Genomic DNA, 144,179 nt, shown 5'->3' with positions numbered 1-144,179 from the left:
ACAACCATTAATCAGCAAGAAAAAGGAAAGATAAATTAAAAAAAAATTAAGCAATTACATATAATACGATACACCACGCATCAATCAAATTATTACATATATGCCTTACATCTATTCTTAAAAGTATACCCTCTGTTAGGAAAGGGCTCGAATATTTTTGCAGGTAAGGTGTTCCACTCAACAATTGTTCTATTTTGAAAAGAAAAATTTATTTTATTTGTTCTCTGTGCCCGGCATTTTACCTTAAATTTGTGATCATTTCTGCCTATAAAATTTGGGTTCCCCGCCTCTTTCCTAAGATCTGCCCAAGCTTTCTCCCCCTTCAGAATTCGGAACATTCCACAAAGTCTGCTTACTTTCCTTCTAGTTTCTAGAGGTTCCCAGCCCAGCGTTTCTAGCATGTCAGACACACTCTCCATCCTCCTATGCTTCCCCAGTACATATCGGGCAGCCTTTCTTTGCTCCTTTTCCAGTTTTTTAATATGACCTTCTTCATGAGGGTCCCATAAAGACATATTACTTCGATATTAAGATGACTAACAGATTTGAGAAATGTTCCTAAGCTGCCATCATAATAGCCAACTGAAGTAAGGGCATTGATTTCAATGATCACCATACGAGTATTTTTTAAGTGAATATCTGATAATTATCTATATTATTAACTACGGCCAGAGTGAATGTATGCAGCTTTGTTTCTTGTTTCCATTTAATTTTATGCAACGAAGGAAAAATTTACACTTAATTATTAGTCCATTATTTATAAATTTGTAAAAGGTTGGTAATCAAAGGTCCAGTGGATTCAAAACGGTCGTATTCGAATTAACGAGAGGTCCATTTGTAGTGAGCCTGGTCAATTTCCAATTGGGTGCCGAGGATGCCCCGGCAGACCTCGTGAATAATGGAATAAACAGAAATCCCTCGTGGATCTGCTCATAACCCAAGAACAATACGGCTGAGGTAACGAGTGAACGGAGAAATCGGCGGGCCTCTCTGAGATCTAATCACGTCTCGATTCGGTTTGCTCTGAAACGCTCGCGTCCAGTATATACACTAGAATTTGGGTGTAAATGAAATAACTTTCTTGAGATACGTACATGAAAACAGCTAACAGAGAACGATCGACGAAATTCGAATGGAAATCGATTGTCCACATGGCTATTAAAACGTAAATAGCGAACTATCTCAAAAACTTAGAAACTGACGAGGGCACATCTACTGTTATTGGTCAGCAGCCCTGGGCTCTATTGTTTCCACGATTCCGAAAGTAAATTCACACTATTAATACGTTTTAAGTTTGCAGAAATTATTATATCCAAAGTTTAATTTTACTTAAGTCTCATTAGCTGCTTGTCTCGCAGGTTGAAATAGAAAGTATAATAATACATGTGAAGATCACTGTAAAACTTCCTGAAATTGTTTGAATGATATTCGTAGTCCTCCGGTATTCGCTCTCAAAAACGAGCATCTATAATGCCAGTTGCCTGATATGGAATTAACCTCTTGAAAAACACACTCTAGGTGAGACAAGGGATGATGGGTAAGTGTTGACGGGCTAAAGATGAGAGTTGGAGGATAAGCATTGGGTGTTGGAGTGACGAATTGACTAGAAGTGGGAGTGGGGGGCTCATAGGAAGGGACAGAAAGGAAAAATGTTGTTGACAAGAGGCGTAAGGGAACATTTTGTTGATTAAACCGATTATATATATATATATATATATATATATAAATATATATATATATATATATATATATATATATATAGCGAAATATTTCCTAAGTCCTTCACAGTTTACAGAAATGACAGACAGAATAGAGCCGGAGGAGGAGTGTTCATCGCGGTTAAAAACTCTAGCGCCAGTATAGCTGAGTAATTTCCTGATAACTGTATAGAAAGTGTCTGGTGATCAGTAAAAATACCCAGTGCGAAAAGAATATATGTCTGTGCGTATTATAGATCACCACATGCTGGCGTTAACTCAATACTAGATCTAGAAAGGCAGATAAAAAGCTTTACATCCCACAACAATGAGCACAGACTAATTATCGGTGGCGATTTTAATGTTCCCACAGTAGATTGAGATTCGTACAGTTTTATAAATGGAGGTAAAAACAAGAATTTATGTGAATCCCTCTTATTGACTTTCACCTCAAATTCCCTACATCAATTAGTCACTTCAACAAGGGGAAAGAACATTCTTGATCTATTAGCTACTAATATAGCATACCCGAAAAGGTCTTAAATGTAGGAGTTATTGATGGAATCAGTGATCACAGGGCTGTAAACGCTAAATTTTCCCTAAGCATAGAAAAAGTTAACAAACCTAAGAGAAAAATTTATTTATTCAATGAAGCTGACCATGATGGCCTAAAACGTGAGTTAAACTGTTCCTTTCTTAGATTTGACGAATTAAGCAAAACTAGGAGTGTCGAGGATTCCTGGAATAATTTTCTTGTGATAACACGTTCAGCAATACAGAGATTCATACCTAGTAAATATATATGAGAGAGAATAAGGAACCCCGTTGGTACAACTCTGAAGTTCGGAAATCACTAAGACGGCAAAGGGCGTGCCATGCCAGAATGAAACACGCGGTTAAAGATTCCTCCCCTGATAAAATCAACGAAACCGTACAGAATTACAAAGCATCTAGGTCCACTGCCAAGAAGGCATTCCGGAAGGCGCTAGCAGAATTCAAAAGGAAAAAATTAGGTGAACATTTAAACGATAACCCAAAGATGTTTTGGTCCTACGTCAGGGATGTACAGGGAAAAAAGTCCACCGTAAACTCATTGAACAACGAAAAAGGGGATAAAGTAACAAATAGTTTAAACAAAGCCAACATATTAAACTCATTCTTCCACAGTGTTTTCAACAAATGCTCCCCGAATACACCAGAGAACCTCCCGAAAGCATTTCTACAACCAATGCATGCAATCGACTTTTCCACCCGCGGAATAGAGTTACTCCTTAAAAATATCGACCCCAACAAATCTCCGGGACCTGATGAGATACCGGCTCGCGTGTACAAAGAACTGTCGTCTGAAATTGCCCCTTTTCTTAATATAATATTTAAGAAATCATTAGCAGAAGAAAGCGTGCCAAGCGGATGGAAGATAGCTTCTGTGACACCCATATTTAAAAATGGAGACCGGGAGGACCCCAGTAATTATAGGCCAATATCGCTCACCTTCATCTCCTGTAAGATTCTTGAGCACATCATTGTTAGTTCCATAATGAGGTACCTCGATAGCCAAGGTTTATTGATTAATAACCAACACGGGTTCCGTAAAGGTAGATCCTGCGAAACTCAACTCGCACTCTTTGTTCATGATATAATGCATTCCGGTTAAAGTAATATCCCAGGTGATGCGATATGCCTATATTTTAAAAAAGCTTTTGATAAAGTCCCTCCTTGCAAATTACTCGCGAAGTTGGAAACTTATGGAATACACGGGAGTGTTATATGCTGCATTAGACAATTTAAAAAAAATCGTTTTCAAACAGTCGTCCTGGACGGTGTATCATCCGATACTGTCAAGGTTAAGTCGGGTGTACCACAGGGAAGTGTTATAGGCACCCTTTGTTTCTTATTTACATAACTGACCTCAGTACCGTGTTTAATAGCAGACTCCATCCTTTAGCTGACGATGCGGTAATTTATGGGAACATAAGAAGTCGCGAATACAGAGTCACGTTAGCTAACGACCTAAATGCAATTCAGACTTGATGCGATGCATGGTAATTGGAATAAACTTAGAAAAAATGCGTAGCAATACATTTCTGGGAAAAGAGTAATTCCATCTCATTTAGTTACAAAGTAAAACAAACAGAAATCGCTAGGGTAGATTCCTTTATATACTTGGGTGTAACAATTACTGACGATCTGTCTTGGGGAAAACACGGTCGTGCTAATAAAAAATTAGGATTTATAAAAAGAGTGCTGGGTATATGTAACGAAAAAGTAAAGGAACGATGTTTTCTTGCCCTGGTCTGGGCCCCACCTAGAGTATGCTGCCAGTATATGGGATTCTCAAGAGATAAATTTGATTTCGGAATTGGATCGAGTTCAGCAGAGGGGGGCTAGATTTGTCAAAAATTGTTATCACCAACGCAGTAGCGTAACTACTTTGCCAGAAATTTTAGGCTGGGATTTCCTCACACAGCGACGTTTACAATATAGATTAAACTTATTAAAAACATTAAAATATGGGTCCTTTTCCGATGACATCAAGATCATAATACGAACCCCAACATACTACGGGTGAAGCGATCATGAATATAAGATTAGAGAGATTGACTGCAAGACTGACAGGTTTAAATGGTCATTTTTTCCGAGAAAAATAAGACACCAGAATGCTTGTAATCGAAATCCCCCACTAGTAGGCTCGACACAATAAGTATTAACCTACAAGGTAGCGACTGCGCATGGTTATACTATTATATTATTATATCTTTTTGGGCCGGTTTCCCCCACCTTTCCCTTCCCATTTGAAAAACCCTAACCCCCTGATCCCTTACCCTTTCCTTCTGGTGCTGCACCCCTTGCCACACACCTCTTTGGTGGCTCGCAGGGTATTGATGTATATATATATACATATAAATATATATTTATATATATATTTATATATATATACATATAAATATATATATATATATATATATATATATATATATATATATATATATATATATATATATATATATATATTATACACACACGAGAGAGGGCGGATGAGTGGATTTGTTGATCTGAGTAGATCTGTTTAGTTGACGGGGCGGTTGAGAGTAACGAAGGGGCATTTGGGAAAATGCTTCGTGGTGGAATTAGGGTTTTGAGGATAGGGCTGAGGTTTCTTACGATTAATCAGGAGCTCTAGAACAGGGAAGTATGTGGTCCAAATTGGAAGGGGGTGGGTCTCTGCGGTGGAAGAAGGTTTGGGAGTGTAAGAATGCCTTCGGATTCTTTTGTTCATAAATATGTACACATAAATATATATATATATATATATATATATATATATATATATATATATATATATATATATATATATATATGCATACCTACATCCATACAAAACGATTGTACGGAAAAACTCACACGAGCGGCACAATAATGGGCTGACACAATATAACACAAATAGAAAAGAATAGACACATTTAAAAGAACACTCACACGGTAAATTGTTCGGCCGAAAGCTCGAACATTTTACCGTGTGAGTGTTCTTTTAAATGTGTCTATTCTTTTCTATTTGTTTTATATTGTGTCAGCCCATTATATATACATATATATATATATATATATATATATATATATATATATATATATATATATATATATATATATATAACCAAAGGGATAAATGCAGGCTTCGTGAAATCGGCATGGGAACTGGTTCTAAAAATCGAAATGGATTGCAGCTATCATTGCAATTACATAATAATCTTCAAAATACATTCCTCTTGCATCGATACACTTATTTCGGCGCATCTGCCTCTTTGGAGCCCGCTGGAAGCAGTTTCCGGAATACTGTTTAGAGCCTCTGCCCTCGCCGCTTGAACTGCCTCGATGGAGTCGAATCGATATCCTTTGTGCCCATTTTGAGCTATCTTTTAAGGTAATAACTTTGTTGAGAAAATCTTTGTTCCTGCGACAATTTTTGTTCATCATTCAAGACTTTCGGCTCCAGCTTCGCGCACATCTTCCTCATTGCAAAATCCTCTGTAACAATGGTGTGGACGGTTCCAACTGAAAGTCCGGTCTCCTCACCGATAAGGACGATGGTGAAACGTGTGTCATAGTACAAAACGTTTTTCACTTTTGCCAACTGAGTATCGGTCGTCGGGCGTCCGACGCGTTAGTCGTCTTCGACGAGGTCCCAGCTTATCTCAAACATTTTGAGCATATGAAGAACTGACGCGGAGTTCCCAAGTTTATCGCAAAACTTCACAGCGTAGCGTTGCTAGACGGTGCGATCCATGCTGGCGCGACGACACCACAAACAATCACACGCCACAAAAATCCACCTCTTGTCTCAGCGCATGCCCGGAGGCGACTGAACTAAAGTGCGCCTGAGTGGTGGGGGACCCCTCTACCAAGCCGATTGGTCGGACCCCCATCCACCGCATCCGTCGAGGCTACAGCGCACCAGTCCCGATACTTATTTCACGGACCATATACATACATATATACATACAATTTAATCACAACTCCACGAAAGGTAAATGTTCGACGTTTTGAGGGCAAAGAATGTTTAGAATTATTTAAGTTTCTAACGCATTCGAGTGGGCTGAAAACTGAAATAATGAGTCTCACAAAATTATTTTTAGTTCAATAGGATCAAGGTTGCTTTTTATCAAAGAGTTTTTCCTAGCAAAATTCCTTGCATGCTTCTTGAAAAGAGGGCCAACCTATCCTCACTCCTCGGAGAGGGAGAAAACTTCGCCGCAGGTTTACACGATGAGGATTTTTCCTCCTTCCTCCCCATTAAAATGACCACGGAGAAAGGATATTGCTTGGTGGCACGGCAGAAGCCCCTTTGTCTTCAGCCGCCCTTTTAATAATCGCATCTGGAGAGTGGCTGAGAGAACATGCGATAGGAGTCACTGGAGACAAGATGAATAAGCGCCGGATTAAGCCTATTACCAAGATCACGCCATCACAGTATTTCACTTAAGGACGACTCGGAAATAATCCATACCGTACATCAGATCGATCGATAACACATCATTGGAAGTACATAGGAGAAGAAAGGTCTGAAAAAAATTTCCCTACAGCACAGTTCATCCAAATCAATCACAACCAAAAAAATAATGAAATGCTAACATATCTTTTTAGCAGAACCACCAGCCAAACCCCGCAGAGGCATTTTGCATGGCATTGGATATTATTAAGGTCGGTAGGGTTCTTGTGAAAAGCCAAGGAGTATTTGCGCACCCATAGCATACGACCGCTGTGACTATTTTCAAGAAGCAAAACCTTTCTTCTGAGCCAAAGATAGCTTTAAATGAGTCGGTCAGATTTAGAGTTAGCATGCAGAGCAGTTTGTAAAAGCGAGCTTCGTGTCATCATGCGATGAAAAATGTGAAACGATTTCGTTGAAATGAAAATAATTAAAACTCAAGAAAGTGAAAAAGCCATGAAATTCCCGTGACGTAAGAAATTAAGGTTTAACCATGACGCAGGTTGGAATTAACTGGAGCGTTGCCTGGGGAATATATTTTAGGAGAATGGGCGCAGTGTTGGAGAAATGAGGCGAAGTGTGGCAAAAGAACCGTTCGGAAGAAACACCCTGACGGCGTGAATGGGTGAATGAGTCAAGGAAACGTTGGTAAGCCTTAAGAATGCATTGTTGGGCTCTCAATAATCTGGACCTTGGGGAGAAAAGTTGAGCACAGATTGGAGCCCTTTGAGAAATGGGAAGGAGAAACTAGGTGAATAGACGCAAAGGGAACCAGTGATGTAGTATTGACAAAAAGAAAAAAATCCAAAGTTACAACAATTAAGGGGATGGATATGGTGCGGTGGCTATCCTTCTGGTAGTGGTACTGGCTTCCCACCCAGCGAGCCCGGGTTCCAATCCCGGTGGTGTTGAATACATTTCTGTGGTATCTCGATCCCTACTTGCGGTGGTTTGTGGAGGGCACTTTGAGTGAGTACGCCGTCCGTCGGATGGGACGTTAAGCAGCGGATCCCTTGGCGCCTTGCGACAAGAGTAGGCTTATGCCGACGCCGGGTTTCTCTCCACCCTTCATAGTAGTTTTTAGGGGAGGCGACCGACAGCTGAGGTCATTTGCGCCATAGGGGATGGACCTACTCTTTACGAAAGGCGCCAAGGGGTCCGCTGCTTAACGTCCCATCCGACGGACGGCGTACTCACTTAAAGTGCCCTCCACAAAGCACCTCAAGTAGGGATCGAGATACCTCTGAAAAATATTCAACACCGCCGGGATTTAAACCCGCGCTCTCAGGGTGGGAAGCCAGTACGTTAGCCCCCGCACCATCTCGATCCCCTCCACCCTTCATCCTTTCCCATCCATCCCCTATGGCTCAAATGACCTCAGCTATCGGTTGCCTCCCCAAATACTTCTGCTACAGTTAAGCCGCAGTGCTATTAATGAAAAATACTGTGATCATTCTGTAAATATCTTTGAGAAACATCCTGAAAATAAAGGATTAATACTTCAATGTTTAACTTTCTCCTATTTGTGCTCAATACATGCCTAAATTGCCATTTTTTTACTAAATGGATTACGATGTGCTTTTCCTGATTTTTCCTGTTTGTGCAAATATACATGCTTATTTTTATATCTCTTGCTTCTGCAACCTTATCAATCTTGTAAATTGAACTGAAGTATGCTTTCCAAATAATGTGATTGTTTTCAGTTCAACATGTTCGTTTTCATTCACCATTCGTGCTCTGCGTAATGCTCACTTTAATTCTTTTTGTTAACTCTTTCTTTCCATCTTTGCTCTCTATCCATTCATGTTGATAAATATTGCATGTACGAGGGTCATCCGGAAAGTAGTACCCGTTCGTGAAATAAAGACACAAAAGTAAATATTAACAAACATAAAAAATTTTATTTGAAAGAGGATACTTTAAACTACTTCTCAACATAATCTCCAAGCAAATTAAGGCATTTGTCATAACGTGTGACAAGTTTCTGTATTCCTGCTGCATAGTCCTTCGCCGCCAGCTCATTGAGATACGCGAGGGACCCATCTTGCACAAATTTTTGCATAATGCAGATGGTGTTTAACAATTTCATGAACAATTGTTCGAGAAACATTGGGAAAATGCTCATAGATGTCATCAATTGTGACGCGCCGATCGTTCCTCACGAATTCGTCAACTGAGCTCACCAGTTGGTCTGTAATGACAGACGGTCTCTCCGAACGCTCATCGTCGTGTGTGTTCCCCCTCCCCATGTTGAAGTTGCGACACCACCGCCGAACAGACGACTCGTCCATTACATTGTCTCCATACACCTCCTTTAATTGGCGATGAATATCACATGGGCGAACGTTTCTTGCATTGAGGAATTTAATCACTGCCCTCACTTCACAACTGGCGGCGTTCTCAATTTTTTTAAACATTGTAAACAATCACAGAAACAACACAGGCAATGCTAGCGTCACGCAACTTGGCTCAGAGAAGGCAGACAAGCCACTGAAGCTATCTGACCTCGTCCAGCGGCTACTCGCGTCGTCAGCACTTCATGCGGCACGAACGGGTACTACTTTCCGGATGACCCTCGTACCTATCTATGCATATCCTGTGCAATTAATGATTGTACATCTGACGTTTTGATATGACCGAATGGCTTATCTGTAGCTTATGGCTAAAAGAAATGCATCCTACGTATTTGTAATATTTACGCGCCAAAGGGCCGCCCACAATAATGAATTCTCCTCCTTCTCATGAGGTGTGAAGCGAGGACAAATAGAAATGAAAGGTCACGTTGCGACGTGACTTGAACTCGGAGAAACGCACCTTTTGGTATTAGCATGTATTCCTTAAGAGTTCGAAAGCTTTTGGCTCCATGGAAACTTTCCCGGCTAATCCTACCCCATTTATGTATTGCTCCTCAACGCTCTTCTTCCCGCGTTCCACTTCACTTTCACCCTCTCTGGCTAACAGCATCAGAACAATAGCAAAACTTCTGGATTTCCTTTTAGAGGCTTTGACTTGCTTACTTGACATAGCACGTATCATGAGGTATCCTGCTGGGGGTCTCACCATGTCCAAAATTTAAGTAGGATGAGTGGATGGGAATTAATATGAACCCTGACAATGCATATGGATATAGCCCGGAAAGCTAATCGGTGGAAAGGACCGAGACATTTGACCCTAAGCGAAAACGTATCTCCCGACAGTTGAATATGGGATCAAATTAAATTCTCTCAAGGGACTGCAGGTAGTTTTCACAAGACTGGGTAATTTTCACAAGAATATGACTTTCTTCGCCATAAAAATGGAGGTGAGAGTATAATATAAGCTAATATTAAGAAAGATAAATAAGGACTAAGGGTCACTCATAAAAAACCTAATGACCCTGGTTTTCTGTAAAATTTGAAAGCGAAGAAATTTTCATATATCGAATATTGTTAAGGAAATATGGGAAACTTTAAAATATAGAATGAGGCCAAAAAATACCAAGATTTATTGTTTACCCGGTAATTATTGCTAGCATTTAACTAATTTCTCAATCTGGCAATAATGAACTTCTACGAGTCTCATACATGTATAGATGAACTAATTCTCATGAATCAGAAAATTCACGATTATGATTGTGGCTAGTCTTGAAAAAAATGGGATGCCTATGATATGATAATTACTTTAAATATAATTCACTCTAAGTGAAAGGTTAAGCAATCTAAAAAAATAAGGAGGAGAGTTTGACATTTTCTACAACGTAAAGACTATTCTCAGGGCAACACAATTTATAAGTGACAGCCTTCACATGTAGTAATGATAACCTCATGCTTTACGAAAGAATCCATCCCTTGAATAGACAACAAGGAGAATAAATTCAAATCCGTTAGGAATCAGGCAAGCGAAATAACGCAATTTAGATAAACAAATCAATAATTTCGGAAATAAATAGAATGAATAGGTTGCTGGACAGAATGGATGGACAAAGAATAAGTATTCCGCACGGAATGAGAGCATTCGGAATGCCAAGAAACAGACGGACTGTACGATAATCAATGGCCTATGCAGCAACAGTCTTATCCTTATAATAAAAGCAGAAAAAGAAAAATTTAACTGATTGATGCTCACACAGTGCACAAATATTTTAAAAATTGCTTTACTCGAACGGCAAATATTTTGGTATGTTTGTGTTTTTTGTTTCCCATTCCAAGTATTTAAGAACAACTCCCAAATAGTACGCTGAATGATGTCATTTCTCCGCTTGCAGGAGGAGGCCTGGTACAATTAACCGCAGGTATTACAAATCCCGTTTAGGATTTTCATCGAGAATGCTCATGGACCATTGAAATAAATCGGATGGCCAAAGTCAAAGCGAACCATTCACCATTTTCAGAGGAGTGGGAAGCAAGATGATCGTCGAAGGGCGATCTGAAACGGGGGGGGGGGCAGTGATGATGCCGGAAGTTATTACCGTCAAGTGATACGCATCGGCGTGACGTCAGCTATGGAATTAGATAGAAGTGAATAAGGAATTCCATCAATTACGAGGGTCATCCGGAAAGTAGTACCCGTTCGTGAAATAAAGACACAAAAGTAAATATTAACAAATATAAAAAATTTTATTTGAAAGAGGATACTTTAAACTACTTCTCAACATAATCTCCAAGCAAATTAAGGCATTTGTCATAACGTGTGACAAGTTTCTGTATTCCTGCTGCATAGTCCTTCGCCGCCAGCTCATTGAGATACGCGAGGGACCCATCTTGCACAAATTTTTGCATAATGCAGATGGTGTTTAACAATTTCATGAACAATTGTTCGAGAAACATTGGGAAAATGCTCACAGATGTCATCAATTGTGACGCGCCGATCGTTCCTCACGAATTCGTCAACTGAGCTCACCAGTTGGTCTGTAATGACAGACGGTCTCTCCGAACGCTCATCGTCGTGTGTGTTCCCCCTCCCCATGTTGAAGTTGCGACACCACCGCCGAACAGACGACTCGTCCATTACATTGTCTCCATACACCTCCTTTAATTGGCGATGAATATCACATGGGCGAACGTTTCTTGCATTGAGGAATTTAATCACTGCCCTCACTTCACAACTGGCGGCGTTCTCAATTTTTTTAAACATTGTAAACAATCACAGAAACAACACAGGCAATGCTAGCGTCACGCAACTTGGCTCAGAGAAGGCAGACAAGCCACTGAAGCTATCTGACCTCGTCCAGCGGCTACTCGCGTCGTCAGCACTTCATGCGGCACGAACGGGTACTACTTTCCGGATGACCCTCGTACATCTCTAGGAAAGGATGAAATGGCGAGGGGAGGAGGGATTTACATTGATGCTGGATCAAATGGAATGAGAATAGGTTCAGGAATGAGGGCGGAGCGGTGCGGCGTGCAGAAGCCTGTAGAGAAATGAATCCAATCACTGCGGTGGCTTCGCCCCTCAGAAGACAGCACCAATGCTTACGAGTTAAACCGATGGATTAATCTAGCAGAAAAGTTCCATTAGTTTATGAAATTGAAATAAATACTTCATACGGAAAGTAGTTTTTGGAGAATGAGAAATCAATAAATATCAATTTGAACAATGTCCTCCTTTTCACTCATTTTACCATTGAACTATTATAGTTACCGGCATGAAATATTAATTTTGACCACAATCCACCAGCCCGTGGGAAATAGATAACCGAAAATCGCTTCCAATAATCTTGATTACAGATGCATCGTTTATGCACAAACAATCTTAATTTAAATTTAACATAAAGTCCACGAAAGCGAGTGGCGATGGTACCGCTAAACTGATCGAATGGTTTGGTGAAGAGAGAGTACGATCGATAAGTTTTAAAACGTTTATAAAACCGGGAAACAGCAAGGAGACCAAAAAAAAATAATGCCCACCGAGTCAGTTATGACAAAACAGTTCTCACTCAGCAAACTGTCGAAAAAATCCCTCTGTTGAAATGCATACTTATTTATCGATTTCCGTCTGCTGAAGTCGTAAACCACGTACTAAAATACGCAAACGAAACGAACGAAAAAATAGAAAGGCAATGGAAAAATAGAAAGGCCCTTTTTCTCCGTTTGTTCAGCGTGCAACCAATATAGGAAATAAATTGTCAACTAAATGAATTATTAGTCATCGAACACAGGAAACTATTGACATAAATCATCGATAAATTATGCATAGGTGGATATTTCAAAGAGAACCAAAATATTCTTGAAACCCATTCTATGCTCAAAAAATATTTGTTCTGAGGCTTGCGTTTAAACTTTTAAAGGTTGGTCCAACGCTGAATTTCGAACGATGATTCACGCCGTTTTATTTGATTTTGAAATTTTATATATATATAAATATATATATAAATATAAATATATATATATATATAAATATATATATATAAATATATATATATAAATATATATATAAATATATATATATATATATATATATATATATATATATATATATATATATATATATGTATATATATATATATATATACGATTGTACGGAAAAACTCACACGAGCGGCACAATAATAGGCTGACACGATATAACACAAATAGAAAAGAATAGACACATTTAAAAGAACACTCACACGGTAAATTGTTCGAGCTTTCGGCCCTCTCAGAGGCCTTCTTCAAGAGAGACTGAACATATGCTATTGCAGAGGAGAGGGGAAAGAGCTATGGGCGTGGAGGGGAGGTGTGGAGGGAATGCTGGGAGGGAAATTAAATATGGCGGTTTAGGGTGGGAATTTTAAAGGAACGGAAGGATAGTATGTAGGCGGATTCACGAGTTCTCACCTCTATGTTGGTGGCTGAATCAGGTAGGGATTCTAGGATGCTTAGAGCAAAACACTGGTCGAATGAAAGGTTGTGGGAATTGGCGTGTGAAGGGATAGGGAGAGAAGAGAGTGAGGCAGAATTGCAGGAGTACCGGTGATTATTCATTCGGATGGATAAGGGGGTAATGCATTCACCTATGTAAAAGGAAGTGCAATGCTTGCAAGATAAAAGATAAATAATATTTTTTGAGAGGCAATTAGCGTGGGAACGAGGTGAGGGGGCTATGAGGGGATGTAGGGAGAGGGGAGTAGGCATAATAAGAGGACAGGTTTTACATCGGGGGCGGTTGCAAGTTGGGGAAATATTGGGAAATTTGTCACGGGGGGGCGCCAAAGGGTTGGTGGATCTCAGAAGGTTTTTGAGATTGGCGGGTCGTCTGTATGCGATAGATGGGCATTGGGGTAGTAAGGATGACGATGACGCGACCTCATCCTTACTACCCCAATGCCCATCTATCGCATACAGACGACCCGCCAATCTCAAAAACCTTCTGAGATCCACCAACCGTTTGGCGCCCCCCCGTGACAAATTCCCCAATATTTCCCCAACTTGCAACCGCCCCCGATATATATATATATATATATATATATATATATATATATATATATATATATATATATATATATATATATATATATATATATATATATATATATATATATATATATATATATACATGCTTAGATATGGCCTGGAAAAGTTAAATTCCAAATTATATTTCCAACCGAGGAATATTTCGAGGAATTACCATAAAAATATAAGGACGACTACAAAATTAAACATAGTTACAATATTTATGAGAAGTTGTGATACATCATGTTATCCCATGATATCGACGCAGTATTTAAACCTGTAGCATTATTTAAGGTCTTCAAATCAGTATTGATTCCGAAATACACCATTATGATATCACTCTATTTATTACTATTACCCATATACGTCATCAAGTATAGCAACAGCAACGGAGCGTATCACAACATAGGAAATAGAAAGAAGAAGAAAAACGATTTCGTGAATTTAGAGACTTAGAGTTCTAGGATGATGTTGTGAACAGAGAAGTTGGAAAACAAAAGCGAGAGATGGAGAGAGGCAATTGAGGCCCATGCAATTGAAGACAGTGGACTGGACTACGAGAGTCATAGTTACAGGTTAATATACAGCGGCTGGGCGAAGAGCCAACGTGGAGTAGCCATAGTAATGAAGAGAAGATTGGGTAAATGGGCACTGTACGGGAAAAAGGTCGAATGAAATAATATTTTTAGCAAAAATAATATCAAAACCAGTCAATCGAGTAGACATCCAGGCGTAAAAATGCCAATAAGCATTCATGAGTAGTAAGTAGAGTGTCGGTAAGACGATATGTTATCAAATGTACCGGTAAAGAAATTCTTGAAAGTGATTGGGGATTGAGATGTGGTGATAGACGAAGGGAGAGACGGGAGTGGGTTTGGAGAGTGCTGCTGAGGAGAAAGGAATGCCTGCGGGGAAAATCTGTAGGGGTTTGATTGGATATATACACGTTGAGTCCGATAGCAAAGAGAAGGTGGGGTACGAAAACATTCTTAACCCTTCTCCTTGGTGGAGAAAGGTCAAGAATGGAATTGTTATGAAAAAGTGTGGCTTGGTTCCACCAGTACGGATAGGTATTAAAGAAATGCATATTGGTGAATCGATCATATACGTAGTCAGAATAAGAGAGAGTTGAATCAATCTACATACGCGAAAAAGAAACGTACGTACGTTCAGAGTAAAGGGAAAACTCATTATATTTATTTAAGTAGTATTAGTAGTATTGAGGGGAGGCGACCGACAGCTAAGGTTATTTGCGCCATAGGGGATGGGCAGGAAAGGAGGAAGGGTGTAGAGAAACCCGGCGTCGGCATTAGCGTACTCTTTACGAAAGGCGCCAAGGGCTCAGCAGCTTAACGTCCCATCCGACGGACGGCGTACTCACTCTAAGTGCCCTCCACAAAGCACCTCAACTAGGGATCGAGATACCTCCGAGAAATATTCAACACCGCCGCGATTTGAACCCGGGCCCTCAGGGTGGGAAGCCAGTACGTTAGCCCCCGCACCAACTCGATCCCCATTTTTATTTAAGAAAAGACTTTGAGCATGTATGATAAAATTCAAGGATAGTAGAGAGTGATGGAAGTAGGCAAGGAAACGGAGGCATAGAAAAAAATATGTAGAAGAGATAACTTTCCTTAAATAACATTTAATGAAGCTTTAATAGGTTCGGCATTGCCCGAAAGTTTATGTTCTCCGGGATAAGAAAGTGGCCGTGCATTTTCATAGTTATGCTCCTCCTCCACCAGCTGTGGAAATCAGGGAATCAGAGGAATTTTCCAGACAATCGTTAGAACCATGGAAGCTTACGCATCCTTCGATTCCGATAATTCAGCGTTTTTAAAAAGTACTCATGATAGCAAAAAATATACTGGCCAAAAAGGTCTGCAATTATTTTTTGACGAAGCAAATGTTAGCGTGGGTTTCGAATGTAGTTATGAATTGATTTATTACGTAGATTATGAACGTAACGAGCAATGTGATGAATGAAGAGTTGGAGAAACCACAGGAAACCATTTCGTCTTATATGTGGGTGGAGGGTATTCATCATCTTTCCTTTGAGATCGTGGGGGAGGAGAATTCCGGTCCATTTTAATTGACCGCAATTCCGCTTAAGCTCTTCGAGTAGACGATTCCGATTCAAATCCCTTTTCGGGATCCTTTCTGGAAACCGATTTCGAATGCTCCCAGCTCAACCCTTTCCATCGTTAGTTTCTTCAAATGAGAATTCTTTTTCAAAGAAGACGTTACGCTAAAAACCCATCCGATCAATTCCCCTCGCCTGATGGCATCATTCGAAACGAGGTTCGTCCTTCTTTTCTACGGTTGCGCTCTTCATAGGCCAGGAGGTATGTCTTGTCCTCGAGTCGAGTCACCCACCCTTTCAGAAAGAAAATCCTATTCTCCTTTCCATGCGATTCCTCTGTCTCTCCTAAATTTATTTTGCTTGAGACGAATACTCATTGCTCTTGTTAGCGCTTTGACCCCACGGAGTTAAGAGGGTGAAAGTCAACCTTGTTGAGAGTTTAAGTAGTCACAGAACTTGCACCTACGAGGCTAAGATGAAAAGTTCTCGGCCTGACAATGATCGACTTAAAAAAATTAATGAGTTAAAAATTTATTTTATTTTTCTAAATAATCTCCCCTGACTTCAAAATACTTGGTTCAGCATTCATCCAAAATCAATATTCCTCCCCGGAAGTGAGAGTGTGGAAATCTGTGAAAATATCCATCTATCCAGCCCTCTCTGCTCCTATATCGAAACGCTTCCTAGAAACCACTTTCTTCAAGTTTGGGAACAGATGAAAGTCTGAGGGTTGTAAATAAAGAGAATAGGGAATACCCCATATTCTGTAGTTTTCCCATCGCCACCGAACCTTTGTGAGCAGGTGCGTTGTCCAGACGAAAGACGATTTTTTTTATTTTTATAAGTCAGCCATCTTCTTGCGAATCTTGGCATTCAGCTATTCAGGAATGTTGGAGTAATATACGCTGATAATCGTACTGCCTTTCATAAGGTAATCAATTAACAGGATCCCTTTCGCAACCTAAACGCACTGACCATGACCTTTCCGGCAGATGAGATCGACTTCGCTTCCTTTGGTGCAGAACCGCCGGCTTCCACACACTGCTTCGACTGGTATTTTGTTTCTGGCCTGTGGTGGTGAACCCATGTCTCATCTATGGTAACAAAGCTGCGCACTAAATCGGCCGGTTTTCTTTTGAATAAGTCCAAGCATTGCTGCGAAAATCATTTGCGCATTTGCTTTTGATCGAAATTCAGCAAATACGGACCTTTGCTCAGAGCTTTCGCATCCCTAATTTTTTGTGCAAGACGTTTCGCACCCTTTCTTCCGATATCTCCTTGCTCTTAGCTATCTCACTCACCTTCACTCGCCTATCGTCCAACACGATATTGTGCACCTTTTCGCTGGTTTCCAGTGTGATTGCAGTTTATAGCCGTCCTTCATGTTGGTCATCTTAAAGGGATATCCGACCTCGTTTTAATTCAACTGTCCACTTTTAACGGTTGACACTTAAGGAACAGAGTCACCATACACTTTTTTCAATTAAAGATTAATTTCCTTACAGGGTTAATTGAACCAAACCGAAGAATTTAATGACCTCACAATGCCCAAATTTTTCCAACTGAATGACAAACACGAAAGACGCAACAAACTACTAGTAATGCCTCATTTGGAATACGCATGTAGCGTATGGGCTCCGAGTGAAAAAGGCCTCATTCGTGAAATTGAGAAGGTTCAACGCCCGGCAGCCCGTTTTACTAAAAACTCTTACGATACAACAAAAAGAGTCACTGATATGCTTATGGTGTTGGGGTGGTAATCATTTGAAGAGAGACGATTCAATGCTAGATTGAACTTCCTAGATAAATTCAGATCCGCATGTTTCAGCACCGAGGTCTCGCAAATTATTCGTACTCCTACATACGAGTACATTGGTCGCTTGGATCATGCATATAAAATTCGGGAAATAGATGCCAGAACTAGCCGCCTCCAGGACTCCTTCACACGAGCAATACGGGATAGCAACTGCAGGGTTATAGATAGCAAAAATTCTACTTGCCACCCTAAGCGTCTGAAGAATAATTAGTTCTTCTTAAATGCATGCTCTTTCACTAACCTCGTGTGTTTTGTTGTCAAAACCCTTTTTCCTTTCCGCATGGCCTCATTGGAATGCCTTTAAATAGTGTAGTGCTCTTTGCAGTATTTTTTGTTCTGCCTTATCTTCCTTTAAGGATCCCCTTCCCTCCCTCGTCTCTCTCCGTGGGGGGACCCACCCGCTACCCACAGCGTCGGGTCATATTACCTACCTGTTTCCTTGGGGAGTAGACCGTTTTATGCTGCATGTCCGTGTGGTGGTGGACTTTGCCAAATTGCGCGTTATCGGATAAATTTCTTATTGCATCCTAGGGTGCCATTGTTTGTTATTTCATAGTATATGTATTTGCATGCGTGTAGAATGAAAGGATTTTTGCTTGAACGTATGTGCCACTATGGGTAATATTTTGCATGGATGTGTTGATTTTGCATGTGGCTGTGTTCCTTTCTATGGGTGGTGACCTAAAATTCCCCGCCACACGCCCTTGCGGCGGCTTGCGGGGTAGTAAGCAGTTGTAGATAGATGTAGATGAACTACTTGAGAGAGCAGGCTGAAACTTGTCTCACGAACTAATAGCATGTGTACCCAGGCAGAATTTGCTGATTTCAACGCCATCTCTGGGTCCGACTGAGAACTTTTTAGCGTACACTAGTGTGTCCATAGTCAAACTAATATTTAAAAATTACGCATAATAGTGATGATTCGGAGCTGATAGAAAATATCGAATTACATTCGTGAATAGTGGCGCAATCATGCAATCGTATATCGTTCAATTAATCAAATAAAACAACCAAACCGTACAACTTTTTACAAACACCAACAAAGCTTTTGTAGAACCAAATCCCGCAAAACGCAGCTCAGGTGAGACACTAAATTCTGAATAAACACTAAAGGACTCGAGGAATCATGCAGGTGATATATTTATAGACTTCTGAACTTTTAACCATTTACTACTAAATAAACTGCTGAGAGGATTGGACATCTGGATTAAATCCGAGCAAATATGTAGGAGTGAAATTCTGGAAAAAAAAGCACTGACACTATTACATCTGCATATTCCATAGTGGTTGACATGCATGGACATAGGAGGGCTGAACAAAATTCCTGGGCTTAATGCTATCATTGGGCGTCATTTGTGGGATAAGACATATCTTAAAAACATTCACGCAGTCAAATTAGAAGTAAATGGATTCATAAAAACAAACAGCGAGGAAATATTGGAACGGTAAAGTTTGAAGGAAGGCATTACACTGGCTTCATTAGATCTCATCTTGAATACGAGTTGAGCATTCTTGACCCAGAAGAACCTGCTTTTGAAATTAAACATGAAACAAAAAAAGTACTCAATACCTTGGAATGAATTACCACGAGGACACAAGTGTTCGATTGCCCAGGTGGGGACATAAAGTATCAAGATAATACGACATTGATACTTAAGTTCAGAAGATTCACTTTTTGAAGATGAAATTATACTCGAGTTAATCTTTCGCACCATGACAATCATCTTGGGTCTGAATCACATTGGCCGGGAAGATAACAATCACACGTGAAGAACAAGTGACAGCGGAACCGACCGATGGGTGAGGAACCCTTCTTTCCCTCGCAGATCGTGAATGCAGGAGAATAAACCATCACGATCGTAAATTTGAATTGATTCTAAATAAAATAATAGGGAATGCAATAGCTATTTACAAAATTAATTGATAGTCTGAAATACTTTACCACAAGCCCTCCTGGCGACTTTGCAGAGTAGAAGGAAGGCGTGGACGTAAGAATATGAAACCATGGTCTCCAAGTGGCATCTATATAGAGTGAGGGGTACTTAATATTTTTTTATGCTAGCCAGTATGTAAATACTACCAGAATAAATACATTAATTCTGAATTAAAGCATTTAGAAACTCAATGCAACAATTTCAGAGTGTAAAAATCATTCGCCTTGACTGGGATATCCGGTCGAGTGCTTTAGCCACTTAAGCTACCGAGGCGTCCTCTTAAACTCTGAAATTTTGGGGGTTTTATAGGAGCAAGATGCTGTGACGAAATACCGTACATACAATGTCACAGGCATTCGTAGTCGTGCGCAAGGCGCCACAGTCCACGAGGTTAAAGACAACTTTAAACACTTATGGTGTTTTCACTTTGACAAATTCCAAAGAAACTGCGGGAGATGCCGCAACAGTAACTTTTAACGGAGTCATCCGCTAATGTGCATTTCAATGCAACAATTTCAGAGTGTAAAAATCCCAGTCAAGGCGAATGATTTTTACACTCTGAAATTGTTGCATTGAAATGCACATTAGCGGATGACTCCGTTAAAAGTTACTGTTGCGGCATCTCCCGCAGTTTCTTTGGAATTTAGAAACTCATTATATACTATCTTACCGATTGTTTAGCAACGTAGACGCTGTTATTGCGAGGGAATAGTTGTCCTATTTGCTATCTTTCTCTGTCTCTTCACCTTTTAATTGCTGAATGTCTTACTCCAAGATAAGTCTTACGACCGATATTCCCTTTTATTTGGTCTCTGTATACTTTTCCTTAGTTTTCATGGATGAAAATTCTCTAGTGCTGAAGATACATGACTTAAATGGGAGAAGGCAAATGACAGTTTGCAGTTCACCTTCCAGGGACAAATGCAAGATAACTCCTTAAAAATTTGCCAAAATCCTATTGCCGCATGGCTCCGTTACTATTGCCGTAAAAGTTCGCAGTTCGCAAACTGGGAAGTGTGGGGATTAAAAAGCGGGTGGTGTGTAGTGGAAAACGATGAAGGACTGCCGGCATGAAAGTGAAAAGCAAAAAATGAAAAAAAAACATAACTCCCAGCTCCACGCCTCGACAGATCCGCGAGAAGCGATAGCCAGGCATATGCAAGAAGTTTAACGATCCGAAAAATAAATCATAGAGGAGTGAAAAACAATGGAAAGAACTCCCGGCATTGAAAGGCCCGAAGCACACGTGTACTCTAACAGACGGGAAATGGTATAATTCATCCCCCCCTCGTCTTCCCGATTGCGCTTGTTTTCTTCCTTTTTCTGCTCGCAGGCTGAAAACTCTCACGAAAAATTATGAAGACTCACTACGGACTTTGGGAAACACCGTGGTCATAAATTGTCTTTTTGAACAATTTAAATTTATCGCTTGTTCTACACTACATTCGAGTTTGAACCTTGGGTAATCATATTAAGAAAAAATAGTTAAAACTTTGATATGAAGCGCAGTTCTGTTGGGCTGAAAACTTCTTGTCATGACGGGTTATCCATCCGAAGTTTTTCTTGTCGAGGCTCACCAAACTATGCTTTTCACTGCCAATTTATTCAATCCATTAATCCTCCAAGCAGCGACATTTTCCAATACCTGCTTCTCGTAGTTCATCCTTAGCATTCCCCTTTAATTCTTCTCATCCGTGTTTCCTTCAACTGCTATCTTCATTAAAGTCATAAAACATAAGGGAAAGAGTGTAAAAGCCACGTCAGATTGAAGACTTGTGTAATGTGGGCTAGGAGAACAATATAAAAAAAGTTATAAAGTGAAAGGCAGAGCAGGGGAAAGGTGAATGTTGTTGAAAGACAGTTCAAGAAGGCGAGCAAAGTGGATGCAAGGCATATTTCGTGACAATGTCAATACCATTGGTGACTTTGATAAATGGGAGAAGTCTGCTTAAGCGAGGTAGACAGAGGAGAAGAATATGCATTTTTGACGGAATGAAGGGGGGCAGAAAACTTTAAGAATTTAAGAACGGTTAAGTATTTTGTCAAGTGTTATTGTATTTAGTTTGGTGAAAGGTGATGCTTAGAAGTTTATCTGTAATTTAGAGACTAGGTGCATGCAAAGTCTATTTTGGCTACTAATAATTGTGAGAGAAATTCTGTCGGGCAAATTGTTTTAGGGCTCTCATTATTTATTTTAGTGCCCTGCAAGCCACCGCTAGACTTTGTTTTTGCTCTCGAAAATTTCATAAACGTAACACAAAGAGAGAAATTAGGTAATTAAATTAAACGCACTTCCATTTTCAACAGACGTATCCGTTACTCTCAAGGGCGATTAACTCCACTGGTTGACTTTCGTGGATTACAGAGCACCGTGTCGTTGCAAATATGAGTTTGGACCTCCCGGCCGAGAGGCGACCGAACGCCGGGTAAATGGCACGTCTGCATTTAAATAATACCCTGCAAACTGCCGTGGACAGTCGTTTAGCATTAAAAACAATTCGCATTACTTTCGTAATAGACAATTTATGCCTGCAAACCCACACCCACAGAGACATATATATTCATGCAAAAGTATTCATTACTTGCACGCATGCAAATATAAAAACTGTCAAAAAACATACACATGCACCTAAAAATGTATTTAATATCCATTTAATAACGTGGAAAATTAGAGCTGAAAAGAAAAAATGGGGACAGCAATAGTTTGGCGTTTGGATCTTTAGCGATTGGACAGAATTCCCGAACTGACTCCTCCATGCCGAACGCTCTTCCTTCCCACAAATTGAAGGACTTCGCATGCCCTGGGGGCCTACTGCTCAGCGCCAAGAATGTTTAAGGGCCTTATCAATTATTCCAAATGTAATTAATAATGTATTTAAGGGAAGATTGGTTGATTGATTGATTGGATTGAGAACTTTTGACGAAAATAAATAAATACTGGAAAGATATCGGTAGTGTAGACGATGAAGAAAAGGGATTTTGGGTGAAATTCAAAGAATGCCGGAACAATGCGAGCACATAATATTGGCTTGGTGGTGTAAAAAAAATGTACTTTGGACGGAGTGAAGCAAGGGTATAGAGCTAAAGAATTGATTCATTCTAATTCAAATCATAGAGGCCCTAGAGTAATTATTTAGAATCAGATTAGGTCGGGTATCTGAAGAAAACATGGTTTGTATAAAAAATATAGGGTAGAGTTTTGAAAAAACAGATGTATTTCAGATATTCCTATAATTCCTCAAAATTCTTCATTCCTTGAGCGTCAAATCCACTGTTTCCAGCGACTTTTCCACGGCTTGAAGGCTCGCATAGGCGGATTCCTGAAGGTCCTTAAGGGTACGGTGACATGCTTCTTTGACGGCACTGAGGGACCAATGGTGGTGTCCTTTGAAGCAGTATTTCCCTTTTGGAAAGAGCGAATTGTAAACTGGTGCCAAGTCAGGACTTTAAGGCGGTTGGGGAATCGTCGCGATGGCGTTGCAGAAGGTCTTCGCAAGGTAACATTTGACTCTACTCTCTTGGTCGTCCGTCCAAAGACCTTCGGGGGGACGAGTTTAGCTCTTTAGGTCTTTTGTATCGCCAAATTTTCAGTAATAATGGAGTTCAATATCATCTTGTAAATGCCAATACGATCTGCAATCATGCGCAGGAAAAAATGTTTACCGTTACCTTTTACACCGATCTTGTAGGAGTACCGTACTCCCTGGACCCATCATTAATCCACCCCAACCTGTATATTACTCTTAAATACGAAAATAAATTTCACCCAACCATATAATTTCCGCAAAACACGTGTTTAACACGACTTTTAAAAAGATGAATTGCATTTCAAAGAACTCAGTCAATGTTAAGAATCCCAAGTTTAGCAAGGAGAATTAGAGTTTAACCTTTTTTTGAAAATAATTTAGAAAATCACAAATCCTATTCAAGGTTGAGTTTACAGAATAATGCTAGCATGATTTAAATATTAATACCTATTTGAGTTTAAACTAGCATATCATTCTTAGAGGAGAGGAATTGACATTTTTAAATACTGAATGCCTCCAATTATTAACCGCACAGTAAAATATGGAATAAAAATTCATAACTCTCTCAGTTTTTCATCCATTGAAGTTGAAAACTGCCAGTAAATATGGCCCAAAATTATCATCTAAAGGATATGTAATAAGCGACGTTCAGATGGCGTAAATATTCTTTGTGTAATTTTTTATTGGGATTTAAACATTAAAGAAATAGAGTCGAAACAACTTTATTGGAAAACATTGAAACATGTTTCTTGCTCTAAACGGGTGTGAAAGAACCGAGTGACCAACAGGGGAGGGCTATCGATCCCATGAACTTGCTCAGCTCCAGCGTTAATGTTCAGTTTTTCAAAGTTCCGCTTCCCTCGACTACGTTCCACGAGAGATATCCTTACGAGAGGACATATTTGAGGGAAAGGCACTTGTTAGCGGAGTGTTCTGGAATGGATGAATTAAGGATGTGTGCGTGGAGATAATAAGGTACGTGGAGAGCTTTTTCGATTGACATCTGTGGGCGTAGCTACATAATGCATTGTTGTGATATCAGCTGATATCATATTAATTTATCCAGGGGTTTGCCAAGCAGTTTTTCACGGCGAGAGAACGTACAATATACAACTTATCGCAATGTTGCAACTATTCAGGCAGAAGGGTGCAGCGCGTCTTGAAAATCTTTTCTCGGGTGCCCCAAAAATCATCTATTTCACTTAAAAACGAGGTTGCAAGGCCACAACCACTTGAAGAGTCAAGCTTCTGATGTATAGTGCCCGGGAAAGAGACTAGCCCTGGCAAAGGCCACAGTCGCATTTCTGGAACAGAGATTTATCGCGACGATGTTCAATGCAGGAAATCTATTCTCTATTTCTAGACTATGCTTTAATTTCCCATATTTAAGGTTTACAGGGTTAGGAGCCTTTCCCAATTCGTTATTTATAAATAAACAAGTTAAATATCAATATATTCATTGGTTAATTCCTTTACAGCAGTTCTTAATTGTAAAATTTTACCAACGCCTAAACTCTGCTGTCACTGAACGAAACATATATCAACTTAATTTTCTTTTTTGTTAAAGGAGTGATAATACTAAGCATAGCATGAAATTGGTAGCAAGCTCGATATTTAAGACAAAGGTGATTGAAAGAAAAGTTATTAGCCAAATGCAATACCATTGGATTTCTTTTTTCAGACGAGATATACACTTTTTATCGATAAAAGCAAGATTCACATGCATAAAAAATCTGATTCCTTAAATTTTAATACTAGGGAAATAATTTGTCATACACATACGAGGGTCATCCGGAAAGTAGTACCCGTTCGTGCCGCATGAAGTGCTGACGACGCGAGTAGCCGCTGGACGAGGTCAGATAGCTTCAGTGGCTTGTCTGCCTTCTCTGAGCCAAGTTGCGTGACGCTAGCATTGCCTGTGTTGTTTCTGTGATTGTTTACAATGTTTAAAAAAATTGAGAACGCCGCCAGTTGTGAAGTGAGGGCAGTGATTAAATTCCTCAATGCAAGAAACGTTCGCCCATGTGATATTCATCGCCAATTAAAGGAGGTGTATGGAGACAATGTAATGGACGAGTCGTCTGTTCGGCGGTGGTGTCGCAACTTCAACATGGGGAGGGGGAACACACACGACGATGAGCGTTCGGAGAGACCGTCTGTCATTACAGACCAACTGGTGAGCTCAGTTGACGAATTCGTGAGGAACGATCGGCGCGTCACAATTGATGACATCTGTGAGCATTTTCCCAATGTTTCTCGAACAATTGTTCATGAAATTGTTAAACACCATCTGCATTATGCAAAAATTTGTGCAAGATGGGTCCCTCGCGTATCTCAATGAGCTGGCGGCGAAGGACTATGCAGCAGGAATACAGAAACTTGTCACACGTTATGACAAATGCCTTAATTTGCTTGGAGATTATGTTGAGAAGTAGTTTAAAGTATCCTCTTTCAAATAAATTTTTTTATGTTTGTTAATATTTACTTTTGTGTCTTTATTTCACGAACGGGTACTACTTTCCGGATGACCCTCGTATTTTTCAGATACATACTGTATGGTGAAGAAAAATGTGACCAAAGAGATTAAGTCAAACTGTGCAGCTAGAAACACATTGAGGTACCTGCGAAATCGGAATTTGTATTACTAGCTTGAATAGAAATGAGGATGCACGAGGAAAGACGCTTAGAGAAGAAATATTGTCCAGATGCACATATTTAGTCACATCATAGGAGAAGCCGAAGGCCCTCTAGAAGTTTCAAATGAGAATGAATACGTGAACAAAGTTTGAAAACACTGTATGAAATATAAAGGTAGGGCTCATTCTCCAATGAATTAATATTGACTCAGCTTGCAACAGGCAAGGTTTCATGAAGCCGGATATGCGGACACTTCCCCTCGGCTGTTTAATATTTAAAAACTATGCCAAAATAAGGTAAGAAATGGCCCTAGTATTTATATCGTGCCTAATATTTACCCTATTGATTCTTCCTTTCCGGTGCATTTTTTTTCGAAGCTTTAATTTTATTTTCATAGGCGCGCTCTCAGTGTTTCTCTCAACGGTTGATTTTTTGGATGAACATAACACAAATTATGGATACATCCTTATTTGTCTTGACCCCACAGTTATAACGTTTGAAAAAGGTTTTGAACAAAATAGCATGCGTATTATTTCCATCGATTTGACAATGATGGAATTTCTTTTCCACCGAGATAATTGACCGATAAATTGTCCGAAATCATGTTTATCATTTCCTGTAGGAAATTATGGGTTTCTACGGCTAAATTTTAAAGCGCAAACCTAGTTTAGGCTGCTTTTTTGGTTTAAGAAAACTGTGAAAACGGAAAACTCGTTCCTCTAGCTGATATTTCGTGGAGATAGAAAGCAAATTGATTCATCAAAAATTTATTCATGAATTCCCAAAGCGTGGGCAACTCCCGTCTGCGAAGGGTCGTAAAAGACGCGGATCGATGCGCTACCTTATCGCTTTCCCCTAATTCCCATCTATTAACTTTTATCTTCATCTCGAAATATAAAATAATATATTAGTTCAAACTGAATATCCTTATATTTAAAATAGGGTTAAAAATACTATTTTGTATGCTGACAAAAAATAAACAATAGTTTCTTTTAAATGCCCATAGTTCTACGTCTTCAACATAAATTACAAAGATCAGTATGCCTACGAATGTGACACTGTTTATGACTAGTTGATGAACTATTTCTGTGGCCATTTATTATTTTTAATGCTAATTATAGGTGAAGGATTCAATACATCATTAAAACATCCAAGTGATGGCGCTCTTAGAATCGGCACACCTTTTGCTTTTTTAGTAAGTTTTATGTCTCACGAAACTGCTGTTTATGTTTCAGATATATCCATCGCATTTTTTCATTTTTATAGCCAATTGAAGCAATAAAATTTTGCTAATTTAGAAAATTGGAAAAAGATGGGTTTCCCGTGGAGATGGAACACTTCCATTTACAAGATCTAACAGCGAAAGAGATCAAAGCCGAGTCGGATGAAGTTCTTGGCAAATCCGCTTCTGTGATTGCAACTGTTTGCAATTGGGCAAACGAGTTCAAGAGTATTCTCACATCCACGGAGGATGAGCAGCATTCGGGACGCCCATTTTTAGTGAATTTTTGAGTGAGTCTCAACATGTGGTTTTGAGTGATCAACGAATTAAAGTTCGTGCAATAGCTGAGACCTCAGACAAATCACACATTCAAATTTGCTCAAAAATTGGCAGTGAAAAAAATGTCGGCATGATTAGTACCAAAGGTTGCTCACTCTGGACGATAAACTGAATCGCATGGGCGATTCGAAGATTGGTTTGACGCCCTTTGCGTCGCAATCCAGATGAGTTTGCCTAATTCGTCAATGCATCTCAGAACGATACATGGACACACTCCAAGAATGCTTAGACAAAAGACAAGTTGGAATAACGGGCTTCATTAGGCGAACTGACTCCGAAGAAAGCGAAGACGCTGAAATCGACTGACGAGGTGATGACCATGGCTTTTTGGCATTTAAGCGGAATCTAAAGGGTTAACCATAAACATCGGTTACTTACAAGAAGGAAATTAAACGATAAATGGAGAGTATTATCTATCGTTATTTTATCGGTAGAGCGACAAAATCAAATAAAACCGGCCTCATTTGTCAAAGAAAACCCTTCTTTTTTGGCAATATAATGCACAGGTGCACATACGCGCAGGTCAATGGCGAATATTATGGAATTATGGTTCGAACTATATCATACTTTATCAATCAAATCCGGCCAAGAGTGACTTTTTCTACTTTCAAGCTTGAAAAATTGGCTCGGTGAAAAATGTTTCACGTCGAACGAGGAGGTCATTGTCAACACAAATTCCTATTTGGAGGACCTTCCAAGATACTATGTGCTACTCTTTGGACGAATTGAAAATGTTGGAGAAATGCTAGGAACAGGGTTTCCAGCAAACGAAAATGATGCTCAAAAATAAAAATAATCTGCCCAAAATATTTTTTTTTCTATTTATTTCCAAGTACTAGGGTGGTCTGAAAATTTTCCGATCTAGAAATAAAAGACATTTTTTCTGATATTTTCGGAAAATTTCTGAGGTCGGGAACTTTTCAGACCCTGAAAAATTTCCGATCTAGAAATAAAATACATTTTTTCTGATATTTTCGGAAAATTTCTGAGGTCGGGAACTTTTCAGACCACCCTCGCATTTATTTAATGATCAACGGATATTGATTATGGCATCATTTCTTAACTTTCTGAGACAAATTTAGTCGCTCAATATTATAAAATATCTATGTATTACATTTAAATATTTTGATAAAATTTTGATATAAATGTTTACTCATTCCGTTTTGCGGTTAAAATTTACAAAATTAATATCCTAATAATAATTTTTAACGGATAATTTGCAATTATTGTCAAATGTTTGATTAGAATTTTTTCTAATCCACACTTGACATTTTTAAAATGAAATTTATTTTAAGCAGAAAGAAAATTAAATTGAATTGGCTCCGTCTGGCATTCCAATAGTCCTTGCATTAGGGCACTTGCTTATACTTTTCAATCGTCAAATTTTAACTGTGCTTGTTTATTCTTCTTCTTCACGTGTGTCTCAAGTGACAGGCTATTCCTGGGTATAATAACGTCTTGGATGCCTTGGTGATACTCCCCTTCAGTTCCACTATTCATTCATCCCCTTCCTCCGTCTCCCTTAGGCATTGACCTTTCCCCGACGCCTTCGCCTCCTGCAAACCCCCACGTTTACCTTCCCTCCGCCTTCGCGCCTCGCCTTCTGCTTAGTGTACCTAATGAGTGTCTTCAGGCTGACTTGTCTTCTCACACGCACTCGAGAGAGAGAGAGAGATGGCAAACGAATGGCGACTTCCCATAGAATCTCATATTTATGTATTCTTTTCAAATTTTTGTTTAAATTATCCAATCGCAAACCTTGCCGTAAGACTGCCGCGTCTCCAGATATTTTATTATTAAAATTGTAAAAAAAAACCCCAATCCATATATCTCCTCGATCGGAGGCCTTTGATGGATTTTCCAATAAAACATTCCCTCTTTCTGACACTCCTCTCTCTAATGACGCTTATTCTGGCCTCGGATCTGAAAATCTGTGACACTGATTTTGATTCAAATGTTGGAAAATGTCCTGTTCCATGGAATCTGGTCTTGTTATCTGATTTGGCGGAATTATTGAGCCACGTTATGGGTATATAATTTGTGATATTTTTAAAATATAAAAATAAGACATACTAAATATTTTTATTTATAAAGAATAGATCTGCTCGTCGTACCTGAAATAAAGTGGTGGATTGGAACAAAGTTTTTCTTTTTCATTTATTAAAATGAACTTCCACAAAGTTGAGGCTGAAACTATTGAGATAACTATTGAGATAATAGATCTGCTATTAAACAATTGCCCTCACCTTTAGTTTTCAACATTAATGCCTTCTCTTACGGATCCGACATTCTATGGGCATGGATTGATATAACTTCCCCCTCCTACTTTCCAGTTTTGCGAGACTTGTCTTGGCATGGAGGAGGTCTGTTGTATATGCAGTCATGGTTCATTTTTATTTTTTTACACATTTTCCAAATACGAAATAAAATTTACAGTGGGTGAAAATAACGTGTTGAAAAATAGGTTTTCATATACCATGAATATGGATTTGCACGTATTTTTATTGTTTTTAATGAATAATTTTTCCTTTTCTTAACCCCTTAACCACCCTTTCTATCCCTTGTATCGCACCAATACAGCTTGGTGCTTGCACCCCCTGCTGCACACCTTTTACGTGAATCGCGGGGTATTTATGAAGATGTAGATGAAGAACTCTGATCTTTTATCACTATTTTCATCATCTCATGCACACCATAGTTAAGATACAATAAACAGCGTACATTCACTTAATATTAATGAGTACAGGGCAATCGGATGCATATTGTCATTCACAACCCGAACCTAGAGTGAGAACGTCAACCCCCCGGTCGACTTTGACGTTAAAGACCTGTAAGAAATGTGTTCCAGTCGCGTTGAAAATTCCGATCATCACATGGTATCATTTTTTTGTTCTCGTATACAAATTGAGAATGGATGAATAGCGTAGTACACTGGGTTCAATTACTGCGTCGTTAATCTTCTGCAGAAGACTTATTGGGAACCGTGGCACACCAGCTAGTGGTACAGAGCGAGCAGATATTGATCGAAGGATCCCACATTCAAGCCCTGGTAGTTCCTCTGGGCACCCAGGGCTAACAAGGCTTTGGGCACGTCTGCTTACTATATATTCCGGGTAAACGTAGTAGAAAACAAGATCATCACGTTAATTATTGATTTTAGTTGTTACACACATATTCAGTGAGATCAACATCAAGGGTGCCAAGTGAAATTGCTAGGTGAACAAGCATACCCATGGAAGGGGAAGCTTAAGATATCCTGAGGAGGGTTGTTTTTATTTAGTTCGGTGACTGTGCCGATAGGACAAACTAAGTAGGCTTAGATTCTGAAGGTTGTTGGTTTTCAGGAGGAATCGGGATTTTACTAATAGCAATGGGTATCAGGTATACTCACGCTCTGAAAAAGGGTCAGTTATGCCATTTTGCTTCGACCACCCGCAAAATTCTTGCCAGGGGCATATCGGTGGTTACTCGTATGCTCATTGCCTATGATTCGTGATACTCTGACATACCAATGCCTAAAAGTAAATTTTGAAAGCGTTAAACGGGCGACGTGTTTATAAATTTTATCCTAGGTACCAAATCTTTTTCCTTAATTATTTAATTTATAATATTTGCCAGAAATCTTTGAACATAGCATCAAATGGACATTATTTAAAAAAATAACAAAGAACGGGCTCCATAGATAAAAAAGTTGTTATTAAATCATCAATTTGTGATAAAAGCTTTAAAACCAATTAAAAAACACTATTACGTCTAATAAATAACCACTAATAATTTTTTAATTGGAGCTATGTCCACAATCGATTTTTATTTATTTTATTTCATATTTCGCTCATAATGATTGCTTTATCGGTGTTGATTTCAAGAAATGAAGACGGGAGAGAACGTGAGAGATAAAAATTACTAGTTTCATTCCTATTTGAGTCAACCAAAGGGTTGCAAGTATTTCTGAGCGCATTGGAAAGACAAGGTGACAGTTATGGATTGAATAGGCTTTTGAAATGTGTGTGTGTGGAGAAAGATGGAAAACATGAAATGGAGAGAAAGGAAAACAAACCAGGAAGTGCAAAGAATGGTCGGGGAGGAGAGGGGATTGTTGTGAGAAATCCAAAGGAGGCAGGAAAGGTGAATGCTGGGCGTTTTGCTTGGCAATGGGATGCTGAAGACTGTGATGGAGGGGAGAACATTGGGTAAGCGAGGAAGGGACGATGGGAGGAAAGGCATGCTGTGCGGAAGGAAGGGAGGTCGAATGTATTAGGAATTGAGGAACAGTTTTAAGTAGCGTGGCCTCTCAGGTGGAGTTTTGCTAGAAATGACAATGTAATGCATATTTGTACCATTTATAAGTGTGTGTCCATCTGAAAACCTATCTTAACCGACAAAATACGAGCAATGATAATCGTGTATATGGTCATAAAATGAGAAAATATACCAATAGTTTTACCATGAAGCTTTGCTTTGAATAATTGAAAGGGATAAACCAACATTGTATGGAACTCGATCAACTGAATGCTCATTTGAAACGTACGCCTGTATTATGCACTCGTGGATATTTGTGAGCGTGGCCTTCCGCCACACGCAAGACCCGGAATGATCCAGCCGCCCGCGTTGCCGGATAGCCGCACCACCTTCCGGGAGGCGTTCGACCCTCCCTCTATTCCCCGTCACCGGAAATGCACTCGGTGGTTGCGTGTGCCGACCACCGCTCTGATGTGTCCGCTCCCGACAACCCACCGGAGTATTTTTTCGAGGGCCGTTGGACGCGAACCAATTGCCGGTTTTCGTTGTAACTGAAGGGAGCGAGCCAGTCGAGAGCAGAAGCCACTAAGTATGGCACGGAGGAAAAACGCCACCAAACCCTAAAAAAATTATTCGCTGGCGTCATCCAAAAAACTAGGAAAAGCAGCGAGGGCAGATTTTGAAATGGATCTCTCCAAAGGAATTGCTTGAGGTTGCTCTTTCACGTTCTTTTAAGTCTGCTAGTCTATGTTGGTTTCGCAAGTTCTTGCGCTAATTTCCTTTGATTTCCAGTAAATGCAAATAGCTGATGTTGCGGACATAATTCTTGATTTTATGGTTGAATATGAATTACCGTGAATACCACCAATGAAATGGTAAATATTAACAACATCGAAATTCATTTATCCTAATCACTTTTGTTATCACGTATTTATAAATAATATTTCTTAATTCTTAAAATATTACAATATTTTGGCGTCGTTGTTTTCAATTTAAAACTATAGTTGATGTAAGTTTGTTCTTCAATTATATGTTTTGTCTCTCGCATGACTACGGTCGTGTGGAATCAGTTAACATTAATGGCGCAATTAGAACATATTTACACATATTTTAAATAAAATGTCCAGAGTTTTGACGCATAGATAACAAAAAAACACTAATTCTACGATTAATACTTATTGACTTTCATGGTTTGACCTCTGCGCAGCATCCTCAGTGACCTTATAACGCCACATCCTGGCAAGAAATCACGCTACCAATATATAAATACCCAGTAAACCACCAAAATGGTCTTTGGCAGGGGCTGCAGGCATCAGTTGGGATGGGTGAGGGATGATATTGGAAAGGGAGGTAAAATCTTCAAACAAAGTGTGAAAATTCATAAACGTGCTGGAAGAAGACTTTAAAAGCAAGTGTTAATTTAACCCAATTAAATTGCTCTTTGCTAAACAAGAAAGAAGGGAATAAAAATTAATCACGACCATTATACGACACACCTCCACCATAACAAGACAGATCATGTGGAAGTGGAAAGTGAGAAAGGGGATCCTTTGAATTTATGGCCATGCAAAACATGGTAGCCACACAGCCGAAACCAATATGATCCAGCACTATTTGGGCAGGTCACCCCACAAAGTTAAGATATAGAATATCCACTCCTGTTTACATGCATATACATATTTACTCTTTCCTCGGACAATCAGGAATCAACATAGTAAAAAGACATACAGGGTTCGTCCGGAAAATAAGTGTACTGAGCTCGGGAAAAAAAATTTATTACACTTTTACATATCTTAAGCTAATATTCCTCAAAATAGGACCCTTGTGAGTCGATACACTTGTTCCAGCGGCGTTCCCATTCCTGGAACGCTCCCGCGAAGGCATCATCGGGAACCTCTCGAAGACTCGTCGTCGACCTCTTCTCTGCCCTCCACGAACATCTTGTGCCACCGAAAGATCTTGTTTCTGGACATGGCTGACTCCCCGTAAGCCTGGTTAATCATACCGACAGTTTCGGTAGGCGATTTCCCAAGCTTTACCGCAAATTTGATGGAATAACGCTGCTCCAAAAACTTCGGCATCGCGTTCCGTGACGTGGGTCGAGCGTGGAGGTTCGCGTTAACAGAGCTCCTCACTACACCACAGCTCAGAGCCGACTGCCTTTTTCAGCGTCGCTCGCCAACATACCCCCCTCCAATCGCAGCCCGTCAGAGCGGTGCTGGGCGCGCCTGGAGCGGCGCGCCCAGCCCAGGAGTCAGTACACATATTTTCCGGACGAACCCTGTATCAAAAACTAAATCGCAAGCGTGGACTATATATATATATATATATATAATACTGCGTAGGCAGCCAATGTATTCGTAGGTGGATGTGCTTGTGTTAATTAGTTGCTTGCATTTGCGCAAGTAGAAATAAGTTTTGCATGGATTAATTCGCGTGTGTGGGTGTGCATCAGCGTGTTTGTTTCTTGTTTTGGATGTAGTTGAATTGTATTTTGCGAGTGGTGACCTCAAACCCCCATGCTTGCGAAATATTGTGTTTAATGTAGATCTCTTTTTCTATATACGTTCCTAAATCACATGCCGGTCGTTCAGGCTTGAAGCATGAAAATAAGGTCACGCTTGGACCTAGACGAAATATTGCGGAAATTATTTACGCGTTGCAAATTGCAACTGAAACTAATGCACCTGACTACAACAGCAAAAAACTGTTTTGTTTTGTTAATATAATAGGACAAAGTTTACAGTCGAAAAACGTGTAGCTCAATGATAAATTGTACTTTAGACGAAATCAGTAGCGTGTGAAGTTAGTTAAGCCAACATACCGGCGAGAAGTAAAGGCTAGCGAAAGTGACCGAAGGATCGTTTATATTGATTTAAGTTGGAGAAGTGTTAGAATTGCAATTTATCAAGCCTAAATAGTGGCTGCTCCAGATATTTTAATAAAATTTTCAAACCCATAAGGAAACACTTGCCTTCTCCGAACACATTATCGTTGCCAACTTAATTATTTTCATTTTCAATGTTTTTCCTCTTAATTTTGTCCATCACGAGAGGAATTTTCGATTGCTAAAAGTGGAAGGGTATTTATGTATACGCTTCTCTGGTCATAAAAGTACACTTCCGAAACTAAACTTCGAAACATATTTTATTTCAAATTAGAAATGAATCAACACTATGCAACTGCCAAAGAATAATATTTTCCCACTCTCTTGCTTTCATTAATTTCCTGTTCCATGGCTCTTATTTACAATTATCCTCGTTCCCACACCAGTCCAAACCACATCCCGAAAGGAGTGTGCTTGAAAATGCTAAAGGAGAAAGTGAGCAGCAAATTGCTGACCGAAATTAGCCTCTTTTTCTCTAGATATGCTTCAGACCTTTTGGATTCCGATAGCAAACAGTTCTACGCCCAACTTCTGATATACTATAGTTCAGCTGGAGGCCTAAATTTTCCTATCCAGTCGGATTTCATCATCAAATGAACATGGCATTCCTAATGAAAATTCTCCTTGTAGTATACTAGTATGTTGCTTGAACTCCTCCATTTGCCTTACATATGCCAGATGAGTATCACTAATCGACGAGGAGCTGTAAAATAAACGTTTACGTCTGTCTATCCCAGAGAGTCAATTTTACAGCAATGAAAAACATATCAAGATGCCACTGATCTTTTCTATAAATCTTTACAAAAGGTCTCTTACTAAAAGTCCCACACATTCTTAAATACTTCTTTATTTGGTACAATTCAATTAGCAATTCTTATATTTTTTTACCAAAATTCTTGTTAAGTACCTGCCAAATTAGTCAAATATATTAATTGATCTGATTTAGGCCCTCCTTCATTTGAGTTAACTAAGCTAATCTAGTTTAAAGAATCAAATTACATACTAAATTATAGTAAGGTCAATGCGAGAGGAAATAAAATTTGAGAAAAGAGTAAAAGAGGAAAATAATCAATTATTTTATGCATTTACGAGATATATACTGATTAGAGAGACTTAGAAGGAATAACCACAAACGAGCACTTCATACAAATCAGGATAAAGGTATGTAGAGGAAAGACGGCGAAATCCCTAATGGATGAGATGAGACCGAAGACTGAAAACAACATGAATGGCAAATATGACAGGCATCAAAAAGCCATAGGAATCAAGGAGAGAAGAATTCGAGGTGTCGAGGAGAGAAGAAAGAGAAAGAATGTGTAAGCGGAGTCAGGAAGAAGAGAATGCAGAGAATTAAATAGTTTGCTCAGTCGAAATATCGATTGGAAGGGGAACATTCGGTGAAACGTAGAGTGTAATGACGTGGATGCGTAAAAGAGATAACGGAAAATTGAGGGTGCATCAACTGAAGGCAAAGTAAATGTGTCGAATGATGAGGTGCAAATATTTTTGTTTGTTTGAATTTAAAGTTTAAAATCAGTGGCAAAAATGGGATATTTTTTCGAAAAACTCTAGAATAGTAATAATAAAGGAAAACCTTTTTGCCAACGTTACGTGAGGCAAAATAACTTAAGAAGATACCTGCCCAAATGAATATTACCTGTATATCTCCGTTACCCAAAATCTAACGTTAATACACATATTATCAATATCATGAGAGCGAGCCTAAAGAATTTTGTAATACGGAATTATAAATTTAATGTAGAGTTCATATGGGGATGGATATTTGTTACGGTTGAATATTTGCTAAGCTTAATTTTCATTGACGATATCATATACTTTCATCTGGAATGAAGGTTAATGTCAGCAGCAAAAGTAGAATTTTATGAAAGTTGGTGCAGGATATAGTATACGTTTACCTAGAGAGACTCTGAGAATAAATTATCAACGATTAATTCTACAAAAATTAAATTTATCAAGTTATTTTGCCATTTATTTACGAATTATTTATCAATATTGGAGGGAGAGAAATGAAACCCTACTCAACAGCTCTTCATATAGGAAAGCGTTGGATGGAAATAGAGAGAGACGATTTAGGGTTGATGAGGCGTGTGCCCGCCTAGCAACTACCCAGTGCGACAGCATCGGGGTCTACTCTATAGAGACGAAATATCCGCTCGTCCCTCGAGTTGCTCTCCTCCCCCCCGTCATCACAATGGAGACGGCGCTCGCAATCAACGGAGAAGGGTGGAGAACGAGCGGGGACTTCTGGAAATCATCTTCTTGACCTCTTTTTCTCTCCGATCCTTTCTCCCATCACGCCCAGATCCTCGGAATCCTAAGTCGCCCCCCTCCGCCTCCATTTCGCCCTTAACTTGGCCTAAGAAGCGGGGATCCATCACCGGCGGAGAGGAATAACGCACCCAAATGAACATGGCAAGGCGATATATCATTGCGCAAGAAATAAACGTATTTGTTTTTGAAAGCACCATCACCACCTGGGGGAAAGGCCTAAAGAATTTGAACAACGAATAATGGAATTAAGTTTCCATATCAAACATAATATTTAAGTAAGAATAGAACATATTCTGCAAAAACAAAATCAACAAATGATTTCTACAAAATCATAACCTACTATGATGCAATTAAATTGACTGGTAAATTACTCTTGTAACAATGAAAAAATAGAAAATTATCGCTTTGCAAGATCCATCAAAATCTGAAATATTGCAAGAAAAATACGACTGGTTTTTTGGAGAAACTATACGCCAAAGGAAGCCATTGGAAATAAAACCATGATTCCCACATGAAGTACTGAGCACAAGAGACGATAAAACAACAATTATTCAAGAACTGAGAAAGGGCAAAAATATGATTAAAGCTTAATACATATAAAAGGACTGAAAACCAAATAAATCCAGGCATGACTAAGTGCACCAAAAGCTTTTCATAGAAAATATTTTGGCAGATTACAGATCAGTGAGTTTTAGGTGAACACACAATGAACATTATTGCCATTTGCACGTGCAAAGGCATTAATTTTAATTATCAACATAAAATGAAGCGATGGAAAGGGCAAGCGGAACTTTTCATGATAGAAAATAAAATCGAGGAAAAGCAAAGAGGAATAGATGCTGTAGATATTAATTAGGGAGGATATTGCAAGCTCAGATCGGAATTTTCCCTACAGTAACGGAGTTTAGGAAAAATAGGGGACTAGGGATAGATGGGATGCCCTTTCAGGATGAATAAATACATGACGATGCTTGAGGAACATAATAAGTGATGCGTGTACGAAATCAGAAATGCCATTGGATTTCAAGAGAATATGATAACTGCTATTAAAAAAACCGGAAACGGGCGAATTAAACCGGACACTTTCGAAGAATAACTAATTTGGAGTGCGAATAAAGAGCGCATCATTTAATAAGCCGTAGGATTGGAGAGTAAATGGAGCGATTAGATTGGTACAGGGGTAGAATGCGCGCATGACAAACTCAAAAATAGACCAGTTAACGGAGATTCGCTCCAGCTGTAACTGACATATGAGCAATTGGCGAGTATTTAGCAATTGGCGGGTGAGGCAACAGGGGGATAAACAGGGTTCGTCCGGAAAATAAGTGTACTGATTTTTTCCCGCCGCTCCAGGCGCGCCAAGCACCGCTCTGACGGGCTGCGATTGGAGGGGGGTATGTTGGCAAGCGACGCTGAAAAAGGCAGTCGGCTCTGAGCTGTGGTGTAGTGAGGAGCTCTGTTAACGCGAACCTCCACGCTCGACCCACGTCACGGAACGCGATGCCGAAGTTTTTGGAGCAGCGTTATTCCATCAAATTTGCGGTAAAGCTTGGGAAATCGTCTACCGAAACTGTCGGTATGATTAACCAGGCTTACGGGGAGTCAGCCATGTCCAGAAACATGATCTTTCGGTGGCACAAGATGTTCGTGGAGGGCAGAGAAGAGGTCGACGACGAACCACGGCCTGGACGCCCATCGACGACATTCACCGACGAAAATGTGCGAAAAGTTCGCGATGTACTGAACTCTGATCGTCGTCTTAGTGTTCGGATGATAGCAGAGCAGTGCACGAGATTAAAAACATCTGGCGAGCGATCAAAAACATCTGGCGGCTGCATCACGACAATGCGCCGTCTCACACCGCGCTTGTCGTGTCGGACTTCTTGGCCAAGCACGGCGTGGCAACGCTGCCGCACCCGCCCTACAGCCCGGACTTGGCACCACCGGACTTCATTCTGTTCCCGAAGATAAAGAGGAGTTTGAAAGGAACGCGATACGGGACTTTGGACGCCGTCAAAGAGGCCGTGACGACGTGTCTTCGAGAGGTTCCCGATGATGCCTTCGCGGGAGCGTTCCAGGAATGGGAACGCCGCTGGAACAAGTGTATCGACTCACAAGGGTCCTATTTTGAGTAATATTAGCTTAAGATATGTAAAAGTCTAATAAATTTTTTTTCCTGAGCTCAGTACACTTATTTTCCGGACGAACCCTGTAAGAAAGAGGTGCAATGTTTAGGTGTTAGAGCGATAGATTGGCGGGTGGGAATAGGCAAACTCCGACCTGAGACTTTAGAATGCCTCCGCTGACCAAATGGACCCGAATCAGTGCGAAGGAACTTCAAAGCGTGTGGCACCTGGCGGTAGGATCAGAAGGTTGGTGACGGACAAACATTCGACTGACGTTTTTTGTAAGAGCAAGGGCAGATGGGGGTGGAAACGACCAGGGTGGCAATTCCGAGTAAAAAACGGTGGTTCCAATGATAAAGGGGTTGGTTACCCTCCGCCGTAAAAGGAGGGACAGAAGTTAAATTGGAACCGTCGAGAAATAGAGAATTAATCAGAGGGGATCTTATAGATGGGCAATCAGTTTTCAGGTGTGACCAAAATTTGCCATTGTGACTCATTTCGGAAGTTGCTGTGTAAAAAAATATATCAAGAAAAACAACTCTTTAATTTTCTAACTTTGGCTATTTTCAAATTATCTATAGTATACTATGAATATTTTAATGATAAATATGGAAGTTTTAACTCACAATTTCGATTGTTTAATTTTGATAAATGGTACTGTTTTTAAAAAACTGGAAATCCCCATCGAGTAGTTCGTGGTTGATTGAATTTTGAGCTGCAGTCAATTTAGACAAAAATTCAGGTTTAGCTTTATTAGTCATTGCAATAAAGTTCGTGAAATAATGGTGTAAAAATGATTTATTGACAAAAACTCTATAATTGTACGTTGCGCCTTTCAAAGTACTGCCCCTGAGTTGTAATGCCACTCATCTATTCGCCTTTTTAAGCCTTCGAAGCACCCGGGAAGTCGTTCGTGTGTCTCCCCTTACATCGAATCTGACATTGACAGTTTAATGACTCCTTGTATCTGATCGCTCAGTTTTGATATGATTTTTTTCTGTGAAATTCGGTGTTGCCATAAAATGCTACTACGGCACTAGTTCAGTTTTATTGCGGCAATAGATGATTGGTCGAAGAAGCTACTGATGCAGATGTACAGCGAACATATTAATGAGAAACCACCCTTAAAAATTGTTAAAATTATTAGAGATATTTTCCGAATACTTATATTCAGCTTTCGCTCGCCACATAAGTTTCAAAAATATATGATTTCCTTGATAAATAGCAGCTTACTTCCAACAAAACCCAGTCTTATTTATTGCTAATGGTTAGAAAAATAAAAATGAATTTACCAGGCCAAATAAAGCCATGCTAAAATAATTTCAGGAATTTTTACTCATGAAAAAAATTATTACACATACTTTTATGCTAATGTTTCAAGCTGAATTACTGGAAAACAGCATTTACTTTAGAAAAGTGGATGCTAGATTTGAAGGCGCAAGTAGTGACTAATTCCAAGTTTAAAGAGACACTGACTCATGGAAGTACTCATTTAAACAGGACTACATTATTATCATTCTAAATTTATTTTTAAACTGCGAGTTGACCTAACTTGAAGAATAATGACCAAAGTTTGTTAACAGGGTTTAATAGGCAGCCAGAAAACTTGTCTGACAGTTTCTTACTGAGAAGCATCCCATTTTTTTTAACTTTATAAGTGTTATGTTATAATAGGTCGTATTTTTAAGCACCATCCGCAACCTCAAATTAATAAAAGGCGAAGATTCCTCAAAGCCGGATACTTACGAGTATCTAATACGCATCGATAGGAAAGATGAATTTAAAATACCTGGCATACCATCACATCCTTTTTTATATCGGGTAACGGCCTCGAATTCCGAAAACGCCTTGTTTCGGTGGAATTTCTGAACTCAATCCCTATGTACAAAGCGAACGGTAACTACGGCCGTACAAATATAACGGGAAGAGTCCACCCCAGCCGTACTCTTATAAATGGGCAAAGGATGGGTGAGGGAAATTGAAGAAGATTCAAGCAGTAAATCGATAAAAATTATAAAAATAAATAATTAAATGAAAATAAGACCAATAATAAATATTGTAAAAAAACTAAAAATAATTGAAATATTTAAATACCGCAAACGGTTAGAACAATGAAATGGAAGACTGCAAATAAATCACGTACTATCTAGCTTGGATATACTATACAGCATTGATCCATGCTAGTCTCAAGCACTCAAACGCACGTAATAAAATAAAATTTAGAATAATAAAAAAATTTTTAGAATAATAAAAAAAAGTGAAAATTAATCACGCATTCTCTACCTTGGATGTACTATGCCGCAGTAATCCTTGCTAGTCGCATACAATCCCACTCTATCAAGGCTTACGAGAGGTTTCCCTCTGCTTCAGGGGCCCACCAATCACACGTAGTGAAATAAAATTAAGAAATATAATAAACGAAAAATAATCACGCACTCTCTAGCTCGGATGTACCATATAGCATTGATCCTTGCTAGTCACGAGCACTCACCTTCAATCAGGGCTTAGGAGAGGTTTCCTCTGCGCCAGAAGTTTTTACTAATTCAAGTAAAGCTTACTAAAACTTTTACTAATTCAAGAATGCCACTATGAGAGTCTAAATTTTATTCTATACCTGTCGAATACATTCAAAAAAAGAATGACTTTAACTATTTCATAAAAAGAATTATAGGTTTCTACCAAAAAATGAATTGAACGACCGGCAAATTAAAAAGACACGTTTACTTACACGTCAGAAAAGTTCATTCAATTTAAAGCACAATCGAATATTTAAGTCTGAAAAATCTGTTATGATCAGAAAAAATGCTGAACTGAGCACAAGGTGTATTTATAACTAAGAAAGCTATTTTAAAGTACAGCGTAAGAAAACACTAGTAATATTAGATCAATAATATGATTAAGAATTTGATAATATTGCCTAAACATAATTCGAATAAAAGCTTTTACTAATTCAAGAATGCCACTATGAGAGTCTAAATTTTATTCTATACCTGTCGAATCCATTCAAAAAAAGAATGACTTTAATAAAATTAAGAATACAAAGTAACTTTCCACTGTCCTTTATTCACGTAAGACTAGTTTCAACGCTCAAGCGTCATCATCAGGTACAAATTAAACAAGTCGCAGTCCATTTATATACCATTCATGAGGGAGAGGAGGGGTGGGTGAGAGAGGGGGGGGAGGAGGAGGGGAAAGAAAATGGAGTTGCGATTGGCGTTGACGGAGAAGGGGGAAGAGGGGTGTTAATTGTCAGGACAGGTGCTTGGTTGGTTTGGAGTGGGGTGGGGTGGGGGGGATTGTCGGGTCTATCTGTCAGGGAAAGGGGTACTTCCAGGATTGTGGAGAGGTATTCAAACAAGAAATCGTTAACCACATGACCCGTTTTTAAGTTCTTCCTGATTTCAAGTTCTTCCCACTTGTCCATCCTCATTCCTTTTTCACTCTTGTGTAACAGTTCCGGGTTGTAATCACTCCCATGGTTTTCTTCCCATAGATATTTAGCGAAGTGTGATTGTTTGAGGTCACAAGTTCTAAAACGTCGTTTATGTTCCTCCTCCGCCCTTATATATATATATATATATATATATATATATATATATATATATATATATATATATAAACACAGATGTAGATTTTTAGAATATAGAGACACAAAGAAAGGACACTCACAATTTGTTATTTGACGTTTCGACAGCACGGCTGTCGTCTTCAGAATGGCGTTCTCGGGGAAGAGCGGAGAGGATGTGCGGGGGAGAGGTGGGGGAAGGAAAGGTAAAGGGACCAATAGGAAATGAACAAGGGGGTGGGGGGATATGTAGGCAGCCATATGATGCATTCAGTGGGCTTGGTTCAGCCCGGGCGGTTTGAATGTGGGTACCCTGAAAAACTATTAAATAGTAAAATCCTCAAACCGTCAACCCAATACACTTCCCTCCCCAAACCAAACCGCCCAAAATGCCCTAATCTTATCACCACTTTCTTCCCCGGAACACACAAAATTAAGCATCTAATCCATGACCTCTTCCCAATTATCAATAACACTCAGTCCACAACACTTTTACCTTGAGTCACAATCACCCATTAACACATGCGGACTCGAGCAATTATACCTGTATGAGCCCACTGTCCAATAGGTATATCGGCAGGTTGCATATTGTTATTTAAGTCCTTCATTGTCGTAGTTAACTGTTCACTTACAATATCTTAATTATCTTAAGTTATTTTAACTTGACACCTTCACCCAATGGACAGTACACTGGGGTCAGACACCTTTGTCTCAGCCTCTCTGAGGAACAGACGCTGCGTGGACTACTTTTCGTCTTGCTCCTAACCTTTGACCTATCTGGCATGGCTAACCCCAGCAGGAGCAATTGCCATTGGCCTTACTAGGGTCATAGCTCTAGGGGTCATTGGAACGAATAAACCCTTCCACCACGTCAAAATTGCAGTCAATTGGAGGATAACCGACAAAAATGTTGCTCGTGTTCGACATTTGTTAGACTTTGACAGTCGATTGAGTATCAAAATGGTTGCCCATGAGCTGAACTTGTCTTCTACTGTTTTTTTCCTTATTACTGAAGATCTAGCGATGAGAAAAGTGTGCGCCAAGCTCGTGCCAAAGGTATTGTCAGACGACCAATAGGCCAACCGAGCGGAAATTTCAAGTGAACCTTGGAAACATATTGAAAATGAACCTGATAATTTGGACCACGTCATCACTGATGATAAAAACTGGGTTTTTTAATACGATCCAGAAACAAAACGCTAAAGCTCAGAGTGTCACACCTACTAGTTCCCCAAGCCCAAAAAGAAATGAATGAGCAAATCTAAAGTGAAAATAATACTCAATGTCTTTTTCGACAGAAAATAATTCATTCAGGCAACTTTCCAGAAAAACAAAGACTAGGCTTAAAATTTAAAAAGATAAAAAAAAAAAAATTAAGATAGCAAAAATTAGAGCGGGTTGAACAATTGACGTATCTCGGAAGTGTTTTTGACCAAAATGCTGAAACAAGTGTGTACGTGAGGAGAAGAAGTGCTCAGGGCGTTCTCACCACCGACGCATGTGACGCCCGCTTGAAATCCTTCGCTCTTTCCCTTCACTCCAATCACCCTCCTTCTAGAAGAATCTACCACCTAAATTAATTTCGATTTTCAGCGATTCTTTCGACCAAAGGATCTCTTAAAGTTGGCGTTAAAGGGGGCGTTGGAGCGTTACCGAAGGATATTCATTCAGGATTGCGGAGGTGGATTTGTTTCCAATCCTTTGAAAGAAATCGCAGAGAATGATTTTGATTTTTTTAGTTGAATGGAAGGCTTTATGTGCAAGGATGTTGTTATCTAGGGCGAGAGTAGTAAGAAGAGGGTGAAAAGAATTTTTTAGGTTATAATTGAAGTATCGACGTTTGAAAAGAGAACTGGATAGAAGTAATTCCTCCTTAATGGATGAACAGATTTATAATGCGCGGGAGGAAAGAGCTTAGGGTAATGACGATTTTACTACCGGAGGGTGCAGCAATAGCATTGTAGGGCAGGTATATATATTTTCTACAAGAAAATCACAACACCCAAAACACTTATCCTGCCATAAGCGGTTATACTTAAACAAATCGGATTGTGAGAAGGGGCCGCCGGTATTTGTAATGTTCTTCTAGGTTATTTCTACGCAGAAAAATTAAAATAGATAATAATATTATACATTAACCACGGATATATAAATGATCAATATTAAATCAGTTTAATATAAATAAGAGTACCATTGAAATTTCCGATGTTTATCATTAAAACAATAATGGATTTTCAAAAAAAAGGAGACGTGTTTTGGGAATTAGATGAAAAGAGGAAATAAATAACATTGTGAAAATAATAGGTGAATCGCGTGAATCACGCGGTAAATCACATAAATTTTCATGGCACGTAGCAGTGCTGGGGATCGTCCAAATCTACCTTTAATGGGAAGAGTATTACCGTTTACGATGATTCATTCACGCGTGCGCGCATGAAGCATGCATACTTAGGGAGGTAACGATGGTGAATGAAGAAGAAAAAAGCGTAACTCACCGTCTATTCTTGGTTACTGGGCATATTGACGGCCCTTTCGTCGGCGGAAGGAAGAGCTCTCTCCCTGCTCGACCGTTCCCGCCCTCCCCGCCACGCCCACACTGGAGGAATACTTGGCTCCTTGGCGCTTTGATCCCATTTCCATTTCGGCTCCATCCACGCCGTCCGTCATCCCCCTTCGCCCAGCGATGCTCTCCACCCTTCCCGACCACTCCCACCCCTCATTGCTCTCCTCTCGGTGCTCAGAAAATGGAATCGCATCGCTTTTTATCTGCAATTATCAGATTTGATGCGTGAAACAAATTTTAAGAGAGCGTAAATATGAAATACGACAACTTAAGAAAAATAATTTGGAAGTTCACTATAAAAAAATCTTTTAACGCTAAGAATAGAGGCCCAGTGAATTTTCTTTTCTATTTATGTTATTGCACCTCTACACACTGCTTATGCCCATTTGAATAAACCCTCCCAAGTTTCGTCAACTCATTATCTTTTTTTAACTTAGTGAGGTCGGTGAGGGCATGCGACTTCATTCGCGATATTCAGACGCATTTTACGATCTCACTAGCCATTGAGGATTCTGGGAATAAATGTTTGTCATGAGGGAACGCTCGATGGCAACGCGAGTCACTGATAGAGTCGGGAGCTAGATGCTAAACGCAATGAAGCAATAAAGCCTGGTACATACTTAACATGAACGATCGGAGATTTCGATTCCCAGTACTGTTCTGATTAACTCTGACGGACTCGGCTCCCGTGAGTTTAGCCCGACGACTAAAATTCACGTTTCATAAATTTGAACGTAGTATCGTGCCCTCATAAAGGATTTATAGCTCGAATGGTCCACCAGTTAATACGCATCATGAAAACAAAATGACTCTTATTTTTGCAGTCATTGTTCATTCAAGCCGAATCCATTACATAAACAATCTTAATGGAAAATGGCCAAATGATTTAAGATTATGGTGATTATCATTTCTTTGCTTTCATAAACGGGAATAGCTAGATCTTTTATCGTATTTATTCCTATTTTTTTAATAATTAAGAGTAGAAGGGGCGTGGCAGATGGTATATTTCACATATATACGTACAAAAAAATAACATATGCATAACGTTGCATATATACGTACAAAAAATGCAACTTCATATTCCACATCTCTTATATTACTGATCGTATGAATATAAATATAGCATTTATTTGCTAAAAATAATAAAATTTCTTTCGTTAATAAAATAACAATTATATATATCTTCAATGGTTATTTTATTTAAGAAAATTTATATATATATATATATATATATATATATATATACATATACATATATGTGAGTGTGTTATTTTAGCTATAGTGATATATCCAGGGGTTATTTTTCTCTCTTTGCAGTCAGTGGACAGCTTATGTTTCAAATAATAAAAGTAAAAACATTAAATGAATAAAATTATATTTCTGGTCATTCAATTGGATAATGAAAGGAAAAGGTGTGTGCCAAGTCGAAAATTTTATAAATAATTTTAGTGAGTTTCAGTAATTAAAATTCGTAAAACAATAAACCTGAAAAATAAAAAACTTGGCTTTTCCGCACAGAAATCCTTTGTGGAAACTTTCTATTTGCACATAAAAGTTTCTATGTGAGAAAATAAAGTTGTTTACTTTTCAATTTCAATATGAAGATTTTCCACCAAGTCATGCCAGAAACTTTTTTTATTTTTCGTAAAAAAATGTTGCGACAGAATGTAACTAAGTAGGGCCATTATAATCCATTATATATATATATATATATATATATATATATATATATATATATATATATATATATATATCTCCATCCATTATAATTGCACGGTTTTTAGTAAAGAGCGATCATCCACCTGCTACCTAGCAGGTTAAGTAAGGGCTATTAGCTAGTTGGTTTGTTGATGTATAAGGGATCTATGATTAGGTAACGCATAATTTGTGCTGCTAAGACTTACATTGTATCATAACTCCCACCAATTTCAATGACTCGTATTGTGTACTTCCGCTGAACATTGGATTCTGTCTATTTGGGGGAGAGGGAGGCCGAAAATTGGAAAGACTTGTATAGAGAGACGGGGCTGACGCTAAAGACGTTCGTTTTTTTGACGAAAGAAAGCCGTTATTGCGGAGGAGGGTCCGACTGCCAGACTTATTGAATGATCGTAAGGCATTCGTCTTCCGCCCAGTTTTGTTCAAACATTTTTATACATTTCCCTGAATGGAGAAGCTAAATGGGACGATGTATTTTTATCTCGAACTCATTGAGAAAGTCTTGCTAATGATGAGAATATTTTTTCGCGGCAAGAAGGTTGCTAGCGTTAGAATGGTCCACCTCCATCCTTCGCTGCAAAAGAAAAGTTTCTCTTTGTAGTTCTCGAATCAGGTTATTTGGAAAACATTCAGAATACCAATGAAATGAGCATGAAATTCATTGAAACGATCAAAAATTTTAAATTGATGGAAACTACACGTATACGGATAGGAGGAAAAAGCTCTTTCATATGCTTAGTGAAGGTTCTAGGATGAGTGATATTGTCACCAAATCATTTCGCATAGGAATGTGACTATCCGCTCTCCATAATTCCCGGTACAATTGATGCGGATTTTTAATATGAGTTTTATCTTTTATGTTAAAGCATTACATTCATTTTGGCATGTTTTATACACCTTAGGCCTTGCCAAATGCAAAACAATATTTTTATTTCATTTAGCAGTTGTATCAGCTTGGATTCAGGTCAGGAGCCACCAATAAAATTAGTTTGACAATAGAAAGGCATTAACAATGAGAATTGAGATGAATTGAAAGATATGAACGACCTTAATAGAATTGAAAGAAACTTTCTATTGACAAGAATGTGACTTTTCAAGGAATGAGGATATTCAATATCGAATGGATGGAGAGAATAATAATATTAAATTTCTATACGATAGATAATACTGAAACTCACATAAATTAAAAAGAGGTGCGAGGTAACATTACACTCTATCCCCTTACTTATTCAATTTATTGATAGAGGAAGCAATTAGCAATTAAGATGAAGAAAGTCAAGGTCCATGGAATCGTATTTAATAAAATTTATACCGCCTACTTCGTGCATGTTATGGCAATTATCGCATCCTGGGAAAAGTACCCGCAGGATGTTGAAAATACAGTGAGAACACATATTAGATTTCAATTACGCATTAATTTGAAGAATAAATCAAATGTTGAAAGAAAACGAAAGTAATAAGAACAACTGCTATAACAAGAGTCAATACAATGGAGAATCACAATGACAACTTTTACTGCCTAAGAGGGCATTTATCAATAATATAATATCCCTGGCAATGCTAGAAGTCAAAATAAAAAGAATTCATTATGAATAATCACTTTACATGGAGTTAACGTAAATATCCACCAAAAATTTGGTTTCCGAATATTGGCATGCGAATGTGAGGCATCATGGGAGTGTCTGCCATACTGTGGCGGACTCATTTTTTGTGGAAATCCACGGAGAATAAATAACTTAAGTTCACTTTTCCACTTAGGTTCGCCATAAAAATAACTTATATTCACTTTTTAACTTATGTTCACATTTTCCACTGTACTTTTATCAAAAAGTACAACGCGTTTAGATGATGCTACGTCATTTATTGTTACATACAAGAAGGTGTGTACCTGAAGAAGATGACCTATCAACATCGAAACGTACCGTACATCTTTATCAATTTTTCGGGGAAAAGCAATTAATTTATTCATCGAGGTAAGTGAAATGAAACAGTAATGAGGTAATGAAAACGTGTGTGATATCGAGGGCAAGCTGTGCAGTAGAAAAAGTAAGAAACTAGTTATGAGGGACGCGAAAGAGAATGCATCGCTTTTAAAAATAAAACGTAAAGAGAAGGCAGAAAGGCATCGGGCTAAGGTACAATCAACTTTTAAAAAATACATGTTCCACGGGAAATTGGCGGAAAATAGACCAAAAAGGGCAATCTGAGAGTTGCTTTCTTCAAGAATTTGGAGAGGAAGGCGGACATTCCAATTTTATGGCAGCTTCAATCAAGCAGCGATAATGCAAAGACTATTTTAGAAGTTTTTGCAATATTCTTCTCAGCATTATGATTTTGTATTGACTGCTGTACTTCCACCATCTCCAATATCCGGATTAACCTTTAGTATGTGAGCTGAAGGTCCTACCATAGCAACACAGATGCCAGAATAAGAAAGGATGGCCAGAAGTTAACACAGACGTGGGAAAGAAGACCGTTTTCCCAAATCCATATTTATTGTCCCCGAAGACGTAAGTCTCCCCAAGTGCTTTCCTTTCTCCTTTTTCCTTTTCTTTTCTCGGTCCTCCCTTCATACATCGCCAGAAACGGATTGGATGAAATTCTGATAGCGATTTCCGAATTACTTCGCCCCATACGTGGATGAACTGTTCGAATCCGCACAGAATACCTATTTTGGAGTCGTCAAAGAGTTCGTCGGTCTAAGGGGACGCGCGGTAGAGCAGTGGGATGCAGGCGGGAGGAAATTAGGAATTAGTCCGATGAAGGTGGGGGCGGAAAATGAAGGGGATCCTAAGGAGGAGTTCCTCTTTGGCAAGAGAGGAAAAGGAGGGGGGTTGAAAGAGCGGCAGGGGGTGAAGTGGAGGAAGGCGACTACGGGAAACTCAGGACAGGAGCGGATACATCATGGAAATGACGAGAATCACAGAAATACAGGAACAACTACATCGGAGACACCATCCATACACTGATCTGATTGGCTAGCATTCCTTTTACATCGGTTGTGATTTTAATTACCCGTCATTCCTCATAGCGCTTCCTGTTCCTGACTTTTGTTTAATTTAAAAAAGTGAATTACTATATACACCTCTTGAATTTCACTCCTTGGCATTGATTTTCTGGTGATTAAGCAATTTATTTCCGGGTAATTAGGAGGCTTATAGTGATAAAAATCTGATGAAATTGCATTGAAAACCTCTGAAAGTTTATTTCAGTGGTGGGTGTTGAATAAAATTCTTAAATTACAGGATCGTCAAATGAAATTTTACATAAGATAAATTCTTATGGTTCCTTTGTAATGATAAATCGCAAGCGTAGGTCACCTTCGAATGCCACGCCCGTCCTGATTTCACTAGAAACGGTGCTGTTACCATATACATTCCTCTTGAGTCCGATTAGTGGTCACTAGTTCATTGCACGTCGAAATTTTTCCTGCTGTTGTTTCGCACATGGTGAGCGACTTTGTCGGTCCATGTCGTGACTGGCGTGAATGCACCCCCTGGCACGCATCTTCCCAGTGACGTAAAGGGTATTATGTAGACGTGGGATCTTTGACCTTAATTAAATTGACAAAAATTACCATTGCAACCTTTTTATTGGCCAAAAGGAAGTGTAAAAAAAACTATTTTCATGATATCGACTATTTCAATTGAGCGTGGAAATCTTATAAACAACCCTTAAATTAATATTTTGAACAAATAAACTTAACTGAAGTAATTATTGGTAAATATTTCAACATATTTATTTGCTGGTTTTTATAAATTTCGTGATTATTTCAACCTGTGTCCTCCCTGGCATGACGGATGAAAGACACGGAACGCGCACGACTTAAAAGCTATTCTGGATCGAGTGTCCTTTTACGGCATAATTGAAAATCTAAAGGGAGACATATGGAATTAAAGAGCACGAAGAGAATGAAAGGGGTGATATTTGGGGGTTTATTTCATTTCTATTTGGGAACTCCTTCTTTATCCAAATTCATTCAAATCTTCACCTTTAATTTTTCAACCAGGCCCAATCTGGACCCCGCTGCGCCCTTGGTTTCTCTGGATGACTAGTACACAAGAACAACAATTTGCACTGCTTCCTTCAGCACACGTACAGCGAGTAGCTCCTAAACCCTTCCAATAGTGGCGCACATATTTAAGACTTGAAATTCAACTGCAAAAAACTTATTCATCAGTAGAGAAGATTTTATTTCTGAAACATTTCCATCCTTCATCTACCGCTCACATCACCCATTTAATAATCTTTCTTTTCCAGCCTCTTTCGAGTATCACCCCTTAATCGCGTAACACCTCTGCAGGCTCCTTCCCTCCCTGCCCACCCGCCATCCCCATCCCCACACGCCACATCACTTTCGCCCTCGTTATTCCCTCCCGTGAATCAACATGCCTCGCCGTTCCCCTTCACCTCTGCCTCCATATATTATCATCACCAGAGTAATCTACCAGGTAGAGAGAGCTTGGGCGAAACCCGACAACGACTACGTCTGGTGCGAACAACCAACCTAACGTGTCCCAGCATCATTTTCCGTGTCGCTCTTCGTACAATCAACCTCCCTTCATGGAGCTTAAAAAAAACCCTGTTCTCTCCCTTCCTCTACCTCCTGCCTCCCCACACATATGTACACCCTTCAACTGGGTAAACAAATTAACAAAAGGATGTTTGGAGACTCTGACAGAAGGGAGAACGTTAAGTGAGCACGAAAGAGGGATGAGGAGTACCGTATCTTTAGACGGGATAAACTGATGGAGAAGTTAACGAGGACGGAGGAAAAAATTTTACATTTAAGATGGAATAACAGTTATATTAGCTCAGGACTTTGTCCAATTCGTCAGTATAAGTATTGTACTACAATTGAGCTAGAAGGCTAATTTCAGTGAATAAAAAGAGAAATGAAAAAAATGCTAAGGTTTTTACTTAAGTAACATCACAAAAATAGTCACTCGAAAATTGTTAAATTAGTTGTTTAAATTTTCAAAATGTAAAAAATCTAAAGCATTTCTTTGATGGAACTTGATGTCAAGGAAGAGTGAGCAAACCTAAACTAATTAAAGAGGAAAAAGAAACTTTCACGAGTTGAGCAAATTACATAATGTATGCTTTTCTAGAGAGCTTATAAGAGTCAGATTTTTTGGCCAAATTTAATTAGATTACCATCTCTGTGTAGCGCATCAAGAAACAACTCGATCAACGTATAGTGTGTGATGTCTGCAAGGTAACGTCCACAATCAATTTAAAATATAGATGACTTTGATGATAAAATAAATCAATGAGAATATTCAAAGCCACGTTTTACCTTAAATTTTCCTTCTTTGATTTTTTTTGCGACTTGGGATTTCACCTAGAAAAATTATCTCCTTTCTCTTCATATTAAACCGTTCGTCTGAAGGTTCCCTATAAGTCCAACTAACTCTCCCTTAATTTTCCATAGAGACCATCTTCTGGTAAGAGTCTGAACAGAAAAAGACCTCAGAGAAGGCCGAAAGCTTAAACTTCCTGAAATTTAAGTGCCCTTTCATGTATTTTCTATTTATATTTTTGAGTTACACACACTCATATGTATATATATATATACTATATATATATATACATATATATATATATGTATATATATATATATATATATATATATGACATATAACTTATAATTAATTGCATATTGGGCTCCATCCGCTGTTGCCTCTCAGGATCGGGCGCTTTGCCCCAGATTGGGAATGCCTTGCCCAATCCTTTGAGGAGTATGCATAAAACAGGTTCTCAGTGCTCTCTTGGCTTATGTTACTGAGCTTTCCTTCTTTGATCTGTTCTCGTTCATGGATACTTGGCCCAATGCTAACATTTCCGACTGTGAACTTGAGCTCTCGGTCAGCCACCAAATCTCTCGCCGCGATTTCAACTCGCGGCGTGGTGGCGTTCCACTGGCCACCCATCCGAACGTCCCCGCCAACCGTCGAGCACAAACTGCGACACCCTTTGAAACGAATCTCATTTGCAATGACAAAATGTGTCAGGGACCGCCCATAAGATTTTTTGTGTTTTCATCGGTCTCCAAATAGTAATTTATCTGTCCTTGACTCGTTCATTCGAATTCCCTTTACAGGCAACATAGTCTTTTGTATGGTGACTCTAATATTACCTATTCACTGATCTTCGATTACTAAAGCCAGTATTGTTACCTCAGATTGAGGCTTTTTTCTGAGCATTTTTTATGGGTTCTGTTTGGAGGAGTGGAACTTGTGCATACAGACTCTGGTTGAGAGAGATAAAAATATTAGTTCTTTCTTAGGAAAATGAAAAATCATTTTGGTAAAATATTGAAATTTTAGTAATAAATAGTGGGAAAACGATTTACAAGCGAGAATTAGATCAAAGACGTGCAGACATCAAATGAGTTTTTAGATGCATGTGTGCGTAGGCATTTTCCGGTTTCTCAGCTACAATGGGTCTTGCATGAATATGTTCGTCTGCAAAATAAACACAGTAATCAAACCGAAGGTCGGTTTGGTAGGTGATGGTATAGAGTTCACCCAGTCCTAAGCCCTACACGCCGTGTGAAATTAAAACATCAGGGTAGGGGGGCCAGTTCCTTTCCCAGTAACGGTTTCCCAAGTCTGGTCTGGTGCCCGGAAAAGGACAAGAATTGGATGAAGCTAAGGGTGCCTAAGTGGAATCCGGGACCTGGGAACGGACCCGGGCCCTTCGGTCGATAATCCTACGCTCTACCCTTGGTTTGAGTAGGTGTTAATTTACACGCTTTTGTTTGCTTTCCATATGGTGGCATTCCGTTTCACGAGTGGTATCCTAATACCCCTCACCATGCGCTCTCCGTCACCAGCTTTCATTCCACTCTTTGATATTTTCCCAGTAATTGTCTTTTCCATTTAGTAAATTTATTCATCCTACTATGATGTTTCAGTTGTTACCGTGTGGGTGTTAACTTTCGAAATTATTGATAGCATTGCGATGGCTATTTTTCCATTGTTGACTTTTAACTCCCATTAAGTGAAAGTGAAAATCATATTTTTTTCCAATGCCGTACTTGCGGTCTCACGCCGATATTTTTCTATTTTTACGAATAATTGCATTGCGAGTGACTTTTTCTGTTCGTGAGCTGCGCACGCCTGATGCGCATTAGTTCATTTGGAAAGATATATTTTTACGCCAAAAGTTGGAGAGAAAGAATTTATTTTGGCTGTTTTTTTGTAAATTCGTCAAAAGTGATGGCATGTTTATAATTTTGTTTTTTAGGGTTTAAATATATAATATAATTACATACCATGATCATCATAATTTTTCAAATAACGGAACTCTGCCTAAAAATATGATGTGCGGCTATCATAAACATTCATTACCAAATAAGATCTTCAAAATACAAATAGGGTAGGTTTTGGAAGGGTAGACTACATCATAATGCTACAAGTATTCATCCATATGCATCTCCTAACAAAATACAACATAACATTCAACACCACAATTAACCTATCTTCAAATCCTAATTCTGATGTCCTCCCTTCATTCTGACCGACATGAGTATCCGATTCGCACCCCTTTCTAGCTTGCCTCATCACTTGCTCTGCTAAACACCCTCTGGGTGCCAATTCACCAGGTCTGCCCTCCTTTCCACTAGGCTATTTCAGGCGTCCCCGCCTCACTAAATCTATGAAACACTTCTTCCCTTACAACACGCTCAAAGCTATTCATTCCCTGTATCCACAGACTCGTAATCACACGACTTTTGGTCACGAAATAATATAAATATAGCGGTATCGAATTCCCAGGCAATGCAGGTCCATTGATACATTATCGTTTTTTTACAATCCATCTGTATATTTACTGTTTTAAACTCTACAATAAAATTCAATACTATTGAGTTGATGGTGCATAATTTATGCAGTACCCTCCCTTCGCGGGCGGCCATCTCTCACCTTGAAGCCCCATTGCCACATGTCCTGGGCAACCTGAATGGCGATGGGTATATTTAATCCCAGAAATTAACCGAATGCTGCAGTTGAAAGGGGAGAAGCTCCCTGTCCCCCGCAATGGACGGCGTACGCAACTGTCCCTCGCCGGCCGGCCGACGAGGGGGAGCCGACAAAGCCCCTCTACATGCGTCCGTTCTCTGTTCCTCCTCGAAACTGCTCGAACCGCGAACACCAAAACGAAACCGCCATCATTCCTCGAAAAAGACCGCGGGTCGGGACGACCGACAGCCTTGAACAGGCAAGCCCTCCGGGGCAACTTCACCTCCGGTGGCGGTGACCATCGGGGTCACGTCGAGGCTTCCTACCTCCAAGATGGGGTTCATAATATGCTCGAAAAATCTTCATCATCTCATTTCACTCATCCTTCAAACCACGGCTTAGTTTTTGCATAACAGGCAACCAAATCGGCAATAAAGGCAGAATTTAAAGGTTATATTTTACTAAAAGAAATTCAGAAATCTCGATACAGATGATATATTAAATTTCAGACAGTGTCTTTTCGTGATCATTATTCATAACTTGTTTAAGAAAATGATAAAATAGCGATATAAAAATTTTGAAACGAATACATAACATTTCATTACTTTACGTCAAATCTTATCATTGAAATCACATTTCTCCTTATAGTTTGAGCTATTATCTTCTCGTTCGCAGTTACTGCTCTTTCTTCAGGAGGATATTGCCAAGCACACATCTAAATCTACATAATACCCCGAAGGCCGCCGCAAGGGCGTGTGGCGGGGGGTGTTAAGTCACCACCCGTAAAAAGGAACAAAACCACACGCAAAATCTACACATACATGCCCACCTATACCCACAGTGGCGTATACGTTCATGCAAAAACCCTTTCAACTTCCACGCATGCAAATACATATACTATCATCTAACAAATAATGGCACCTTAGGATGCAGTAAAAATTTATCCCATAACTTGCCAGATAAAATTTGACAAGTAAGAATCGAAGGTCCACTACCACATGGGCATACAACATACAACGGTCTCCTCCCCCTAAAGACACAGGTAAGGAATGTGACCCAACGCTGCAGGTAGCTGTATAGCATATTTCGAAAGGCTTTGTTATATGGCACTGTATTCATATCTCGAGGGAGGTCATTGTGGAACGCACAGGCATTGAGGGGTCGATCATTGCGGGTATCTTGAGCGGCCTATTGAAAGGCCGTTGCTGCCTTATTTCGTGAACCGAATTCATTCGAACGAGAGCCTGGTCAATTAATCAGTGATGCCGGTTTGGTGGTATTTCAACCAAACAACTCACATCGGTAGTCTCATCTTACCCTGACCCTTAATATCTCTGTCAATGAGGAGAAAGAAGCCAAGTGGGCACGGGAATGCGGGCGATAACCGTATCTTTTGGGCTACAACACCTCGCAAGTCGCGGCAAGGGCGTGGGGGTCATCTTACCAACCACACGTGCCCTACCATTACACCTCGACACACACATCCGTTCGATCATGAACCCAAACAAAGTTATTAACCACGTAAGAAGCCACTGACATACAAACACATTAAAAAACAGAATTCTTCAATATCAGGAAACATCTAAATAATGCGTGAACACTGTTGTAAAAATGGGTCTATTTACGACGACTTAACGATATCGACAAAACATTTACACACAGCCAATCCTAATTATACCCTTCGCGACTGGGATTATTGCTACAAATGTTATGATCTCCAATCGTACGAGGAGAATATTTCTTTTTAAATATATCCGTCCTACTATATCCCTGATGTTTTACGTACGTCGTCTGATATACGTGCCATAGTGAGTCGGGGCTTGCTAAGCGTCTTCACATCCTCGGATAAGTGACCTGCCTCACACTTATACAGTATATTTAACCCGTGCTTCCACCTACGTTGAACAAGTGGCTCTTATCCTAATTCTTCCAACAGTGCCGTGCCACTGCTCTATTCCTCATAATAACGTTTCACAAACCTAGCTGCTCTACGCTGCACTCAATCTGGTTCCAAAATTAAGCCTACCTCGTAAAAATCCTATGCACAGGTAGTTTACTCAAGTTGGGGCGTAATTAACGTGAAATAATAGTGCTCTTTTATTCCCCTTTTACATTTTCCAAATATCTCTTTCACAAATCCTAACTTTGTCTTTGCTTATTCCACGAATTTGTTTCCCTCAGAATATATCTTTAGCTATCGTGACACCCATATATTATACCAATACCAAGTTTGTCATATTGGGACCCTTGAACCCATTAAACAGGCTTATGAGGATGATGCTTTAAGCTGCACAAGAGTTTTTGAGTGGCCGGGAGCTCGTCTAAGACGAGCACCACGTCGCACGCCTACGACCGCTCGAACCGATGCTCAGGTGGCCAAAGCGAAAAACGTTTTGGACTCCGACAGGCGTCCATCGCCCTTATCAGTGAGGAGACCGACCTTTCAGTCTGAACCGTCCAAATCATTGTAACAGAGGATCTTGCGATGAGGAAAGTGTGCGCGAAGCTGGTGCCGAAAGTCTTGAGCGAGGAACAAAAACTGTCGCGATTGTTGTGCGGCAGCTGCTGACGAAATTCGGCGTGGCAACGCTAACTCACCCCCCCCCCCTACAGCCCCGACCTGGCTCCACCTGACTTTTTCTTGTTTCCGCGAATAAAGAGGAAGCTCAAAGGATATCGAATCGACTCCATCGAAGCGGTTCAAGCGGCGACGATAAAGGCTCTCAACAGTATTCTGGAAACCGACTTCCAGCCGGCTTTTGACGAGTGGCAGACGCGATGAACAAAGTTTAACGATGCAGAAGGAATGTATTTTGAAGGTTATTAAGTAATTGTAATGATAACTGCATTAAATTTTGATTTTTGGAATCGATACTTATTGTACGGACCCAGCAATCTGCAATGTCTCATTCTAACACAGATCAATGTATGTGTGGAGATGATAGTGTATCGTATGCGGATACCATGCAACGAGAGGGAGAAAGAATAGAGAGAGGGAGAAGGAGTGGCCACCTCCCAATGCTTCTTTCAACTATTCCTGCTTCTTTGGGACTCTTTAGATTAGGGTCATTTCACGTGTGATAATTAAACAGCTGAAGAACAGCAGCATTTTGTATATATTGTGAAAATAGGCATACATTAAGGAAGAAATGAGATGGATGCCTCATGTACCACCGAAAGAGATAATGTTTCAAGAGAGGGATTCTTTAAAAATTTAGTTGTACCATAATTATACTTTAATGATACGTGTAATACTACCTTGATCAAAAAGTTCCCGGAATAACCACCGTGTGGCGCTCCCATCGTTCCGATTTGAGTTCTGTTTTTTTTGTTAAATTGGTACATCTGTTGTTGATATTCCCTTTAAATCTTAGTGTCATAACTTGACATTTGCAAAAGTTACGTAGCCAAGAGTACATCTATCTCTGTGTGTGTTGGCGATTTTTTACAATTGCAGAAATGGATTTAAATTTGCAACAACGAACTTGTATTAAATTTTGCGTAAAAAACGGATTTAGTGGCGCACGGACGTTGGAAATGTTGGAAAAGTGTTTCGGCAACGATTCTCTAAAAAAAACGGTCGTTTACCAGTGGCACGAGCGGTTCAGAAGTGGTCGTGAGTCAATCGAAGATGATGAACGCAGTGGCAGACCATCGACATCGAAAGTCGGTGAAAAAATTGATAAAGTAAAAGAAATGTTGGTCAATAACCGCAAATTAACCATCAGAGAAATAGCGGAGGACTTGAACATTGCCTATGGATCCGCCCAAGACATTGTGGTTAATGATTTGGGTTTCCGTCGTGTAGCAGCAAAGTTGGTGCCAAAAGACCTCAATTTCATGCAAAAAAGAGACCGTGTTGACGTCGCAAAAGACATGATTTGCGAGGCTGAATCCGATCCCACATTCATCAAAAGGATCATTACTGGAGACGAGACGTGGGTTTATGAGTACGACACGCAATCCAGAAATCAGGCAAGTGAATGGCGTTCACCAAATGAGCCGAGACCAAAAAAACCACGTCGTTTTCAGTCAAAAAAGAAGGCAATGCTGACGGTTTTCATGGATTACAACGGTGTAGTGCATCATGAATTTTTGCCAGAAGGCCAGACAGTAAACAAAGAGTATTATTTGGGCGTTATGAGACGTTTGCGTGAAGCAATTTGCCGAAAGAGACCAGAAATGTGGGCAGAAAACTCGTGGATTTTGCACCATGATAACGCACCGTCGCACAGTGCTATCATTATTCGTAATTTTTTGACGAAAAATGCAACAAATACCATCCAACAGCCACCGAATTCACCTGATTTGGCTCCCTGTGACTTCTTTCTGTTCAATCGAGTTAAAAAACCATTACGGGGAACGCGTTTTAGCAGCCGAGAGGAAGTAATGGAAAAATCGCAGGAAGCACTGATGGACATACCGAAAACCGAATATAAAAAATGTTTCGAGGATTGGATCAAGCGCTGGCATAAGTGTGTTGCAGTCGATGGGGATTACTTTGAAGGGGACAATATAGATTTAGATGAATAAACTTGTATTTTTAATTTTCTGAATAAATTCCGGGAAATTTTTGATCAAGGTAGTATATATTTCTTGAAAAATTTAACCTGAGCAATGTTATTAAATTGGGAATTGACTTAGAAGGGCCGGAAAAAGAATGGCCTTCTTCAAAAGGCGATGTTTTCATTATATCGCAATTTATTTTGTTAATAATGTTAGGGAAACAAAATGAAATCTTAAATTTTGGTTGCTCTTACAAAATTTTATTGCACGGCGTTCTCAAAATTAGGATTTTTGAAATTTTGGTTCCATTAGCCCTCGTGTCAAAGTTAATTCCGTTGACCCCTACAACGTCAAAATTAGCGTGGGTATAAAACAGAAATTAGCTCCAACAGAGTTAAAGGCAGCGGCGAAATATTATTTTAAATCATTTTTAATATTTTTTTTAATTTTGCTACTTCTCTTATAACGATTTGCCTTTTAAAAATAGCGCTCTTCCAATTTTGTAAAAAGATAATAATTAAATCACCGAGAAGTGACGATCGGTAATTACACTGCCTGACATCAATTTCTTATAATTTACTTTACAAAGTAAATGATAAGAAATTAATGTCAGGTAGTAAATATCACTTGGCAAGAGATTGCAGATGGCTCATAACCGCGAAAACTTTTGATATCTTTTCCCCGGCATTTAAAGCTAACGCGTATGAGATAGAAAACTTCATATACATGCAAAGATGAAAAATATGAACTTCATAAGATATTGTCAAAAATAAAGAATCAGACTGAAATCTACCAAAGTGAGAGAACAGATGCACTAAATATGTATGTGCTTTTTAATCAGGAAAATATATATTTATACTTCAAGAGATAACTTTATTCCTCATCATCGTGAGCTGCATACGCGATGATGCATACTTAAGATTACTATATATAAGAGGACTTCAGCTTAATGCAGCCAAAATGTTCTATTGCTCACGTATGACAATATAACATTGACTCAGGCTCCATTTAATTGACTAAAATTTCTATTACATCATACTTAATAAATTTCCATAGAAAACCAAATGTCAAGTTCACCGCTAGCGAAGAAAGAACGCAGAATATTGGTCTAAGCTTACGAGTACTTACTCCAGTTCCATGAGACAATAAACAAGATCACTCTAGTTGAATATAATTGGGTGTATTTATAGACGGCATGGGAAGTAAACGTCAAGGCATAGCAAAAAGAAGAAACTGAAAATTCTTTTGATTACAATGAAAATGTAGATAGCACAAATGGAAAGAAGATTAATGAAGTCCTGGGCGGAATTGAATCGATGAAAACAGATAGAAAATTGGAAATGAGATAATATATTTTGTAAATGGGCTCCCGGAATATTTTTTTCCCGGAGTTTGCTGCATGTCGCGGGCACTCGTCTCAAGAGCAAGGCCTGAACGTAAGTCTAGTTGGATTGATGGACTCGTTGAGGACGATTCATGAGATTGTCGCCCCAAGGAGCACACACAGAGAAAATTCTCCCTACGAATGAAATAATGACAGCATGGAACTAGGGATAGGCACATTCACTCATAAAGAAACTCACGGTACTCGATAATGAATGTGGTGGAAATGCGAATCATTAATACGTACCCCTCTGAACAAATTTCGGCAGCCAATTTAGTTGCGGTGAATGTGAAAATATTTAAGCCCTCATCAAATGAAGATCGTGGAGACACACTGAACATATGAAAATAAAGAGGACAAAGGGAATTCCGGATGAGAAGGGCATTTTTTCATATCATTTTAATTATAACGGATAGAATCAATTAAAAGATTGCTGCCTACGGATTTCTGTTTTCCAGAAGAAAATCTTTTTTCAATCCAGAATTTATTGAGATAAACTGCAGTCTTCAAAAAATTGTCAGTATTCAGAGAATTTATATTACCACATATTCAGAGAAGCTCAAGAATTTGATTCTCCCACGATAGAGTCAACCGGCACTGAATAAATTAATAAAAAAGTTGAAAAAATGAATATGTATATCCGGGGTCAAGATAGAGATAAAAATATTAAGCGATCAAGATTTACATTATAACTACCAGGCTTGTAAATAAATGTAAACGTTTGATCAGTGAAGGACGTAACTCTACAAAAATTCAGGTCATCACTTACGAATTAGCATAGTAATACAAACACTCTTTTATAAATCAGGGTGTTAACGGGTAATTTTTTTATATTATTTGTCAGTTTTGCAATGATAACACCGTCAATTAATGAGTAATACTGGTTACTTCCAGTGAATAAACAAAACATGGCTAACTTCAACTACATTAGGCACCGAAATTCTAATTCAAATACATTTTTGAAGATAAAGATCAACACTCCAGGATCTATTTGACAACGACATTAAACAAAAGCAACCGTTCACCGCCTCTTCGTCCGCACATCAAATAAATAGAGCCCTTGAGCTGAAGCCTACACGTATGTATATTCACTTCGCGTTGGATGGATTAACATTCGCATCACGGGGTTCAGAGCTAATCGTGATGATACTCGGGAAATCATTCCCCACCTTCAATTCACACAACCCGTTCTGTTGTCAGGATCAACTTCAGTCCCGTTATATCCAACATTTAATGTTAGTTTTCGCAAACTTCGTTGGAAAAGGTTGAAAAAATTCAGTCAAGTTGATTATAATATAAACATCCCTTGAAAAACACCAATTTACGCTACACCGCTTGGTAAAAACAAGGTTTCTCGCACTCTTCCAAGTTGGTAACGTGACTTAAATGGCAACCAATTTGTTGGGAACGTGATGGCTACTTTGAGACAGGGTCGCATGGGACATATATATTTATTTAAAGCTGACAATTTCAATAAAAAATTAACCATCTTGGAATGAAATAAATTTCTTTCTGTTTTTGATTAGCCCCGATAAATATTTGAACAAATTTAAAAAATAAATAACAAATATGAGTAAATTTCAGTGAATCCTTGTAAATCATTCATTGACGGTCGTACCGTATCGTTTTTCACTCATGAATACTTCATTGAGTTAGAGCAATATCATTACTCGTATTGCGTTTGGCTGATTCCATTCTACTACCATCAACAATGGCTATTTATTCAATTACATTAAAATAATGCTCATATTTATATTATGCAAGCCATTATTACATCAAATTTACTTTACGACTAAAATATTAATTCTTGAATTATGGCCGTGTATTTACGTTAAGCAGTTGCTAGAACCACACTACACGTTATACTCCAATTAAATGTGTTTTACGTATAGTGAACTGTCTCTTTATGGGTTTTCTTTTTCACTTACACTGAAGTTAATTAAAATTGTAACAACGTTCTTATCCACAGTGGAATAATTCTAAGTGAATAAAAAATTGTATTTTGTTATGCCAATAGAAATTAAAAATTTAATTATTTTACACTCATCCTAGACCTACAGATGATTACACATACAAGCTTAAAACCAACGTTGTTTGTGATTTCAATGATAGTGACATACTGAGGTGGGAACTAGCTTCTCTCCACACAATTTTTACAAAGAACAGTACTTCAGTTCCGTCGACAGTTCTGGATGTTCTTATATTCCGGAAAATAGCCCTGTCAACAACCCGGTTGAATCATAACGATATCAAGAGTGTATCAGGGGAAATGAGTTTGATTATGCTACCTACTCAAAATCTTAATGTTCCTCATGAAGGATATCTTCCTGTCCGGGTTCTTGGAAATGAACATAAGTGCCCCGAGACATTTGGGTGGTTGTGAGTAACCTTCGAGAGTATATTCTGATGCTACGCCAAGCTCCATCGCATTGTCATACCTTCTTCGTCTGCATTTGGAGCATTTCTTTCCCACGGCCAATGTGAAATTCTTTAATGGAGGCCATAGTCTCACCAATGGACTTGCATTTTGTACTCAATGAATATATGAATGAAGCAACACCAACCTTTATTATTATATTAGTGGATAGCATGCCCGCTGTGTATTCGTTCAATATTTCTATATTATGTAATTATAGTTCCCTGAAAGTCACCGCTAGGGTGTGTGGCAGGGGTGAATGCACACCTATATAGTTTTGACCTGAAAATAACCCTACCATGGCCGGACAATGTTATTATGATAGCTTATCGTTCGTGGAAAAATGGCATCTTAAATCAATCTTTTCTACACATAATCTCTCCTACCGTCGTACGATGGGGGTAATAATACATTTTCAACATCATTGCTAAAGAGACGTCCCTCCAATGTATGCAAGAGATTAAATCTCTAATTTAACCTTCGCCCTGTGAGTGATTCCCCGCCTAGCTCCTCCAATACTTGGGATACGCAACTACAGGGTTCGTCCGGAAAATAAGTGTACTGACTCCTGGGCGCGCCGCTCCAGGCACGCCCAGCACCGCTCTGACGGGCTGCGATTGGAGGGGGGTATGTTGGCAAGCGACGCTGAAAAAGGCAGTCGGCTCTGAGCTGTGGTGTAGTGAGGAGCTCTGTTAACGCGAACCTCCACGGTTCGACCCACGTCACGGAACGCGATGCCGAAGTTTTTGGAGCAGCGTTATTCCATCAAATTTGCGGTAAAGCTTGGGAAATCGTCTACCGAAACTGTCGGTATGATTAACCAGGCTTACGGGGAGTCAGCCATGCCAGAAACATGATCTTTCGGTGGCACAAGATGTTCGTGGAGGGCAGAGAAGAGGTCGACGACGAGTCTTCGAGAGGTTCCCGATGATGCCTTCGCGGGAGCGTTCCAGGAATGGGAACGCCGCTGGAACAAGTGTATCGACTCACAAGGGTCCTATTTTGAGGAATATTAGCTTATGATATGTAAAAGTGTAATAATTTTTTTTCCTGAGCTCAGTACACTTATTTTCCGGACGAACCCTGTATGTTTATCGTGGCCTAACCAGCGACAGGTAACATTTCCCTTTAAAAATTTCATCACATTTACCAAGCATTCTTCGAATATTTCTTAATTTTTTTTAGGTTGCCCACACTCCCCGCATGTGTTTCACCCTGGAGAGGTTGTTGGAGAGGGTAGCGCCTAGGTATTTAATCGAGGCATTCCATTTCGGTGTTCCCGATGCAATAGGCGTTCGGGAGGGAATTGCTCTTTTCCCAAAAATTCATCAGGACACACTTTCTCAAGTTTAATTCTAATTGCCAGGTGTCGTACCAGCGTTATAAATAATATAGAACATCTAAGATCCAATTAGGTACGCGGAAAATATTTTTGTATGAGATAATTTGCACATTACTGCTATTTTGCATAATGTAAAAGCGTTGCTATTGGGTCACATGGAGCTACGTCCCCTCCGATGCTAACCGGACCTCCAAGGTGGCTGGCTATCTTCTAAGGGGACCGACTACTCCGCCGCCACCGCGGCCGTGCGCATTTCATATGGGACAACCGCCCTGCCTCGGCGTTAGTTAGATCTGGGAAGGCTAGGTGGCGGACGTAGCTCCATAATAATACGGCATGCGACGGGCGGTATTGTCGCTAACTTCAATAGGAAGAAAACATCAACTCTGCTCTTATTCCAGTGATACGAAAATGATGAATAATGTTTAGTGTTGGCAGATTTGGGTATTCATCAATGTTTTAATCAGGTAAACTAATTGAAACTTTTAATAAATTATATATTATTTCGTAAAATACGCGATTTTTCAAACTAATAAAATCCAAATCATCTATTTATCAATATAAGGAGACATTTTTGGCGTTTAATCATTATGAACTTGATCCCGAATCATCGAGATTGAATATTAAGTTTGTCTAATGCCGATATGATCTAAGAAATTAAGAATTTAAGGAAAATGAATGTAATGCAGGTAAAAACATTATTAAATAAAACCAAATGAAATGATTAAAGAGATACGATTAAATTTAATGCATCTCTTTGCACATTCTATTTGGTTAAGTGGATTACTTTTAATCTATGCCTTCTGGAGATACACGTGGTCTGTTCAAAAAGTATCGCGAATTTTCTGTTTTTTCAAAAAGTATGTATTTATTCATCAATATCTATTTTTTCCCCATCAAAGTAATCCCCATTAGATATTATACACTTAGGCCAACGTGTTTTTCCAATCCTAGAAGAACTTCAAAAAATCATTTTTTGTGATCTTGTCCAGCTCCTCCTTCGCTGCAGTCTTTTTTCTCGTCAGTCGTAGCGTAGCGTCGTCCTTTCATGGACCTATTCAATTTCGGCAACAAAAAAAAAGTCACTGGGGGCCAGATCTGGGGAATACGGTGGCTGCGGCATCATTAGTGTGTTGTTTTTGGCCAAATATTCGTGCATAAGTAGCGATGTGTGAGCAGGGGCTTTGTCGTGGTGCCAAAGCCAATATTTGCTCTTCCACAAACCAGGGCGTTTGTAGCGGATATCTTTCGCAAATTGTGCCTTACTTGCAGGCAATATTCCTTATTTACCGTTCTATTCTGAGGCAAGAACTCATGGTGCACCACGCCCCTGCAATCGAATAAAACTGTAAGCAAAACTTGCACATTCGACCGAACTTGGCGCGCTATTTTCGGTCTTGGCTCGTGCTGCAGCTTCCATTGGGATGATTGAGCTTTAGTTTCCACGTCATAACCATTAACCCATGACTTGCCACCAGTTATTACCCTCTAAGGCAATTTTGGGTCGTCGCAGACGGAGTCATTAGCAAATTTTAATACGTTGGTGTTTTTGGTCGAAATTGAGTAATTTTGGTGCGAATTTCGCGGTGACCCTAGTCATGCCCAAATCATTGGTAAGATTCGAATGGTAAGAGCCAATCGATATGTTTATGGCCTCCGTAACTTCTCTAACGGCGATTCGACGATTGACCAATACTATTTTCTTCACTTCATCAATCTTTTCGTCCTATCGTTGACGTGCTCAGGCGTCCGGCACGCTCTTCGTCGTTCACATCTTCTCGGCCCTCTGAGAAAATTTTGCGCCACCGATAAACGTTGATTTGGTCCAAGTTAGCCTCTCCATATGCCACAGTCAACATTCAGAATGCGTCCGCGCACTTTATTTGTTTTTACACACAATATTTGATACATATCCTTTGATCCATTTTTTGGAACAGGCAAAAATCGAAGACAAGCCAAAACACGTCCAAGCAAAAAAGCTGTCAACAATTGACTGAGCTTTCAAAATGGCCGAAATTTTCGACACAAGTGAGAGATATAAGTACCAACATAACGCCACACAAAATCAAAAATCAATTATACGTAACTCGCGAAAATTCAAAATTGGCGATAATTTTTTAACAAACCTCGAATGTCGATATATTAATGCAGGTTTTTATAAGTACTAATAGGCGTATGAGTATACTATTATTACCCATATTTATTCCTTTTGCAACCCACAGCACGAGGAATTATATTGATGGATTAGTTCTTATTTGTATTCAGTGTTACTCTCAGCCACGAGACCACGTCGGGGTGTGCCCGATGGGTTCGTGGTGCTTGCCCGCTGACCAAAACGCCGCGGTTTCGTGTCTCGTCCCATGCATGGGAAACTCGTTTCTACCTCCGGGATTCCTCCCGTGTGTAGCCAAATGTAGCTTTCCGCTGTCGCGGTCACCGCTGATGACCGAAAAATAAAAGTAAAAAGAACTTTCTCAGAAATGGTGGATACGTGATCCAGCAAAAGGGAGGATTTCACTATTTCCCGAGGAAGCTTTAATCAAGAGTGATAACTAAAATAGCCTTTCAATTATTGAATTAAAACGCAATGGTAACCTTTAAAAAAACATTTTAATAGGAGTCATAAAAAAAGTACAGCAATCAGGCCGACTGTTGGTTAGAAGAGTGATCACCTAACTCCGAGGTTAAGTACGCGTGTTAGGTGATCGAAACCCGAGGGTAGAGATCACCTTCTACTAATCCCTACAAAAAATTGACCGATAAAAAAGATAAGAGGAGGGATCAACAATTCATAATACCTACCCTACACTCCAAAAAAGAAAGTTAGCATAACTTCAACCTGAAAATTACAAGTGTTATCTATGCTTAGGAAATTTCTCTATGCTAGAATTTACTTTTCTTATGTTTTTATTACTTTCTTCAACGTTGATTGAGTATGCGACTCGCACGATTCTGAATATTTTGGCCAGTGCCAACCCCTATCCGACCACCTTGGTGTTTCCCGCCGGAATGGTTTTCCCGGTGAGGGAAAAAGGAATACTCGAATCCGTTCGTCATCTTATCTCCCTTATTTGTGTGACAATTGTTTGCTCTGATCGTATGCAATTGTGAGGCCCAATCAGACTGGAACTAAGTACATAAGTCGTTAGAAAAAAATGCACTCATCATTTAAAATATAAGAATATCTGGCATTATCGACTTTGAAGCAAAATCCCCAATTAAGCAGAATTAAATATTGTTTTCAAAAGGTCATAGCCCGGGTCAATGGGACACCTGATATAAATCCCCACAATTTACTCATGAATGTGCTGCATAGGAGCTGAGAACCTTTGCTGCAAATTTAAGGCATAATCATCAAGGCATGAGCATCAATTTGTAACCATTTTAGCACCTTTAAACTATTCATTTTTGTAATTTTTGATTGACGGTTAATTGTATTGGGGAAGTACAAATTGCTGAAGACTTGTAGGTAATTGTCTAACTATCGTTCCTATGCTACCTAACAGTATTGTCTAGAACTAAGCCCGTTAACAATTCCCTCGCATTTGTTTGTTGTAGAATGAACTTCCCTTGACCTCGAGTGCGGTCAAAGGAGTAATGGGTAGCGAGATTGGTAAAAGGAGCAGGACATGTCTAGGGAAAAGAGGGAAAGGCACTTATAATCCTTGGGAGGGGGTTGGGTTACAGAGAGGGAGAAGGGACGGTAATGTTAATATGGAGGCCCTGCGGTCTCATCTCCTTTGGAACTCCTATGCAAACCACGGTCGTACCTGTCCTCCCCACCCCCCCCCTCCTCCTCACCCGGTCACCTGATATTAAGCCGAGTCCCTGAGAGACAAATTTTCCCGCCAGTCTCTCACCCGGCGAGGGAAAGACAATGTGCTACATCGCCGAACTGAATTCACTTTCCCAAAGCACCGATTATATCCCTTAATCACAGAGCTATCAAGTAAAATTCAACCCGGAATTAGCAAGTAAATTATTTGGGAGAGTGAATATATATATATATATATATATATATATATATACACATATATATGGAGGAAGATGCAGGAATGAAGTAAAAGACCAACGCTATTAATTTGGAGAATCATGTAGTTTAAATTGTTACTAATAGCGGGTCCATGTATGGTAATGATTTGAGCCCCTTACCTTTCGAGGGAGCCATGAGGACTATTTGCCTTTTTTGTGTTCGCAATCGAGGCCTCTTGAGTTTTAAACCAAAGGCTAATTTGTTTCCTCATGTATGACTAGTTAAAAAGCCTAAATCAGTTTGATGAGACAGAAAAACAGTTTCCCGACTTGGTTTACTTACTTCACTCGTATCCATCCCCTCATTTCGCTTCCGCCATCACATATTCCGCCCCGTCTGATTTTCGGGCACCGTTAAGGGTAAGGTAAGCGAGATCTGAAGCCATTTTTCCTTCAGCGTCTTACTTTCCTCTCCAGCGAAGACCCCGTCTATCTACACGCATCCAAGAATGATTTTCTGCTTCAATTATCACCGCCCGTCACTGATTCAGATTATCATGTATTTGGAAAAATGGAGCATCTTATTTTAATGCTAATGTAAATAAGCAAAAATATTCGTTTTGAAAGAAAAGAAGGCCAGCCTAGGGAAGGAATAATTTGAAACTTGAAAATATTTTTCAATTCAGAAGAAGGAGCACTTGGAAACGTATAAAGGGAGAAATAATTTTGGAATAATCCATCCATCTTGAGTTAAAAAGAATCACCTGATAACGGCTTCCAGAAAACTCTGGTGTTAGGAAATACGTTATTGCAACATAATCATGGAGAACACCTATCATTGATAGTTTAAAAAAAAACAATACTCCTCCGGTAGCATATGTAGGTGATTGGAATTATCAGGAACGTGGTGGCAACGGGGAATAACGAAAAGCGAATGGACGGATAACAAACGAAGAACCCGTGCTACGGGAAGGAACACAATGAATTTTGTCGAAATGGCTCCGAAGACGGAGGGACAATCTCATTTGACACGCTCTGAATCACAAAACCCCCTTGAAGACAACAAAGATGGTGGTTATAATTTACGAGAGGAAAGCCACTAATTGAATACATTAAATGCGCGTTGTGAATCCAGGAAGATATGAAGACGCCAGCTGAGATGGAAGTCGAGCTGACCCTCGCCACCCAATCAATCTCTGGAAAGATAACTGCCGACGATTGGAAGATGAAATTCAGGGGCAATGCAGACGGGACGGGTTAGGAGAAGGAGGTGGCTAAGTGAAGGAGCAAGTTAACTCTTCAGGGAACTGGAGGAGGGAAGTGATGGAGCGGACGAAGGAAAACGGTATGTAGTTTGGCGTCCGAGCTTCCATCCCCCTCCCACTCTCTGTCAGGCACATATCCACGCCCCCCTTCCCCGATACCCTACCTCCGCCTCACCCTGGCGGTCCACCCCCCCGCCGCCGCCTCCCCGCTCCCCCTTGGGGAAACCTTCAGAGGGGGAGCGCCCGACTAGTACCGCGCGCACCAGTCACCGCGAGTCTGCCGATCGGTGCGGTTCGCGGAGAGACAGTAGGCTTCTTCGCCGTCGGCGGTCGAACGCGCGCAGCTGTTGCGCGCTCTCTCTCCGCGTTCGCCCCCTCGAGAATCCGACTCCCTTCTCAGCCCGCCTCTCCCTTCCGCCAACCCCCGCTCAGCGGATCGCGGTTTTCTCAGTCTCCCCGCGCGTGCGAGAGGGAAAGGTGCCGTGAGCTTGCGATCCGGGAGAGTCGAACCCCGGTCTTCGTTCCCTTCGAGGCTGTTCATCGGACGAGGTGGGGACTAGATCGCCGCAGTGTGCTCCTCCCGTTAAAAAAGTGTGGAAAAATACTTTCGTCACCGAGGAGGAAGAGGAAAGGTTCGGTTCATTATCGACAGAGGGGGTAACGGAGAGGGAAAAGGCTTGACGACTGAGTCCAAAGGTGTGGTGTTTGGGGGGGGTGGGTGAAATTCCTCCCCTTATCTTTTTCCTTACCAAAAAGGAGATAAAAAAACTAGTTGGGTCATTCACAAACGTTTTGATGGGATAGTTTTTGGTAAACATGACTTTCAGCGGTGCGACCGAAAAAGCTTAAATTACTTTACCCACTCACTATTCAGAATCAATATCTTTAAATAGGGAAATCTTTGTTTTCCAAGCAGACTTGAGAGAATCTATGGGAATCAAATTTTATGCTCTTGTTTCCCGGATTTCAGTGCCCACGATCACAGCCGTCAATGAAAACTAAGAATAGCTTAAGAGGAGGAAATAGGAGTCCGATTAAATTTTAAGAAACTTGTCAAGCTCTTAGTAGTGATTTGAAAATCAGGAAATGTGCCCAAAAAGTGCCCGTGAAAATTCCCATAAATAAAACTAATACGTGAAGAAAAAGTGATTTTTGTGTATTCAAGGGGATTTATAATTCTGGTGAGAAATAAAATTGCGTAACCGAATCGTGTAAACGCATAGAATGCTAAAACACCGAAAAAATATCGATTCGGAACACGTGAATCTTGAAATTTTTCATCTGGTCTGCCCAAGGATAGCTGTGGACTCAATGAAGGGGAAAGGTACTTTATAAGAAACTTTTTTTAATGTGAGACATGCGAACACTAATTATTATTTAATTTGCGATATTCCACTTCGCCTCAGTGAATAAAAAACATTACAAAGAAGAAGAAAATTCCCAGAGCGATTGTAAACGGAGATCCACGGATTGAATTCATTCCTGCCTGAGGAAGCGATTACGAATTTACCTCAGCGAAGTGGCAAACAGTATAGAGAGCTACTTCAAAAGACATTGAACTAAACCTCATTTCAGCATTTGGATTAATTTCTTGGTCAAAGGCATGTAAATTGTAACGAGGATTGGTTTTGTCGAATACTCACTTGGGAATGCGAGGTTTGATGTAAACTCGTGACAAAATGTAACCTCAAACTTTTTTCATGAAAGAACTATCGCTCCGTGTTTTATCGACCTGTCCACGATCTCCAATGATCACTGAAACGCGTCTTTGACTCGATTTGAGTTGACCTTCGCCCGCCGACCCCGCGCATCCGTCGGAAGCGTCCGGGGAAACCTCCGAGACCCTTTTCCCTCGGGGGCGATTCATCACCGCCCTCCTCCAGCTACCCCGCGGAGATAAGCACCAAGGAAACGCGGAGTACTAGAGCGAAGATGCCCGCTGGCGCCCTCTCCTCCCCCCATGTCATCCTCCCTGGGAGGCTGTGACCCCACCGCCCTCGTGCCCGGCGGACTCACGCTGAAGCAACTCTACGAGCTCATGATGGAGGCGGAGGAGGCTGAGCGGGCGGCGGCGTCGGCCGCGGGCGGCCCCGGGTCCGTGCCCCGCGTGTTGGGACACGGCGGTGGCGTCCACGGGATCAACGGCACCTCCGCCGGCGGGGCGCACCGCCAGGGTGAAGACGCGGGCGGGCCGGAGGGCGACGTCGTGGGCGGCGTGCCCATCTTCAACTTCAGCATCCTCGAGGCGTGGGAGGTGCTGCGGGAGCGGCAGGGCGCGGACCGCAACCTCGGCTCTGCAGCGGCCGAAGCCGCGCTCATCGCCGTCTACGCCACGCTCATGGCGGCCGGACTCGGGGCCAACATCCTGCTCTCCGTGGTGGTGGCCCGGCGCCAGCACATGCACACCCCGAGGAACCTGTACGTGGCCAACCTGGCCGTTTCTGACCTCACTCTGTGCCTCCTCTGCATGCCCTTCACTCTCGTCTCGCTGCTCAAGAGGCGCTGGTCCCTCGGCGAGGCACTCTGCAAGATGGTGCCGGCCGCCCAGGGGGCCAATGTGATGGTGTCGGTGGGAACCATCACTCTCATCGCCCTCGATCGGTACTTCACCATCGTGAGGGGCGGCGGCGGAGGCGGGGGCGTGGGGGAGTCGGGCGGCGGCATGCACCACAGGCGCCTCCGGAGGCGGCGGAGGGTGCTTCTCTCCCTGGCGCTCCTCTGGCTCGTGGCCCTGCTGGCTGCCGCGCCCGTTCTCAAGTTCCAGGTGAGAGAGGCAATCCTCAGGGCGAGATATCGTGATCGCGTCCGCTTCATTTACTATCCGTGCTGATGTATTTAGAGCTTCGACTCGTTACGATCCACGTAATCGAGATACTATGCGATGATGGCGAAAATAATCAAAACTTAGGTAAATTCCTCAACTATATTTTCTACAGAAAAATGACTGATTTTACCCTGAATGTCATCATAGTTTTCATCCACATTCAAACAATATTGCAAGGAATTCGATTATTTCGTGAAAATCAAGTAATGTACCTGATTTTGCCAAACTGGGCTGAAGTGGTTGTTACATTTACGAATGAATTTGAGGCACTAAAGAAAACATAATTGCTGGCGTGCATGCTGAGATTCTCCAAGGCAATGCATTAAAAAATTGTTATTTTTTGCATTATTGGGTGAAAAGGCGTCAGTTGATCGAAAACCGAGGGATGATAGTCAATATTGAGAAAATTACAGAATCAGGATGAGAAGCAAGGGTCATTGGAAGAGTTCAATGATAAAAATCATTCAGAAAGATTATTTAATGAGTTGCCTTGAGATAATCAAGGAATGGGGCCGGCTACCTGAAAGTTAAAAACCAGAAATCAAAGCGCATGTAAAGTGAAGCACGTGGATGAAAGTATGAAAAAAATAGGAGTAATTGAATATTTGTACGGCATTTGGAACGACTGTAAACAGGGAAAATAAATCATCATCAAATGAATGCGTTATTAAAAAATGCATCAACAGATTAATGAGATATGATGTTAGTGGAGTGTAATGGAGGCAAATGAGTTTAGGATCGAGTGTGGATTTTCGGGAAAACTGTTCTGAGAGGAAACTCCATTGGCATACAATGAAACTTCTGAAGTTTCATTCTAGAGAAATGTAATAAGACGTATGGAGTAAGTAGATCAGATGCGAAGTATTAGATAAGAATTGGAAAAAAGATATATTAAAAGAAATGCAGGACTTTCCGCGAGAGTAACTTTGGCGGAGTTATCCACTGATCCCGGTCATGACGAATGATTTTCACCCACTGAACTTTCTGAGTGGAATAGGAATGTAAATGATTGACGTCCGAAACAAGTTGAAAACGCGACTGGGGGAGTTATTGAGAGGCAATGAGACAATGCTGGCCGAGGGAGAAAGTTATGTGCAAAAGAAGGAAGGAATAAATTTACATTTTATAAAAGTCATGAAAGGCCGTAGGAACTTTAATGACTTTAAAAAGAAAATAGGGTACGGAAAGGAACATTTATATTGCAAGGCCCTTTACCATAAGTTGAAAGTTTAAAGAAAGCACTCCTTTTGAATTCACCAGAGAGCGAATCCTCCGCCGAGTAGCCAAAATCATTCACAGACATGCTAATATGTTGAAACAAGCTTATTGTACATAAAACCCAAAACAGTTTCTCCCTGGAATTAACATTTCTCTCTGGACCTTGGACCGACATTGCCAATAATTATCATAGGAAATCTACCGGTTAAGGTATCTTTGGAACTGTAAATCAAATCATTATCAAAAGATGTATAAAATTACATTATTTGGCGATTGATGGGTTCAATAATTTAGTTGTTTTTGAAGCAGGGTTTGAAACTTGACCTACCATTTCTGGCACGTAGTCTCACAAAAAATATTCATGCCCTACTAAGTGAGTAGGAAAATATTCAAGTCTAAAGCATTCTAAGTCTATGGAACTGATACAAATTTTACGTAAAACGTATGTAATTCATAGGCAAATAATACGAATAGTATACATCTGCCTTTCATTAGCGTTGGCATATTCAACGCGTTTGAATTAATTTCCGAAATAGTTTCCTCGAGCATATCATGGGCATTAAGCTCATTATCAACAGTGCTCGATTATATTCCTAGAATTTCTTTGTAAAATCATTAGAGGGATATTCTCTTCCAAAAATATTTCTTTGTTAACGACGCATGCCTATCGATGCACGACATATCCTAGTGAAGTTCCATTCTCTAATACAATCATTTGTATGTTAAATCATTTAATTAATTCCCAGCGTAATATTTTTCCAACACATTCCAAAATTTAGCGGAAGGTTAGATGCCTCTGAAAAAAATATTTACTGATACGTGTGTACAGACAGCCAGTATGTAAGGCACCAAGTGTGCTCCGGTCGAAATCTCCGAATATGACACTAGGCAAACTTGCAGTTTTCTTCTTGAAGTTTTTTTTAACGCAAGTAGTCTGGATGTTTTACATTTCAATAATCATAATTTGCAAAATTCGTAAATTGATGTTATAAAATAATATTAAACTGACGATTACTGCAAGGGTGTTTCTTTTGTATTTTTTATGTTGAGTTGTCAATTAACGTGCAAATTAGGCTTGCGCATTTTAGGACATCGCCCTCTATATTTGGGGATTTTCGATCACCTTTTTGAGTCGGGTTGATATTTCTTGGCTTCCTTAGGTTTCTGACAGTTTTCTTATCATGATTTCACAAATAATATGTTGACGCTTCCTTCAAGTCCACATAAAAACGGGCCTAGTGAAGCAAAACGGGTGTGGTAGCCAATATGACTCTAATTCTTTTCATTTCCCGCTGAATTTATCGGTTAACTACGCTGAATCAGATACATGATTCTAGTTTCATAACGTGCTTTACTCCAAATTTTAGGCTCCTCAGCAGATTTTGTCTCGAGTTTGAAAATTCTTCTTTAGTTATTTTTGGTAGCTGGAGAATGTTCTGTTGGGTATTTTCCAGGAGGGAAGACCTAGAGACCCTTGAGGCGTCCTGGTACGTGAACCGGTACACGATCTAATTTGGTCACTTTTTTGCTATTTGTATTATTATTTTTAGGATTTTCCGGGAATGTGTACAACATTCTTTAGATATTTTATACGCTGCCATTCGAGTTATAAAAAGAGCTGTGGAGTTAGAGAGCATTGTGGGAACGGGTCGATGCGCTAGCCCTTATCACAACGCTTTCCTACTTCCTGTAACTCTCTCAAAAATTAATTTTGGTTTCCTGATGCTCCTTTCTCATTTTCCCATTCTTTTTTCTTGTTCTGCTTAAACTCCTTCAGAAAATCCAAATGGTATATATCATTTTATGACGTAAAATTGAAAATATTCGAACACTTATCAGAAGTAAGTTGGTAAACTCTGCTCGCACAATAAATTTCGCGGATAGTTTCTGAAATTATGAAATTTCGTAATTCCTTTTCAAAATTCTAAATGAAAATAATTTCTTGAAAATATTCGTGGAAAAATAGATATTATATTTTTAATTTAAAAAAATGGCTTTATTCATTCGTTTGCATAAACATTTCAAATTGTTTTCTGGGAAAAAATCTGCCACGTATGTTCTTACATACCCCTTCTCAAACGGGGTCATTAATACTAATTGCGCATTAATTGAACTCGATATTACAATATTAATTTAAAAACTGTTTTATTTAGTTTTAGTTAAGATTTAACAAATCTCGCCAATTGTAGGTTCGTAGTCATTATCAAATTCAACATTTCCCCACCGAAGAAAGGAATTGGACGATAAATGCGATGCGCGAGCATCTCCTTTCGTCTATGCCTTAAATAGCCCGGGCGTGCAGTGTTCCCTCGAATGTCACGGGAGCTGGCCGTCAAAAGAGGGGGCACCTCTGCTCGAACTGTAAGACCTATCCGTCTTCGAAGGAGCAAGGTCTCCGAGCAAGGAGCAAGGTGGATGTTATCCGAGAGGAGCGACAGGGAAAAAGTGGACACTTAATTTTCTCCTCACAATGCGGGTGTTAGAATTCTTTCCGTTGGCCTTTTCTCTCTCTCGTTTTGTTGAGTTCGACTCTTTCCTCCATGCATCTCATTTCCCCAACGTATTGATTTCATTCGACTGCTCAACACAGCATTGTGCATTATTCCATGGTAACAACCCAGCTGTCTCCAGCCATTTCCCCCATACACCTCCATGTTTGATTTGCATGCCTTCATTTACTGCAGTCCAATTAGGGTGACTTACTAGAGGTATGAAAAATCCTAATTACAAGTTAAAGCGAAGTTAAAACGTTCGCTATGTTCAATTTCTTTTTAATTTTCTGGTTAGGTATGCAGTTGGATGTAGTGCGGTTTTCAGTTAGTTCCCTAATGTGAGGAAAATAAGATTATTTGAATTCTAAATAATAGGTAATTAAATGATGAAGGCATGCTGTGTACTATTCCACTTATCAACCATTCAACATTACACACGGTGCATATCCTTGCCTCTTCCAACAAAACGACCTGATATCCGACTCATCAGTAAACTTGTTATCCCGAATACTTCTTCCTTCCTTGAATCCGTCCAAATGCCTATTCTATTCCTTCCTCTCTTGCGTAACGTTCTGCTATCTAGGATCAACATCCCATCGCTAATCAAGACGCCATCCTACCTGCTTCCTTTGGATGTCTTCCAACAAATCCCTCTCCTTTCTCACATAACCTAGCACTTACTTGTATGTTTTCCTTCTTCTTATTTCTCCTTTTCAATCCTCAGCTCAATTATAGTATCTTTTTCACTTTAATTTAACGATCGTGTTTCCTTAATTAGAATTTTTAGAATTTTTTTAGAATTATATCTGTTTTAATCCCACCCAAGCATTTTATCGAGTTGATATCCTTTTAAATATTTTTCACGGAACGATATCTACACATTTCTTTACATATTTTATCTATTAATTAATTTATTTATTCAGTATTAGTCCGAAAACAGCACATTTTGGCCTTTGCATCGAACTATTAAAAACGATAACAATGGTCACATTTACAAACACCCAAGCCCTAGGTGGAGGAAACTCACCCAGGCGGGAATCGAACCCGCGACCCTTGGAATACCAGACGAGGACGTTACCCCGCCGCCACCGGGGTCGGCGTTAAATACTTAAAGAAGCATGACTGCTATCTGCTTTAAATAGATAGTTGTTATATGAACTATTACCTATGATTTATTTGGTCTTGCATATATCTGTTGGCGTACTAGCGCGAAATCGGTATGAATATCTCCTGTGCAGTAATTTCAGCAATATTATGAAATTATATCCAAGATCACGTTTGACTTCAGTTAATTGGATCCTTCACTTCGGAGACCTTTGATCCAAAATTCACAAATAAACACGGACACTTGAGACCCTTTTATTGTTGCGAAAGTTCACCGAGTCTAATGCAATTATAAATAATAATAGATACAAGATTTGTGTACAAGTATCGAGAAAAATGTTCTTGATGTGACTGTACGTCGCAGCGCGCTCGCATTATGCAGGCTCGGTGGCTGGGTCTGACCTCCAACACGCGCCAACCGCCATTCGCCTGCGAGCATTCGTTTAGGCAAGATCGTGTATTTTTATTGGGTCCTGTCGAGTGACTCCATGCAAGCGCAAATTGCAGTGAACGATTGAACTTCGGCACGCCAAAAATTTCGTGTTGGACTGAGGAAATCAAGTACAAAGACGTTGGGAATGATTTTCAAAGTGTTCAAGGACGAAGGAATGTCACAAATTGCAGATTTGAAGAGCAAAAACTCTTCAAAGATGGCCAAGAAAGTAAGTCTGGGCAGCCATCGACGACAGGAACCGACGGCGACGTGCAGCAATCGCGTGAAGCGCTGACCACAGACCATCAGTTAAGCGTCCGAATGATCACAGATGTCATAAGGGAATTAGTGAGACGATAGTCCATATCATTAAGCTGCTCTGGCAAAAGTGCGTCGACGCTTAAAGGATGTCCTTTGAAGAATTTTGAAGCATTGTGGCAATATCTGAAATAATTCCATTTTTCCGAATCTTTTCCAAATACTTTTTATACAAGCATTATTTATCTGATTGCGGGAAGACCTAATGAACGACTAAATGTACAATAATTACATATTTCAAAGAAAAGCTAAAAAGAAATCTTCCTCAAATACCTTGTGACTTACGATTCCAATAATTCAATAATTAATGCAGAGATATTTTTTTGAAAAAAAAATGATAAACGAATAATATCAAGTAAGAGACCAAAATTGCATAATCGTCATCATTATATATATATATATATATATATATATATATATATATATATATATATATATACATATATATATATATAAGAAAAATATGATGGACTATAGAGATATTTTGAGTCCTGGCAACCACGGGGCTCCAGAAGACCAAATTAGTTAGAATAGGAACGTGGAATGTTAGGACAAAGATGAGGACAGGGAAATTGGAGAATATAAAGCGAGAGATGGAAAGGGGAAATATCGATATTTTAGGTATATTCGAAGTGAGATGGAAAGATCTGGAACGCTCCCACGAAGGCATCATCGGGAACCTCTCGAAGACACGTCGTCACGGCCTCTTTGACGGCGTCCAAAGTCCCGTATCGCGTTCCTTTCAAACTCCTCTTTATCTTCGGGAACAGAAAGAAGTCCGGTGGTGCCAAGTCTGGGCTGTAGGGCGGGTGCGGCAGCGTTGCCACGCCGTGCTTGGCCAAGAAGTCCGACACGACAAGCGCGGTGTGAGACGGCGCATTGTCGTGATGCAGCCGCCAGATGTTTTTGATCGCTGGCCGGACGCGGGCGACTCGTTTTTGAAGCCTGTCGAGCACTTGGACGTAAAATGCAGCATTTACAGTTTGTCGTTCAGGTACAAATTCGTAGTGGACGACTCCCCTTTTGTCAAAAAAGACAATGAGCATCGCCTTGATCCGAGATTTGCTCATGCGAGCTTTCTTTTAACGGGTTGATGATGGGGTGTGCCACTCCGCACTTCGCCTCTTCGACTCCGGGTCGAACTCAAAGATCCACGTCTCGTCACCCGAAACAACGTTCTCTAAAAAATGTGGATCATTTTTGCAGTGATCCGCAAGTTGTGTCGCGATTTCCAAACGATTGAGTCTTTGATCATCACTGAGCACTTTCGGCACCAACTTTGCACAAATTTTTCGCATCTGTAATTGGTGCCTAATAATCTCGTGCACTATTGTTTTTGGCACATTACACTGCTCTGCTATCATCCGAACACTAAGACGACGATCAGAGTTCAGTACATTGCGAACTTTTCGCACATTTTCGTCGGTGAGTGTCGTTGATGGGCGTCCAGGCCGTGGTTCGTCGTCGACCTCTTCTCTGCGCTCCACGAACATCTTGTGCCACCGAAAGATCATGTTTCTGGACATGGCTGACTCCCCGTAAGCCTAGTTAATTATACCGACAGTTTCGGTAGACGATTTCCCAAGCTTTACCGCACATTTGATGGAATAACGCTGCTCCAAAAACGTCGGCATCGCGTTCCGTGACGTGGGTCGAAGCGTGGAGGTTCGCGTTAACCGAGCTCCTCACTACACCACAGCTCAGAGCCGACTGCCTTTTTCAGCGTCGCTTGCCAACATACCCCCCTCCAATCGCAGTCCGTCAGAGCGGTGCTGGGCGCGCCTGGAGCGGCGGGAAAAAATCAGTACACTTATTTTCCGGATGAACCCTGTATATGGGCTGATCCGTAGTATTTATGAGGAAGGAATCTGGCGGGAAGACTTTGTGAGATCAGTTTTAGTTCCTATTCCGAAAAAGGTAAAGGCTACATCATTTGAGGAATACAGGACGATAATTTTTATATCCAACGTAGCTAAAGTTGTTCTCAGGATCATAAACAAAAGGATGGAGAGTAGGGCAAATGATTACTCAGGGGATGATCAGTTTGGGTTAAGGAAGGGGAGAGGTACGCGTGATGCCATTGCAGTAATGAGATTATTAATCGAGAGGAATATAGAAAACAACCAGGAGGTATTTGCCTGTTTCGTAGATTTCGAAAAAGCGCTTGATAGAGTGAATTGGGAAAAACTAATGAGTATTCTGCAGAAAATAGGAATAGATTGGAGGACAAGCAGGCTAATCCGCAACCTGTACGTGTCCCAGACTGCTCAGGTACGAGTGGGGAACGGGGAGTCCGGATGGGCAGTGTTAGGAAGAGGTGTAAGGCAGGGTTGCCCATTATCACCGTTGCTGTTCAAACTGTATGCAGAGGAAATGATTAAAGAGGAATGGGAAGAACTGCAGGTAGGAATGAAAGTGGGCGGGGAATTCGTAAAATCAGTTAGGTTTGCTAATGACCAAGCTTTAGTTTGTCAGTCAGCCAAGGAGCTGCAAGCATTGCTTAGTGAATTGGAAATACAGTGCGACAGGTATGGGATGAGAATCAATATTAATAAAACAAAGGTTATACGATTCTCTAGAAAGAAAAAGGCTAAGCTTAACATTAAAATAGGATGGCAGAAAATAGTGCGGGTAGAGCAGTTTACGTATCTGGGAAGTGTTTTGGACCAACACGGTCAAAGTAGCAGGGACGTAAGGAGAAGAATTGCGCTAGGCAAAGAGGTTTTCACAAGGAGGAGGGGGTTGATGGACGGGACGTTGAGTGAGGATACTAAGAAAAGACTCGTAAAAACTTTGATTTGGAGCGTATGTACGGTGCGGAAACGTGGTCATTGAAGCAGGAGGATAGACGTAGACTGGAGGCTTTTGAAATGTGGGTGTGGAGAAGAATAGAGAAGGTTAAATGGACAGAGAAGAAAACAATCGAAGAGGCACTTGGTATGGTGGGCTAAGAGAGGGGTTTGTTGGGAGCAATCCTATGGAGGCAGGAAAGTGGCTGAAGGGGGTATTGACCGGCAGCGGGATTTTGAAGACTATAATTGACGGGAGAATTTTAAGCTAACGAGGAAAGGCAAGGAAGAGGATAGGGATGTTGGACGGGATGAAGGGAGGAAGAAAGTACTCAGAGCTGAAGAGTGACCTGAGCTAGATTAGGATGTTGTGTTTTGCTAGGGGCCACAAATTATTTAATTAGTAATTACGTTCATCCAGAAACCTACCTTCGCCGCTAGATTACCTAATAATAATAACATGTCTAAAGAAAGAAATATAATGTAGGTGATAATGGAAATTTTTTTGCAATAACTTCAAATGCTTCATCTTAAAAATATGTCTCTATAAAGTTGAATGCTATTCAAAATTGCATTTTAAAATTAAAATATGGTATCCCCGTATATGTACTCACATGAAGCTGCACACATTAACTTTTTACTCACTCTTAACTTTCCCAAGCTGATGTATACATGAGCTAAGGTTGCGAAATGGTGATTCGAATGCATTTCACCCACTCCTCCGAGGCCTCTTTCGCATTTGTGAAATGGATCGTGTGAATAATTACTATCAGAATCAGACTATACCCAATACGGTTATAAAACTCATTTGAATTAATCATCGATCGCAACTATTGAAGACAATGTCAGGGGTTCAATGAAGATATTTTCGTATTTTTTTGGTTTCACACATTCATGATTTCGCGAAAATTCGCTCGTACGCAAGAATATGCAACCATACAGATAGGAACCAACAATGGAAAAAAACACCTCAAACAGGAGAACACTCTGCGTTCTTATCGACTATTGGTTCGTCAGGGGTACTTGCTTCCAACTAGAGTTCATAGCGGTAATACTCTGATAATACACAATGGTAGGTGAACTTTCTCAAGACAGATCAATGTCAATTCCATTTTCTCAAAAAGACATTTTGGACGCTCGGTGTCTAGATGTCATCGCGGTTCCCAAGATTTCATCATTGGATTCTTTTGAGGCAAGAGAGGAAAAAACGGGAAGCGAGATGCTGACGAGAGGACGCGATAGAGGAAGCTGACGTCTCTGCAGAAACGTGCCGCGTCTCTTGGAATTTCTTGCGCAACCTGACTTTTCTCGACCGCATACCAATTCATTTTTCAACTCTTCGCCCTCCTTTCATATCCACTTACTTCTTCTTTTTACGGTAATAGAGGCAGAAAATGAGTTTGCTCCGTCCCTGTGTGATAGAACATCCTAAGACCTCCGTTTGCTCGCTTCCGAACATTGACTGTTTTTTCGTCAAAAAATGGTGGTGGTTGTTGAAACGCCGAAGATCGTATTTTTTGCACCGCTCCGATATTCAAACATTAATACGTCACGCCATTATCGATGAAAAGAGATATTATAACAGCGCGAACTAAGTGAAACAGTTGCGATAACTATGCGAAGTCTGTTGCAAGTTTGATATGGGCGCCCATCGCATCAAAACTTTGACCACCTATTTGAACAGTAAAATTAAATGATAAAAACGGGAACACATTTAATTTTTGCTGCTAAATATTAAAATCTAAATCCGGGATTATCTTTCATGGTAGTAATTCTTACATTTTTTGTCTTATGTCCACCGATTTTCATTTCGTCTTGTCTTTAAATTTTTATCTTAAGGTTTTGTTCGCCCAGGAACGTTTCATTAAAATTATGAGATTGAAGAAATGTCAAGCCAATATTGATTTTATTGTCCCTCGTGTACCGCTGGAATGAAAATTTAAAGAATGCTTGAAACCAAGGTGCACTCAGAGCAATCCCTAATTGGAGGCATTGCTTTTTGTGGCCATAAAAATCCAAGCCGTTAATTTAATTTTGAAGCATTGAAAAATTATCATTTCGTCGCCAAATTTCCCTCCCTTGTACGAAAGGATACAGAAATTTTTAAATTCCATGATTTTCATTTACCTTAAGGTTTCTTTCCTTTCTCTTTCGTGGTAATCTCAGCTGCAGCCATATGCCCCGACACATTAAAAAAAGGGGTTTCGATTGGTAACGCCAAGTTGCATATGAACTTCAATTACAGAACGGTAAGCTAAACGAGAGAGCTTAAGTAGACATTGAGTTGAAGAATGAATAGTAAGTTGGTCTGCTAAAATTTAAGCGATCTCACCATCATTTGTTGAATATTGGTGCCAACTGATTATTTTTATTAACTTATTTTTATAGTTACAGGGGCCACAAACTTTTTCAACGCAAGTACGAAGTACAGTTTGGAGAAATTAATGAAAAAATTTCCATTTCCTTGGAGCTTTTAAGTAAGTTTATTTGCTATACTGAGGCGTCCAATACAGGCAATTCTAATGACAAATAAAAACTTTAGGAACTCAATAAACTATATTCAATTATAAAACTGTAATATCGACAATTGGGGAATCCCAGAGGACCACGTGGTTTTTTTCCGGATAGTCAGTTTTTTTCCATTTTGGACATTTTGAGACAACATACAACTATAACGTCCTTAAAAAATAGAAAATATGAACGGCATAACTATGTATCTCAATTTTAGTAATTAACCTTAGGAAAAGCAATATTTCAGAAAAAGCAATAATTAAAAAAAATAAATATCTCCAAAATCGTATGTGGCGATAAAATACTGAACGACACCACGAAGGGAATAGCCGAGAAAATTTATCACTTAGGAAATAAAACAATCATTGAATGAAACGCTTTGATATCAACGGCTTTTACAGTTTTCCGTCTTATGAAGTTTCCGCCTTGAACAGTTTAACAGTGGTTCCTATACTAATGAAGAGGTCGGCTTCATATGGTCCCTGACAAATGAAAAATTTTGTATCTAGCTCAGCATCTCTAAATTGGATTCTCTACATTCGGCTTTTTTCCATTTACGATTGACTTTTCTGAGAACCATAGACCTTTTATGTCTTTTCTCTTTCTAAAATAGCAATTCTTTCAAATTACTCTTCCACCACAACCAAGCTCCTACTTCTCCTCGACATTCTAGGGATATCTCTCCCATCCACTTTTTCTATCTTATTCGACTCTGTCAGCTAGCCGCCGCTACAAAATACATCCCACCAATCACTTAGCGTGTCTCTCCCGCCACCAAATGAATTCATAACTACCCTGAGCGGGTGACATGGGCGGGGAATTCGTTCCGGGCATACGGGAGAAAATGGCGGACGACGGTGTTTGAATTATTACCGAAACGCTGAACGGTATTTTTTACTCTCATTATGTACGATTTCAAAGGGGTTCTTGAAGTTATGTCCTTGAAATTAACAATTTTAATTGGAATAGTACTACTGTACTTATAAACCTCGATAGTGATCATCAGGATTCATACCCATGGGTACTAGTGGGCATTTATTTAATAATAAATTTGTTTCCTCCTAATAATTCGCAACGAATCACCCCAAAATACAATGTACAACCCTTCTTCATTTCCGCACACTAACGCCCCTCCTCATTCCGCCAGCTTCCCTATCCTATTCCTCCCAAAACCTCGCTTTTGTAACTTTCTCCCTTCTCTTAGTACTCCAAATCCCATTTCTCATTAATATGTCCTACATGCACGTTGCCTGCCTCTTTTGGATGCCTCCCAAAAAACATCTCTCCTACCCACCGCGCCTAGCACTTCTTCCTAGGTTCTAGTTTATGTCCACGTCAATGCTTCCATCTTTCTCCACACCCACATCACAAAAGCATCACCACTGTCATCTTGCTTAAAAGGCTGTTTCCATGCCGTACAAAACATCGCCTCATATCAAAGTTTTAATGAATCTTTCCTCAGCCTCCTCACTCAACGTCACTGTCATCAATCCTCTCCTCCTTGTGAAATCTTCTTTGTCTGACTGAAATCCTTTTTTTGCTATCCCACAGCTTTTACTACCTTGGTCCAAAACACTTTCAAGTTAAGTGAACTAGTCCATCTGCTCTAGTTCTTCCCCCCATAACTTTAACATTTAATTTCAATTTTTACGAAACTTTCATAACTTTGTTTTGTTTAAATTTATATTCAGGTAGTTTTTATCCAAGGATTTATAAATAGTGCTAAAATTATTTCCCTTGATTAAACTGTTAATTTTGATTGAAGAACGATAAAGCTCTTTTTTTAACAACAGCACAAACATGCCGTAGGTGAGCATGGCAGAAAAATATAGCAATGCTCCGACAGAACAAAGAAATATTTCTTGCAAAATATCACCTTGCTTGCCAATCATCTATTTTTTAGTTCAACAACACTTTTCCTCTCGAGTCGTTCTCGTGTTTCTTATCACATTCTTTCCTTTCGCGTATTGTCTGCTCAAAGTCGTCTACTGGCTGAAATGTGTATGCTACTGAAGGGAATGAGATAATGTAATCTCAACAGTTCCTCCATGCACTCTTTTGAATTTATTTCGGAAGTGAGGAGAAATTTTAAAGGCATTGTGAACTCCGTGACTCGTGCTTACCTCGTTGGCTTAGAGGTTATTCTCTTGGTTATTCAAATCCGTCATCCAGGACGATCCACGCATAAAAGGCGGATTCAAATCAATATTTCTGGAAGCAGCTTTTTTAATGCTTTGATATCTTGCAAATATGAATAAAATTGATCGCTCATGGTAAATCGAATATGGTCTTATTTTTTATCTGAATAACTATTTTATCCCTAATAATTTGCCGTATTCATATCAGTAAATGGAGGTAAACTTTATCAAATCCTGGATTGACTAAAACTCAAGATGAGAAAATCCAGTAACCAATATTGAATGAAGATATTTTTTCGCAAATTTGATGCCGATTCCATTCTCACTGAAATTTAATTATATCCTCATTTGTATTTGTTTAAGTTATGTCAAAATTTTCGTTCCTAAGAAAATGTACAAATAAATATAAATGCTCTTCCATTAAATACGACATCAATATTTTCGGGCGAATGGCTGTTTTTTAACAGATTAAATAATCAATGGAAGAGCCCCTAATTATGTCTCTTGCCATAGCTACGTGCTGAACCCAACTCAATGATTGCAGACACATGGCGGAATTATTCTCGGGAACATTGGGGATTCAAAGCTGGGCAAATGGAAATTAGAATGAAATATTAATCGTGTTTTCTAGAATGCAGAACCTATCGCTTACTGATGAATAAGCGGTGCGATGCAAATGGCATGTCTCAAAAAATCAGCTTTAGAGTGCAGCTGGGTAAATGTAGTTTGTTTCATTTCTAAGGTGTCTTCTCACTGTTTGTGGCAATATTTCGTGAAAACGGCAGAAGGGACTATAATCTTCAGTATCTTGGTAATGCGCAGACATAATTAAAATTACGTGGCTTACATTCTAATGGTTTGATCGCGTATAACATGTAATATGTCCATTGAAAGTATCCACTGCAGGTTACATTAACGAACTGACGACTGAAGGTAGAAAAAGGAGATTGGCCCTTCCACGTGAAGAATAAATACATCACACGATCATGGTTTCGATGCTGCCCATCGTCATCGGTTGGTGCACGTGAAATATTTTTCAACTTATATGTTCCTAGCTCCAAGAGGGGAGGTAGGTAGGGGCAGTAAGGGAGAGGGGGTGAGTTGATTCTTGTTTCAGCAACCTATCAGTGGGCTAGGGGAGGGGCAGGGCATGTATTCGATGGTTTCTGGCTTAAATTTGTGCAAGTTTATATTAATTAAATGGCCATTAAATGAAGAACACAATGTAAGACTCCACCATTCTTAGAAATAGCAGCGGAAAAAAACAAACACATTTTGTCCTACATTTAATCAGGGGGGGGGGTGTTTGTCTACAACGGTTTGATCTATATTAAGGGACGGTCGATGATCATCACTGCCGTGGTGGGGGTAGGGTTGGGGTGGAAAGATATTGGAGTCTTTTAAGAATTTTAGGAAGGGGGAACAGGAGATGTATATTGTTTCGTTGACCACCTCAAACCTGTCAGACTGAAGGGATTGCTAAATTTCCTACTTCTCCAAAGCTTTCAACCTGTGTCCTGTCATTTCTGTGTGACTAATGTTCGCTGTTAAGATACTGGCATGATTCTTTTCCAAGAGGCTTTTGGCGAATTAGGATCTTTTGTCTTTCTCTGTGTGGTATGATCGGTGTCCTTCAATCCTAACATCAAATGCCCTCCCTATCTGTCCAATGTACACGTAGATGGCGTTACAGTCCGCGAAATTGAGATTATAAACCACGCTTTGATGCATTTCGTCAAATTTGCCTTTGGGTGGCCCCATTATATATTTTAAAGTGTTTGTGTTGTTAAACGCTGTCTTGATTTTGTTTTTGGAGAATATTTGTCGTATTCTGAGTGAAATGTGGCCAAGAAATAGAATCCTTCGCCATCGGTGTCTTCCTCAGCATCGCAACCATGGTCGTGTGAAGCATTAAATCTTTATGTGGAAGTGCAAAGTGTCTTTTTTTACCCTCATCGTGAAATAATTCCACAAAATTAAGCCTGAAACGGTTATGTTGAACTGATGACCGTTTAAAATATTAGGCAGATGAGGGAGCACATCTTGCTCAGAGGGAATCCAACGTAAATGCAAGGATAATTTTGGAAAATGCGGTTAAGAAACAGCTAGCGATCTCGGGTATGAATCAATTGCATTTTACGCGTCAATTCGCGTGTTACATTACATAGAGGAGGTTATACCTACGGTTAGGGAGTCAGATAACACACGATCAAAAACACTACTGGTGGAAGCAAATTTTGATCATTTATAAGCCGCAATGAAATACAAATTAAAATTTATCAGGATCACTGGAAGTAGGGGATCAAAACTGGAGCAGCGAAGCTTTAATATGAAAAAAGCAAGAATACCAAGGCTGACATAGGGAAAACTTTAGGCTAGGGTACCACGATAGGGGTAAAAGACGAAAATTGGATTAGTGCATGTAAATAACCGATATAACTCTGTATTAGGGCCAAATTGAAGATTTTAAAAGAATCAGGAATTCAAATATCTACGCTATATTGGTGTTATATTAGAAAGAATGGAATGGAAGAAGGTTAATTCGGTTACGGTGGTGTGGTAGGACATTGGTTAGAGCGAGGTTTGAATCCGGGTGACGTCTCTGGGCACCCTCATCTTCTCCTACACTCTGTGCTATTTCGGGTACTAGGTCTCCCAGGGAATTAGGGACACCGCAGGGAGCGGAACTTCCAGCGGGGTATTTGAATTTCGTGCCCTTCTCGGCATGTACACTACGTATACCCTGTACGTATGTCGCTTCGTAAGAAATGATTTCTACAAGCACCTATTCGACCAACCTTGAGGTTTTTTTAAGTGGTTAACTTCGAGATGGAGAGAAAATTATACAGACAGCAGAATGATTAACTAGGTGACCTCAAAACTAGGCAGAGTGTTAAAAAACGAAGCTACCAATTATGGCCAATAAAGAATAATCCCACAAGAAATTTGACGCTCAAAGTTATTAGGCACCATCTAAATCCTACGATAAATAGCTGGAAAGTATTAAAAAAATGTGACTCCAGTGATACTTTCGGAAGCGCATTTACCTGAATCAGCTGGAACGAACAGGTTTGGAGAACCTGATTATTTGGCATAATTGATAATCATTAAATGAAAATTAATAAAAAATATATTTGAAATTACAAACAATAAATGCAAGTAATGTTGGGCAATAATGCATATATAACCTCTAGCATCAATAAAAATAGAAGCTTATATCATTAGAAAGACCAATGTGAAAGTAACATACGATATATCTAATTTACAACGGGAATTAATCTGTGTACAAATATGAGAATCAAGTTATAGAGCTCATTATTTAAATCCAAAAACACCCACAAGAAAGAAGGATACTAAGTAAATTTTAATCGAATATTTCACGTGATAAAATAAGGATTTGCAATCAAGGAAAACTCAATATATCACGATTTGTAGTCGAAATGGTGTAATCGAGCGTCTGGAATGGGGTTTCGATGCGTTAATAATATAAAACAAAAAGTTTAAAAAAGTTCAGTCAAGAGATTCCGTAAAAAATCTTAACAGTACTCTAATTAAGACATAGAGCCCAAAAAAAGATATTTAATAATTCTGAACAAGAAAACGCAAATTTTTAATTAACAATCTATATTTACTGTTGCTATGCGAAGACGCAATGCATGCAAGAAAAAGTAGCTGGAAAGGGTAAAACGGAAAAATATATTACGAATACCGTGAATAACTCAACATTGCGAGAGAGGAAATGTCTTGTAACAAAAATTCGTACATCTTTGATAATATCCCCCATTAATAGCATCACTTGCTTATTTATCTTTTACACACTAGCAAGTCAAGAAATAAAGAAACAAAGAGCATGATGTGCTTCTACGACGTGCTTTATAAAAAAGGAAACGGAAAAAACCATTCGAGTCCAATAAACTGAGCGTCGCTCACATAATGGACGGGAAGGATTGAAAGCAGTTCGATGCAAGTCGAATGCGTAAAAAGCCACTCATGCCTCAAGTCTTTCATTGGAGGAACATGCTGATTCAACTTAAAAGAGCTTTGGTTCACTTTTGGAATATCAAACTATTAGAACACAATGAAAATTTAAATTAATGGAGTAATTTCGATGCTTGAAGGTTAATCAAGAGATGAATTTTTTTTAAATTTATGCGCAGGGGTAATTGCTGTGTTACAGGACATTGTGTTGGGTAATTAGTTGATGAAGATAAGACGTGCAACGGACCCGAAGCAATAATGTGAACAGAAAGGGGGGACGTGACCTCTCATTCAACTTCTGTGCTATGGAGATAGTAAATGGTAATTGCGAGCATATTATCATCGATTTGAAAATTCCAGAGGAAAAAATGAAGCGAGAGGTATGCCGAAGAAGAAACCTCGTACCATTCAATGCATTCATTAACCTTGAGCGGATATCTTTTGTGAAACAATCAAAATATTCAAAATGGATGTCTTTTCCTCATCGAAGACTTCTCTCCCCACCAATCCATTAAATCCTTATTAATGAAGTGGATAACCTGCATATTAGCAAGTGCAATTTTTCATAAAGCGATTTTTATAATCCATAGAACGAAGTAATGACATATGTTACAAAGTTTAAGGCTGCGAAAACGACGTGAAAAAAAATCAAGGGGAATCAAGATTTCGCTCTTTGAATATATCGGTGGCAGAAACAACAGTTTTCAATGAAAAGAAGGAGACTCCATTGTTATGTCTGTGGCAATCCCCATGCTCACTTCTGTGAAAATTTCCCCTGAATTGTTTAGCAAATATTATCTTGTCTCGAATGAATCCAGATAATGACGTAAGTCAAGTGAATGTTGCGGATGGCTCGGTGCTCGTCAACGAGGAATTCAAGAAGTTCCATTTGAATGTCACAAAGCGAAATCCTAATGAATCGGCAGCGGAAAAATAAAATAAATGCTATTCCCAGGAAAGTTTTAATGAGAGCATAGACTTTCAGGACGATAGTGTACCCGTGGAAGTAGAGAGACGGTGTATTTGTATGAGGTGAGATAGAGAGGCTGTGGTGGCGCTGGAGTGACAATTAAAAGTAATTTAAAACGGCAAGGAAGTGTCTTCGGAGGATGACGGAGGTACTGAAGAGAAAATTAGGGAGAAGTGCCGGGCATATAGAGCGGGTTAATAGGAGAACAAAATTAGTTCCCACTAATTAAGCCGTAATTCAAAGTTCCTGCAGACGAGTACTTACCGGGAGTGGTGTAAATTATCAACTAATGGAAATAATTTGGGATTTACATGGGAGAGAACGCGCTTTTTAAAAGCGTGGTGTGTGAAGTTAAAGGTGGATGGAAAGGCTGTAAACCCGAGCTTACGGGTACTTTTTTATAAAGGGATAGAATTCGTTGAGAGCTAGTTTAAACATGAAAGAATACGATGCATGCAGCCAGTATGGGGAGATACCGCTGCGGGTACACTTGACTAATCGAATATGCGAAGCCAAGAAGATTCGAAAATATACCAAATAGGTCTTATTGCTATAAATTTAAGCATAGTTTCAATAGATTTCAGGGATTGCTGGTCAAAGATTGAGACATGAATATGAATTTGGTCCAAACAAAATGAGAAATACAACGAAAATTTTAGCCAAGAAGGAAAGGAACTGGATTTTCCAACTTTCAACTGGATTACAAAGGCAAAAATTATTTTTAAAAACTCTTCAGAGGATTGAGAGAAAATAAAAATGAAATTCTTTAGGGGAAAATGTCACTGCTTACCAGGAAGAATTTAGGAGAATTCGTCTGTTCAATGATAATCTCAAGGCAAATAATATAAAGCCATTGAACCAGCAATAAATCTGGGCTATAGCGCCAATGTGAGCATAGAGATGCTACTTCTAGGTGACTTTGGAGAGTAGACGGTTGTTTAATAGAGAGATTATTGATCAGAGCAGGTACCTTTAGGAAGGTGAGAGTATAGTATAACGAACCAGCAATAATGAGATCACGCGTATTAATGGCAACATTACATGGCCATTTATGCTTTCCTCGCAAATCTAGTGCAGTCTTTTAATGAGATAAACCTCATATGTTTATGAAAATAGTGCACGATGGATATGGAAACTGAAGAAATGGAAATCCATCTCAAAATCGGTGCACGGATCGAAATATGGGCGACCTAAGCGGGCGTAAAATGGGAATGACAAATTAATGGAATCCATATTTGAATGAAAATTCTGTTATTCTTTGTGTTTTCAAATTTTTGTTATTTATAATTAAAGATATTTTAAATGGCGTACATACTCATTGCTAAAAATAAACTTTTTGTGAATTTAATTGAACTTGAGTTTGATGGTTGATAATTTTCAACATACATGCATGTGTCCTTATCGCCAGAACTTTATATCTCTTGTAGTATAGATATGATAGAACATAATTTGCGGTACGAATTGTGCAAGAATTTGGACGCAGCACAAGCATAGTACTTACGTCAAGATAGAGAATGTTTTAGTCGGGGGTTTATGTAATAATAAAGGATAAATAACTTAGAGCATTTTGAAAGAAACAAGCTCGAATTACGATGGGGAAATAATATGGGAATGGAGGGAGAAGAATGGTGAAATATCAGAACTTTTCGAGAAATATGCAAGGAGAGAAAGTTGAAGATAGGAGAGATGAGAGCGGAGGAGAAATTCGGGGGTGGCGGAAGGCAGAGCAGCCATACGAATACCCCTCAAAATGTTGCATGGCTAGATCCTTTCCGGATAAATTTCGTATAGTATGTATATTTTACCAAACGAAAACTTTAATGTTATTTTAGTAAGAATCATGACCAGTAATATAAGTAGTTCTGACTCTGAAGATGCATGGTTTTTCGAATAGAAAAAGAGAAATAAAAGGTAAATTTCCAATCTCCCATGCACCTACCGCACTCTGTAACAGGGAAATGAGGAAAAGAACGTTGAAAGTAATAACTATTTCCGCTTATGAAAGCAAAGCAATCGTACTAACAATAGTCTTAAATTATTTCGCAGAAAACTTATATCTCTCATGAATTCGGACTCAAATGAAAAATTAGTGTAAAAATGTTTTGTCATGATTATTGCTACAAAGTGTTTTATATAAAGCAGGCCATTCAAGATGCTCCTCCCTTATGAGAGCGTGAGGCTGCGTTCAACTTTATGAAACGGCTTGGTGAAATTCATTCGCCAGAACTCTCACGGAAGACGAGATCGACAAAGTACAGCGCAGTGAACAATTTGGTTTGCCTTAGTTTAAGAGTGATTCTTCATCGTGTTCTTTGATCTCACGCCCGACTGCCTCTAAGTAAGTCGCGTGTCCACCGACCTCCACACCGATACGCACCCCCATAATATATTCTCAGAATTCTCTATATCTATAAATATCATTAATTACGTTTGAATATCGTTAACCAAGTCCCACGCCACGGCTGATCTCGCTTGAGTAGAAAAAGATATTGAGATGCCGGGAATTTAGGGGGTAAGTTTCAAAGGTGGGTATTGATAAGATAAGAGGAGTTTAATCCATTGCGTTCAAAGGGGAAACGATGTTCTAAGCCTCAACTCTTAGAGTTAAACAACGCTTTGAAAGCCAAATTCAATTTATATATTTTTTCCACCGAACCTACCGCCATTTGATTAAATAAAACATTGTGCAAACTGATACTATCATGAAAATTTTCCTGGTAAATGAGCCTGTTACTTGAAATTTTCAGCAAATAAAAAATAATCCAAGTTTCAGCATGCTAAAGAAGGATTTTTGATTAATAAGAGCTGTCGCACCCCGGTGTTTGACGCATCGCAGGACCAATTTTTAAATCTACTAAATTGCATGCCACTTTAATGTAATGTGAAAGGCGACATGAAATCTAAACTAAAGGCAGAAGCAGCAGGTAGGATTACATGGGAATTCTCGTTGCTTTGAGACGCGTCGCCTTCGGGGGGATGGGTGGGAAGAAACAAGGGTTTTTTTGATGATTTAAGGGCGTTTCCTCAAGGGAAACGGACGTTTGGAACGATGACCTAATTCACCGTCCAAAAGGTGGGAGTTCCTAGAGGACTTGGAAGTGGACATTTCGTCTAACGGAAGTGTATCTTGGACAAAAAGCCGCGAGTCAATCAAATACCCGCAAACGGACGCCGTTTAGATCACTCCCATCTCTAGACAGGATACGGTAAACACAACTCGAGACAATACGCGGTCACGAACGTTCATTCTGTCGATATTTCTCAAATCGACCGTAGACATTATTTAAGGTCACTATTTGCAACGGAAAACAAATTAGAACTTTTTCAATGGTTAAAAATGTCATATACCGACAAACTTGGCAAATACAATATTGCAATGCTGTTCTCAATGGCTTGGTTTAAATAATTCAAAATTGCTTCTCAAAATTGGTTTAAATATGGAATTCTTTCTCCGAGATTTTTATCTTTAACTTTTGCGATGACTTAAGGTTTAGAAAATAGGAAAAAATATGTAAATAATAGCGTTAATTCATATTTTGAACAACAACCCATATAATCAATCTCTGAGCTCTCAGTAGAAGGCACTGATGGCGCAGATCAAGGAGATCGGTCCGGCATACACAGCCACAGCTTCGGGCGAGATTGAAGCTCACGGAATCGGCCGAAGTACTGCGATGCGGAAGGTAACGGGAAACCACCACATTAGTCTCTCGAGGAGATGCAGCCCTGCACTCCACCTATTTATGAAGTGATGGTATCCTTCCGGGTAAAATATTCCTGAGGTAAAATAGTCCCCAATCGGATCTCCGGGTGGGGATTATGGGGGCGGGTACATCGGTCAGGAAGGACAGATACAGGATACGGGCATTGAATATAAGATTCTTAGGGGTGAGCGGAAAGCTGGAGAACGCCAAGATAGAAATAGAGAGGCTGGGTATAGACATCCAGGGAGTCAGCGAGATCAAGTGGACGGGAGCAGACGACTACTGGAGCGACGGATATCGAGATATGTACTCGGTAGTGGAAGATCGCAGGCGTTGCCATCATACTGAAGAAAGAATGGGGCAGAAGATTAAAGGCAATATTGCCTTGCAACGAGATAATTCTGATGGTGAAGCTGGAGGGGGAGCCCATGGACACCGCGATTCTGCAAGTATACATGCCGACATCTTGCCATACAGAGGAAGAAATAGAACAAGTCCTCGGTCAGGTGAAGGGAAAAGGAAATCTCATCATAATGGGAGACTGGAACGCAATTATCAATGAAGGAAAAGAAGGGCGAACCGCTGGAAATTTCGGACTAAGTAAACGGAACGCCAAAGGAGAAAGAATAGTCGAGTTCTGCAATGAGAAGAATATGGTATTAGCTCATATTCTCTTCGAGCAACGTTGACGAAGGAGGTACACATGAAAGATGCCAGGGGATGTCGCCAGCCACCAAATAGATTACATTCCAGTAAGAAGGAGATACAAGAACCAGGTGAAGCAGTGCAAAGCCAACCCCGGTGAGGACGTGAATAGCAATCAAAATCTAGTAATCATGGAGAGCCAACTTCGCTGCAAGAAAATTAAGAAGACCAAACAAGAGCAAAGGTGGAACTCAAAATTTCTGGCGGAAAAATACAACAGAGAAAGATTCGTCGTGGCCATTGACAGCAAATAAGGTGATGAAGGAGAAAGGAGTACCGAAGAGAAATTGGGTGAACTGGACAGGACAATCGGAGAAGTTGCAATGGAGCAACTGGTGAGAAAGAGAGCCGACACGAAGAAACCATGGATCACGACAGAGATAAGGGGACTAATAGAAGAAAGAAGAAAATTCAAGAACGCCAGGAACGATGATGAGGAAAGGCTCTACAAGAAGCTTAAGAACCAAGTCAGCCGAGAATGTGAAAAGGCTAGAGAGGATAGGCTTGAAGGATGCTTCGAGAAAATCAAAGAAAACAGGAAGAAGGGGAATACTGAAACAGCATACGAATTGGTGAAGAAACGTTTCGGAGAAAGGAAAATGGAAAGCAATAACACCAGGGATATAGACGGAGATATATTGATAGAAAGTTAGGATATTGGCAATGAATCGAAGCAATACAGCGAAGAACTCTACCAAGATCCGAGGCCGCTGGAAGAAAACCTGTTGAGGGACGAGAGTGAAACGGATGACGAAAACCAGGGCCCATATATACTGTGGAGCGATTTCTATGAAGCAGTAAAACACCTTAAGAAAAACAAGACTCCTTGAGAAGACAAAATCGATGCAGACATGATAAAGACACTCGGAAACAAAGCCAAGGACCATCTGTATGGAATAATCAAAGATGGGTACAAAGACGGAAGACTTCCTGAAGACTTTGAATGGAGTGTGATGATAACCATACCAAAGAAGACGAGGACAAAGAAATGTGAGGAACATTGAACCTTGAGAATTTTGTCACATGCATCAAAAATACCTAGGCAACTAATAAGTCGAACGATGGAAAATAAAATTGAAGATAACCTATGGGAAAACCATTTTGGCTTTAGGAAAGAACAGAGAAATCAGGGGAGCCTTACTCAGGCTGAAACCATGATAGAGAAAACAATACATGTGACCAAACAACTGTATGTGGCATTCGTAGACTTGGAGAAAGCCTTTGACAGTGTGGAATGGATCTCCATGGATCAGGAGCATGGACCATCGGAAAAGTAGACCAGAAAATACAACAAATCTTCTTAATCCTGGTGCTGAAGGAGGACGCTTAAGATCAAATGGATGGATAAAATAATAAATTAAGAAGTATACAGAAGAATAGACCCAGAGCGCACCTTAAGAAACGCCATAGATAAAAGAAGAAACAGATGGATTGACCACACCCTGAGGCACAATGGTTTCGTGAAGAATTTAATAGAAGGACAAATAGAGGGGAAAATCCCAAGAGACTGGCCAAGGGACAAATATATGGGACAAATAAAGGAGAAAGTACATTGCAAAAAATACCAGGAAGGAATCCCCTTAGCATCAGATAGGGTAGGATGGAGGGCTACAATCAACCAACCTTAGAATTGAACGACCAATAATGATTTCGCTCTCCGAAAGTAAATAAAAAATGATAATTTTTTGAATAACTGATTCAAATGCCACCTAAGTTGATTCTATTCATAATGGTTCTTTTGTTTGGTCTCACAAAGTTTAGCAATTAAAAAGGTTTTGTTTAAAAAAGTGTAGAACTTGAGTTATTTGAAATCATCTGTATTTGATTTTTAACGAAGATTTGTCCCCAAATGAGCGATCATAAATGCATCCATTACATTACATAAATGCATAATGTAATTTTGTGTTTGCTGTCAGATTAATATTCAATATGCTGACCAAGTACTGGAGTCATATCCATTACACGTGTACTATATTGGTATGACGCATTAGGCTATTAATATAGCAGAATTTAAATTTTGCGCAGTAAATTATGAGATTAAAAATTGATTATTTAATTTTTGAACGGCCCTGGCAGAATTGTCTCTAAAGCAATTTTCATATTACATGTGGTAAGCCACATTGCAATTGATGACCCAATCAAAATGCAGATTGTGTGTGGATCAATGCTCTTATCAAAAGAATTATGCTCAGCTGTGGTTTGTAGTATATTTACTTTGGATAGCAAGCGCTGGACATGATGAATAATCGTGCCAATAGACTATCAATTTAGTAGCTTTTTACTTGGGAATCTTTTGAATTATGAACTGGCACCGCTAAAGAGCTTCTGGAAAAAGATATGTATATATATATATATATATATATATATATATATATATATATATATATGACAATATCTACTAATTATACACAAATATAATATATATTTATATATAATTTATGTATACAAAAAAAAATATATATATATATATATATATATATATATATATAATTATATATAAATATATATTTTATATATATAATGTAAAGGTACTTTCCATATTTATCTTTATTAGTCCTTAAATGATATTATTCTTTTATTTGCAGTCCTTCTTTCTTCTCTACTCAGTGAAAATTCCTTAACCACCTGATAGCTTCCCTGCTTTACGTCACTTAGTTTGCCCTATTGACTTGTCCTTTCATTTGTCTCACAGGATCTCCACTTCAATTTTCTCTCTTACAATCATTCTATTCCGTTGTGTCTATAGGTGTGTGGAATCCATCCAATTCTTTTTCGCCTTATAATTCTCCAGATGGTGCTTTCATTTTCTGATTACCTACATGTTTCTTGGTTCATCACTTTGTCCATCCATTTGATCTTCGGCATTTTCTTCCCGCACCATGTTTTAAAGGCTTTCACAGGCTGTTCCCCTACCTAAAACCTCAGGTGTTCTTTGAGCAAAGTAGTGTTCTCATCTTCGTGAACGACTTCTTAGCTTCGAGCTATACTTCTCTTCGTAGACCTCGGTCGAACTACTTCCATCCAAAGCTACGTATGACTGCTTCGGTACATGAAGGATTTCACTTCCTCTAGTTTCAATCCTCTAATTCTAAACTCAGCCTTTAGTTTATCCCTTCCGCACACCAATATTTTATTATTTCTCTTTGTTATTGTTCATATTGTATCCTCAATTCACTTGATTCACAGCCTTCAGTTGCTCGCATGTCTTCTCTCGTTTCCGTAAATGCTGCAATGAAATCTACGAACTTGAGTGAGTTAATTTCTCGGCCATTGACCTCGACTCCTTTGATGTCAAATTGTTTTGATTTTTTTCACTGCCTTTCCTACGATTCTTTTGCATCTCATTGCTTTTCCTACGTCGTAAAAGCTTAATAACACGTTCATTTTTATGTTAAAAAGTAAAATTATATTAAAAAACCTAAAGAAAAAATAGTAAAATATATTCTACCCGCTATGCATTTTAAGTAAGTTAAAAATTATACATCAAAGCCATATTCAATGTAAATTATTATAAACAGAATTGAGTGAAATTCGTTGAATGGCTAATGTTTTCGAGAAATATAAGGCAATTTGCGAAGTATTAAAATATGGTAACTGCTGAGAATGGAAAGAGTATTAAACTCACCTATTTTAGCTCACTGCATCAGTTTCAAATGGGTCTTAATTACTCGCATCACTTGAAGGATGTATTCGATATGCTGTAAAATAAAAGACTAACATTAGTATTATGGTGATCATCGTAAAAAATACATATTAATTAATAAACTCGAAATTTTTCATTTATTCAAATTAGAAAATGGTTTTGAATTTGAAACGCAACGAAAAATATCCATATTATAGGAAATTCATGGTTTTGAGGAGTAGCATTCTACAGAAACATATTACGTACATTAGAGAGGCAATAAAGGCAGCATGATTCAAAGTAGTCTTGGAAATGAAGATGAATAAGGAATAAATGGACATGCTCCAATCGGGGGCAGCATCGCAATCATAGAAGGTAATCCTAAATTATTTGATGGCGTCATATGACGACAATTCCTCTCCAACACCATTCACTTCAACATTCCTTTGCGTCTACGAATTTCAATCATAACGAAAGAAACGTATTGAAACAGCACGCTGAAACTGCATTTTGACTTTTTTGGGTTCCTTAATGTATATAAAACTAGTCGTTAAAAATCCGCATATCAATTTTAATAACAGAAAAAGTGGTTTAACGGTGTTATGCAAAAGCTGGAGAAGTTTGAAATATTTTTGTGCTTACAGCAAAATAAAAAATAAACAAAGGCGTTATTTTTTTAATTTAATTTTTTTTCTGCTAACTTGCACTTGTTTATACCTTGCGGTTAGTTACAATCGGAGGATAATATTAAAAAATGTGGGGACGCCATTAAGCTTATGCGGAATGTAAGAACGTTTGAAATCAAACTTGGATGACTTACTTGGATTTACATGAATGCATTTATTCCTAATGTGTTACTACGTGGTTATTTTGAATAGAAATTTTCCTATTATCATCAATAGAGTCCTTCCCATTTCCCAAGCAGAAACGTTTCATTATTACATTTTGAGACATAAATCTTCCATATTCCTTATCTCTCACAAGATTTCTTTCAAAATTGGCGAGGAATTTTACTAAACATAAGGTATTAACTCATGGAGGGGGGGACACAAAGAGGGGGGGGTTAGGGGTCCTTTTGTCCGCCCCTCTTGGTATCTTTTCTTGTTGCATTTGGCAAAAATGTATTGGAGGACAAACATTTTTTTCCAATTTTTACAACTTGACAAAATTGTTAAAATCTCCATTTGTACTTAATGTCCGCCTTCTTGTTGGTCGCTAATCACAGATTTTGGTTGTGACAGTTCGTTTTAAGTGGAGAAATTATAAAATCAGGAAATTTTCCCACACATGGACTCTGTTGATGCTTTCATTAGTTTTAGGTTGAATGTAAGGGGAAGTGGGGAAGGGGAAGTACAACGAAGAGGCCCTCCTCGGAGAATGATTTTGGCTTTGATAAAATTTTTAAAAAACCTTGCAGTTGACTTTAGACTAGATGCCGTCTCCCGAGTGCAAAATTATCTTAAAGGTGCTCTATTATTTCTAAATAAATTGCGTTTATCTTTACATTTGAAAAGATGTTTAAGTTTATTTTCATGATAAGGTTGTAAAATTAATTTATGTTCATATTTTCAGATGAGTCCCTCCAGAGACTCTTTCTGGTTTTGTCACCTAAGAGATTCGGGTATTTTTTTATTTTCAGATTTATATGAATATTGAAATTTTTACTTTACTTTATCAACCATCTTAGGTTTTCAGCTTCCATTCTGTGCATATCCATTGTCTTAATTTTGATCTTCGTTTCTTCTTACACGAACTCTGTGAACGCAACGACACCACGGTCGCTGATCACCAATATGCAAATTTCTTAATCCATAGAGAGTCAAAGAGAGCAATTTAGAAGCCGCACGTGGATTAATAGATCACCGACACCCTCGATTCGACTCCGTGCCTTTGGCCTCTCATGGCGACGCCACCTATGGGCCTCTCGTTTTATAATATCTTAATCACCCCATAATTTCAGCGACCACGAGGCGCCCCTCAAAGTTCTTCTCTCGAGAGATAGAATTAATTACACTGCACTGCGATAAGCCCTCAATTATGTCGTACCCTGAATAAGCTGTCAAATGATCAACCGAATGAGCGGAAATTATGAAAAGGAAATGCTTTCAAAAGCCGTGCTTAATTCACCAACGTCGTCGCTTTTGGGAGGCGGGAGGGAGCTAGCTTGTGCAGTGAGGGGAGGAGGTACGAAGCTGACGAAGGGTAGGCGCCAAGGGGGTCCCAACGACTACTCTTTCGGATGGGGATAGAGCGAGTCTCTGGAGAAGGAGGTTGGTTGCGGGGGAAGGATGGAAGGGACATGGAAACGAGTTCATTGACGAAGTGGTGCACCAGCCCAAAGGCGCTTCGCAGATCATTTACGCCACCAACGAATACCAGCTTCGGTTTTCGCGTTATATTTCACACGGAAGCTCCGTCTAAACGTGCCGAGAGTGCGATGATTTTCAGCCATTCTGTGATTGTCCATCAAACACCGCATCGATCGAAACTGGTGTGGTTGTCGAACTAGGAAAGTAAAATTTCGCAATTGCGTTAAGATTTGAATAAATTGGTCCATGGGTAGTGTGGGATTATTTTAAGGAATAACTGATTAAAAATGGAGCTGGAATAATGCAAACAATGTCAACATGAGGATAGCGTTGAATAGTGCGGTAAAACGCACTTTTTTCTCCCTTGGATTTCCGCTTAGAATTGCACAAAGTCACTTTGAAAGTCAGTTTCACCGATGGCACAGAAAACCATTTTTTCACAGTTCAGTACAGCAATAGAACCACTGCTTTATTAAATTTATTCGGGTGAATTAAGAGTCTAATCGAGATATTTTTTTACAAAGAAAGAGACAGACAATTAGTATTTACGTAAGCCTTAGTAATTTTATAAGTAAAAAGTTAGTATTTACGATTTCAGAATAATGATAATGAAAATTGGACGTATCTTAATTTTTATGGTCTTCGCGCGCACTTGAAGCTATTTGTTTTCTTTCGCCTCCGTTGGCTCCAAATTTCAAAGTCAAGGGAATATTATCCACTGTCAAAATGCGCCACAAAAAAACATAAAAGCTATGCTAATTTGACGCCAATTTACAACTTCACCTATCTCCCTTCTTCCTCGACACCTATTACTTCCTCCTCTTCCGTTTCTTTATCCCAGTCTGCTTGCTATGAAAACGTCGTGAAACACACGCATAACAACGCAGGGTAAAAATACAGCATTCACCACCGGTTCCGGGCTTCGAAGTATTTCAGTGCACATGGCAGTGTTAAAATTCCTACTGCCATTCGGGTTGCGATGGCATGGGTTGCCTAGAGGGCTCGCGAGACCTCCGGCAGCAGTGAACTTTCTTCCTTTCTTGAGTCTCCTTTTATTCGAGAGTGCGTTGGCCATTAAATACGTGCATTCAACCTTTTCTTCTCACCTCCGTAGACTTTGGTTAAATTTCGGCCTTCTGTTTTACATATATGTATGTATATATATATATATATATATATATATATATATATATATATATATATATATATATATATATATATATATACATATATATATATAGTACATTACACAGTAACAAACAATATAGAAACAAAAAAAGGATCGTTATTTCTTGATAATTTCGACGGAATTTTACTCCGTCTTCATCGGAAGATAGAGAAGTATGATTACTTCTCTATCTTCTGATTACACAGAAAAAACCGTGTCTCACCAAAATGGAAAGTGATTTATAAGAACATGCTCCATATAAAAGTTTTGATGAGTATTTTCTTAACATATTTACCCAACGTATAGTAGATCTATGCTAACAGTTAGAGATAAGGCGGGTAAGGTAATAGTTAACACAGGGAAGATCCATGAGAGATGGAAAGAATGTATTGAAGAACTGTACAGTAAAGAACTTAGACCAACAAAGTTACACATTGGAAAAGAATATGACGTAGAGGAAGATAGCTTAGGTCCAGGCATACTAGACGATGAGATAGAAAGGGCATAAAGGGAGATGAAACTAAATAAGGCCGTGGGGGTAGATAACATTCCTGTGGAACTTTTAAAATGCTTAGGAAAATGTGGGAGGAAGAGGCAATATGGGCTTATTCGTAGTATTTATGAGGAAAGAATCTGGCTGGAAGACTTTGTGAGATCAGTTTCAGTTCCTATTCCGAAAAAGGTAAGGATACATCATGTGAGGACTACAGGACGATAAGTTTGATATCCCACCCATTTAAAGCTGTTCTCAGGATCATCTACAAAAGGATAAAGAGTAGAGCAAATGATTACTTAGGGGATGATCAGTTTGGGTTTAGGAAGGGGAGAGGTACGCATGATGCCATTGCAGTAATGAGATCACTAATCTAGAGGATTATGGAATATAATCCAGTCGTGTTTGCCTATATCGCAGATTTTGAAAAGGCCTTTGATGGAGTGAACTGGGGAAAACTAATGTGTATATTGCCGAAAATAGGAATAGATTTTAGGGACATGAGGTTAATCCACAACCCCTACATGTCTCAGACTGCTCAGGTTCGAGTGGGAAACGGGGAGTTTGGATGTGCAGTGTTAGGAAGAGGTGTAAGACAGGGTTGCCCATTATCACCGTTGCTGTTCAACCTGTATGCAGAGAAAATGATTAAAGAGGCATGGGAAGAACTGGAGGTAGGAATGGAAGTGGGCAGGGAATTAGTAAAATCCGTTAGGTTAGCTGATGACCAAGCTTTAGTTTGTCAGTCAACAAAGGGGTTGCAAGCATTGCTGAGTGAATTGGAAATTCAGTGCGACAGGTATAGAATGAAAATCAATATTAATAAAACAAAGGTTATGCGGTTTTTTAGAAAGAAAAAGGCTTAGCTAAACATTAAAATAGGAGGGCAGAAACTAGTGCAGGTAGAACAGTTTACGTATCTGGGAAGTGTTTTGGACCAACACGGTCAAAGTAGCAGGGACGTAAGGAGAAGAATTGCGCTAGGCAAAGAGGTTTTCACAAGGAGGAGGGGGTTGATGGACGGGACGTTGAGTGAGGATACTAAGAAAAGACTCGTAAAAACTTTGATTTGGAGCGTATGTACGGTGCGGAAACGTGGTCATTGAAGCAGGAGGATAGACGTAGACTGGAGGCGTTTGAAATGTGGGTGTGGAGAAGAATAGAGAAGATGATATGGGCAGAGAAGAAAACAAATGAGGAAGTTCTTGGTATGGTGGGCGAAGAGAGGGGTTTGTTCGGAGAAATCCTATGGAGGCAGGAAAAATGGATGAGGGGCGTATTGACCGGCAGTTGGATGTTGAAGATTGTAATTTAGGGGAGAATGTTGGGCAAATGAGGAAAGGGAAGGAGCATGATAGGGATGTTGGACGGGATGAAAGGAGGAAGAAAGTACTCAGAGATAAAGAAGGACCTGATATAGAGTAGGATGCTGGATTTTGTTTTTTGTTAGGAGTCACAAATTTTTTATTTAGTAGCTATGTCCATCCAAAAACCTACCTTAACCGGTAGATTACGTAATTATATATATGTATATACATATTTATTTATTTGTGTATATGCTTGTCAGTAATTGGAGGATAAAAAGGTTTTACATTATTTGATCGCATTAAAGTTTCTGTCAAAGAAACTTCCTTTTTTTGTATTCGTGATGGTGATGAGATTTGATGGAATAACTCAGGTTCTGCCAGTTTAATGAACGGGAAACGTAGCGAATTTCTATGGTAGAAAAACCAACATGTGCTGACCTAATTTCCAAAGTTCCTTGTTACTCGAAGGCGTTATTTGCCTACTCAACTAATTGAACTCATGAACAGAATGTAACCCCTGGATAGAGGACAATTTCGACAATTGAATAGTCGAAAAAAGATTTTAGAAATCCAAATTAACAGTCGTATCCTATTGATATTGAGTCCTTTTGAATTCTTCGAAAATATGATTTCCTGGTAGTCAAACTTTGATTTGCCCAAGAATCGGAAAATACGGAACCTTGGGTTATCTTTCATCCCATGTGACTGCAAAGTAGTACGATATTATGCCCTGTTATTTACTTCAAGAGTCTAATCACGCCTCCGTTTGACCAAACTTAGCTGCAAAAGAAAGTATTGATAAGTGCAAAGTTTTTACTATTTCATTATGTTTTTAAATTAAGCTAACCAATAAAATCCTTGCGTGTGTGGAAGAGAGAAGCTGAATGAAGGTATCACCATTCGAGGAGTGAAACTAGAGCAAGTGGAATTCTTAATCTACCAGGGGGTAGGTATAACATGGGATGGAAGAAGTTGCACCGACGTCAAGCGAAAAATAGTCCAAGGTAAGAACGCATTCATGAAGAAGAGGTAGTTACTATGTTCAAAGAACATAAGGCTGGAAACTCGGAATTAATTCGTCGAGACTTTCGTGTGGAGCATGGCTCTCTATGGTTCCGAGACTTGGAGCATTGGAAAACTGGACTAGGCGAAAATAGAAGCCTTTGAAACATGGTGCTGGAGGAGAATGCTGAAGATTAAATGGACAGACAAAGTGAGGAACGATGAAGTGTGTAGAAGATCAGAAGTGGATGGGACCATATAGAGAACTCTACGGCAAAGAATAAATAGATGCATTGGGCACACATTGAGGCACAATGGATTGGTTAGGAATATAATAGAATGAAAAATAGAAGGGAAGATTCCACGAGGAAGACCAAGAGACATGTACATAGGACAAATTAGGAAGGAAGTAAATCATAGAATGTTTGAAGGGCTAAGGGAATCGACTTTGAGTATAGTAGAATGGAGGGCTGCAGTAAACCAATCATAGGGTTTAAACCCCGATGATGATTTTGAAATTGCTTTTGTTTGGGTAGCAAGAGTGTGGCTAAATCTTTCGATGTTATCTGCATTCACGTAATGCCTTTGTCTGTTGCACTCGAAAAGTACATACATTATTTTCAAATGAGATTAGCAAGATATTTTTTATAATGTATTTATCATTGATGCAGCCTCACCTGATGAATCAGCTCCATTAATGACTAATACCCGCAAATGAATCCATTCGAATATTTTCCCGAATTTTATACTCTGGTAACAATGGGCTATGCATTTTTTCGGTGATATTTTTTTACCGCATAAATTTGGTCTGTTTACCGAGAATGTGGTGATAATGAATATCTTCACAATATTAAGTTGAACTCAAAAGTATCGTCCTCAGGTAATAACAGATTACGGGGACGAAACTGTTTATATCAACGCATCTCAGTCTTGGTCCTTTTGTTGCTCCTGGAAACAGACATAACATAGCAATTTTTAAGATTGAACCCTCTGAATAATTTGGGGAATCAATTTGCGAGCAAATGTAGCTTCTTCACGGTGGTCGAAATGCTAAAATACATACGAACTGGCAGCCGAGAAAATGTCGTTGTTATTCTGCAGTTCGGCCGACATTGATGAGCCCCGCCCACTCACAACTCGAATGATTTTTTTCTCTCTCGTACGAAGTCCCAACGGTCGAATCAAAATGAAAGTTCGGCAACCAATGAGGACACAATGCTTCTTAACCACCAGAACTCCTTTCCCGAACCAAAAATACGGTTCCGCCATAACCAAAACAAACGCTCTTATCCTTATTTCGTTTCCAAAAGAACCTCTTAATAAAAATAAAATTTCTTAAGGCTTTCGTTGTCCTAAGGAAATAGCCTTAAAACTCTTCTCAAATTAAATTTTGGAATGGCTCCGGAGGAAAAAGTTCTCCTTCCCTCCACGGCCTTCCAGAAAGGTTACCTGGGCAGAGTTTTAAACGCTTCCAAACACTTGTCTCGTTAATCTTAATAGTGCCTCTTAAAAAAACTTCCCCTCTTTTTGTCTTCGCGCTCGCAAGGCGGGAGCTCTAAAGAGGATATCCGACGGTGTGTTGTCGGCGGCGCGATACGCGAGGGAAGGACGGAAAAAAAATGAGGGATTTAAAACGAATTTCGGAAAAGGGATTACCCCAGGAGCGGTTTAAACCAACTAAAGAAAGAACCACCACGGATAGAAGGTAAATATTTATGCTTTGAATCTAAATGCGTCTTCGCGGAGAGGGGGGGGGATGGAGATAGTTTTTGGGGATATTCCTGCACGCCAAAAGGCGCCACCGGTGGCGCTGGAGGAGGGGAGGGCCGTACTCTTTCACGAAGGAAGGATATCTCTTTACTTCATGGAGCCTGGCTCGCTCGCTCAAGGGGAACAACCATATAACTTTCAAAGGAAAAGGGCGCGAAGTGAAAGGGGTGAAATGCCATGCTGAGATGGGCTAAGCCCTATTACACGCACGCGAGTGCCGGCACCTTATGAAAGCATCCACATGAAGAATGCGTCGGAATTTGAGTATAACATACAATGCCACCCTGGCTAATCAAATGATGAAATAAATAAAAAAGAACTTAAAAGATAAATATCCACTTCACAAATGAAGTCTGCAGCCCTTCGTGAGGGCTGTCTATAACAGGCGTGTCAAACAAATTTGCGAAAAACATCTATCTTTCTGAATGTATCCCGCAGGGCCCTGGCTGCGTTGTGTGGGAAGAGATTATCATACATGAGTATTAAGCATAGGATTCACTTATTTATTGAATACAATATGTTAATGTTTTATATATGTAATGTATACATTTTAAACAATTATTTACATCTGCATAAAAACACTACCCGGGAAGCCGTTGCAAGGGCTTGTGACAGGGGGTGGTAGGTCACCGGCCATTCTACAGACATACGCTCTAATTCCATTTCCTCATGTACGTGGCACCCCGCAATCCACCGAAAATCGCGTGGAAAGGGGGCAACCGAACGCATATCATGCCCACACACACATTTTACGAGTATTAGATGGTTACCAGCTATTCCTATTACCACACAAAGAGAACAAGAAAATTTAAAGTTAACAGAGGTAGGCAACAAGGTTAAAAGAGGGTAGGCATAAATATGCAATTCAGGCACTTTTTACCGGTTAGTATTCCACGCATTCCGGATGGTCAATTCATAAATACAATAGACTATATACGTACTCCCTGCCGTACACCAACGCCTCCCGACGTGCGCCGTGCACGCAAGGGAGCACGGCGGGGCGGGGCGTTGGGATGCCAGACTTGGAGAGTATCAGCGGGAATTAATCTTGCATACCCCTAATCTCGACAGCATGTACCCATTTTTTTCTTAGGTATTCCCCGTTTTATTGCTGTGCCCCAAATAGTGCACGGGCTAATCAAATACTTGAATCTATCAGTCCGACAGTTTAACTCTCTCATTTTGTTGCGATTTTTGGTCTTTCCAATGTAATTAGTGGGCCTAATTATATCTGCAAAGTCAGATGCAAAACGACACTCTTTATATCTTTGTAATACATTTAATCTCGCCCTGAATCAATTTAAATAACAGAGATTATGATACTTACAAACTGCAGCATCTATGTTAGATACACTTCAATTACTAGGGGAGCTGCTAGCAACAAGAAGGACTACAACTAAGTCAAGATGAAAATGAAAGCATGCAAGGCCACTTGGCATGAAAGAGTTAAAATACTTTCTCCTCCTTAGCGCGGTCGGGTGCAGTTATTCTGTGGCATCTTTTCATATCGTTTGAGGGTAAATGACATATTATATCTACCTATTCTTCACTTAATCTCTCACATTTTGGTTCTCGTCCCCACCGCTGTATAGTATTCTATAATTATCACTGTAGTAATCCCCGCTTTCCTTCCATCTCACCTCGCATAGACCTAAAATATCTATTTTTCCTTAATATTCACTAATTTCCCTGTCTTCATCATTGGCCTCACATTCCACGTTCCTATTCTAAGTAATTTGGTCTTCTTCTCTTGCGTCTACCGTCCTGCTGCTGCCGGTTTTCCCTTGAAAGGGTTTCGTGGGATGACGACCGCGGAAGCCTTGCCTCCTCCGCTTCCGGGCACGACACACGTTCAATTGGGCCGAGCCTTGCAGTTGCCAGGATTCAAAATATCTGTATAGTCCATCATTTTAATCTTGGGAATGATAATTGAGGTGGTTTCCCGTTGCCTTCCTAAATAGTGTTTTTAACGTGACACCATCACTTGCTGGCACCCCCACTGGGGTCAGACGCCATAGCAGCCGTCTCACTGAGGAACAGAAGCTGCGTGGACTACCTTTCGTCTGGCTCCTCACCTTCGACCTATCTGGCATGGGTGACCCAACCAGAAGCAATTATCATTACTCCCGCCAGCACAACTCTGGGGGTCATCGGAACGCACAAACCCTTCCACCACGTCAAGGTTGTAGTTAATGGGAGGGTAGGATCCAATATTGTGTTATTTTAGGAAATATGTAATTGGTATTGGTGCCCATCCGAAACCTATCTTAACCAATAGATTAGTTAATACTAATAATAATGTGTGGCAATGACGTTGTATCGTAATAAAATCAGCTGCTTAAGCGCCTTACTATGGATACTTCCGTAAACGACTGCGTCGTCTGCAAAAAAGTATACATACGTTATCAGTAACTACGGAGTTAATGTTGTTAACGTAAATAAGGAATGAAAGAGGTTCAAAAGCACTTCTCTAGGAAACATCTGAATTATGAGAGCTGATACCATCTATGAGAGCTACCCTTCTTTATGAGAACTAATACCATCTATGACCTCATATGTTTTCAAAAAGTCTTTAAACGAGCTAAGAATATTTTTATTTATGCTGTAAGCACGTGAGTGGTTTACTATCAAATACTTTGATAAAGGATTTTTCAAAGTCTATGAAAACTGCGCCAAGTGGAATAATGCTTTCTCCTGAACCCAAGATATCATGGAAAAAGCGCCATCTGTATCTCGTAGGATTTACTAACCTTATGGAAAGCGTCCTGGTTTTGATCAATAACTCATGTATGTTGTGGTACCTCCATATCGGCCTGCAAAATATATGTTCCACAGCCTTTTATATTATGGATGTGAGGGTAGTTAGTCTGTAATTACTCGGCTATTCCTGATCTTCACTTTTAAATATACAGGGTTGGTCCGGAAAATAAGTGTACTGAGCTCAGGAAAAAATATTATTACACTTTTACATATCTTAAGCTAATATTCCTCAAAATAGGACCCTTGTGAGTCGATACACTTGTTCCAGCGGCGTTCCCATTCCTGGAACGCTCCCGCGAAGGCATCATCGGGAACCTCTCGAAGACTCGTCGTCGACCTCTTCTCTGCCCTCCACGAACATCTTGTGCCACCGAAAGATCATGTTTCTGGACATGGCTGACTCCCCGTAAGCCTGGTTAATCATACCGACAGTTTCGGTAGACGATTTCCCAAGCTTTACCGCAAATTTGATGGAATAACGCTGCTCCAAAAACTTCGGCATCGCGTTCCGTGACGTGGGTCGAGCGTGGAGGTTCGCGTTAACAGAGCTCCTCACTCCACACCACAGCTCAGAGCCGACTGCCTTTTTCAGCGTCGCTTGCCAACATACCCCCCTCCAATCGCAGCCCGTCAGAGCGGTGCTGGGCGCGCCTGGAGCGGCGCGCCCAGCCCAGGAGTCAGTACACTTATTTTCCGGACGAACCCTGTATATTTTACATCATACTTTTACCAGTATCCAGTTATACCAGCTCCCATGCGAGGTGATACCTGAAAAGACCCGGAAGAGGTATACGTTTTTCAGCTAAAATTATATTTCTTCGTGTATAATTAAATATTCGGGTGCCGGATTTAAGAATAAATTAGGAAAACTATCGCAGACTCTCGTTGCTAAACTGATGTATACGCTTAGGGAGAAGGAATTTGATAAGTTGGCCATTACTGAAGTGCCGGTTTCTGTTTTGCACTTTTGAGTCAATTGACGGTAGACCTATTTACGTGAACCATTCTGACATATGACCATGATGCTTTAGGATTCTTTCTCAAAGTTTTAGCTGAAATAGACTAAGCCTAAATTTTAGGCGTATAAAAACAGTATTTAGACACCTACTGCATAATTAGCAATCCTTTATTGTCTTTGTGTCATTCCATGGACTTAATTGGACAATTTCTTCCCTAATTCGAGGTTTTGGGAAGAAGATATGACCTCACTTCGAAGTGGTGTAGGTGAGCATGTTCGCCAACCTTCGTTCCATAGCAACCCGAGCGACCTTTTATGCTCGCACGACGAACAAAAAGAGCTGTATATGCCTGAGCATCCATGCAAAATCCAATGCATTTGCATGTTGACCAAAGGCCGCCCCACACATTAAAAGAAACGGTATTAGATAAGTTTTTTAACCGTCAGACTTCTCAGAGGCGAACGTAATCCGCACAAATAATGCTGAAGCAATCGGTGGGCATTTACCGTAAATGCACTGTCGTTACAAAACGTTGCCCCGAACAATTGTTACGATCGTCGACTAGTTGTTCCCTGGACTTTTCACCTCTGCATGAATTATCGAAAACGTAAAATGTGTGTTCTCCCCCAATTATTCATGCCAGACCCAGTGGCGTCACGCTTTCCGCACGTCATAAGCAAACCTCTTCGGCAGCAATAAATCATTAATCCGTCCGCGCTGACAGAACGAATTGGTCGATGAAAACCTTGTTACGAGGATGCCTTGAATAAAATGCGAGTGACTCGGGGGGAGAGGGAGTGGGGCTCCTCCGGAAGCGACAAATCCAACGGCTGGAATCCTGTGGCGACCGCGTCAGATTGGGCGTCCGTCCTTGGACTCTCTCGCTTGGTTATGCCACAAGTCACGCGAGTGTACCTCTGACGCACGCGCACTGTAATGGGGGCCGGGACGAGCAGAAGCACCCTCCTCCATCTAGTATCCGCGCGTGCGAATTCGCATTTAATTTCGCGCGAGATCATTTAATTTTCCCCACATCCGTTGAATCCGGAATTAAGAAATAGCTACCCTATGAATGAGTAGATCGCTGGTGAATCGGTCTTTTGGCTGATTCCCGGGGTGACTCCCTGTTCTCAGGATATTAAGTCAACGTTATTGAACATCCAGCAGAAATATACTTTAGACTTTAGTTTACATCTACATCTACATCTACATAATACCCCGCAAGCCGCCGCAAGGGCGTGTGGCGGGGGGTGTTAGGTCACCAACCGTAAAAAAGAAAAATACCACATGCAAAAAAAAAAAACAACACGGAAAATTACACCCTCAGCAGCGCACACACTCATGCAAAAATCCCTTCATCCAATACTCATGCAAACACATATACCGCAAAACAACTAAAAAACTGCACCCCATGATGCAGCACGAAAGACATTCTACAACACGGAAGCCAGGACACAACAAGCAAGAAATTGAAACATCACTACCACATGAAAATGCACCACGAAACACTCTACCCCCAAAGAGTCTAATTGGCAGGGAATGCAACCCAACGTTGCAGGTAGCAGGAATTTCCCCCCGCGGAGAGGGACGAGGGATTGAAAGGGAAACTTAAAAACAGATGAACGGAACACGAATGAGGTCATTCGGAAAGAATGGGTTATTATAGAAAAACACATAAGGTTAGTGGAAGAGCATGCATTTAAATACAACTAATTATTTTTTAGACGCTGAGGGTGGCAAGTGGAATTTTTGCTATCTATAACCCTGCAGTTGCTATCCCGTATTGTCCGTGGGAAGAAGGAGTCCTTGAGTCGGCTAGTTCTGGCATCTATTTCCCGAATTTTATATGCATGATCCAAGCGACCAATGTATGTAGGAGTACGAATAATTTGCGAGACCTCGGTGCTGAAACATGCGGATCTAAATTTATTTAATAATTTCAATCTTGCATTGAATCGTCTCTCAGCCAATGATTCCCACCCCAAATCCATGAGCATTTCGGTGACGCTTTGCGTTTTATCGTAGGAATTTTTTACAAAACGGGCTGCCCGGCGTTGAACCTTCTCAATTTCCCGAATGAGACCTTTTTCACTCGGATCCCACACGCTGCATGCGTATTCTAAATGAGGCCTTACAAGAGCGTGGTAACAACGTTCCTTGACCTTCGAGTCACTTTTGCCGACAATGCGTCTAATGAATCCCAATTTTTTATATGCTTGACCGCAGACTTTACGTATGTGAGTCCCCCAAGTTAAGTCTTTTGTGAATGTGACACCTAGGTATTTCACCGTATCAACTACTGCTAGGTCACCTCCAGCTAATTTGTAAGCAAATCCCGTTGATCTTTTAAAGAAATTTACCACTGAACATTTATTATAATTTAGAGTCAATCCCCAGTTAGAACACCATTTAGTAATGCAATCTAAATCCTGCTCTAGAATAAAACGATCCTCATCCCCAGATATCTCCCGATAGATCACCGTGTCATCCGCGAACATCCTAATTTTACTTTTCACTTCGCGGTTCAAATCGTTAACAAAAATCAAGAAAAGCAACGGCCCGATCACACTTCCCTGAGGTACCCCCGACGTGACTCGAACGCTGTCGGAACTAGCGCCATCAAGGACTACCCTCTGTTCCCGCTCCGAAAGAAAATCTTTAACCCAACTTATGGCGCCCTTATTTATACCCGCGACCTTTAATTTATGAATGAGTTTACCATGTGGGACCTTATCAAATGCCTTTTGAAAATCTAAGAAGATGGCATCCACTTGCCTACCTCTCTCACCCGATAAAAGTAAATCATGTGTAAATAATCCTAATTGGGTTTCGCAGGAGCGAGTTTTCCTGAATCCGTGTTGATTGTCACTTAAAAAGTTAATATTGCCAAGGTGTCTCATTATTGAACTGACAATTATATGCTCTAAGATTTTGCAACATATAGAAGTGAGAGATAGAGGTCTGTAATTACTGGGATCCTCCCCGTCACCACCTTTAAAAATAGGCGTTATTTGCGCGGTTTTCCAAATCTTGGGTACTTTGCACTCTGTGAGGGATTTGTTAAATATAAATTCAAGGTACGGGGCAATGTTTGGAGCTAAATGTTTTATCACCCTAGCTGGTATATTTTCGGGACCCGGGGATTTGTTGGGTTTAATCTCGTTAAGCAATTTTAGAATTCCTTGTTGGTCCACTGTTATTTTTTCCATGGGTGGAGTATGCATTGTTTCTTGGAGATATGCGGTGGCAACATCATTCGAGAAAACGCTTTGGAAGAATGAATTTAAGATGTTAGCTTTACCCTCACTGTCTGTATGAATTACATTGCTACAATCCCTTAAGCAAGCCACGGTTTGTTTACTCCCATTTACTTCCCTAACATATGACCAGAAAGCTTTGGGGTCAGTGTCCAAGTGTTCGCAAAGTACTTTGCGTTTAAAGTCCAGTAAAGCGCTACGTAATTGTGTTTTGGTTTCAATTTTGGAGGATCTATATGTGTCCCATAATTGTTTATTCTCAGGGGATGATGTGTTCACGCCTGCCCTCTTTACCCTAGAGTGTAGCATTCTCTGCTTTCGAAGGGCTTTTCTAACGTCTTTATTGTACCACCTGGGGTCGCGATTTGCTTTAACGTATTTTATAGGTATGAAATCTACGATTTCTTTTTGCATGATATTGACAAATTCTGTCCAAGTTTCTTCCACGTTGACATGACTTAAGCGGGTTTTGAACTCGGGTAGTGAAGAGTTTAATTGATTGGCAAAGGATTCAAAGTCTGCTTTATGGTAATTATAAATTTTTCTTTTTGGTTTAATGATCTTTTTAATTTCTATGTCCAAGTGGACATTAATTGCTTTATGGTCACTCAAGCCCTCATTAGTTGATACACTAATAATACGTTCAGGCGTGTTTGTTAGAAATAGATCCAATATGTTCTTTCCACGGGTGGGCATGCGTACTGCTTGATGGAGGGAGTTTCTTTGAACCAATTTTATCATGGAATTGCAAGATTCGCGATCGCGGGTCCCAGATTTAACGATATTGTTGTCCCAATCTATACCAGGGAGATTAAAGTCGCCACCAATTATGTTTATGCTGTTATTATATTTACGTGTAAAATTGTAAATTTGATCGTTGAGGGTGTGAAGTGTTTTCAAATCTGAGTCTGGAGGTCTGTAGAAAGAGCATAAATTTATGTTGGGTTGATTGGTCCGTATTAAGGTGCACCAAACACTTTCTATGTTATTATTTTCAAATGAAACTTGTCTGCTTTCAAAATGACTTTTAACTGCCACGAAAACACCTCCTCCGGGTCTTGTATCTCTATCGTGTCGGTAAACTTTGAAATCTATTGGGAAAATTTCTTGGTCATTTATGTCATTGCACAGCCAACTCTCTGTGCCTATTACTATATCAGCGGAATGAGTTTGGATTATGTGTTCTAGATCCGCTGATTTGTTCTTGAGGCTTCTGCAATTTATAACAAGTATAGTTAATTTATTTTGATGTTGAATAACGTCCTTATTTGTGCCTGACTGTAATTTAGGACGCCTTTGTGGGGAAGTGCGTGTCACATGTCTTTCTAAATCAATGCCAGTTTTGTCGGTGACTTTTATATTTTTGTTAATAATATTATACGCGCTATCCCCAGATGTTACTGACCCACTAAGTGACCTGCCCTCTATCCTAAAAAAGGCCTACAGTGGTCGAGTATCCTATCCGCTACCTTGCTCGCCGCTTCCGCCGTGTAATGGACCCCAGATCGGTTAAGGGGAGTCCTGCAAGATCGGAGGGTTGGTCTCAGGTCGACGAAGGAGGCTCCTATGTCCGAGCAGAATCTCGATAGTCTCTGGTTTATGCCTTCCACTCGGCTCCAAACCAGAGACCCGCGATCCTCCCTCGGAACGATGCTGCAGACCGTTAGTCCCAGCCGAACCCCCTCGACGCCCTGGACGCGCTTCACCTCGGAGCTCAGTTCCCTAAGGGAACGGAGGACCTCCTCGGATCCACGGTCCGTGACGTCGTTGGTGCCCACATGGGCCACGACCTGCAGCCTAGAGCACTTCGTGCCTTTGACCGCCGCCTCGATTGCCTTCGTCACCTGAGGGACTCCTCCGCCTGGTATACACCAGGCGGTCACCCGTTGATCGGCGCCTACGCGGCGCGCCCTTTCCCTCAATGGAACCATTACACGACGGACATTCGAGCTACAAAGTTTACACGTAATTATTTGAATAACTGAACGCACAAAAATATTGCAGAACTACAGGTTGGAGCAGAATGGACTCCCTGATTTGGCGGGTGAACTGTAAAAAAAGGCCGATCAATATAATTAAAAAAGATTGATATTCCTGCTAACTACATCGCAAAATCCCATGTCATTTTTTTCATTAGCTTTTGAAAATCATTTCATCCAGGTGACGACCTTGGTGAGCGATGCACATGTTTAGTCATTCAAAAACGTTTTCGAAAACTCTTCTCAGCATATATAGATGCCAGGACTAGCCGACTCAAGGACTCCTTCTTCCCACGGACAATACGGGATAGCAACTGTAGGATTATAGATAGTAAAAATTCCACTTGCCACCCTCAGTGTCTAAAAAATAATTAGTTCTACTTAAATGCATGCTCCTCCACTAACCTTATGTGTTTTGTTATAATAACCCATTCTTTCCGCATGACATCATTCGTGTTCTGTTCATCTGTTTTTAAGTTTCCCTTTCAGTCCCTCTTCCCTCCCGGCGGGGGGAAATTCCTGCTACCTGCAACGTTGGGTCGAATTCCCTTCCTTTTACTGTCTCTTTGGGGGGTTGAGTGTTTTGTGGTGCATTTTCATGTGGTAGTGATGTTTCACATTCTTGCTTGTTGTGTCCTGGCTTGCGTGTTTTAGGATGGCTTTGGTGCTGTATCCTGGGGTGCAGTTTTTTGTTGTTTTGCGGTGTATGTGTTTGCATGAGTATTGGATGGAGGGAGTTTTGCATGAGTGTGTGCGCTGCTGGGGTGTAATTTTCCGTGTTGTTTTTTGCATGTGGTATTTTTCGTTTTTACGGTTGGTGACCTAACACCCCCCGCCACACGCCCTTGCGGCGGCTTGCGGGGTATTATGTAGATGTAGATGTAGATATCTTGCGTTATTATTGCCTCCTTTAGAGTTCCCAAGGTCCTTGGTCGAACTTTGTAAACCTCAGCTCTGAGATATCCCCAGAGAAGGAAATCGCATGGGCTGAAATCCGGGGAGCGAAGGGGCCATGGAACATCCCCTCGTAAAGATATCAGGCGGCCGGGAAATCGTTCTTGAAGAATTTGGCGTGAAAGACGGGGCGGTATGAGCCGATGCACCATCTTGTTGAAACCAAAAGGCTTCTGTGTAATATTCCCTACCATACTCTTCCGTGTTGGGGAGTAAGAATCTCTCCTACATCTTAAAGTAGCGCGCTGAGTTCACGGTAACAGTTGAACCTCGAGATTCATCAAAGAAGGGCCCGATAATACCTATGGAGGACGCATCGCACCAAGTTGTCACTTATGACGCTATGAAGAGGTCTTGGGTGAGGTTTGCCAGGGTGGTAAGTCGCCTAGTGACGGCAAGTTTGCTTATTTACCGAGCTGGAGAGGTGAAAATGGGCTTCATTGTTAGGCCACACATCAGTGTCGGATGGCGCAGAGGTTAAGATCGCCTTGCAAGCATCTGTACATTTCACCCAGTCTCCTGGACTCAATTCTTGAACAACCATCATCTTGTATGGGTGTAAGTGAAGGTCAGAGCGTTAAATTCTTCTTACCGTTCAGGGCAATATTTCAAGAGCAGCGACATGTTTCCTTGCAGAGCGTGATGGAGACTGTTTTATGAACGCTTTCACTGCCACGATGTTTTCAGGTGTCCGCACTCTTTTAGCTCGCCCAGCTGGTTGTCTAGGAAGTTCAGATCCTGTCACCCGTACAGCAGTAATCTATTTCTTAATCGTTTTAGCATCAGAAACCCTATCATGACGAGTAAAGCCAGACCGCCAACAAAAATCTCTCTGCATCGCCACCAAACTATCATTATTCCTAAAGAACGTTTCTACAACAAAGCCTCGACGGTTGCCAGACCACTGCATGGTAATTAATATGAATGGTGTTGTTTTTTCCAACTATTGCTACTACTCTTAGTCCGTTAATATACTTGCGCGCTCTTCAGTGATTTATTTTAAAATGGGGAGTCCATTCTGATTCACCATGCACAGTCGTATTGGACAAAATGTTACACTCGTAGTATTAGTAGCAAATGGGGGAGCCTACTGACAAGTGAGATCATTTTCGCCATAAGGGATAAGTGGTTATTTTCGTAGAGTCAGTATGTTCTGGGAATAGACGAAGGGTGGAGAGAAACCTGGCACCAGAATGAGCCTCTTTTTAAATAAAGGCTCATTCCATAATATTAACAGTTTAACGTCCCATCCGACGGACGGTGTACTCCGCTTGAAGTTCTCTCTCTGCATGACACCCCTAATATTCATCGAGATACCCCCGATATGTCCTGCTACCTCCAGGATTCGAACCCGCATTACTTAGGGTCACATAAATGACTTTCCAGTGTACTTAATATAAATATTCAATAAAATTCTCCACCGTTGGAATGCGGACACTTGTCCAAATTAATTCATACCGTAAATGTATTATGTGTAACTGTAGATGTAGAAATTGAAGGCATCATTTCGGACAAATGACTTCAAATCGATGGAAAAAGTAATATATGCTAGAAGATTCTTAGACTGCCGCGGCATGAAGTTTTTACACTTTTCGTATTAATCAACAAGCACCTACATATAAATAAGAGTAATCATTAATTGGCTCCTCTTTCAATGTTGAAAACATTGTTGTTAAGCTCACTTTCGCCGCCATTCCATGACGATATATTTCATGGCAAACCATAACGCATACTCAATTAGAGTTTATCCGCTGAATATTACTGCACGGGCGTCGTTGAATATAAAAAGAAGACGCTCAGAAAGAGGCCGTGGTTTTGCCATTTCCGAGTACTTTTCCCTCTCTTTCTGAGGCTCTCGATCGGATTCGCTCGTTGCCGCCGGCTGGGGAATGGCGTCCGTTCGACCTCGAAAATCCCTTCTTGATCGCCATCGAATACCGATCAGGCGCTTCTACTCCCGCCCGGCCTCCACCTGCCTCCCCTTCCCTGGGAACTCCGAAAACTCAGTCGAGAGCATGACAAATTGCCTCTGGCCTAAGTTTCGCCCTTTCGCTTCTACAGAATGCAAACACGAATACAACTGAAACGCCACGACCATTCTAAGTAATAATAAAACTAAATTTGGCTACAAATTGCTGATTTTGAGGTTAGCAGAATTTAATTCATACCTAATGCTATGTGTATAAAATAATTTAGAGTTTAACTTGCAATGTTAAAAAAATAATAATTTACGTTTCAGGAGTTGGAAAGATAAAAGGGTTTTAATATACGAATCGATTTGACATACTCTCGGGATGGAATAGAAATAAACGGCTCAACTCAATGAAACCTTTTATTTTTTTCATGTAGTCTCCATGCACACTAATTCACTTGGTTCAGCAATGCTCCAATGCCTTGATCCCATTTCGAAAATAATATTCCTTCAGGCCTGCAAAATAGCCGTCTACTTCGGTTGTTAGTTATTTGTTTGAGAAGAATCTCCGTTCATAGTGTAAAATTTTGAACTTGGGGAAAAGATGAAAATCTGAAGGATTCAAATCAGTGGAATAAGGCAGGTGTGGCAACAATGCGTGTATTTCGCGTAGTTTTGCCATGGCAACGACGCGTGTGAGCGTGCCTTGATGAAGGATGACTTTCTTCCTTGCCAAACCTGGTCTTTTTTCGAGTATCTTTCCCTGTCATTGTTTCGGGAGATGATCGTAGAGCACTCCTGTAATTGTTTGTTCAGTGGGAAGTTAATTCATCAGCAAAATCAATTTCGCATCTCAGCCAACTGTAGTAATCAGATTTCCGGCCAACCGTATTGCCTTGCTTTCTTTGTTGGCGGTGAATAAACATTTTTCCTCTGATTTTACTGTGTTATGACTCTGGGATATGGTTTTGGACCTAACCAAGTTTCATCCGTGGTCACAAACCGGCGCACAAAAATTCGTTAGTTCCTCTTCAAACGGGTGAAAATGTTTTTGGTAATTTCCTTTCTGATGCGTTTGCGATTCAGCGACGTGAGTCTACCCATCTAGCAGATAATTTTCTCATATCAATTCCCCTGTAAAAATGTGATATGCTCATTCAAATGGCATTTCTGTAGCTTCAGCAATAACACACACTTTCGGTTAGTTTTCCTCCATGACCATTTTGTGCACTTTTGCAATAACTTCTGTGTTAGTGGCCAGACATTTTGGTCGACCACTACGCGGATCATCACCTAAGCTGTCCCGACCACACTTTAACTCGTTTGCCCCCTTGAAAGCATATGAAAATGAAGGCCCGCCAGAGTGTCCTGAAAGTCGGCATTAATTCTCTGCTTTCATTCCTTTCTTTACGATGCATTTAATCACTGAATCATAAGTGATGTATTGTACGTGGAAATATCCAGTCATGAAGATAGAGTAGCATTAGCTTAACGGCTTAATGTAATTCAGAAGTGGTGTGCCGATTTTGGAGCTAGAATTAAATTTGAAGAAATGTATTCCGATAACTTTTTGAGGGAAAATTATTTCACCCGAAAACTAATCAAACCAATATATTTGTTGAGGTATCGTGATTTGGTTTTGCCTGTCATTTTATTCGATTTTACGGGTAATGATCTAACATCCTCCCGCGGTAAATTGCAGGGTATTCTTTAGATATAAATAGATAAATCATCAATATTTACATTTTCATAATATCTCGCCAGCCACCGCAAGGGCATGTGGCGGGGGGTGTTGGGTCTCCACCCGTAAAAGAGAATTATTGCTATAGGGAGACGGGGCGCCACCCTTTAGCACAGCTAGAAAGTGTTATACAATGCATAAAAGAGACGAGGACAATCACTTTCAAATAAAAATAAACCAAGGATTAATTCATTGCTCTCAAGAAAGTAAACATCAACTAGCACTATGTGCGAAGGACGTAAAATAACTTCAATAGCACTGACAGGAGTGTGAAAAATTGAATTTGTGCTGAACGAACGATGGCAATGGTATAAATTTCACACGAGACATTATTTTGTATTGTTTTCCGTGAAAACCCAATTATCTCCCATAAATCAATGTGACACTTTTAAACCTTATTCTTTCTTTAGTCCAGATACTGCCCCAGGGGACTCTCTCCTTTTCACCAGAGGCGGGCGTAGGCGAAGGACACAAGTTTCACGTTGCAGCGGCACATGGCTCACTCAATACTGGAGTCAGCCAAATTAATGAATAGTATACCATTGATACATAATAAATGCAGCTAATAATATACCGCGGAACCTAATTTTGCCCACAGTGTATCACACACAAATTCACATATGAATTTTCAAAATTTATTGAATATCTCTCGCACGTCCTGAAACTCGACTGTGGAAGTTGGCTTTGGCTGAGTTTTTAATCTTTCCACATGCCGTCAGTTCAATTTTTTTCATCGACTCCTTGAATCTTAGTTAAATATGGTAGGTTTCGACCTAATGTCGTAATCTCCAACACTTCACTCGAATACGTTTATTGTACCTTAATTTACTCATACTTCGATGTTTAGCCGGCTGTATAATGCTTAGTATATCCAGCTGTAATTAATGTTGGGTGCCTGGTCTCTTCTCTCCTCCTTCGTCCCGGAATCTCAATCCTTATTTTAATCTGCATTTACATAACACCCCGCAAACTGCCACAAGGAAGTAAGGCGGGTCACCATCCGCAAAATACAATAAAACCACATGAAAAACCAACATATTTATGCTAACACCCACATATATTCATGCAAAAATATTTTTAACTCACACATATGCTTATACATCATCTATCAACTTATTATGGGTTAAATGAAAGAAGGGACCATTAGGTCTCAACTTTGCCCAAATAAAGACCTCTATCTATTTATCTATCAACTAGCATACATATGCACCCCAGAATGCATAAAATATTCAACCATTTCACGTAAGATTATTCTCCTTTGCATTTCCCAATGATTGCCACCGATGTACTAATTCAATAAAGTTATTCTAAGTAGTTTAAGTATTAAGTACATAAGTAAAGTAGATTTGGATGGTGCCTAATGTCTACTTACATTTATGTATTACGAGAGCTCATTTTTACTTAACCTTCAATATTTTCATAATCATTTCTTCGTGATCTCTGCCTACCTTCCCTCTGCCTTCAAAGCATTAGCCCTATCTTCTTCCACCCCTCTTAGCTAACGTCCGCTCTTCAATCTATCTCGGCCTAAAAAATTCCAATATCTTCTAGTCTATTCTCCACCCTACGAGCCAGTAGATTTGGATGGTCCCTAGTCACCACCACTGGGGTGAGTGGGAGGGGGTTTGGACCAGCAAACTATGTAAGCAGCATAAAAAATTATTTTCATCTTAATTTCAATTGTAACTTATTTCTGTAAAATAATTCAAATATAGAAGGTCAATATAATAAACTGTAGATGGCCTTTGAAAACTAAATGAGACGCATTTCTGTACCCAAATATGCGTACATAGTGCCGGGAAAGCCACCGCTAGGGTGTGTGGTATGAGTTAATTACCTTACACAATAGACTAATTTCGACGCACAATACTATGCCCCCCAAGCGCAATCAGATTACGTACCTTGATCCTTGATCATCCGCGGGAAAAGTACATCTTAAATCTGTTCTACACGGCATTATAAGCCTCTATAAGCTGCTCTACATATAATCTCTCTAATTTATACAATTTATCTCCCTACGGTGGCGCGATGGGGCTAATAATGCGTCATCAAATACTTCGATAGAGAGAAATCCATTTAATGTAATTTAACCTTCGCTCCCTGAGTGGTTCGCAGCCTAGCTCTTCTAATATTTCGGATACGCTTCTCAGTTTATTGTAATAATGTTGAATAAATCTCCTCTATGCTTCACGCAATCCTATTTGGCAATCAATTTAACTTTTTGAGGATCCCATTGACATGTACAATCAGCATATTCTAAATGAGGCCTGACTAGCCAAAAATAACTTTTCTCTTTGACCTTTTCAACACATTTCCCAATTATCTTCTAATAAATCATGTTTTTTATTAGCTGGTCCACTTATTCCCTATGTCTCAGACAGCTCAGGTGTGAGTGGGAAACGGAGACTCCGGATGGGCAGTGTTAGGAAGAGATGTAAGGCAGGGTTGCCCATTATCACCATTGCTGTTCAACCTGCATGCAGAGGAAATGATTAAAGAGGCATGGGAAGAACTGGAGGTAGGAATGATAGTGGGCGGGGAATTTGTAAAATCAGTTAGGTTTGCTGATGACCAAGCTTTAGTTTGTCAGTCAGCCAAGGGGTGGCAAGAATTGCTGAGTGAATTGGAAATTCAGTGCGACAGGTATGGGATGGGAATCAATATTAATAAAACAAAGGTAATGATTGCTTGATTCAAGATAAACATTAAACATTAAATAGCAGGGGAAAAACTACAGCAGGTAGAACAGTTTACAATCTCGGAAGTGTTTTGGACCAACACGGTCCAAGCAGTAGGGACGTAAGGAGAAGAATTACGCTAGGCAAAGAGACCTTCACAAGGAGGAGGGAGTTGATGACAGGGACGATGAGTATTAGTAGTATTTAAGGGAGGCCACCGACAGCTGAGGTCATTTGCGCCATTAGGGTTTGACAGGAAAGGATGAAGGGTGGAGAGAAATCCGGCACCGGCATTAGCCTACTCTTAACGAATGGCGCCAAGGGGTCCGCAGCTTAACGTCCCATCCGACGGACGGCGTACTCACTCAATGGACCCTCCACAAAGTGCCTCAAGTAGGGATCGAGATACCCCTTAAAAAATTCGATGCCTCCGGGATTCAACACCTAGATATTTAATAGAGTTTACTCCTGCTATTTCGGTATTCCTGATTAGGTTGGCGTTCGGTAGCGAACGAATCCTAATCCAAAAATTCATCACTACACGATTTTTAAGATTATTTCTCATGGCTAAGTGTCGCAACAACGTTGAGTTGCATCAATGTGACTGTTAAAGCTACTTTTTTCCTCAGGACTACGAAAACCTCGTCAGCCGTAGAGTCGTCGGCAAATAGAGCGTATCTTAATAGTAACCACGGAAAATAAAATTTAAGAACTTGAGCTCTACATCCTCGTAAATTGATTAAATAAAATGAAAATTACCAGCGCCATTATAAGTTAGCACATTTTTCCCGCGATGAAAACAAAAACGCGAAAAAAGCAAAAAAACGAAAAAAAAACAAGGCTTCATTTAAAATGGCAATGAAGAGAAATTCCACGACAGTGACCAACCACAACCTCCCTCAACCAGAACACCCTTCTGCAGTAGTTTGCGGGAATGTTACTTCCTCGCTACTGACCAACTACAGACTCAAACACTCCTACCCAATCGGGATTATTCAGAGGGCCAAAGGGACTATAGAAGTTTTCATTTAATGTATTAATTAACAACGTAGTTTAACCGAGTAACTTCCTTTCTTTAACAGCCGATTGTAAAACTTCATTTTTAATATTCGTCTTTGTTCTAATTATCTTCTTCTTTACCGATCTATATTACAATTAATTTTTACGTTTTGATACGCTTAAAAAAGGTCTGAAGATCAATATATTTTCAAGGGACTAAAAACGTTTTCCTGATTGAGCTAAATTATCTCCTCCATGTCAACTCATGCATCAGCATAGACTCCAGGTTTAAACTCCCTGCCCTCCGGTGCGCATTCACTCCTCCCGGGCAGCAGACGAACGGAAGGCCACCTGCTCCAGACAAAGAGCGGCCGAGGACTACGCCCGCGTTCAGTGATGGCGTCTGAGTGATCCATTTCGGGACAACTTTCACGGGTGAAGGTTCCCGAAGCGCCCCTGAGTGTCATCGAGATGACAGGGGGTTCCCACGCGCGGAAAACTGCGGTTATTTGCCGGCAAAAAGTGGGCAGGGACTGGCGAGATGAATTTTTTTTCGAGGTGTCCGTCTGCATAAACGCCCCTGTCCACTTGGAAAGAATATGCTCCCCCCTTGGTTCTCATTATCCTGAAGCAACGCAAGTACTTCTGAATTCCGCCTCTTCTAGGATACTTAAATGCTCAGCTCGGCTTCCTTAAATTAAGGGATGGACGCTTATTTTTCTATATGTTGTTATATTTGAATTTGTGGGAGGGGTGTCACGACAACTTCTGGAAGAATCGTAAAAGTACATAAAACGAAGTAAAAAATAAGATATGTCTAATTTAGGAGAAATAAAGAAAGGAAACTGCAATACTCGCAAATAACTTAGACAACTGTTTTCGCCACACGAAAAACACCGTTGAACATGAGTGGTATTATTCTTGGAATTTTGTCCAGCAATGGGAGTATATTTTCAATTATTTATCGTAACTCAAAAAATCAAGAAAGCAGAAATCAAGGGAAAACGGAATGAGCAAAGTCAAAAACATTATTTCTGGGAAATGAAATCACAATTTACGAGGTATCTCTGATGATTCGATTTTCTGTCCAGGTTTGGGACTCCTTAGTTCCAGTAACGTTCGCAAAAGGGTATATCTTTACACGGGGGGATAATTACGCGCAGAATAGCAGATAATTAAAAGTTAATCAATTACAGCTGCAAAAGTACTCATGAAATTTTGCAAAACTATCAGCATTATTTGCAGAAGTGCATTTTTTATCATAAGTACCAAGCCCATTTACGTAAAATTGTTCATCAAATTACATGATCGGAATAGCCTTGTTTATTCAATTAGAATATTTACATAGTTAAACTCTTATTTATTTCAATTTGCTCCTTATATTTTTAACCATCATCGTATCGCCTTGCACGTTCAGCAGATCGATTCAAAATCGTAAATTTGTGAACGAACGACCACTTTAAGGCTGTCATCGTGCCGGAATCTGAAGGAAATTTTTACCTTTGGCTCCGCAATCGAGTTCCGAGTCCGAGGAGCGTGAGCGGTGGTGAGAGGGGCCCAAAACGAGGTGGCGGACGCCTATTAGAACGAACGCAGACCCTTTCGAGTTGACATCCCATCGATCGGGGGTGGCGGGCTCAAGTCGGTCGCCTTCAGCCTCGCCGTCCCCGCTGTTTGAGGGGCGGGGGGTGGAAGGGGTTCCCCAGTGGACAGAAATTACGCCCGATTAAGGGGTCCCACGCGTGGGAGAAGCACCTCCGTGCCCTCGCACGCGATGAGGGGATCCCCTTGATGGGATGTGTATCGCGGTGGCTGATAGGATGCGGGGAGGGATGGTCCTCCTCCCCACCCGCACAACATTCTCCTCCCCCGTCACCCCCACCAATGACGAGGGTGGTTTAGTGATTATGCCATTCGCTTCTCACGGGCCACTGGCAGCTCTGGATATTGGCAAAATAAAAGGACTAATATCCACCACCATTCCGACTCTTCTTATAGACGGACTACGAGGCTATTCCTGCAGTACCATCGACACAATGCAAACCTAAAATTTAGGAGCAATCCGTGCAAAATCAGGTGCATGAATGTATCTGTATTTCTGGGATATAAGGATGACCTATGCAATGCGGAATCGATCGATCAGTAATTATTAAAATCAGCAGACTTGTCGGTTACTTATTACTACACGTATAACATTTTATCATCACGACTTATAGTTGAACTATAAATCGTATAGTTCAACTATAAATCGTATAGTTTTTTTCAATTTAACTGATAAGGATGCGTGTGGTGCCCAGCCTATTTTAAACATAATTGATTCAGTACACTGGGACACCTGACCCCAAATACTTTGTGATCACCCCTCATGACCAGCCTCAAAAAAGCCGAATGAACTCTTACGAAGCGTCTAATATTTTCATTTTTATATAATATTATATTTTGAATGAATTATCATTCAAATGCTAAAATAAACATACATTTCATCGAGATATATTGCACGATCAGTGCTATCTCTTTAGAAAATGTAAATCCCATTAAATTTAGGCTCTTCTTCATTGAGTGAAATATTAAAAATCTTAAAAATGTTATTTAGTCACTTCATCTAAAAAATACCATCAACTCATTACCATTCTTTTTAATAGAAATCCAATTTCATTTTACTGACTCCACAAAATATTTTAATAGGGAGTAGTGCACGTCTCCCCACCGTCAGAACCCCAAAACCTAAGCTAGAGATCTTCTGAAGGCTGGATAAAAAAAATTAGATTTCCAGTATTTTCGGAAATGTGCGTGGTATCTTAGGGGGTAGTGCTTCAATTATTCACCGAAGGGTCTAGCTTTGCTCTTCGGCGACTGTGGATACTATCAGATTTTCTCAAGCAGAGTGATTTTTCGGGTATCAGATCTTCGTGGGAATATCCACAGACGGCGCAGGGAAAGGGATCGCCCTCCATGCCCTGAAAATGTGAATTTCACACGCCGTCGGGCTTACTTGAAGTGAACTCTACCCTCGCGTATCGAGCCCACAACCTACGGGCGATTAATGCGGTGTGGTCGAGTGTTTTCACGCGCCGTTTGCCTTTCCTTTTCTTCGTGCCGATTACACTCTCTATTCCATTTTGATTGTGGATCCCGATGCGTTCGGAGTTCGAGGCTTTAATCAACCTCCTTTCAATTAATCTTCTTAGGAAAAACCTTGTGCAAAATCGGAAACCAGTCTGGGTGACATGGTTTTGATAAATCTTAACTTCCAATTGACGCAATTTATTGACCCACAAGTTCTGCTTGGCAGTGTACTCTTAAATAATCATCAAAGCATAGTAATGTTGGAATTAAAAATCCAAAAAACCTTTTACAAGAAATTTTAGAATACATCAAATTTATACTCGCTATTGTCATTCCTCGCAGTTGTCATTCTAAATATGGTTTAAGGCTGAGACATGATTGGTGGGATTTAGTTTTAGTGGAAGAATAATTAGAAGACAGATGTAATAATGTTACGCATTACTTATTTGTAGAAAACGGTCGTAAGTAATTTCTTTCATCCTTTCAACCTCGTTATGATAGTGTGGGTGGAAAGGAAAGTAAACGAAGTAACACGGCGGTTAAGGAGAGCGAATTGTTGTGAGAAATTGAAAGCAGTCGAGAAAAGTGGCTACAAAGAATTTTCATGAGCAAAGGCATGCTGCAAACTGGGAGAGAGGGGATTATACAAGCGGCGAAGGGGGGGGGAGGAAAGGTGTGTCGGACGGAATGAATGAGAGGAGAATATATGCAGGATTGAATAAAGGTTTGAGTGATGTCAGGTATCAGGTTATGAATTTCTCTTTCAAGGGTGGTGACCTACCACCCCCCGCCACACGCCCTTGCGGCAGCTTTCGGGGTATTATGCCGATGTACGAGAGATGTGTCTTGTAGAGGTTTCGTAGATGGACAATCAGTGTATCATTATATTAAGAAACCAAAGTCACCATATAAATATTAAAGAAAGTTAATTTTCAAGTCAAGACAAGATTAAACGTTGCATAGAATTGAGGTTAATTCGTCGGTGCATTAGCATATTAGATAATAATGTATTTATTTTTTATGCGTGTATGTAAAAAATACTTTCGCATTCGCCTCAGTGAGTTGTGTGAATTTTGTTGGTTTTGCAAACGGTTAAATTCTTAAATACGCCTGGAGAACTTATACCCCCCCCCCCACACCCTTGCGGCGGCTTGCGGGGTGCTATGTAGACGAAGATGAGCATATTTAGGAAGAGTAAAAGTTAACATCCTAAAATAAGTTATTTGAAATAAATATAAGTCTTAGGGTGCAGGGGTTGGCGAAGGGAGGAGCGAAATGGCTGGGAGTGTAAAGGGATGACCGGCCGTTGACTTCCTTCCCACTCCCCCCTCCTCGTATTCCACAGTTATGCCCCTGCGAAGTATGAGCAAGGGCCCACACGTTTTCCCCCGACTGGACAACGCCCTCCGGCCAATACCTCTCCATCTTTATTCTTCCTCACTTCTCATTCCTACTTTACATCCTTCACCCTTTTCCTCCTTCCAATCCCCTTGAATCCCGAGGGGTTATTTTACGACGAAAGGTCTATCGTTCTTAAAGACGCCACGACTAAGGGAAACATGCTGAAGGGCATCATCCATCCCGCATACAGCTTAATTAGATTTATTTTTTATATTTCAATAATTAGTACAAGATTAAAAATCAATCTAGACTTAATACTTAATCAAATAGACTTAAACTAGTGGAATGGGTAATTTAGTATTCAAGGCCATGCATACGCACACTGCCCGATGAATTCTGCTTTTTCATTTAAATTTCCGATTCACAAATGGAATTAGTACGTTTTGAGTTCAAAGGGTACCATTTTGGCACTTAAATCCCGAATGGTAGCCACCGCGGAACATTCTGCGAAGACTCTCCAATGGCTCTAAAAGTAAAACTGAAATATATTAACGTCTGTAAAAAACACTTAATCCCTCCCGTGGACTACAGCTTTGACGTGGTGGAAAGACTTGTGCATTCCGATGACCCCTAGAGCGGTGCCGGCTGGAGCCATGTTAATTTCTCCTGGTACGGTCACCCATGGCGGATAGTTTGAAGGGTGGGAGAAGGACGAAAGATGGTCCACGCGGCGTCTGTTCCTCGGTGAGGCGGCTGCAAGACTAGAGCAGGAGGATAGACGTAGATTGGAGGATTTTGAAAGGCGGGCTGGAGAAGAATGGAGAAGGTGAAATGGACAGAGAAGAAAACAAATGAGGAAGTACTTGGTATGGTGGGAAATGAGAGGGGCTTGTTGGGAGAAATCCTATGGGGGCATGAAAGTGAATGAAGGGGGTATTGACCGGCAGCGGGATGTTGAAGACTGTAATAGAGGGGAGAAAGTTTGGCAAATGATGAAAGGAATTAAACAGAGATGAATAGGGCCTTGTTTTAGAGTAGAATACTGTTTTGCGTTTTGATAGGAAATAGGTATTTGGTAGTTGTGCCAATCCAAAACCTACCTTAACCGGTAGATTACCTTAAGAAAATAAAACTCTTTACATATTGATTTTTCATTGTGATTATCTAATAGAGTTGGTGCCAAACTATGTGAAGATCCGTCGATTATCAGCCTCGAGGCGTACGAATATTTACTAAAGTTACCAGACTACGGACTCGCACGCAGTTAATGAGGTTGGTGAAAGTGGCTGCAATCGAGTAGAGCTTATTCTTCCCTGGGCGATGAGGGTGGGAAGTGAAATTATTTCTATCTTCAACCCTAGAGTTGCTATCTCGTATTGTCCGTGGGAAGAAGGATTCCTTGAGTGTGATGATTCTGACATCAATTTCTCGAATTTTACGTGCATAGCCCAAACGACCAATATGTTTTGGAGTGCGAATAATTTGCGAGACCTCGGTGCTGAAACAAGTGGATGTGAATGTATTGATTAAGTTCAACCTACCATTGAAACGTCTTCCTTCTAATTATACCCACTCGAAGCCTTTGTTGGACAAGGATAGCAGATTAAGTGTTTGCATGGTGGTTTCAGTGCAACTGTTTTTGGGAGAGACTTCGTAAAATACTTGATGCACGTGGCGCCTGAGTAAAACACGTCGCCAAGAACAACTTGGAGATTTAGCAATTTTTCCTACAATAATGGTTTATTGAAATTTATAAAGAAAGTACATACTGAGAAAGAAAGGAAGAGAATGAATGGGAGATTGGATGCGTCGAGAAAAGTCTGTCCTTAAAAAGAGTAGTGTTCCATCCGGCAGAAGAAGGAAGGCAGGCGCTGGTCCTCAGGGCACGTCATATTTTAGCGATTCTCTACTATTTCGGCCGAGAGCTGAGTCCTCCAGTATCCGAACTTCTTCACGACACATTAAAGCTATCATCACTCTTTTCCGGCTTAAAATTTTATTTTTTCCTGAATTTCAGGTGTTATTCCGTCGATCGACGCCAATATTATGAATTCATTTGGATCAATATATACGTCATTTAAAAGCAAGCTAATTGAATTAATATAATACTTAGCAATTGGAAACTAATGGAAGAGTAACCTGATGTATAATCATCCCCTGCCACACTCTCTAGCATTGGCTTGCAGGGCATTATGTAGACAAAAAATTAGAGAGTATTTAGAATGCATCGATCTACAACTCAAAGAATGAATGAGCCCCTGAAACGTGATATCTCTGACCCAATATTATATGCATGACAACAAGAGATGAGGACTCTCTCACTCCGGGGAATGGCTCGTGATGACTTAAGCATTGGGTTGCCCTGCGACATGGTCTTACCTCACTTCATCTTAATGTACATAATACCCTGCAAGTTACCACAAGGGCGTGTGGCGGAAGGTGTTAGCTCACCAGCCATGCAAGCACAATCAGAGGCATGACACCTCTACACAACTATCAACTTCGGGTAAACAATAGGTTGCGAAATTTTTGTCGGGAAATTGGAGTGGACTTCATAAACTTGCGGCCTGTCCTGACATCGTGCCGGGAGACTCTTAATCCTTCGGGACTAATTACAGGCCCCCACTTACTATGGTAGATCAGACCACCAACGTGAAATAAGGGAGATATATATATATATTGTCGTACGGATAAATTTAAATTGTCATTTTTTCCTCTTAACTTTAGAGATTATAATAGTAGACATGACAGAAATCGCGTAGGAGATAATTAGAATTGGTAGTGCATATGTTTGTCGATATCTTGTATATATCTTCCTGCATGTTATTCTTTATATTTAATAGACCCATCTTTTTAATTGTTCTACAGCATGATTTGAGTGTACATATCCTGTTATTAAATATTGTTGCATGTAAATAATTTATTTTTTGTGATTAAGGTAGTGAAGTGCACGAAAAAACTACTGTTTGTGTAGAGTTAACATAATTTGGTTTTGAAAGGGGTTTTATTTTACTTTACGGGTGGTGACACAATGCACAAAATGATTTTCAAAGGAAGAGTGAAAGAAAAAAATGAGATTTTCACACCAAATAAACGCGCCTAGCTGATGAAATGAGTTTAAAAATTTTGAATATCGGAGTAAGAAACGGAACAAGTGCGCCACACTGACTGCATTTTTTAAACAATTTTCATCAAATTGAGAGCTAAAATCACCCTTAATACGGTTGAAACGAAAGTAAGCCTAGCTTTCATTCACACCTCATTCTTATCAAAATTTAAATGACAAATAAATAATAACCTGTGGTTCAACACCTTGAATATTTATAAAACAACGAAGACATAATTTTTGTTTGATGAGGTTTCAAGTGAGGCAATATATTTCACTTACTAAACGGTTTAAGGGAAAACACTATACAGAGGAAATATTTGAGAAGCGACTTGTTCCAAAAAGAATTCGACATTGATAAACTAAGGGAGATAGATTCCGAGACAGATAGGTACAAATACTCATTCTTTCCCCGAACAATCAGAAATCATAATAGCAAGAAACCGAAGTCACTTTAGAAATATTAAAAACGTTGAATTTACAAGTCGGAACAAAATTAAACACTATAGAGATGTTAGGTATACTTCCAGGTGCATGTGTATGTTAGTTGGTAGTTTGAGTGTTTGCATGTGTGTGGGGTGTAAGTGTTCATGCATGAATGTATGCCATGTTTTTTTATATATGATTTTGTGGTTATTGCATGCGGTTTTTTTTCTTTTTCTTTTCTAAATTACGGGTGGTGTCCTAGCACCCCCCGCCACACGCCCTTGCGGCGGCTTGCGGGGTATTATGTAGATGTAGATGTAGATGATATTTATTATATGTAGTATGACGGTAGTTTTCTTTCATATGCAGGTCACTAGCCAAGCTCTGGTTGAGTGGTGTCTCTTGGCTTCAATGTTAACGAAATTCAACTTATTAATTGAATAAATATGAAAATACTTTATGCAAAATAAAATGGCTTATTATTTTAATTGGAAGAGATTGATGAATTAGTTCTCTTGGCAATGCATCACTACTCCCCGGTGCCATCAATTAGCATACGGTATGGTTAATATTTTACAGATTTTACAAACATTTTATATTTATAAATATGTTGATTGGTTGTCGTGTCAAATGTGAAAGTTTGAAATTATTGATCACCTAATGACTGATAGGAAGTTAACAAAAGTTAACTAAACATGAGCATATATATAATATGAGGCTTGAAATAACAAAGTTAAAATGGGCACTGACATTAATCTTGTGAAGTTATTTTATTCCTGCGAATATTTTCTTTGCAAAAAAATGTTTTCAATGCGGGTATTCCGTCACATGTTTGCCAATGGGCGCAGTACAAATCCCGAGTGTTCCTTATATTTTTAGGATAATAGGGAGGCAAAAAGAACATCAACGCGTAGAAAAATAAAAGCAAAAGTGATGCCTTTAAATCCTGCGACCATGCCGCAATGCGCAGGTTATAGGTTCATTTACTCGGCCCACCATACTTTCACTTCGTGGTCCACGTTCATTATCATCTCGAAAAGATTGCGAAGAGAGGAAAGCCCTGCAGTAAATCGTGAAACCTAAAGTGGTGATGTTTTTATACTCGTGTTAATTCTTGTAGAAACTAATCCAGGAGAATCGGGAGGAATTACGGTAGGTTTTCATTATTCCTATTCTGTTTTAATGCCCCTATGGGGAAAAACTCTCGGTGCTCCAATAAATAGAAAACTAAAAATATTTTTGGCCAGAACTTAGCGTCTTATGTTTACGTAGAGGAAAGGATTATTCTGTTTTTTTCATTTACTTTATCACTTAAATGATTAATTAAATATGGATTTATTAGTGTAGTAACTTACGCAAAATAAATATTAATTGAAATTTTATTCACTACGAATACTCGAATTGAATAACTTAATTCTCAATGGTAGAGTTTAATTCTAAAACTAAAATCTTGTTATTTCATTTGTCAAAACGAAGATTGTTCTTTCTATGGGACATTAAGTAACTTTAAAATACACATTCTTACGTTGTTGGCACTTATGCATTAAAAAACTAATTTCAAGCAGCTGGAATGCTATTTTGAATGGCGAGAGTGTTGAAACGAAAATTCCCAATTTGATTAGACCGAGCGCTGACCTATGTCGATCAAATACGGGAATCATGGGCTCGCTACGTTCAAATTCAAACGAATTCAAGCAAAAATTTACCTGCTCTTTAGCGTTATATATTCCAAAACGTGCATCAATGCGTGCGACGTATCTTAGTTCCTGGCGGCCAAAAAAGCAGATTGACAAGGAATACGTTTACTTGGTCGATATTGACTCCGTTAAACAAAGATGGCGAGCCCCAATAATTCATTCAGCTTGTACTCAAGTTGTGCTGTCACATGTCCACCGGAGGGACACCATCGAAAGCCATTGCAGCTACTTATTAATTATTTAATACCGCACCAACATCTCATTTCCACTATGAAATTGATCATAGCCTGGTAACCCTTATACTGAGCTAATGCAATCTAAATACTTCAGATAAATAAATGTATCATTATTTAAAATTCTTTTGGAAAAATATTAAACCAAAGTGGGCAGTTCAAACACTAATAGAGAAACACACCGGAAACTTCTCAAATTTCTTCAACGGTTTTGCCCCGCAATTACTGCACCCCATTGATGCATTCAAATTATTTCTACCCATGTTTTATGCATTTCAATTTTCTCTCAAACAGCTAATAAAAGGCGAAAGAACATTATGCCGAGAATATTTTTTTCGATTTGTTTGACGACAATCTGCTTTTTTCAAGAGGATTTCTGTGAGAAACGACGGCTTTGGATATAAGGCCTGTGCTTCCAATTCTTACGATTTCCATAAATATTTTTCTTCTACGCAAAGTCTGAATTTATGGCTTGATTTTGATTTGGCCTTTCGTGGTCATATAAAGATATCATTGTCATATCCATGTCAATGAGTAACCCCTAGTTAATTCTTGTCATCACAGTGAACTTTCTATTCGCGCTGGGAAAGTTTCCTACCTCCCTTTCGACTTTGCTCCACGGCCCAACACACTATCCCGACGCTGATTTCAATGCAAACTCCTCCTCCCTGCCGCTCGCCTTTCTTTTCCCTTTCTCCATGCCATCCGACAACCCTTTTCTCCGCAACGCTTCGAAAACTCTCGGTAATTCTGAGGCCCAACGCGCTATCCACTCTTTTACTACCCTCTGCAACTTCCTTCCGTCGTAAAGGGTATAGGGTAAACCCCCCTCCTCACGGACGGAGTAAGTACCCTTCCCCCACGTACTTCTCCCACTCTCTTCCCTGAAATTGTATCCAGGACATGAACTAAAAAATTTCATGGGATTTTGGGTTCAGTCGGGTGAGCCTCGTGGCTGAGGGCGAGGGAATGGCTAGGTACGGGCTTTCCAGGTGCCCCCGGGACTACGGGCGACACTTGTGGCCGGGGCCAGAGCGGATGGGGTTGGGGAGGGGGCAAGAGGGAAGGTTGGGCGAACGGAAAATAAACTCAGGGCGGGTAGTGGCTCCAGGGAAGAAGGATGACGACCCAGGGGCGAGCAATAAAAAAAATTATCATCGGGGGAAAGTTTTTTCTCACTGGTAACAATGGGAAAAAATTCATCTTTTTTTCGTAATATTCATTTCTGGGTCATGTTGTGTATCCAGCGCGGGTCACTGGTAAATAAATCTGTCTCCCTCGCCCGTTTTCGGTCCAGGGATGAATGTTCTTGGCCGAAGCGGGCGTTGTGCGCGCCCTTCCGGAGTAGGACTCGAAGCGCAATCGCCAGCTTACATGTATCACAACGGCAATAATATGAGGCTCAAAGAAAAATTTCGATTTGGAGCGTAGGCACGGATTTTGAGAAAAAATTGAACAGTCATAAGGGCAGAGGGGAACTCGATAATACCTCGTGAATAATGCCCTCACTCCGTTATCCGACCGTAAGAAATCGAACGCACACTCATTTCAGTTACTCATTGGGTGAGCAATGAACGATGCTAACGGTTCGCAAATTCGCAGAACAGCATTCTAAGTAATTATTGAATGGTGTTCGATTTCGTAACTACCAGAGACAAACGCATCAATCAATTCGGAAAAATAACTGAAAGGGGAAAAAGAAATCAGATATGGAAAAGAGGTCAGATATAATGAGAGATCACAGAAATAGGGAATAGTTGGCAGGACTTGCAGAAAGGTGCAAAAAAGTGGAGTTTAGGTAAGGAGAAACGAAAATAGCCGCAGGGAAGATAAGAGAAACCTGTCCATAGATGTTTTTCGAAGAGGCGTGAAGGAGCACGTTGTTGGACGTTTTTAAGAAGGTTTAGAGCAAAATTATTTATGCATAAGGAGGTTGATGGTGATAATTTAGGGCCTCGAAACGCTGTAGAGCGGTTGGAAAGCCCTGCGGGACCCATTTTAATTGAAAAAGATATCTTATTCGTAGCATTTCTTCTGAGTTTTGAATAAAATGAAAAGAAGTTCTTGAAAATAGGCAGGAAAAAGGAATGATCGTAATGAGTTGCTCAGAACTTATTAAGCTTAAGAAATCATATAGAATAAAAAACATTTTTAACCTTACGAATGTCATAAACTCTGAGTGGATAATGCGCATAGCAAAATCAGTATATTTTCAGTGCATTGATACATGATTTCGGAACCCGTTTTCGGAAGGTAGACGGGTTCCTGGAGCGTAGGATTTCGAAAAAGCAGCGTGGCGAAGGAAGGTTTAAAATCTTCTAATAATGCAAGAAGACAGTCAAAAAAGTGAAATATGAGGCCGGAAAGAGCGGTGGATTGGAAGGAGGCAGAGAGGCAGGGAAATTGGTGAGGAAAATACGAAGACAGAAGAAGAGACGTAGTTTTGTTGCGTGGCAGGTATAGGCTGAAGGCAACTTACGAAGGATTGAATATGTGAGGTGAAGATGGATGAGAGGAAAACGTATTTTGACGGAAAAAAGGGCGGCAGAGAGAATGGAGATACTATGAAGGTTATCCTTTTGAAAAAATAAATCAGCGCGTTGGGTCGGATACCTTTAAATATGAGCCAGTGTGCAATAGTTCGAAGATTCCGTGCTCTTTTGTGAATTGGCTTTTTTCTAATAATGAAAATAATAGTAATGACCAAAGAACCATCTGAATGAGTCATAACCACTGTGCAAACGGAGCCATCTTTACCCAGGCTAGTCTACGGAGCTCCGTGTTCGGTTAGCCAAAGGCTTCGCGAAAGATGCCCAATATCAAGCGAATCCCAACCTGTGGGGCGCAGTGGGATGGACCTGCGGTGGTCGCGCGGAATAAAATTGACATGAGAAAAGTTCGATTCTTTGCCGCAACCCAACTAGGCGCATCCGGCGGCGGGGGACGTAGCCACCCCGTCGCGACTCCCCGCTCCCCCAACTCCATCCCTCGCAGTCGCCGGAATATGACGGAAACGAAATGCGATATTTGTCTGAGAATCGGATACGTTCTACAAATATTGATAGCGATAAATGATACTAACATTCACACCCACTTTAATACACGACATTATATGCATGTCTACTGTTAGGTGTGTACATGGGTTGAAAAAACAGGTCCACGCGTTATTTATCGAGGTATACATGCTGGTTAAATATGTTCATTCCGTCTAAATCCATGTCAAATCATTTAGCTACTATTAACTAAGAGAATTCTAGGAGGTATTTACTCAATAATGACTGTATTTTTTAAAAGAATAACATGAATAAGTGGGAAACATTTAACTCCTACCCCCACCAGGGAATTATTTTCCCATTGCAATACAGGAATGGCACGTGATAGTAACGCAGATTTTCCGTGATCTCTGATATGCTACCTTTCCTGTGCCTTCCTTGTACCGAATGTTGCACTTATGATGTATGCTGTTAGGTGTATACGAATGGTACCCGCTTTCATTGAAACTTATTTAGCAATTACTTAGGTGGCTTATTATATAAAATAGCAGTGAAAGCTATAAAAAATATATGTGGTTATTAGAAAAATTCAAATATGTAATTAAAAGTTGAAGAATTGTATCAATAAAATTTATCATTACAATAGAATTACTAACGAAAAGAAAATGCATTATCAACAGCTCTTTCAATTGTGAAATTAACATTTTTAAAATTTTAAAATCAAAAACCTGCTCCCTATCCTTAAAAAGACCTACAGTGGTCGAGTATGTATCCGCTCGCTGCTTCTGTCGTGTAGTGGACCCAAGATCGGTCCTGCACGATCGGAGGGTTGGCTTTAGGTCGACAAAGGAGGCTTATATTCCCGAGTAGAATCGCCAAAGTCTCTGATTTATCCCTTCCACTCGGCTCCAAACTAGAGACCCGCGATCCTCCCTCGGAACAATGCTGCAGATCCCAGCCGAACACCCAGAACGCCTTGAACACCCTTCACCTCGGAGTTCGGCTCTTTAAGGGAACGGAGGACCGCCTTGGATCCACGGTCCGTGACGTCGTCGGTGCCCACATGGGCCACGACCTGCAGCCTAGAGCACTTCGTGCCCATGACCTCTGCCTCGATAGCCTTCGTCACCTGGTATCTCATATCGCCTTGGTCACTCTGGTCACAAGGCGGTCACCCGTTGATCGACGCCTACGCGGCACGCCCTTTCCCTCAACGGGACCATCACACGGCGAACATTTGAACCAACTATTCATGTTTATCAATCATGCACTTTTTTCTCCAACGTGGCGTTACGAGCCCAAATAGCCGCGCATTCACCAGCGTTTTTAAGCATGTCAACAAGAGATCTAGCTGAGGCCATCCTAGATTAATAAATGAGTTCCAAAAAAAGCTGACCTAAATTTACCATGCTAAAAGAAGTTTTTATGCGTGGCGGTACTTTGAATTAAAATGTACGAATATATTGAAACAGTTTAATGGACTCTGAAGCTTACGTGGCTACTGAAAGTAGAAGAAGAGGAAAAGAAAGAGAGTACTCACCAATGACCAGTGAGCGGAGCGGGGAAACAAATAACAACAAGCCCCTGAGAATACCCACTAAGATAACTACCACACCATTCCATACTAACAGCAAACAACACAAAAACTAAATAAACTTAACTTTTATACAAAATGCTGGTAGGCTTAGGTTGGTTCTGGTGAGCCAGCTCGAGCACGTCCTTCGTCGACAACAGGCAAGTGGAGACTTTAAAAGTAGGGAGTCACATCAGGGGTAATGGCTCGATGGGCCTGTCCTTGGTACCCTACGTCTTGTAGAGATGTGCACCCTTCTCAGGATCTCCTATGCTACTCTTGCACCCTCGTCATGTAAATGCAGTGCTCGCCATAAATAGCAGACAAGCGATTACTGATGAATTTCACTTACTCCAGCACCCTCAACCACCAGAAAACGAACCACACCTCACTGCTCTCCTTTGCTTGACTCCATTTCTACATCTGGACGGACAGAGTAAACACCAGTCCGTGCACCAACAAGGAGATAAACCCAACGACTGTGTGCGCCCTTGAGCTATCACTACGCAGTCCTCTACCACAGCAAGGGCAGTTTCGATAACCTACAATAGTGCGCGCAGTGTTTTATGGCGGGGGTTTCGGTTTTGATTGGACTGCCTCTCATATATCCACATAATTAGCCCAGGGTCCACCAAAAAGGTGTGTGACAAATGGTTTATAAGCACAAGGTGGAATGGGAAAGAGATTAGAGATGGGATGGGTGTTTAAAATGGTTAGGAAAAGGAAAAATATCACTCTTAAATCCCTAAAAAATGTACAAATCCATACACATGCTAGCGGAAAACTTTCCAACATATTATGCTATTTTGCCCCACTGTAAATGTCCTCGGGGATACTGAGAATGGGGAATAAAAATAAATCACAATCACTCATGTACGGTGGACTGTAAGTTTGATAGCTACAATATAATAATACAGCAGAATCTAATCGCTTTCGTGAAAATTAATTCTCCTGGTATTTATTGAGCCCACCTCAAACCGTAACTTTCCTCATCTCCACAAAGTTAGAAAAACATTTTTTGATGCGGACCTGAGTTGGAAAAGCCTCGACCATCGCGCAAACTGCCGGAGATGGGCGCTCACAATTTTCCGTCTGTTTGCCTTCGCAGGTGGTGGAGAGCTTCGCGTTCCAGCGGATGCTCCTCTACGAGACCTGCATCGAGAGGTGGCCGTCGAGGACAGCCAAGCTCAGCTACACCGTGTCCATGCTCATCGTCCAGTACGTCATCCCGATCGTGGTGCTCGGCTGCATCCACGCGAGGATCGCCGCTCACCTCAACGCCCACGCCCGCGGCACCGTGTCCAATGGCGGCGCGGCGGGAGAGGCCCTGTGCGGCAGCCGCCCGGCGCGGAGAGCCCTCGCCCGCAACCGCCGCACCACCCTCCTCCTGGCCGGCGTCGCCGTGCTCTTCGCTGTCAGCTGGATGCCGCTCAACGTCCTCTCCCTGCTCGCCGACGCCTCCCCCGACCTCTTCTCCACCTCCGCCAACGAGCTATACATCGCCCTCGCGGTCTGCCACGCCACGGCCATGACCTCGGCCATCTCAAACCCCATCGTCTACGGCTGGCTCAACACCAACATCCGCCACGAGTTCATGCAGCTCTTGCACCCCAAGTGCGCGGCATGCTTGGGGGCGGATGGGGGGCGGGGCGAGGGCGACGGCCCGGCGGCGTCCGGGGGACGACCCGGCGGCGGAAGCAAGCCGAAGAGGGTGGACGAGACGACGACGCGCGTCGAGAACCGCCGGGAGAGCGTCTCCCTGCTCGTGGTCCCTGCGACGCCCGGCATGGGCACGCCGGCGAGGAGACTGCCCGTCGTGGGTGGTTCGGTGTCGCAGACGACCGTCACCGCCCTCTAGGGTCGTGGCCCTGCTCCCCCGACACCATCCACTCCCGTGGATGGGTGCGCGGAACCGATTGAGGTTCTTAGACTTCCAGACCTGGTTCCGAGAAGACGCAGCAGTGATCGACTCACGTGCATCGGAATTCCACGACCGTTCGTTAGAGCTTTTCCCGGATCACGAGTTTCATATCATCTCCATCGGTTTCACAGCCCTATTCGAGAGTGGGGGAAGTTCCCACTACTCTCACTCGAGTTCACGTCGTAAATTGGTGGTAGCATAACCCCCCTTTCCTATCTTTGAAGCCTAGTTGCCAACCTGGACGACTATTCTGCTGTTTAGGATCGGAATTACGGACTTAATTCTATCTATCGGATGTTTCCTGGCAGAGAACATTGTCTAACAGACTGAAATCTTACCAAGGAAGTACGATGGCTCCTAATACTCCCCGAGACGAAACTCTGCACTGGATTTTGACGAAGCGAGGGAAACGGCTGTTTAAGACGCAATCTCAATGCCAGTAATTTAGAAAAACCATAGAAATTTTAAATTCATTTTTGCGGATTAAATTAACGGTAAAGTGATAGAGGGTAAATATCGCCATAATTTGAAGCACTATTCAAAACCCAATAAAGACAAAGGCCGAAATGTTTACTGAGTTCGAATCAATATAGTGGAAAATGTTTGGGAGCACTTATGTTTATGAAGTCTTGCTCGTATACCCAGCTCAACAAAAGGGTAAGCTTTTCGGTACTGTACTCTATTTCGAAAATGCATAGTAATTATATAATAGCGATTGAATTGTAATTTTAAACGCGGACATGCGTTAAATGTTTCAATGAAAGCCTAAATGTCAGCAACGACCAATTTTGCTCCTGCGGATGCAGTTACCATTTTTTAAAAATCATCATAATTTGTTACTTTTCTAAGCGTAAAATGTATATTCAACCTTTACAACGAGCTTACATTTATATTTTCTACTTCACTTTAATATCCTGCTAGTGGTTAAAAAAAGAGTAAGTCGACAATATATTAACTATTTATATTATCAAATTCTTCGTGAGGTAAATTTTGTGATTATAAGATAGCATTGTGTAACATACTCTCATAACTGCGGAAATGAAGTAAGAAATAGGCAAATATCAATCATAAAAAAATATGCTTACGGATAATTTATCGCTGTGTACAAAAAAAGCAAAGAAACTACTCGAACGCCAGTTCGATGCGCTCGTTCCGGGGAGAGGGGAGTGTGTTTATGAGTTTCCATATTCGATTCCGATCGCCTAATCTCGCCATAAGACTGAGAATCACCCCCGAGGTGATGGATCATGCATTTAGTATTAACTGGACGGTATTACTGTGTACAATTGTTTAATGGAACTACAAAAATAGTCGAAAAATTGTACACTTATCGTGTAACGTTTGGAATGTTTCTTCGAGTGTTTCGTTGTGTTTTGTGTGCGCGTGAGGCTGTGAAGATGATTTGTTGTGAGGATCACTCGCGTGTGTGTGGGCGTAAGTCCCCTTCCGAGGCTGCGGGGCCGGGACCGCATGCGATCCATGAGCCCCAAAAGCCGGCGGTCCCGGCCTCTACACCCTCGAACCCGGCGCCCCCCTCCCCCAATCCCTCTTCTTCAACACCCCCCCCCTTCCCGTCTGAGGTGTTGCCCCCTCCCGCCACGGAGTCAAGTGCCCGCCGACGGCCTCCAAATGTTCCTCGGCGTACGTCGTGTTTTGTGTGTGTGTGTGTGTGTGTGTGTGTGGAAGAGTGCGCGCATTTGCTATTGTTGATATATCATGGGTGAAAAGAGAAACCAAAGTTTTGCGGATCATTGGAACGAGTATTTTTTGTCTCTTGAATGGTGTTCATAAATAAATTGTAACGGGGAAGATCTATAATTGAATATTAATGTTTTTTAAGACTCGATTCTCTCTGAAATCTGTGTGAAAATCCTGCTTAAAAATATCTTTCTCGCTTCCGTTCCCATTTTGTCAATTCACTCTTCTCTGTATTCTTTCACGTTTCTATATCAACTTATATTGAATTGGTTTGTTATTTTTGCTTAAAAATAAAGAAACAAATTTGAGGAGCTTATTTTAATACAAATCTTTCATTTTACACCATCTAGTCATCAAAGCAACATTCTATCTCTTGGAATGTAGTCTGAGTGTATGGAATAAATTAATTTTCGCAACCGCTTGAAAGCCCTATTTTTCACATTAATGTTTTAATATAGCGATGGTGAAGCTGAGATCGTCCAGAGACATTCGTAAACTGTCAAGTTTTCAATAAGGGATCAAACGGTCAGATGGGGTGAAAGTCACCCCTACGTTGCACACAAGATGACACAATCCATTTCATAATAATTATAAAAGTGTACATTATTTTTACACAATAAACATGAGAGAAGTGTTTCTTATTGCAAACTCGAAAAGTTAAGGACCCGAGAAATGCGTTAAATTTCATTCTGTGATATTCGCAGGTGCGTGTTCAATTATGCCTTATCCTACTTGCCTTTAGAAAACGTTTGGCTGATATAACGTATAAGTAGGTTGAAGATATTGATATGAAATCAAATAAACTTTTAAACTATTTATTTTTATTTTTTATCACCGCTAGGGTATGTGGCAGAGGGTGAATACACACCAGACTTATTTAGACCCGAATAACCTATCAGTCACTGCGCAAGATTGTTAGGGTATCAGTGTCTTCTTTGAGAAATAAAATTGGCGACATATTTACGGTATTTATAAACGCAATTTTTCGTGGATGGTAATTGCTCCTTCCTCCTTAATGTTTAAGTTAAAGACGTTTATGATGGATATTTAAGAAAATGAAGGAACACAAAGAAACTAACTTTTTTGAAAAAGAAATGGAATGTAGGATTGAAATACCATTAAAAAAGATAGTGAAGTAACATACACTTGCTATTCTACGGAGAAGTTTGGTTTATTGCTATTTTTAAAATGTTCAACAATTAAATTGAATATCGCTAGGTTAATCAACTTTTCATAGCCGTCGAGGAAAGTTTCCCTCTTCCCTGCCAGCGAGATCAATGGCAAATATTAGGTTTGACGCCTTCAAATGTCCTCCACCCGACCAATATTTTTAGCTTTTTTTATATCTCGAAAGAAGACTTCAATAAAACAGAAATAGTTCGCCTAGATCCTTCTTTGCTGATGTTACCTCAAGCTGCAAGACGATATACAGGTAGCCAAACAGATGTACCCGTAGGTACCAATTTCTTAGGCGCCATCATGGAGTGCTTTGCCATCTGTCAGTTGATTGGCGTCCGGCAGAGTCGTCTCTCTAGTGCCGTCATAATGCTTACACGTACTCCTAAGGCTTCAAAATTCCCGTAATTCGGTAACCTTTGTGGAATCGAGAACGGGAAATCTTATTCCCCGAGAATTCCCGAAATAATCTTTTTAATTTAATATTCCTTTATCATCTGTAATGATGACTGCTAAATGTAATGCTAATCAACAGTAAAGCCGTAGAGAAGCAGGGGCAACCGAATTCCTTACTTCAGCGCAGTCTTTCAAAGGTTTATAGACACTCCTATATGTATTTGGTCAAGGCAAAGCTTGAGTAGGTTGAATTTCGAAAATGGATGCGACCGGAATTTCATGACAAGTGCATCTTTTGCCCAGAGCGCTAAACAGGGGTTAGTTACTATATTAACATTTTGGCTAGGTTTGCGAAAAAATAAGCCATATAACTAAAATAAAGTTTATTTGACCAAACTTTATGGCATTCGGTGAGTTTTTACATTTATCACACAATGCATTAACATTCACAATCTCATTTGAATATTTTATTCATTAACTTAAGTATTTATGGGAAACAAATGAAAATATTGTTCGTTGGAATTAAAAAAAAACTATTCGAATAGGTTTTTTAGTCATCTTTAAAATGAGAT

General features: G+C 40.2%; 1 protein-coding gene across 1 annotated transcript; it reads left to right on the top strand.

Moving 5' to 3' along the window:
* The first annotated feature begins 71,847 nt into the window (after positions 1-71,847).
* On the top strand, positions 71,848-140,274 carry LOC139687538 (neuropeptide Y receptor type 2-like). Its single transcript, XM_071584748.1, has 3 exons — positions 71,848-72,651; positions 139,525-139,705; positions 139,739-140,274. Exons 1-3 carry the CDS (start codon positions 71,848-71,850, stop codon positions 140,272-140,274), a joined length of 1,521 nt encoding a protein of 506 aa, XP_071440849.1.
* Positions 140,275-144,179: the final 3,905 nt, after the last annotated feature.

This window comes from Hetaerina americana, unplaced genomic scaffold (genome assembly GCF_022747635.1).
Source record: "Hetaerina americana unplaced genomic scaffold, ioHetAmer1.1.p SCAF_2, whole genome shotgun sequence".
Taxonomy (NCBI): domain Eukaryota; kingdom Metazoa; phylum Arthropoda; class Insecta; order Odonata; family Calopterygidae; genus Hetaerina; species Hetaerina americana.
Note: the sequence above shows the minus strand (reverse complement) of the source record. Positions and strands in the feature narration are given on the sequence as shown.

Coding starts and splice junctions, on each gene's coding strand:
- LOC139687538 (XM_071584748.1), top strand. CDS start 71,848: ATGTCATCCTCCCTGGGAGGCTGTGACCCCACCGCCCTCGTGCCCGGC. Junction 72,652..139,524: donor CGCCCGTTCTCAAGTTCCAG/GTGAGAGAGGCA, acceptor TTGCCTTCGCAG/GTGGTGGAGAGCTTCGCGTT. Junction 139,706..139,738: donor TCACCTCAACGCCCACGCCC/GCGGCACCGTGT, acceptor GCGCGGCGGGAG/AGGCCCTGTGCGGCAGCCGC.